Source organism: Ursus maritimus, unplaced genomic scaffold (genome assembly GCF_017311325.1).
Source record: "Ursus maritimus isolate PB19 unplaced genomic scaffold, ASM1731132v1 scaffold_8, whole genome shotgun sequence".
Taxonomy (NCBI): Eukaryota; Metazoa; Chordata; class Mammalia; order Carnivora; family Ursidae; genus Ursus; species Ursus maritimus.
Window position 1 is genome coordinate 43,384,369 of NW_024426996.1, and position 144,179 is coordinate 43,528,547.

Here is a 144,179-nt window from a genome sequence, read left to right on the forward strand (position 1 = left end):
ACAGGGCTGTGAGTCTGAGCCCCATGTTGGGTGTAGAGATTACTTAAAAAAATAAAAACTAAAAAAAATGAATGACAAGAGGTGAGAGAGATAAACAGGCATTAGCAGATGGGTCTTAATTCTGTAGGCCTTGGAGGGATGAGCTGATAAGTAAAGAGGGTGATATTTTTAAGGAAATTCTCTCTGGCGGCAACATGGAGGCCAACCCAAATCCATGACTCTTGGCCTTTTTCCACCATGACATCCGTGTTTGTGTGCTCCCATTTCCCATGTGTAACTAATACAGGGGTTTCCATCCTCAAGAACGCAGAATGAAATGCCAGTGAGAGCATGACTTGAATCCACTCCAAGTTATTGTAAACTAAATTTATCACAAACTTTGGTACTTCAGTTATTACTTAATTATGTGCAGTGCCCCTCATAACTGATCATGGAAGAGTCATGATGCCATGCTTGAGAACTACTGGAGCGAAGATAGTCATCTGTGCTCCACAGATACCCGGGGGTTCACAGGAGGTATCTGGGGGACTGGGGAGAAGCTAAGAGGACAGAACTCTGACACCTCCCCAAACCCACATTTCAACCAGAAAAAATGTATTTTTATCTTATTATTATAGGCCTTTCATCAAAATTTTGTTTCAATAAGATATCCCGCTACTGGGATGCCTGGGTGGCTGAGTCGGTTAAGCGTCTGCCTTCGGCTCAGGTCATGATCCCAGGGTCCTGGGATGGAGCCCTGCATCGGGCTCCCTGCTCAGTGGAGAGCCTGCTTCTCCCTCTGCCTGCTGCTCCCCCTGCTTGTGCTCTCTTTCTCTCTCTTTCTCTGACAAATAAATAAAATCTTAAAAAAATATATATTCCGCTACTTGAAAAGGATGGCTTGCAAAAACGCCTATCTGGAGCCCGCATCAAAATCTGTTCAAGCAGAAACTCCAAGGGAGGATGGGCATTCTTACCCGACCCCTTTGTACACTAGAGCTGAAGGACCACTGCTGGAAGCTACGTGCACGTGTGGTAGCATGGTCAAACCACCTCTGAAGAACGTTTATTTAGCATGCAGAGCCAAACCTTGGCTCACACCATGACCTGGCTTCCTGCAGCAGGTGGAAAGAGAAGGCAGTGTGGTCATTGGGCAATAGAGATGATAACATTTTTAGAATTGAAGACGACATCTATGTTCTGCTTCACTATATTCTTTATCTGGTAAGAAGCTCATGTCCCGGGACAAAAAAATGCCATCTTGAGCCTCTCTCCTTCCCAAAATGTCATGCAGGTTTCTTGCCAAGATAAGAGGAACTGCATCTTTTCAGACCAATTCTGGGCACAGCTGACCCCGGACTGAATATCAAAGTTGGTCCAAGTTATTTATTTCTGAGACTTTTCTACTTTGTTTCCTACCACCCCCACCCCCCCACATCCTACTTTTTAGGCTTACCCTCTCTTCTAAGCCCCTGGTGCCCTGTGCCACCTAGCTCTTCCAAATCCCTACTGCAGGGTCTTCTCCCTCATCTATAATCTCCTGCTTCCTTCCTACCAAGCAAACTACTTTGGCAGAAGTATAGGGATAAGTAGGGGGGGAAGATGGGCATCCTTTAGAAGAAAATGTTGGGCTGAACTGAAGTCCCATCTGGAAGGAAGACCAGGGCCAGCACTACCTACAGACAAAGCCAGGACTTTATTTAGGAAGCAAGGTTAAATCTGCTCTCACCCATGATTACATCACCATTGTGGTCCCCAGAATTACAGAGTATAACTTAGATAACTTTAGCCCTAGAAAAAGATAGATATGACTAGTGGTCTGCCATAGGCAAATCTCAAAAGTGGTCCTCAGGAATATCCATTTTTGATCAAATGAACTTTTCAATGAACCTGTGAGGACCAATTATTCATTTTCTAAAATCTCTTGCACCTGTACATCTTAGGCAGTTGGTCAACACATTACTTACTGGCTATCTCTCACGTGGCAGGCTTAGTTTAGTTTCTGGGGATGCCACCACATAGACTGCATTTATATGTTTATTTTTTAAACACACAAATTAATTTTAGGTGATTATAGAATCATATGCTGTAAAACATGCTATGAAGAAGAGAAAACAGAACAATGTGGCACGTGGGCAGGGTGGTCAGGGAGCCCTCTCCCTGAAAGTACCATTCAAGTCGAGAGGTACATAAGGGGAAGACGGTAGTCATGTTAACATCCAGAGGGCAGCATTCCAAGTAGGACAGTAATGCAAAGATCCAGGGATAAGAAAACCTTGGCGTGTTTTCAGAGACCGAATGAAGGCACCAATACATGTTTACATTAAATATGTGGACCTCGAAGGGGCACCTGGGTGGCGCCGTTGGTTGAGCGTCTGACTCTGGGTTTAGACTCAGGTCATGATCTCAGGGTTGTGAGATCAAGCCCCAGGTCAGGCTCTGCACTCAGCTTGGTGTCTGCTTGTCCCTCTTGTTCCTCCCTGCCTCTCCCCCTCCCCCATTCCCCCCTGACTGCACTCATGTGTGCTCTCTCTCTCTCCCCCCTAAATTAAACAAAACCTTCTTTTTTTAAGTAAAGGCTTTTTTTTAAGTAAGTTTCTTTCTTTCTTTATTTTTTTAAGGGTTTTATTTATTTATTTGAGACAGAGAGATACAGAGAGAGAGCATGAGCAGGGGGAGAGGAAGAGGGAGAAGCAGACGCCCCACTGAGCCAAGAGCCCAATGTGGGGCTCAATCCCAGGATGCTAGGAACATGACCTGAGCTGAAGGCAGACACTTAACCATCTGAGCCACTCAGGTGCCCCAAAGTCTTCTTTAAATAGATAGATAGATAGAAAGATATATAAGTATATACACATCAAACGTCTAACAGACATGATTGGGAGCCTCAGAATTTGAACTGTGACATCAGCACATTATCAATTACTTTTCTTTTTTTCCCAAAGATTTATTTTTTTATTTGAGAGAGAGAGAGAACGTGCGAGCGAGCATGTGAGCAGGGGGAGGGGCAGAAGAAGAGGGAGAGAAGCAGATTCCCTGCTGAGCAGGGAGCCTGATGTGGGGCTGGATCCCATAAACCTGAGACCATGACCTGAGCTGAAACTAAGTCAGATGCTCAACTGACTGAGCCACCCAGGCGCCCTTCAATTACTTTTCTTTTTTCTTTTCTTTTTTCTTTTTTCTTTCTCTTCTCTTTCTTTCTTTTTTTTTTAAGATTTATTTATTTGAGAGAGAGAGTGTGGGGCGGTGGGGGGTGGGCAGAGGGAGAGACAGAATCTCAAGCAGACTCCCAGCCGAGCATGGAGCCCAACACGGGGCTCCCTCTCACAACCCTGAGATCCTGACCCAAGCTGAAATCAAGAGCTGGATGCTTAACCAACTGAGCCACCCAGGTGTCCCTCAATGACTTTTCTTTTAATCCAATAAGTATTAAATACCTCCCCCGTCTTCCAGCTGGCAGGCTTTCTGCTAGATGCAGAAGATAAGAGGTGCATCTGAAAGTGCCTGAGTAGTTCCGAAGGGTGGTGGAGACAGATGCGTAAGTACACAGTTAAAGCCAGCTTCCCAGTGAGTTACAGCAGTGGAGCAGGTGTGCCAAGAGGGGCTGTGGAGGCTTAGAGGAAGAAGGTCTCACTCCTCCAGAAGTATGAAAAGCTTTTACATGAGAGGTGACCTTTAAGTTGAGCCCTTCGAGATGAATAGGATTTAATAAGATGAATTGTTCCAAGCAATACCGTGGACTAGATATTCTGAAAAATCCTCCAGTTACAAAACACTGAACTGCTGAATTAAATACAGTAAATATCCTTTGAAAGCCAGGAATGTCTAATGGTGAACTAGTGCCAAAGCTCCGTGTTGTCCTGAGGGCATCTGTCAGTACCAGGAACCCACAGTCCTGGGGAGGTTGGGGTGGGGGCATTGGGGGACAGGACATAAGAGACAGAGACTCAGGCACCGACAGATAGTTGGGACACTGGAAAGGAGATCCCCCACAAGAAGTCAGGAATCTTGAAGAGCCACACCCTCTTCAGAAAGGCAGGAGAGAAAGCTATCTGGCCCTTAGCAAGGGCAAAGCATGTCAAGTGTAGGTGCTGGGGACAGAAAAGATATGTCTCCTGAGGGAACTAATTACCACAGCTGACTCTTCTCTCATTCAAATTGGGGTCTGATTACACTGCTGACTCCATTTCCACCACAGAACCCCCAAGGCTCAAGAATGGGTGGCATCATGTTCTTCAGGAAGATGGTGTAAAGGACGGGCTAAAATGAAGATTGTTTAAGGAGCAGTTAGGTCCACCCTGAAAGGCTATACATTTCTCAGTATGTAAGTTATATTTTAATAAAGACTTATTTTTTTTTTCCAAAGGAGAAAAGGAAGAGCAGGATGAAGAGAAGGAGGAGGAGGAGTTAAACGTCCAGATCTACTCCCTAGTTTATGTCTCTTGATAATCTCCCCAGACTACAGTCTGGAGAGGGTAAAAGATTCTCTGTACTAGGGAACCCAGACATTGTTGAGGGTACAAATACAATAAGCAAAAATAATAGGTGAATGTGTGCCCATGGGATACTGTGACTGGTTACCCTAGCCTTCTTCCCCCTACTTGGTTCCTACTTGGCAGCTAGCGTAAAAAAAGAACACTGGGGTCTCCCTAATAAAATGGCTGGTCCCAGATCACCCTAAAGGGTGTTCAGAGCTTCCAGTCAGCAGTTTAGTGTCCCTCTCTCACATAACCAGGGGGGCCTGGGTGGCTCAGTGAGTTGAGTGTCTGACTCTTGATCTCAGCTCAGGTATTGATCTCAGGGTGGTGGGTTCGAGCCCCTCATTGGGCTCCATACTGGGTGTAGAGCCTACTTAAAAAAAAAAAAAAAAAGAATGAACACACAACCAAAGATTACTAGACATCTATGGAAAACTTCCACTGTGGAAGATAAAGACCCATACAAACAAAAAAGGAAACAAACAAGCAACCTACAAAAATAGAGACCAAGCATGGGAAACAAATTTTAAGTTAAAAAAGACCCTTTCAGGGGCGCCTGGGTGGCTCAGTCGTTGAGCGTCCGCCTTGGGCTCAGGGTGTGATCCTGGAGTCCTGAGATTGAGCCCCACATCAGGCTCCTCCGCTGGGAGCCTGCTTCTTCCTCTCCCACTCTCCATGCCTGTGTTCCCTCTCTCACTGGCTGTGTCTCTCTCTGTCAAATAAATAAATAAAATCTTTAAAAAAAAAAAAAAGACCATTTCAGACATGGGTGTTGCAATTGCAAAATAAGAACAGGATGCCACAAAAAGGAACATTTAAAAAACAACAAAAAGAAGACGTCTTAAAATTTTAAATATGAAAGCAGAAATGAAATACTCAATCCCAGAGTTGGAACATAAAGTTAACATTTTCTATAAAATAAAGCAAAATGACAGAGGCAGAACATAGGAAAGATTACAGAAATTAAAGGGCATCTTAATTAGTTCAGGAACAACAACAACAAAAAAGGTACCATAGACGGATGGCTTTTAAACAACAGAAATGTGTCTCTCACAGTTCCAGAAGCTGGAAGTCTGAGCTGATGGTACCAGCACGGTCAGCTTCGAAGAGCTCTCTTCAGGGTTGCAGACTTGTAGCTATATCCTCACAGGGAGTGAAGAGAGCAAGCTAGCTCTCTGGCCTCTTCTTATAAGGGCACTAATCCCATTCATGAAGGCCCCACCCTCATGTTAGAATTACCTTCCAAAGGCCCCAATCTCCTAACATTGCATTAGATTAGATTGGGTTTTAGCCTATGACTTTTGGGGGGACACAAACATTCAGTCCCTAACAGAAGGCTAGTCCTCAAGATACAATATTTAATATGTGCTCCTGGAAGGACAGAGAAAACTGAGCAAAGTAAATCTTCAGTGCAGGTTTTCAAGTACATTTCTCAGAATCTAAGGGTGGGATTTGTAGATTGGAAGGACATACTGATAAAGCCCAGCACAATGGATAAAACAGATCCACACTGAAGCACACCATTATGAAATTTCACCAAGCTAGCATCAAAGTTTATTAGCTTTCAGAGAAAGAGAAAGTAAAAAAACAACAACCCTGATCATATATAAAGGATCAGGCATCCAGATGGTTTCAGACTTAACAGTAATACTAGAAGCAAGATATCAACAAAACACTTAGTTTCCAGTAAAGAAAGTGAGGAAAGTTAGCAATCCCCTTGCTGAAAACAGTGAAAAACACTAGATAAAATATATTTTTGAAGATAAAAATACCTCAAAAGCATTAAAGACACAGACAGCTGGGAACTCTCAGGACTAGAGCCTATAACCAGAGAGGCAAGCAGAACATCAGAGCAATAATGGCAAACCCGAGCTAGACCTGCCCTCCTTCCCCTGCACCACAGGGAACTGTGGGGAGGACCACTTCGGTGCTGCCTTGGGGAGCAGGAAGGGAAAAAAAGGGAAAGAAGCTGATCTGGGGAGGTCATGCCCACAGATGGTCCTCACATGACATTGTACTCAGAGTGTACATAACCTGGGTGGGCCAGGAACTCTCAAACCTTGATGTGGTTCTTCCTGACAGTGCCCTTAGGCACCTGGAAGAAACAATTGGGACCTCAGAGAACCACCACAATAATTTTTCTAGGGTAATATCTAGTAGTCAGCAGAAGTTACCAGAAAATAAAACCTGAATCTGAATGAAAACAGAAATTGGAATAATCAGTAATGAACTTTAAACAACTAGGTCCACCAAGTTTAAAGAACTAAAGAAAAATTAAAAATATCTTTAGGAAACAAGGAATTCTGAGAATGACAAGGCAGTTTTGAAAAAGAACTAAAGATCATTTCCGAAATAAAAAAATACATGAAATTAAAAAAAAAAAAAAGACAGTACAGTAATGCCTTCACAGTTCAGAAGGAAAATGATCACTGATCTGAAATTCTATACCCTGCTAAACTATTAATACATTACCAGGTTAGGGTAAAGAGACTGTTGATAGGCAATCTTTCAAAAACCTTACCTCCCATGTACCCTTTCTGATGAAGTTACTGTAGGATGTGGTCCATTAAAATCAAACAGCAAACCAAGAAGACGTGGAAAACAGAAGATGCAACATAGACAAAGGGAATTTCAAGGAAGAAAGTGCAAAGAGGTAGCACACTGTTGCTGTGGCACAAACAGTGGGGAAAGCGGTCTACAGGGAGCAAGAGGACTCAAGGACACACTGAGACCTGTCATCGCCAAAATACCTGCCATCATTCTAGTCTCCCCCACCTTTTTTTTTTTTACCTGAAGACAAAATGCCTGCTCATATTCTAATATGTAACTGACTTTTCTTAAGTGTTGCTACAAAAATTTCTGTTTTCCCTTCCATGTCCTGTTGCTTGGATCATCTAAGAAGCTCATTTATTCCAAGATATTTTGACATACTACTAAAAGCTGAAGTTAGGTCATATGATTTTAAAGATTTTATTTAGTTATCTGAGAGACAGAGAGAGCAAGCATGTGCGTGCACAGGTGGGGGGAGGGGCAGAGAGAGAGGGAGAAGCAGGCTCCCCACTGAGCAGTGAGCCCAATGCGGGGCTTGATCCCAGGGCCCTGAGATCATGACTTGAGCTGAAGGCAGACGCTTAACCAGCTGAGCCACCCCGGTCCCCTAGGTCATATGATTTTAGAAGCAAGAAATACAGGACTTTCAACTCCCTTTGACACTCTTGTTGATGACAATCTGTATGCTCCACCCAGCAGCCCTGCCAGATGCTCTGGCTGCGGTCAATCAGCCGTCTGTTTTCCAGAACTCATTCTTTTCCTAAAAGTTCCCAGAACTCCATCAATTTCCCAACGTCAAACTTAGTGAAACACCTACACACTTACACATAAGTAACAACTCCCACATTAGGATGCACAGCGATTAAAGTACCACTTCCGGGTACCTTATAATGAATCAGGCTGTTACAAACGGTTGACTTATGACTCCAGCAACCCCGAAGCCTGCGCACTTGCTGACCCTCTCAAACTATCCTCTTGTCATGCTGACGTCTCCTAATCGGTTTTGGAAGTAATCTGAGACTTGACCTATGTATCACTTTGTTTACAATGTTGGATTTGGGGATATAAATAAAAAATTGTTCTCTATAAACTTCAGTTGGAAAATGTATAAGAGGCTGCACTGTGGGAAGTTGGGGGATTAAAGCCAAGGGGTCTTATAACAAGAGGATATTAGAAACATTCTGCTAGTTGCCCCGTAGCCTGGAAATCTTTCTTTGAGTGATGTCACCCCTGAGCTGCACGCCAAGTAAGCCACAGAAGCACTACTGTCAACTTTCGTCCCGAGAATTTCCACCATCCAAACTGAGGGAGAGAATTTTTTTAACAAAAAATTCAGGAATTCATCAGTTGTTGAAAAACATACCTTGAAGGGATGGTTTCCCCCTCTTGTCTGATTGGTCACTTAGAATTTGATGATTCAAATAGTTCCAGGAAGTAAGACTCATGACGTCAGTCTGTGCTAACATTTGTCTCACCAATTCCATTCTCTCCTGGTAACTGCACTTAGCAGTGTGACAAAGCCAGGTGGAGTCAATTACAGCATCAATTTCACTAGATATTTCTTTAGAGCCCATACCATTAGAAGACATTCTGCCAAGAAATTTTACTGCGGTCTTAAATGAATTAATATGACCCTGACACATGCAATTTACTCACCATTATTATGCTTCAGGTTGGGAGTTTGCCAAGAAAACAGTCAGCAGTTTATCTGTTTGTTATCTATACTTTCAAGGGTTAAAGTGATTATGCAACTGAATTGAATCATTACTGCTAATTGATACCAAGTTATTTTAAAGGACTGAAATGGTTGGTCTATTATTTCAGGCTTTTTAATTTGAAACAAAGTAAAATGTCTCTTATTGATGTTTTCCTGAAAGTCATTTATTAAAATTATGAAACATTCACTTTGCTATTTAACAAAACCCGCGATAATCTTTTCCTAAAGCACGATCAACAATTCTAAGGTCACGATGCTGATCACCTGACAGGTTTCCAGTGTTGGGGGGGGGGAGGAGTCCCCCGCACCACCAAGCAATTCTCCAACACCAGCTGGGTGTTCCCCAATTCCACTCAATTCTGACGCTATCCACCTGCAAATAGCCTCAAAGTCCTCAGATTAAGGGCTCAGTCCTATGAGACTGCACCCCCGCTTTTCCCCCACCTCAGGGCCAATCTTAAGTCCCAGTTGTCACCTGGGCTTCCGACAACTTTCTATAGATTGGAGGTTCCAATGGCCCCCTCTTCAGGTTTCATTACTTTGCTAGAGCAGCTCACAGAACTCAAAAAAACATTTTACTTACTAACTAGATGACCGGCTTATTAGAAATGGATATAACTCAGAAGCAGCCAGACGAAGAGGGGCGTAAGGTGAGGTGTGGGGAATGGGCGCAGAGTTTCCAAGCCCCCTACACACGCGCCACTCGCCCAGGATCTCCGCGTGTTTACCAACCAGGAAGCTCCCCTAACCCCTCCCCTTGTGTTCCTGCGCAGGCTTCATTACCGAGGCACGTTTGATTAAATCATTGGCCTCCGGTGGTGAAGTTCACCTCCGCCCCCTCTTCCCTCCTCAGAGGTTAGGGGGTGGGACTGAAAGTCCCAAACCTCTAATCATGTCTTTGGTTCTCCTGGCAACCAGCCCTCAACCTTAGGGGACCAGAGCGGTCCAAAAGTCATCTCATTAACATAACAAAAGACACCCATCCCTGTCACTATCAGTTCCAACAGTTTTAAGAGCTCTTTGCCAGAAACAGGAGAGACCCAATATATATTTCTTATAATAATATCACATAAGATATATAACTTAAATGATTATGTCCTTGGTTAGAGTTTAGGTTGAAGTTCTTGGTAGAGAAGAGATGTTTTGGAGTGTGGTTTGCAGTTTCTCTAAAGGCAATATGTAAGTTAGCAGAGGCTAATTGCTTTAACAAACCGTCCCCAGATCTCAGCGTTTTGATTAGTGGAAGTTTACTGCTCAGCCGTGTCAAGTCCCAGGGCAGAGGTTCCTAAACACTGAAGGAATTGCTCCTCGAAGAAGGAACTCAAGAAGGGATCCTCCTTCCATCCTATAGTTTCACCATCTTCCTCAGAAAGGCCACCAAGCTGTGGGAGAGGGAGATAGTTCAAGTGGAAACAGCCCTGGGCACACAATTCCTTGCCTGTTAAGTGACACGTCACTTCTCTCATTCCATGGGCAAGAGCTCACCGCCGTCCCAGTGGTATGCTGGAACCATCTGGTCTCAGCTTCTGAGCGTTCTTCTGTGCGTGTTTTCCCAATGCCACATTCAATGGTATCCTGTTGGTGGCTTGAAATAGGCCTTCGTGGAAATATGGACACCATGGAAATAGGCAAATACTACTGATGAAGCCTTTTTCCATCTGAAGGGCCAAGTGTTAAACATGGACCAGCACACCACAGAGTCACAGGGTTCGACCAAATAGATGCAAAAAGGCTGGGAAAGGGGCTGGCTTTGTGTCCAAGAGGAATGAACAGGTTTGGGGAGTATCTAGCCGCTTTCTGTCACATGAAACAAATTGAAAAAAGATAGTGTTTTGACTTTGGAAATGATCTTCTTATGACTGTTCTTTAAAAAGAAACATTACGAGGGGCACCTGGGTGGCTTAGTTGGTTAAGCCTCTGACTCTTGATTTTGGCTCAGGTCATGATCTCAGGGTCGTGAGATCAATCCCCACATTGGGCTCTGCTCTGGGCATGGAGCCTGCTTAAGATTCTCTCTCTCTCCCTCTGCCCCTCCCCCTGCTCTCTAAATAAATAAATAAATAAATAAATAAATAAATAAAATCCAAAAAAAAGAAGAAACATTATTCTGGTTTTGGTTTTCTGTTATATCTGTATGTTATTTACATATTCTAATCTCAAAAAAATTGTTTATGAACAGCCTAACTCAAAATATATTACTGTTAGGTGAGTAGATGCCATCTTGTCTGTAGGATTTTCTCCACGGGAAGCTCCCTTCCCTTTCAAGTGAGGTTTCTGTTCTTCTCCTTCTTACTCAAAATACTGCATATGTAATACCATCCTTTAAAAATATTTATGGGCATTTCTTTCTGATTTTGTAGTGAGTTGAAGTGTATGTGACTAGTCTTTTGCAGTCATAAATGGTCAAATAGCAGCAGTTTTATGTGGCCCGACCTATAGTAAGCATAGTTGTGTTGTTTTTTTTCAAGTCCCATTGGGGAGTTACCCTCATCTTTTGTTTTATTTGAGGAAGTTAACTGGATCACCTATAGGACCACTTACTAGCAATATAAATGATCAGAAATGAAAGATTAATGAACTTTCCTCCACCGTTCAAACTCCTATAGCTCTTTGACCCTTCCAAGGGGATTGGCTTCATAGTCTCTTTGACAATTCCTGCAATGATGCTCTTCTTGGAGAGAGAGCCTTTTTTTTTTCTTTTGCCACGAAGGCTTCTGGCCATGCATAACACTATTTTCTCCTTCAGTTCAGGAACCTGCTTTTTTCTGTGGCCCCCTCTACTTCTACTGCTATGACAAAGAGAACTTGTAGAATTCTTGAGAAGTGTGCTGGGACTTCTTGCAAAGCAGTAAGGGATATATAAAAATTAGGACTCACTGTCACAGTTGCAACAGCAATGTTGTCTGCTTTCTCAGGGTAATGGCACTGGGGCCAGGACAGAAGCTGGATGGGATACCCGTGGCAGGTTTCCTACTGAGACCTGGGCTGGGCTGGGAGTGACCCAAGAATTGACACAAACTCCCCATGACTCCTGCTTACCTTGGGGCTGCCTTTCTCTCTCTGGTCACCCTTCCATACTCTCGGCGCCTCTCATTTCTTTTGCACAATGTATAGGACTTCTTTTTCACCTTCTTCCAACTCTTCGGTCTGCCCTTCTGGAGTCTGTAAACTCTCAGGGACAAGATAGGACTACGGGTAAGGAGAAAGACATGGACATACAAATGCCAACTTGACCCAGGGCCCTATTTTGTCTGTTTCCAAGGACCTCTCAAATCGACATTAGAGATCTATATTGTTGTTTTTTTCAAAATTCTATTGGGAATAACCTCTGATGTTTTATACTCTGCACCTGTTTCTTATTTGGACTTGAGACATGTTTGTGGTCCATTGTGTTATTTACACAGAGTCATTGTCATGTCAACGACTTCATGTGATAGCACAATCATTTTGCGAGGTAAATAGAACAAGTAGTATCCTTTGAAAGTGTGTGAAACGGGCAGTAAGAAAATTTAGGCCTTTCCCATGGTCCACAGCTAAATAACGCCGGTAAGTGGTGGTTGGAGGTAAGAAGGGGAAGACTCGAACCCAAGTCCGAGGGCTCCTAACTTCAAGTCTAGGGTGCATTCCCTTACGGGATTTTTTTGTCTTGTGCGGCACGAAGACATTTAGCCAGAGCAGTACCATTAGTTTCTATTTGCCACTGTTTGATACCACATGTTCGTCCTTATCTTTATCCAGAACACATCTCGGCAAAGCACATCTGAGAGACCTATAATGTCACAGTATTTCTGTCTTCCTGGTGCTTTGTTCTCTTTTGTGACTGTTTTTTTTTCTAATAATGTGGTGTAAATTCTCCGTGTGAGAAGTCCTGAGGTTTTCTTTTTTTTTTTTATCGTGATTTGTTTTGGTCATAATAACTTATTTCTCTCATGAAATAGAATCGTTATTCCCTCCCCACTTAAACATCGTTACTAAAATGTCTTCATCATTTTTCAATCACATAAACATGAGTGCTCATTGGCCTATTGGAAACTTCCGACAGAATTTGAAAGTGATCAAAAATCTGCCGCCAAGATAGACCCTTTGTCCATTTCTCCTTGTAATGTCCCCACGTTTGTTTTATGTATTTTGAGGTTATATTCTCAGGTGTGTAAAAAATTAAAATTTTCATATTTTTATGATGACCTGAGTTTCTTTGTCGTTATGAAGTGACCAGGATTGCTTATGTCCGATACTAGTATAGCCACCCCAGCATTCTTCTGATTAATACCGGCTTTTTATCCTTTTCCTTCCATCTTTTAATATCTTTATATTTTAGATGTGTCTCTTGCAAAAGCTACACATTTTTTTTCTCAGTCAAAAATTTTACTTTTGCCTTTTTATTAGAGTATTTTGTGTCTCCCTCTACGTAATACAGTTATTAACATTGTTGGGTTTAAATCTGTCGTCTTATCTTGTGCCTGATCTGCTCTGGTTCCGTACCCATCCGTTCTGTTTTTTTTTTTTTTCTTTTCCATTTTCCTGCCTTCCTTTGAATGAATTTTCTGTCATTCACTTCCCATAGTTTGGAAGTAGATATTCCATTTCTTTTCTTACTGTGTTTAGTTATTCTGCTTGTTTCAGATTTGTTAGTGCAGAACTCACACTTCCATCTGGGATCATTTTCCTTTTGCCCAAAACACATCCTTTAGAAATTCTGTTAGTGATGCAATGCTACTGATGAATTGTTTCTGTTTATCTAAAAGTATCTTTGTTTGGCTCTCACTCATTTTTTTTAATCTATTTTTTTAAGTAAACTCTACCCCCACTGTGAGGCTGGAACGATCGACCTCGAGACCAAGAGTCGCATGCTCCACAGACCGAGGCAGCCAGGCCCTTCTGCTTGGTTCTCGTCCTTGAAAGATATTTCTACTGGGTACAAAATCCCAGGTTTGCAGTTGTGGTATTCTTTGGATGTGCCCATCTGTCTAGTTCACAGTTATTGAATCAAACTCTAATCTAGGGGTTGCTGTGAAGGTGTTTTGTAGATGGGCTTAACCTCCATAGTCAGTTGATGTTAAGTAAGGAACAGCCTCCTACGACCTGAGTGGGCCCGATCCAACAATTTGAAAAGCCCTAAAAAATAGAGCTGAGGCTTCACAGAAGGAAACAGAAATCCTGCCTGTGGACTGTGACTCCAGCCTGTGCCTGAATTCCGGTCTGTCCTCTGGACTTCGGACTTGCTTTGCCAGCCCCCAAATGTCTTAGCTGATTTTCTGCAACAAGTCTCTTGCTACGCATCTCTTTCTGGTGCTGCTTCTCTGCTTCAACTCTGACTGATGCACACACTTCTTTTCTTTCCGCTCGTTTAAGACATCCCCACATCGTCTTCCAGCTTCCACTGCTGAGAACTCAGCTGTGTGTCTAGCTGCTCTCGCTTTGAAGATGCTCTCTTCCCCTCTCCCTCTGACTGCATTTTAGGACTCTGCCTTTGTCTGTTTTTCTGAAGTTTCACTATGATGTATTTAGGTGTGAAAAGTCTAAGCAACATGAATACAGAGATATTCCTCTGGAATCTGTGGATTGGTGTCTTTCATATTTTTCCGAAAAAATGCTCTGCTCTTCTCTCTGCAGACATTGTGTCTGCTCCATCCTCTCTCTCCTCTCCTGTTGGGATTCCAGTTCCAGGACTTTCTCAGCCTGTCTTTCAAGTCTCCTACCTGCCCTATATTTCCTATCCTCTCCTATGTCACACATTCAGAGTCATTTCTTTCCATCCATCTTTCAGCTCACTGATTCTTCTGTTACCAGATGTATCTTTCAAGTTTCCACTTTGGTTGTTGTAGTATTCATTTCTAGAATTTCTATTTTGTTCTTTCCCAAATCTGCTATGTTATTTTTCATGGTTTTCTACAGATATTTTTAAGCCTGTCATTTATATATTTTGTGCCTGATATTTCTAATATCTGAAATTTAGATGTGTCTGTTTCAGCTTTTTCTTTTTTTTTTCTACTGGTTTTCATACTTGCTGCCTTGCTTTCTTGTGTATTTTTGCTTACTGATTATTGCCCTTAGGGAAAGTCTGGTGGGTTCCCTGGTGCCTAGGATAAATGAGCCCTATTTCATAGAGGTTTTACATTTGGGTCTGCCAAGTGCAAGGAGATACCAGTTGTCAACCAGCTCACCCTGAGGTTCTCTGGTTCACCCAGGCTATGCTTCTCTAAGGGTACAAATACTTTCAAGGACAAATCTATGGCCATAACTTCTTAGAGACTTTCCTCCCCTTACCTTCCCATTTTTGTTTGCTTGTTTTCTCCTGTTCTGTTACTACAAGTAGGGGTAGTTTAGTCCTGGTTTACCATTTCTAGGTTCAAGCCTTTCCCCCAAATTTAGCATGGCAGGTCCCACTATCTTTCTCATTCTTTATTGTTTTTAATGTGACTTTAAATATGTTTTATCCAGCATTTTTCATTTTCGAGGAAAGGTTGGTCCTTATTATCTAGCCCGTCATTAATGGAAACTGGATTTCTGTTTATATAGAATGTTACAGGACACACACCATCTTTCTACTTCTAACACTCTAGCCAGCCAATGTGCCGGTGGAGATTCTCAGACCTGCATGCTAGATGTAGACTTCATCACCATCTCATCCAACAGGCAACGCATCTTCTAAAATTAGTTCCCAGGTGCCCAAACCTGGAGCATTAAAATAAACAAATTCAATTGTGAGCTCATCTGCAAGCATGTTCTGGCAGGAAGACACCACACAGGATGGGAGTTCCCTGAGAGCTGCACTCTGAGATGCTGTGCAGCCTGCAGACAAATTCAAAGGGGGAGAAGCAGAGATAGGGCCTTGGGCTGAGGGTCAAAGCAGGTGGTCTGGCTGGTGAAACAGGCAGTCAAAGGGGGCTTAGGTATCAAGGGGTTGGAGAAGTTAGCTAACTTCAGCCAGAATTAAGGATATTGGTTCAAGCTAGGCTTACCACTCAGGGGACTTGAGCCTTCTTAGACAAGAAACAAGACCTGGTGGAAAGTGGGGGCAGAGGAAGGGGTGTGGGCAAGCGTAAGGTTGAGCCTGTAAGAAATACTTGTTAATGGCAGGGGTGGAATATTGGGGGCTATTTGGGGAAGTGTGTAGCAGTGTCCAATGTTTTCAGGAGCAGAGGGCCTGGGAACAAGGGTCTCAGTAGCTGAAGGAGACTGAAGGTTTGATGGGTCAGAACTGTCCACCTACATTTCTCTTCTAGGAACTTTTCTTACCTGTCCACAGATTTCCTCTCTCCCATTTATGTTTCCTGCCCATGTACATCTCCTTATCTCTGTTTCTTTGATCCAGAAAGAGGTGAGTTTTGATGGCCGACCCTGTAATTAGCGTGCTCTAGTACCATGCTTCTCAAAGAATATGCAGAATTCCGATGGAGGTACAGAAAGCCATAGGTAAGGGAATATCTTCCTCAAGTTTTACTTGTGTGTGGAAGATTTAGGACCCACAGTTTTTTTCTTTTTCAACGGAATCATTTCCTTTACAGGTTCTGCTGCCCTTTCTTTTCTTGTCTTTCTCCATTTCACAGAGAAAGGAGCTCCATTTCATGACTATGGAGGACGTCACTTACCAAATATAGACCCTTACACCCTGGTCTATACTTATAGCCCTGATGTCTTTCTTGGATCCCAGGCTCCTACACCCAACTTATACCTCAAGATGTGCGTGTCTAAAACTCAGCTCAGTATCTTTCCCCCAAGCATACATGACCTTCTGCATGCGTTCACTCATTCATTCGCTCCTTCAAGTAGTTCTGGGGTTCCAGACACTCTACTACACTAAGCCCCATAAATGAACCAGAAACAAGATATTTATGGGCCTGCCTTCACAAAGCTTCTAGTCCAACAAAGTATACTCATCAGTGAAGAAGAAAATTTCCCAGAATTGAAGAGCATGAATCTCCGTGCTGGGCCCAGAACAACACATTTTTAAGGCCTTAACCAATTAAAAAAAAGAATAAAATATTAAAATACTTGGGACAAAGAAAGTACCTTTTTTAAGAGAGAAGTGGAAAAAGTCCACATTCAAAGGAACAAAAGTAGAATGAAATTAAGACTCTCAGTACCAACCCTAGTTATTTGAAGACCATAGAATACCTCAAACATTTTGAGGAACGATTGTCTTCAGAATACTGTACCTTTCAAGCTATCAATTATATATGAATGTTTTAGCCAGCTTCTCCAGGGAAACAGAACCAATAGGATGTGTATCTATAGAAAAATATTTATTTTAAGGAATTGGTTCATCCGATTATGAATTCTGGCAAGTTCAAAATCTGCAGGGTGGGCTGGCAACCAGAGACCCTGTGAAGAGTCAGTGTTGCAGTTCTAATCCAAGAGCCATCTGCTAGCAGAATTCTCTCTTGCTTGGGGGAAGTGAATCTTTGGTTCTGTTTTGGCCTTCAACTGATTGCATGAGGCTCACCACATTATGGAGAGATGGAACGTCATCTGCTTTATTCAAAGCCAACTGTAGTGTAAATGCCTGGCATTAAGCTTTTGATTACTGAGACATCCATGTCAAAAACATCTATCTCGAATAAATGTATTGCCAGCTCTACGACATAGCTACTAGTAAAACAACTAGATGAGAAACCAGGCCACCCCACCCATGAAGCCCTCCTTTTAGAAAGCCTTGGGTAACCTAGATAACTGACCAGTTGAGTGATCCTGCTTTTCTCTTCCTGTACCCTTCCTGCTCTCGCATTTTAAGTTCACCAGTAAGGAGTGCTGCATCGTATGGCAGGTGACTAGCTCTTGGGGTTCTAGGGTTGAGCCCCAGGTTGAGTGTAGATATTACTTAAAAATAAAATATTTAAAATAAATAAAGTCACCAGTTAGAAGTGAGCTTAACCACCTCACTCTCAGACCCCATAAAAGCTGAGCCCCAAGTCCGTGCTTCGTTGCCGTCTGTCTACCCTCCACTTTGCTGTGTGGCCTCTAGAATTTGTAAGTAATAAATCCTGTTCTTCAAAGTTCTCCAACGGTTTTCCACTTAGCTGCATCTTCTGATCATAATAATGTTGACAGCCTGTCCAGCCACAGCAGGCACTCCAGCCATCGGAATGTCTGTGGGGTTTGTCAGCAGTACAGGCCCAGGAGAGTGCCTTCGGCATTCCCAGCCAAGAGCATCACCATCAATAGGCTGAGACCAACAGAACATCCACCTCTCTGAATGTTAATCTCACGGCAAGACTCTCATAGAAACATCCAGAATGATGTTTGACACATACCTGGACATGGTGGCTCAACCAGGTAGACACATAAAATTAACCATCACAACGAGGGAAAAGAATAAGATATTTTCAAAAATTCAAGGCCTCCAGAAGTTAACCTCCTACAGACCCTTTCTTGGGAGTGTCTTAGAAAGAGAGTGGACTAAGAAAGAAAAGCCTCAGATCCAGGAGAAGGCTCCTACACAGGCCAATCGAGGGACAACAGCTATGCAGCAGGTGGAGGAAAGCACCTGGGCCTGTGGGAGCAGCAGGATGGCACTGTTCAGGGGAAAGGAAAGGAAAATGTTTTCTGGACTGTTTCTCTGGGCATCTCTAAGGGTGGTTATTAAGGGCACCGACACTGGAGCCATACTTTCTGGGTTTAAATCCTGGCTTCCTCCTTAGTACCAGGTGATATTAATCTCCCAGTGCTTCAGTTTCTTCACACTAAATGGGGAAGATTATAGTACCTTTTGCTTGGAGGGACGGTGAATGGTCAGGGCCAGCAACGCCACGTTGCTCAAAAACCCCAACGTCTCAGTGGCTTACAACCACAAAGATATTTTCCTTTCTTATGTTGTATGTCCCCAACCATTGGCTGGGGCCTCCACATTGTCTTCACTTAAGTGTGCAAGCTGAGGGAGCCCCCATCTCCAGGAATGACAGTGTTTTCTGTGGAGGGAAGAAGAAAACGTGGGGAGTTACATAGCAGCTCTTACAGGCTGGTATGTTCCATTGGCTGAAGCAAGGGAATGGCAATTCTACCTTATGCCCAAGTGGACAACCTCACACCTACCACAGAGCCCCAAGCCTCCCATTAGGAGTGGAGGAGTGGAGCCCCCTGAGCAGTAGAGCCACCTGAAGGGAGGAACAAATGGGTCCTCAAGGAAGGAATAAAACATCCAGAGAAGGGAAGGGGAGTCCAAGGACTGTGGGTTTGAATTTTGAGAGAGAGAAGAGAAATGAGAGAGCTCTTGTAAGGAGTAGAATCTTAGCATGAGAGAGGTCTCAGGAGCTCTTGGGAAGTGGTGTGCCAATAAAAACACATATCAGAGAAGAGCTCTCTGATAGCTCCTCCAGAAAGTTTAGCAGACTTTTGTTACGTTTCTTGGAGATGGAACACTGGGCTAAGATGGGCTCAAGGGAGCCCATGCATGGGAGTTGGCAAGAGAACCCAAGAATTTCCCAGACGCTTGGTACTTGAAGCAGGCTTCGCTGCACTTGTCCTAGGAGCCTCTCCTCTTTCACCTCTGCTGGGGTAGGGCTACTTTGGCAGGAGTTTGCAAAGCTCAGATAACAATTTTTTTTTTTATATTTCAGTATTTTAAATGTATCCAATCCTATTTAATTATATCTTCGTATACTTAAAACTCATTAGCAAAGTTCTTCTTTCTAATATTCAAGTTATCCTGCAAATATATTGTTTTAAAATTATTTTCCATGGTTCCATAAAGAAAAAGAATGGAAATTATGCTCTGGACTCACTTTTTAAATGAATTTTTTAAATAAAAAATAATTTTATTTTTATTTTGGCAGTTTAGACTTCTAGAAAACTTGCAAAGATGGTAAGTACAGAGCTCCCTCATACCCTCTGCCCAGTTCCCCCTCTTGTTAACATCTTACATAAGTATGCTATATTTGTCACAATTGACAAAGCAATATTGATACATTATTATTAACTAATATCCATGCTTTATTCAGATTTCCTTAATTTTTGCCTGATGTCCTTTTTCTGTCCCAGGATTCTGCCCCAGATACCACATTACATTTAGTCATCATGTCTCCTCATTATATTTTGATAAATATGAAAATCTCACACTGATTCACTCCCGCTGAAACTAAAGTAAATGAACCCAGAGCTTGTCGAGGGAGAATTGGGATTTTAAGAGAAAACAAGATTTCCCCCTAGTGCTCAGAATAGAAAATAGCATCTTGACTTTCCAAGGTAGTGCTAAGGCGGAAGGACGCACCTTCCTGAGAAAGTTCTTTGTGGAAAGGCTAATAAATACCGAAGTTTAAATATCAAAAGAAAAGGAAGATACTATCAATAACTAACAAGTATGGCAAACAACCTCAACAATAAAATGTCCTTGAAGACAGACAGAGCCTCCGCCGTGGCAGGAGGTAACGTCAAAAGCCTGGGACGTTGGCGAGCAGAGGAATCTAAAAGGCAAGGCATTCAATGCGTGTGCATAATATTACTGCCCCTCTGCTTCACTAGCCTCGATGCGCACTGTATTTTGCAGCACTTTTCCCCACTCCCTCCTGCCCCCTCCTTAATTACGGGATAGTCAACCATTTGAACATAGTGAAAAATCAGGAAGCATTACTTGCCCAAAGAGGCTGTGAAATAGCTATCCCACAGACAGATAAACAGAAAGTAGGTATCCATATAGAAATAGACACAGTTTGGGGCGCCTGGGTGACTCAGTCGTTAAGCGTCTGCCTTCTGCTCAGGGCGTGATCCCGGCATTCTGGGATCGAGCCCCACATCAGGCTCCTCTGCTGGGAGCCTGCTTCTTCCTCTCTCACTCCCCCTGCTTGTGTTCCCTCTCTCGCTGGTTGTCTCTCTCTGTCAAATAAATAAATAAAATCTTTAAAAAATCTTAAAAAAAAAAAAAAGAAATAGATACAGTTAAGAACTTAAAACTGGCTATTTTAATATGTAATTCTAATAATTTGGATTATTTTATTTGTGTTAGCAGAAAAAAAGACACCCCATTTTGTCAGGATGGCTTCAAAGTTGGCTTTCTGGCAGTAAGATTGACAGCTGGTAGCCAGAGAAAAGCAAATCTACCGAACACAGAATATATAGCATTGACTTTACCACTGAGCTTTAATCATTAAACAACATTCACTTCATAATCAACATCTTCTGTTTATGAAAACATCAGAAAAAGATTTTCTTTAAAAATGACTAAAATTTAAAAAGATTTTTGGAACTTAGCAAAGTTTCTAATATTTATAAAATTCATGTATTTGTGGCAAACCCTGTTAGTTACTAAGCCAGCATTCACTCCCCCTCTTTTTCCAGTAATGGAATTCATTTATTTGGGAAGCAATGTACTCAGCTAAATACTCACTTTCCAAGCTTCCTTAGCTAGGAGTTGCTTTGTGACACAGTTTTGGCTGACAAGAAACAAGCAGAAATTGTTGGGCCTTTGAGAAAGCTGTTGCTTTCTTGATGAAAGGGAAAGGACAACCCTGGCACTGTCCCTTCCCCCCATATTCCCGCCATGAGTAAAAATGTGATGGCTGGATCTGCAGCAGTCATGTAGAACCATGAGGCAGTAAGAATGAAGACAAAATTCAATTCTAAGGATGGTGGGGCATGAAGTTAGAAAGAACCCAGATCTCTGAAACTGTTGTTGCATACAGAACCAACGTCACAAATAACCTAATTTGGATTTCTTGCATACTTATATATGTTCCTGAAAAGCAAATTTTCTGTTACTTGAAGCCAAATTTATTATATACTGACCAATTAATATTCTTCTAAATACTGTTTTTCAGTATTAATAATTAAAATAATCAATGTTTACTGACGCCCGTTAATATGTGAAGCTCTTTACATGCTTTGTCTCTTTTAATCTGCACAGCAAGTTCATGGTATAGATCTTAGGATCAAGTGCCTTTTGTAAGGGCTGGAGGGACATTCTGAAATTTAATGAAGTTAAGTGGCCCCCTAAGGGTCACACAGCTACTAAGTGGTAGAGCAAGGACTCCAAGATACACATATCTCAGCCATAAAAAAACAAGGAAATCCTACCTTTTGTGACAACATGGATGGACCTTGAAGGCATTATGCTAATTGAAGTAAGTCAGACAGAGAAAGATAAACACTGTGTGATCCCACGTATATGTGGAGTCTAACAAACAAACAAAAACCAAACTTACAGAAAAAGAGGTTAGGCTTGTGGTTACCAGAGGTGGAGGGCTGAGAGAGGGGGAATTAGAGGAAGCTGGCCAGAAGGTCTGAGCTTCCAGTTATAAGTAAGCACTAGGGATGTAACCGACAACATGAAGACCACAGCCAACACTGCTGTATGACGTATAGGAAAGTTGTTAAGAGAGTAAATCCCGAGGGCTCACCACGAGGAGAGAATGTTTTCTCTTTATTTCTTTTTTCCTTTCTTTTTATTTTATCTGTATGAGAAGATGGATGTTGTTGAACCTATTATGGTAATCATTTCATAATCTATGTAAATCAAGCCATCATGCTGTACACCTTAAACTTATACGGTGATGTATGTCAGTTATTTCTTAATAAAACTGGAAAAAGCCTAATATTTATAACTTGATCATAAAATTATATTTTCAGAACTGATTTTTTTTTCTCAGCCCGCAAGTTAGGGTTGTGCACAGTAAGTTAAATCTACAGCAGCTTTTCTTGCTTGCTGAAGAATGAAAATAAGTAGAAAATTTTAATGTTGGGATTAAAAATGCAAATGTGGATTCTTCACTTATGTTCACTTTAAGAGAATATTTATTTCATAAAATAATACAATCTGGGCTCTGGAAAGGAAGAGGAAGCAAATACAAGGTTTCTTGGATTCTCTTGAGCTTCACAATGTTTTCCTATCTAATGAAAAACTTCTTGTATTTGTGTAAAGCACCTTAAATTTTATTTACTAATTTTTAAAGATTTTATTTATTTATTTATTTATTTGAGAGAGAGAGAGAGAATGTGCATGAGTGGGGGGAGGGGCAGGACGAGGGGAAGGATCCTAAGCAGACTCAGTGCTGAGTATGGAGCCCCTGTGATCATGACCTGAGCCAAAACCAAGAGTCATACATTCACCCAACTGAGCTACCCAGGTGCCCCTAAATTTTTTTTTATATCAAGGCAGGTTATAAAGAAATAAATTCAGTTACTACAATTGAGGAGCATATATAGATTTAAACTTTCTGGCAGCAGGGACAATAATGCAAACATGATAAAGCACATAGGACTTGTACCCAAGACAGGAAGCCCCAGTTCCTCAAGAGAGATAATGATTTTCCAGGTACTGCATTCTAGAATAAAGCTCTCATATGGACCCATATTTAGGGAATGTTGAACAGCATAATGAACAGTGCTCTTGATAATTTTACATCAGCGACAAAAGCAGTGTTTTTAAAAAAACATAACAAAGTATAACATTAAAGTAAAATTTATGAAAATGCTTTTTGTGGCCCAAATATATAAATTTAAGATGACATAAATGAGAAGACTAAAGCAATAAAGGGTATGTCCCACAGACCAGATTCTACTTATTTAACTAAGTCAGATAGGTTTGGGGGGAGGGTAGTTAGGAGAAGAATTAATTTGCTCTAAAAGAAAAACCAGTGGGTATACATATGCACATCGTAAAGAATTCAAACAGTACCAAAAAAATTAGTGGGTAAAAGAAGTCTTCTTGGGGCGCCTGGGTGGCTCAGTCATTAAGCATCTGCCTTCGGCTCAGGGCGTGATCCCAGCATTCTGGGATCGAGCCCCACACCAGGCTCCTCCGCTGGGAGCCCGCTTCTTCCTCTCCCACTCCCCCTGCCTGTGTTCTCTCTCTCGCTGGCTGTCTCTCTCTCTCTGTCAAACAAATAAATAAAATCTTAAAAAAAAAAAAAAAGATGGTGGTTTAAAAAAAAAAAAAGAAGTCTTCTTATCATTGTTAACCTCGTCCCCAATTCCTCTTTCCACAGGTAATCAGTCACCAGTTTCTTTTATATTCCTCTAGAGGTAGTCATTGCTAATCAAATACCACACACAAACCTTTTTATTCCACACATGGTGTTGTTTGGCACCTTGTTTTTGCTTTTAACAAGGTACCAAGTGTCATTCTACATCATTACTTATAAAACTACTGTATCTGTTTGTTTTTTTTTAAGTAGGCTCCATGTTGAGCATGGGGCTTGAACTCACAACCCTGAAATGAAGACCCAAACAACTGAGCCACCCAGGTGCCCCAAAACTATTGTGTCTTGATCTTCCCTATGGCTACATATTTTAGTGAATAATGTATCATAATTTAACCAGTTTCCTATTGATTGTCACGTAAGTTCAGACTTTGCCACAAATAATACTGTAATATATATCCTTGGAGGGCAAGGCTGGGAAGATGGTGGAGTAGGAAGACCCTAAGCTTGCCTCATCCCACGGATGCACCTAGATAACAGACATTTCAGTCCAACCAACCCAGGAAACAAAAGGAAGACTGGCAGAACAGACTTTTCACAGTTAATTGTAGAGAGGAGGCCACAATGAAAACAGTAGGAGGGGCAAAGATATGGTCGGAAACCCAGCTCCCTGGTAGACCACAAGCATGGAGAAGGGAGAGAAGCCAATCCCACACCAGCCACCCCAGATACAAGGAAACTGCGCGGGGGAAGATAGGTCCTGTAACATTTGGCTTTGAAAACCAGTGGGACTTAAGTATGTGAATTTTTCTTATAACCAGTGGGGCTTAATTCCAGGTATGTTAAAAATCATCAGACTTGGCTCTGGAAAGGCCAGAAGGCAATAGGAAACTGAATCCTGGCCCTTAAAGAGACAGCATAACAAACAACCCTCAGGAACTAGAGCATAGAAGCATCAGTTTGAAATGCACTTGGGGTATACATGAAAAGGATTTATTTACTAATCTTAGACTGCATGCTGGAGAAGCAGGGATCTTTAGGAGACTTCTTTAAGAACAAAAGAGCTTGCATGCACATCTCTCCCTCTATCCCTTCCCTTCCCCTCAACAGCTGGACACCTGCAGGAACCAGCACCCTCTGCCTACCTTGCTAACACCATGCATCCCACCCTTGCATTTGCACATGAATCCAGCCCATCCCACTGAGCAGGAATACCTTCAAAGTGGCTCCTGCCTTATTTAAGTTTGTAAGCAGCCTTGGCAGGGACCAGGGGAATCCAAAGTGACTCTACCTGGGGAGAAGGGAGGATAACCACACACACCAGTTCAACTGCAGTCCAGCAGCTGAAATTTATAACTAATAGTGCAGGGAGAGTGCCCCGCCGATCAGTGCATCTGCAAGTGGGGGCAGATATCTGGTCTGACTCCTGGCCCCACCCACCAACAAAAACTTCTCAGGGGCAGCACAGGAAGAGAGCCCTGCAGTTCAGGGTCACTGCATCCCTGGCAGATGGACTGGGGGAAGGCACCTGGTCTGATTGCCAGCTCCACCTATCAACAAAAGCCTCTAAAGGGACAATGCAGGGAGAGCACCCTGTATTTCAGTAAGTGAACCTAGGGCAGGCATCTGGTCAGACTGCTGACACTACCCAAGTACAAGCCCATGGCAGCCCAGACTGGCCCCTTAACAGCATAGGATCCAAACCCTGCCCACAATAGCCAAGTAGGCCATTGAAGCCAACTGGACTGAAGGAAAATGAAGCTTAGCCACAACAGTAGGGCAAATATAACCTACGGAGGAGACAACCCTGAAGCACCTGGCTCTGGTGAATGGGGAATGATGCACTATAGGGCACCACAGGAACTCTTCTTCATAAGACTACTACTTTCAAGATCAGGAGATGAAACTCACTTTCCTAATACATAAAATCACACATAGAGAGTTAGATAAGACAGAGGAATATGTCCCAAAGGAAAGACCAGGACAAAACCACAGGGAAAAAAACTAAATGAAATGACGATAAGCAGAATTCCTGATAGAGAATTAAAAGTTATGATCATAAAGATACTTACTGTACTTGAGAAAAGAGTGAAGGATGTCAGTGAGACCTTCAACAAAGAGATAGAAAATATGAAAAAGAACCAATCAGAGATGATGAACTTGATAGCTGAAATTAAAAATACACCAGAGAAAATCAATAGTAGTTTAGAGGAGGCAGAAGAATGGGTCAGCAATCTGGAAGACAGAGTAATGGAAAACAACCAAGCAGAAGAACAACAACAACAAAGGATAGTAAAAAATCAGAACAGATTAAGAGAATTTAGCAACATCATCAAGTGTAATAACATTCACATCAAAAGGATCACAGAAGAAGAGAAAGAAAGGGGAGCGGAAAATTTTTGAAGAAATAATTGCTGAAAGCTTCCCTAACCTGGGGAAGGAAACAGACATCCAGATCCAGGAGGCAGAGAGAGGCCCCAACATAATCAACCCAAGGAGGTCCATATCTAGACATATAATTATTAAAATGGCAAAAAGTAGTGACAAAGAGAGAATTTTAAAAGCAGCAATAGAAAAGAAAACAGTTACATACAAGGAAAACCTCATAAGGCTATCCGCTGATTTTTCAGCAGGAACTTTGCAGGGCAGAAGAAGGTGGCATGATATATTCAAAGTGCTGAAAGAAAAAAAACTTGCAACCAAGAATATTCTACCCAGCAAGTCTATCATTTAAAATAGAAGGAGAGAAAATTAAAATAAAATAGAGATAAAGAGTTTCCCAAGCAAACAAAAGTTTAAAAAGATCATCACCACTAACTTACAAGAAACATTAAAGGGAATTCTTTGAGTGGAAAGAAAAGGTCATAATCAGGAGTAAGAAAAATGCTGAAAGAAAAAAAAATTCACAGATAAATACAAGCATAATAAAATTGGTAGATTAATCACTTATAAAACTGATATGGAGGTTAAATCACAAAAGTAGTAAAATCAATTATATCTATAAAAATCAGTCCAGGATTCACAAAATAAAAGACTGTTAATTATGGCCCCATATTCCTATAATGTGGGGGAAGGGGAGTAAAAATATAGTGCTTTTAGAATGGTTCAAACTTGTGACCACCAATTTAATATTGATTGCTATATGCATAAGATGTTACATACGAGCCTAATGGTAACCAGAAATCAAAACCTTGTAACAGATATGCAAAAAACAAAGAGAAGAGAATCCAAAACATATCACTAAAGAAAGCCATAAAACCACAAGGGAAGAGAGCAAGAAAAGAAAGGAACAGAAAAGAACTACAAGACAACTGGAAAACAAGTAACAAATTGTTACAAGTAACAAACTTAATGTTGCCATTAAGTACATACCTATTACTTTAAAAAAAAAAGATTTTATTCATTTATTTGAGACAGAGAGCACAAGTGGTGGAGGGGAGGGAAAGGGAGAATCAGAAGCAGACTCCCAGCTGAGCAAGGGGCCTGATGTGGGGCTCAATCCCAGGACCCTAGGACTATGACTTGAGTTGAAGGCAGACACTCAACTGAGCCACCCAGATGCCCCTCAATAATTACTTCAAATGTAAATGGACTAATCGATCTAGTCAAAAGATATGGGGTGACTGAATGGATATAAAAGCAAGACCCATCTATATGCTGCCTATAAGAGAGTCACATTAGCCCTAAAAACACATGCAGATTGAAAGTGAAAAGATGGAAAAACATTTACCATGACAATGGAAGTGAAAAGAAAGCAGGAAAAGAAAACCATATCCTGCATCTTTTTCAACCACAATGGTATAAAACCAGAAATCAATCACAAGAAAAAATATGGAAGGAACACAAATACATGGACACTAAATAACATGCTACTAAACAGTGAATGGGTCAACTACAAAATCAAAGAGGAAATAAAAAAATACATGGAGACAAATGAAAATGAAAACACAATTGTCCAAAATCTTTGGGCTACAGCTGTAGATGTTCTAAGCTGTGCTAAGAATATTATAGCAATACAAGTCTACCTTATGAAGCAAGAAAAATCTCAAATAAACAACTTAACCTCACTCCTAGAGGAGTTATAAAAAGAGGAACGAAGACAAAAGCCATTAGAAAGAAGGAAATAATATTAAGATTAGAGCAGAAATAAATGAAATAGAGACTAAAAAAAAAAAATCAATAGAACAGATCAATGAAACCAGGAACTGGTTCTTTGAAAAGATCAACAAAATTGATAAACTTTTAGCCAGACTCATAAAAAAAAAAAAAAAAAAAAAAAAGAGGGGGGGAGACTCAAATAAATAAAATCAGAAATGAAGGAAGAGAAAGAACAACTGATGCCACAGAAATACAAAGGATTATAAGAGAATATTATTAAAAATTATATGCCAACAAATTGGACAACCTACAAGAAATGGATACGTTCCTGGAAGCATATAACCTTCCAAAAATGAATCAGGAAGAAATAAAAAAAAAATTTGAATGCACTGATAACTAGCAATGAAATTGCTAGTTAACTAGCAATGAAATTGAATCAGTAATAAAAATTCCCAACAAACAAAACTTCCAGGACCAGATGGCTTCACAGATGAATTCTACCAAAAATGTAAAGAAGAGTTAATACCCATTCTCCTCAAACTATTCCCAAAAATACAAGAGGAAGGAAAACCTCCAAATTCATTCTATGAGGCCAGCATTACCCTGCTACCAAAACCAGATAAAGACACTACTAAAAAAGAAAACTACAGGACAATATTTCTAATGAATATAGATGCAAAAATCCTTAACAAAATATTACCAGAGTCCAATACATTAAAGAATATTCAAGGCGATCAAGTGGAATTTATTCCAGGGATACAAGTGTGGTTCAATATTTACAAATCAATGTTGTACATCACAAAATAAAAGATAAAAATGGTATGATCATCTCCAAAGATACAGGAAAAGCATCTGACAAAGTATAATGTCCATTCATGATAAAAACTCCCAACAAAATATGTTTACAGGAAGCATAGCTCAACATAATAAAGGCTATATATGAAAAATCTACAGCTAACATCATACTCAATGGTGAAAAAAACTGAGAGCTTTTTCTCTAATATCAGAAACAAGACAAGAATATCCAATCTCATCACTTTTATCCAACATAGTACTGGAAGTTCTAGCCAGTACAAGACGAGAACAAGAAATAAAAAACATCCACAGGGGTGCCTGGGTGGCTCAGTCCAATAAGCATCCAATTCTTGATTTTGGCTCAAGTAATGATCTCAGTGTCCTGGGATTGAGCCCAGTTCTGCACTCAGTGGGGTGTCTGTTTGGGGATTCTCTCCCTGTCCCTCTATCCCTCACCCATTTCACATGCTCTCCCTTTCTAAAATTAAAAAAAAAATTTTTTTTAAATGCATCCACATTGGTAAGGAAGAGGTAAAATTTTCACTATTTGTAGAAGACATGATACTAAATATGGAAAATCCTGAAGATTCCACCAAAAAGCTACTGGAACTGATAGATGAATTCAATAAAGTCACAGGAAACAAAATTAATATACAGAAATCCATTGTATTTTTATACACTAATAATGAAGTAGCACCAATAGGAGAAATTAAGAAAACAATCCCATTTATAAATGCACTGAAAATAATAAAATACATAGGAATAAACTTAACCAAGGAGAAGAAAGATTTGTACTCCAAAAACTACAAAACATTGATGAAAGAGATTGAGGATGACCAAGGAAATGGAAAGATATTCTGTGTTCATGGATTGGAAGAATTAGTATTGTTAAAAAGTCCATACTACCCAAAGCAATCTAAACATTTAATGGAATCCCCATCAAAATACCATCAACATTTTTCACAGAGCTGGAACAAATAATCCTAATATCCATCAACCAATGAATGGATAAAGAACATGAGCTATACATAAACTATGGAATATTACTTGGACATAAACAAGAATGTGCAACATGCAACAATGTGGATGGACCTAAAGGGGATAATGTTAAGTGAAATAAGACAGAGAAAGACAAATACCATATGATTTCACTCAAGTGGAATATAAGAAACAGAAGAAACAAAGAAAGAAAGAAAAAAAAGAGACAAAAAGACAGTCTTAAATACAGAGAACGAACTGGTAGTTGCCAGAAGGGAGGTGGGCAGGGGGATGGGTGAAATAGATAAAGAAGATTAAGGTTACACTTACCATGATGGACACTGAAAAATGTAGAGAATTGTTAAATCATATAGTGCCCATGAAACTAATATAACACTGTATGTTAATTATACTTGAATAAAAAAATAAAGATTTGAGGAACTGGAAAAAAACCACTAAATAATAGTGTAATAAATATCCTTATATTCACATCTACACTAGCAAATGTGCAGGTGTATCTGTAAGATAAATTCTTAGAAGTGGAATAACTGAATCTAAAGGTACATTTTAAATTTTGTTGTTAGAAATGCTTTTATTCAATATGTGAGTGCCTATGATGTGTCAGGTGCTGTTCTAGGCACTTAAGACATAATGATAAGTAAACCAAAAATCTCTGCTCCTGTGAAGCTTATAGTGTGTGTGTGTGTGAGAGAGAGAGAGAGAGAGAGACAGACAGACAGAGAGACAGAGAGACAGAGATAGAGATGGGGGTGTGGGGAGGAAAGGGAGAGTCATCAAGAATGACTTTGTTTTCAAGTTTGTTTTCAGCCTGTTGCCATCAGCCAAGAAAGATGAAACAGTTTTGCAAGTTCAAAAGTTTGGTTTTGCACATGTATGCCCTGAGATGTCCATGGATATCCAAGTAAAGATGCTAAATCAGCAGTTGCATATGTAAATCTGGAGTTCAGGAGATGGGTCTGCATTCTACATATATAGTAGATGAATTCTAAGTCATGAACCATGAGTGAGTATAGACAAAGAAGTAGGCCAAGGACTGGACCCTGGGACACATCAAACTAATAGCTGCAAGGATTAAGAAATTCCTAGTGAAACTGATTAAAACTCATTAAAAAGATAAGGATCATGAAAAACTACTAAAAACTGTGTATACTTACTTATTCAGGATACACACAGAACTACAAATCAGTAAGAGGAGGAGACAACTCGATTAGAAAATCAGGCAAGCTATTCGAACAGACTTCAACAAGAGAATATCCATTTGTCAGTAAGATATAAAAATGTAGTCAACCATCACAAGTTATCAAGGAAATGAAAATTAAATCCACAAAGATACCACAACATACTCAGAATGACTAAAATAGAAAGGACTGCCAATACAAAACATTGGCAAGGACATGGAGCAATCGGAATATTCATGCACTGAAGTAGAAATGTGAACTGGCACAACCACTTTGGAAAACAGTTTAGGAAACATTTGCAGATGTTGAACATACACACATCATGTTACCTGGCAATTCCACTTTTACGTGATACCCAGCGGAGATGCATACACATGTACCAGAAAGTTCAGAGTAGCATTACTTTGACCTCACTGATTTCATGCTGTTTCTGTTTTCAGTTGCACTGATTTCTACTCTTTATTCTTTCCTTCTACTTCTTTCCTTTTTCTAGTTTCTTACGGCAGAAGCTCAGATCATTGATTTGAACATTTTTGTTTAGTAGTTTCCTACTGCTGTTGCCACAGACTGCCACAAACTTAGTGGCTTAAAACATGAATGTATCATCTCACAGTTCTGTAGGCCAGAAGTCTGAAATTTTCTCAGCCAGCTAAAACCAAGGCATCAGGCAGGGCTTTATTCCTTCTGGAACATTTGCAGAGAATCCATTTCCTTGCCTTTCCCGGCTGGAGACGGCCTACAGCCCATGGTTCACGGCCATTTTCCTCCAGCAATGTTAGGCTAAGTCCTTCTCATGCTGCCATCTCTCTGCTTCTCCCTCTTTTGCCTCCCTCCCCCTGGAATAAGGACCCTTGTGTTTTCATTGGATACCTCTGGATGACCTACCTCAAAGTCAGCTGATTAGCAAACTGACTTCCTTCTGCAACTTTAAATCTCTTTTGCCATGTAACTAAACATATACACAGGTTCCAGGGATTAGGATGTGGACATCTTTGGTGGGCTTTTATTCTGCCAACCACATTTTTTTCTAATACAAGCACTTAATACTATAAATCTCCTTCTAGTAACTTGAGCTGTTTCCCCCAGATTTCAATGTTTTTACCTTCATTTTCATTCAACTAAAAATACTTTCTAATTTCTAATGAAGATTTAAAAATCTCCAAATTGTTGTGTTTTCCAGATACCTATCTTGCTGTAATTGATTTCTGCTTTAACTTTCATTCAGTGAATAAAATTTGTTAAAAGAAAATTTGTTCTTTTTATAACCCAGCATATAATGCTTTGGTGAATATTCCATGTGTACTTAAAAAGAATGTGTTTTATACTGTTATTGGATTGAGTTTTCTTTAAATGTCAATTTAGTCAAGTTGGTTTATAGTGCTGTTCAAGTTTTCCATATCTTAATTTTGTCTACTTGTTCTACCAATTGCAATTGTGGATTTGTCTTTCTCCTCCTTTCAGCTCTACCAGTTTTTGCCTCATGAATTTGAAGAACTGTTATTAGGAGCATACATTTTTTAGGACTGTTACATCTTCTTGGTGAATTGACCTTTTATCATTATGTAATTTCCCTTTTTATTCTTAGGGGGTGCCTGGGTGGCTCAGTTGTTAAGCGTCTGCCTTCGGCTCAGGGTGTGATCCCAGCATTCTGGGATCGAGCCCCACATCAGGCTCCTCCACTGGGAGCCTGCTTCTTCCTCTCCCACTCCCGCTGCTTGTGTTCCCTCTCTCGCTGCCTGTCTCTCTCTCTGTCAAATAAATAAAATCTTAAATAAAAAAAGTTTTTTTCCCTTTTTATTCTTAGTACTTTCCTTGTTCATAAATCTATGATAATATTGTAACTAGTTTTTTTTTTAAGATTTGAGGTGGGGGGAGAGGGAAAACCAGACTCCCTGCTGAGTGTGGAGCCTTACACAGGGCTTGATCTTATGACCTTGACATCACGACCTGAGCCAAAACCAAAAATCTGATGCTTAACTGACTCAGCCACACAGGTGCCCTAATCACTAGTTTTCTTTTGATTGATGTTTGCATTGTATGTGTTTTTTCATCCTTTTACTTTTAACCTATATCTTCATATTTATATATAGCATATAGTTATAATAGCATACAGTTGGATATCTTTTTTTTTTAATGCAACCTATCTCTTTTAATTTGGTGTGTTTAGGTCATTTTTTACATTTCATGAAATTATTGGTATGGCTGGATTTAGATCTTCCATTTTAATATTTGCTTTCTGTCTGTCCTCTGTTTTTGTTCTATTATTCCACCTTTCCTGCCTTCTTTTGGATTATTTGAACAGATTTATAACTTATCTATTCTTTCTTTCAATTGCAGTTTCAATATACACATACTAGGAATTACAATATATATACTTAACATCTTAGTCTCTTTAGAGTTAGTATTTTACCACTGCAAGTAAAATATAGAAGCCTCACAACTATATATACATCTCTTTATTCTACTTGTAGTCATATGTATTGTTCCTAAAGGCACTGAAAACTCTTGACAATGTTTTAGTTTTTGCTTTCAACAGTTGTAATATTTTATTATTTTTTAAAAAGATACTATTTATTTATTCAGAGAGAGACAGAATATGAGCAGGGGGAGGGGCAGAGGGAGAGGAGAGAGAATCTTAAGCAGACTTCCTACGGAGCACAGAGTCCAACGCAGGGCTCAATCTCACAACTTGACCCAAAACCAAGAGTCCAATGCTCAACCGAGTCACCCAGGTGCCCCACAGTCATAACAGTTTAAAGAACTTAGAAAAATTGTCTTTTCTATTTACCCAACAGTTAACATTTATGTTGTTTTCCCTTCATTCTTACAGTTCTAAATTTCACTCTAGCATTATTTCCTTTAAACAAGTCTGCGGACACCAAATTCTTAGTTTTCCTCCACCTGAAATGTCTTTATTTTGCCTTGATACTAGAAGAAAATTTTCAGTAGATAGAAAATTGAGTTGATAATTCTTATTTTCTGGCACTTTAAAAAGACTGTTCATCATCTTCTTGACTCCAGAGTTTCTGATCAGAAATCTGATCAACTGAATGGTTTATTTTTTTTTTAAAGATTTTTTATTTATTTATGTGACAGAGAGACAGCCAGCGAGAGAGGGAACACAAGCAGGGGGAGTGGGAGAGGAAGAAGCAGGCTCCTAGCCGAGGAGCCTGATGTGGGACTCAATCCCGGAACGCCGGGATCACGCCCTGACCGGAAGGCAGACGCTTAACGACTGCGCTACCCAGGCGCCCCTTAATATTTATTTTAATTGCTGGTTTTAGCAGTTTGATTAACTTCTGACTGGGTATGTGTTTGAGTTTATCCTGTTTTCTCGAGTTAAGCAGTTTGCTGCTGTTGTTGTTTTTTTGAAGATTTTATTTATTTGAGAGTGAGAGAGAGTGTGAAAGAGAGCGAGATCATGAGCGGGGGAGAGGGGTAGAGGGAGAAGCAGATTCCCCACTGAGCAGGGAGCCTGATGCAGGACTCAATCTCAGGACTCTGAGATCGTGACCTGTGCCAAAGGCAGACGCTTAACTGACTGAGCCATCCAGGTGCCGTTGAATTAAGCAGTTTCTTTCTTTCTTTCTTTTTTTTAAAGATTTTATCTTTAAGTAATCTCTACACCCAACATGGGGCTCAAATTTACAACCCCAAGATCAAGAGTCACATTCTCCACCGAATGAGCCATCCAGGAACCCCTGAGTTAAATAGTTTAATTATGTTGGGTCTGGGTGTGGTTTTCTTTGAGTTTATCTGGTTATCAATACAGATAGGTTTGGGGCACCGAGATTCTTGAATCTGTAAATTTATGCCTATCAAATTTGGGAATTTTAACCATTATTTTTTCAAATAATTTTTCTGTGCTCTTTTTTTCTCCTCTTTTTCTGGGACCAACATTGGTGCGCTGAAACCAGCTTGCTGTTTCTGCAGATCTCTTTCCAACTCCACATTCAGTGACGTCATGTTGATAGCTTGAAAACGGCCATGGTGGGAATATGTACACCTGGACATAGGAAAACATTACAAATAAGGCCTTTTTTTTTTTTGAGAGCCAGTTTACTACTGGACTCAATGACACAAATATTAGATCTTTTGATATCAGTTTTCAGGTTCCTAAGGCTCTGATCATTTTTTTTGGTCTTTTGTTACTCTGTCTTCAATTGGACAAATTCTGATTCCTCTTCAACATCATTGACTTCCATCATCTTCAGCCAGCTATTGAACCCACCTAGCAAATTATTAAAATTTCAGATATCTTTTCAGTTCTAAACTTTGTTTGGTTCTTAAAAAAAAACAAAAACCTCTCTTGAGAACTTTAAGATTTATTTTTTAGAGAGAGAGAGCGAGAGCATGCAAGCACACATGCATAGCCAGGAAGGGGTATAGGGAGAGGGAGAAAATCTCAAGCAGACACCCCACTGAGCCCAGAGTCCCATGCAGGGCTAAATCTCATGACTCTGATGTCATGGCCTGAGCTGAAATCAAGAGTTGAACGCTTTAACGACTGAGCCACCCAGGTGCTCCCCTCTTGAGAACTTCTATAGTTCCATTCATCTCACGTTTTCCTTTATCTTACAACAGCTGCCTTAAAATCTGTGAAGTTCTAACATCTGGATCATCTTGGTATTTGTTGTCCTCCTTGAGAATTGATCACAATTTCCTGGTTCTTTATATGTCGAATAACTTTAGATTATAAGCTGAACATTTTTAATATTATAGACTCCATATCCTGTTAAATTATTCTGGGCAATGTTGATTTTTGTTTAACCACCAACGCAGATAGCATCAGACCACAAGTTCTGCTTCATCTTCTACAGGCTGTGGTTCTAACGTCAGTTCAGTTTACAAAGGCTTTGTTATGCTACATTGGACTGATCTCACACACGCACTACTCAGTAGTTAGTCTGTGTCATATTCAGTGCTCTAAACTGTAGTTCAGTTCTCAAAGACCTTGCTGTGCTGCTTTGGGCCTGAGTATGTGCAGCTCAGAATTAAGTTTAGTGGTTGTGCTAATTACAACAAAATAAGGGGAGTCCCTTCTCTAGCTCTCTTCTCTTCTGGTATCCCCCCGCTTGCCACACAGGGCCCCTTTGCCCTGTCCTTTGACCAGATAAATGGGGGTCCTCTTGGAACGTTAGCTTCACCATTATTACTGTGCAGTTCCCAAAGCACAAACCATCTTCAGGACAAAGAGAAAAAATGAGGATTATCCTCACATTCTTCAGACTGTAAGTGTTCTCTTCCCATTTCTTCTGTCCATAAAGACAGAGTTTCCATCAATTTTACCTGTTGGCACAGCTTGTTGTCGGGGCTTACCTGGGGGCTTACCAGTGACATGCCATAAGAGAAAAGAGAAAAGAAAAAACCCTCAACATGCTCTAGCTTCCAGGAGCTCATTTTTCTGGTGTTCTGAAATTTTTCTTTCATAGGTTTATTCCTCAGAGTTTCCTCTGATTTAACCTATCGGAGGAACCACTATGACAGCTCCACTAGGGGCACCCTCTTAACTTGGGGACAAGAGAGAAAAAGGGGGGGGGGGATGAAAACTCACCCTTGTATGGATCTCTTCTCCGGGTTTGACTCTACTGCCATTCCATCTGCTTTTGTGTACTTTTCAGTGTCCTCAGGTAGTTGCCTTTTGCGTTTTTAGTTTTAAGTGGGAGAGAGGCTTTTGAGGGTTTACTCCATCTTGACTATGCCTGAAATCCAAAACTGCATTATTTTTAAGAGACCCAAACTGGAAACAACCCCACTGTCCTTCAACACTAGAATGGACAAATTGTGATATATTTATACAATGGCATATAATATGGCAACGAGAATGAACTACAGTGACATCAGCAACATGGATGAATCCCACATTATTTTTGTTAAGTGCCTGAGTCTGAGAGAAACCCCATTTTTTGCCTTTAATCAAAATAAGATAGGGAGAAAAAAATTACATAATGTATGGTTCCATTTATATAAAGCTCAAAAATAGGCAAAACTAAATTATAATGTTAGAAGTCAGGATAGTTGTTATCCTGAAGAGAAGGAAATAGTGATTGGCAGGTGGCATCAGAAGAGCTTTTGGGAGGTATTTCTTGCCCACATGGTTACACATGTAATCACTTAGTAATTCACTAAGCTGAACATTTTGTACTTTTCTGTACATATTGTGCATATCAACTTCAAAAAACATTTGAAAAATTAATTCTTCCTTCTCTGGGGAATGGAAGAATCTTAGCTTAAATTGACCTATGTACCAAAGGGAATTTACAATGACTGAGGTACTTCACGGAATTCAAGTACAGGAATGATCCTGGGCCTCAAGGACAACTGAGCCAAAGGCTCAAATACTGTTAGAGCCTTCCCTCACTACAGATGTTCCCTCTAGGAAAATATGACCACTGGCATGAAACATTTTATATGATACACACTGAGACATTTGTGGTACAGACTAGGCCCACTTACTGGGGATAGCACCACATTCAGGGAAAATAGTCTTCCCTCATTCCATCCATGTTTTCATAGGAGCTGCATGGCTTTTAATTAACCCTGACTACCTGACCACAGTCAACTAGTCCAGAAATGAGCACTTGACTGTGTTGAGGAATCCTATTCCTAGAAGTTTTGTTCTCAGGATCGGAATTTTATTTTTGAATAGGCATGCTGGTATGGGGCACAGAAATGTGTTTTAACAGCCAATCAGCTGACCCTAAAGATTGAGAACTCTAATCTAGACTATCTCAATTCCTTATTTGGTTGTGCCTATTATTTCTTAAAAAGTATTTTGTTTTAAAACTGGAATTGTATTCAACCAATACTGTCAATTCAATCTGGTAGACTGTTGGGGGGGGGGTGGCAGTTCAAGTGTCAATAACAGATACTATATGAAGAACTATGATAATACTGGTCTGGTGAAGTTTTGGAATTAGTATTTGTATACTCTTTCTGGAACTCCTCCCCCAGCAGAATGCATCTAAATGATAGCAGTGACATCGGAGTTAAGAAAAAGTTACGGCGTCAACCATGAATATGACCCCGATTTCATAAGAAAAAAACAAAAAACAACATCCTCAAATTTAAGTGGTTGATTACCTATGGAATTCAGTGCCTTGTCTTTTACCATTTAACTACTTCTCTAGTTTTAGATAGTAAACATTTTTCATAAGAAAAACCAACTAATGTCATAAAGATACAAACAATATATATGACAGATTTTTTAAAAATAACATCAAGGAATATCTGCACTCAGGAATGCAGAAATGTGGGTCAAGCTTTCAGTATCAGTTAATGTACACCTCTATTCAAAAGCAAATTCATGTTAAAATATTTTCTCATCCTAAACAGAAAGACTTTCTACCCTTCCATTTAGCATTTTATAAGAATGTTAGGTCAGCACTTAAATATTTACTTCTGGATGGTGGGATTGCAGGACCCCTAAATGTAGGATCATTTATATTAATATTTTCAGTTTTTGAAGTAATGAGTCTCTATTACTTTCAAAATCAAATAAAGATTTTGTTTTTGTAAAAGAGAAAACATTAAGTTTAGCCAGTTTAGATAAAGAATTGGTTTGAAATTGGCATGTAGTTAATATAGTTTTAAACTGAGTTGTATTAAGTAAGGTCCATGAGTGAAATCTGTTCCATTTTCAGACTAGTAACCAGAGGACCACTTAGTCCACTCAGACTTATATTTAGGATCATTAAAAATATATTAGGGGTTGCTAAGTTTGGCTTCATGCTCATGTGAACATCCTGCCTCAAAGTAAGTTTCTCTATTATTTATTCTGCTTTTGTAACTTAAAGCTAAACTTTGATACAGCAAATATCTCATAAGAACCTCCATATGGGTTTTCCATTGTACTGGATATATAAGAAATTTAAGAAAACTTCTCATTGATTTACAAGTACATTGATATTTAACTTTAAATGGTTCTTAGAAGTTTTTGGGTTGGCTTGAGGGAAAATTCAAACGTATCATTTCCCTATGCTGTATTAATGAGACTAATTGTAACATAAAGGACAGTAAAAACTTCCTAAGGAATGTGGGGAACTAATTAACAGTGTATAATTCTGGATTTTTTCCATTTATCCATAAGAGAAAAATGCACAATTAACTAAATAAATATACTTGGTTTAAAAATGTATTAATTTTCCCTTTTGGAAACTCATATATAATGGTTTTTTGCTTGTTTTATATCTGCTGGCTTTTTAGAAGTAGGTATATCAATTCACAGCAGGTGACAAAGTTCCAAGAACATACCAGTTTTGAGTAAACTATAAATATACTCCAAATAATTCAAATATGAAATAACTAGGACAAGGAGAATATAACATGATATATTTCAACTCATGAAGATCAAGTCTGAAAGGGCAATATGACTTGGGTCTGTGTGCTTAAAAAAAAAAAATCAACTGAGAAATTTATTAAAACCAACTGTAGGCAACTTGGGTTGGGGAATCTTATATCCAGAAATTCATAAAACACTTGAAAAAACAAATATTAATTTAATAATAAACATTATGGTCAGGCTGTTTTATTAAGGAGGCAACCACACATACAAGTTCAGCTATAGAAATGTTTGCAAATCAAACTTCATGTGATCTAAAAGGACCATGCGTAATGTCAAAAATGGATGTCTGTACATTCAATAAAAATTCAAACATACATAGTCTAGATCATACTAGAGTTATACAAATGTCTGGGGACACATGTATCTAATTTCCTTTCAAAAAAACTCTTTTATAAAAGTGATGTATTGAGATAATTTTAAAAAGTCTGACAATTATGAATGGTCCCCAGTTGTACAAAATGTGATTTCCAGGGCATGAAAACTGAAAAAAGTCAACTCTTCAGAGTGTTTTATATTATACAAACAGGTTCTGTAGAAAAATGATCCAGCAAATGCTTGAGTTAAGAATATTTATATTTTTTCCAATTTTTACACTTTTATTAACACACTTACAAAAAAATAACATTCAAACACTGAGAAAATTAAATAACTTTGGAAGCAGAGCTCATAGCTTTCTGCTTACATATAAGTGACAATTCTGGGCTGTTGGCACAGAAAAATAATCAACATTCATTAAAACCCTTACTACTATATATCAAACATAAGTTAAAATCATAGGCACTAGTTTATCAAATCCACATTTCTTCTGTAAGACTAACCACAGTGAATCCTTAGATTTTCCCAAACAGAAAAATTGGCAATACACAAAGGCCTTCTAGTAAAAAGGCAATTTTTCTCTTTAGGAACCTAAAAGCCAATAGTCTGTGGTAGTATAACAGCAGGTAAAATAATGCTTTACCCAACTCAGATCCAAATACGTTTTTAACAAGTGATGAAGTATTTTAATTAAAAAAAAAATAGACATTTTTTTTCTGATGCAGCCATTTAAAAACAAAGTTAAATAACCTGAATACTCCTTTTGAAACAGATAATCTAACTTAATGTAATGGGTGTTTCAAATAGAGTTAAAATTCCTTGTAATTATTAGATTGCAGCATATTTTTCTTTTGCAACGTTGCACTGAAACTGAGACCTATTTTGTTTTGTGTACATATGGTTTTAAAAAGAGACAGTGGCTAGTTCTTTTATTTAGATTTTTACATGAGATACCCCCCACCCAAAGCAGATGCTTTATCTTCCTCTGAAAAGCAACAGTTTTTAGTTCATCATCATGTCGAATTCTGACGCCACCCTTCCCTGACCCACACTCATCATCCTCAAATTCAAGGATGAAATTTCTTCCTTGCATTATACATCAAAATACATTAGCACTGGCAGTTTAAATCTCCAGCTGGATGTGCTAACTGAATGACTCCCTACTGGTCAAGCTAATAAAAGATACCATGGTTGTCACGGCAGAATGGGGGTCTTGGTTTTAAAATTTTTATCGTTCTCTCAACCTATCAACTTCGATGCTATCCTGAATATCAAAGTCTTTCATTTGTCTCTCAATTTCTTTTGCCAACTTACAGAATGTCTTTGACTAACAGGAAATGAACTTACGTTCAAATCTCTTAAAATCCTTTAGGTAACCTGATTGCCAATATTTCAAAGCCATTCAAATTAAGTATTTTAAAACAGACCTCACCATGAAAAATGAGAAGCCCACTGAAGAAAGTTTTAGTCTGGTAATTGTCTAATAAAACCGAAAAAAAGTGATTTCCAGGATATACACAAGGGCCACTAGAGAGCAAGTATTTAACAGGTTAGAGTCATATGTAGTGGGTTTCATTTTTTTACCAAAAATGTAAAAATTAACGTAAGGCAGAATCCAAGTCAAAAGGGACAGTATTTTCAAAGGAGGTTTTACACAGTTACCTAGTTTAAAGTGGATCAACTTAAGTAGGATTCAGCAGGCTATATCTTCCTACCACATAATAGACTGTTGTGTCAATTAATAATAACAATACAACTGTCATTACCAGAGATTTTGTAAGTTAAGTGCATAGATTTTTCCCCCCCTCTCTCTCATGGCATGGTTTTGTTCCAGGTTGTAAGCACTGAGGCGGTGTTAGTTATACCAAGAATAAAGACACATACTACTTGCTCTTTCCGATCATGGAAACCTGCTAATAAAAACACGATCTCTTAGTTCTGTAACAGATATAATAGCATGTGAAGAAGGTGGCTTCAATAGCAAAGGCTATCTTTCCTGAGCCAGGAGCTATAAAGTTTAGAAAGATTGTACAACTGATAGTAAGCCCTTTTGGCAATCAAAACAAACATGCAGAAGTCCGATGTGTCAACGCAACACGGTGGACGCACGGTGTAACGTTATCTGGTGGTGGTAACAGGTGAGCTACATCCAAAACTTAAGATTAAACAAAATGACAATTTTTCTGATGAATCTGCAAAAAATAATTTACAGAATTCTCACGAATTTAGGTATCATGTTTGAAATCTCTAGGCTAGATTTCTTTCCATCCCCATCTTCCCTTCCATCTCAATTTAGTTTCTTGGAGTACTAGTGAAACACTAGTGAAACATTTTAGATAATTAGTCAGAATATTAGTTCTCATTAACACAAATATTTATTGATGCTATTTATACAGTAAATTAGGTTGAATGTAAAGTTTTGGATAGCTTGAATTCACCATTTTCTTGTGCACAAAGGTATTCTCTCATTTACAAATGGGCATTTCTCTTTGGCATCTGTTAGTTTTTTGCCCAGATATTGGCCTCTGTCAAATATTAAAAAATCAACTTAGTTTCTATTAAAAAAAACTAAATGTGATTCCACGGAGAGTGATTGTATGATTACCAAACACATCTGATGTTAAATGTCATTAAAGTGCTGCTTGATCATCTCTGTCAGTTTGTGCTAATTAAGACAGAGAGGGCTGGGATCTATAAATCCCAAGAGTCTTATCTGAACAGTCTGCATATAAAAGTTGTCTTTTAGCCTGGTGAAGGGGTATCCATGAAGCTGTGGAACTCTGCATTCTCATCTTTGCTGGTCAATAACAGCCATCTTTCCAACTGTCATCTTTCATGCTACCATAGGTTTTAGGAGCTGGCAAGGATCTGAAATAAAGCAATTTTATAAAGTGATTTGTAAGGCTTATGAAACATTACCATACTATCTCCCACATATATTAATTACTTTGCAGGTGGCATTCTGATCCAATGAAGGCTGTTCCAGGGGACTACTGAGATCAAAGCTCAAAACAGCCTATTAGCACAATTGTTCCACACTTGGCATTTCCAACTTTCCAGGTGACTTCACTAACATCTTTTTGTTAACACAGCTACTATAGTAAAAGAAAGGAAAAGACTGTCTCATCTCTTCCAACAGCATGGATCACCAACATTTTAATTAATTAATCTGAGGGCGGCAGAGTGATGAATGTGACAGCAGAGACTTAATGTCACCATCACTTAGAGAGCAAAATGACGTAGTGCTTAAATGGACTTTTAAATCAGACATAGAACTGAAAGCCTTGAGTTGTGTAGTCTTAGGCAAATTACTTAACCTCATCAAATTTCAATATTCTCCTCTGAAAAATAGGGATAATAACAGTTTAATGTTTGTTATTATAATGTTTAATGTTACCGTAAAAATGCAATAAGGTACATGTAATAAGTTATTTAGCACAGTGTACAGCAAAAAGCTGTTGTACTCTACTACTGAATTCAGAAATGTAATACATTTATCTTAGAATGAATGATATGGGTAATTCATTTTAAATGCTTATAAGATGAAAGCCATTTTTTCCCATGCAAATAAATATTTAAAGTTTAATTATGTTTGGACTCCTAAGATTTCTGATGGTGATGTAATCACATTCCTGAAAGGCAGATACTACAATTACACAGATGCATGGTTCCCAGCCTGGCTGGCCTCAGAATCACCTGAAGATTCAACAGATAAACAAAATAATTACCGACAGATTTTGGCCTTCATACTAGATCTACTCTCTGGGGGTAAAACTTAGACCTCTACATTTACATAAATTCTACAGAAGATTCTGAATTGTATCAAAGTTTGAAAACCACCCTCCTAGATTATACTCAGATGTGGTAGCTATAAGTTTTATCTTAAATATCACTCTAGGTTCTATCTAATATGCTTCCTTACCTTTACCGAATAACATATTCAAAATGAACAAATATCACAACCAAATGGAGTGGTTCTAACAATTTTTTCTAGGAGTTCTCACAGATGCCTAATCAGGTTAGGCATTAGGAATTTTAGCTGACCAAAGTGGAATGAAACCTAGTGTCTTAAGTGACGATTTCTTTAAAACAACAAAGTAACGTTTTATTCTAATTCTGCTAAGACTCTAATGGGAACCCATTAGGACTCTCTAGGTTTGCTACCACATGCAGTGATGAATGTAATTCCAAAGTACCCACTTTCCGATGCTCAAGATTGTTGAAACAGAACATCTGTCACTTACCTGCGAACAGGCTGTGCAAGTTTGCTGCGAGGCACTGGTATACCCCCAGCAGAAGGGGCACTGGGTCTGGGCAAGCCACTTCTCATTGCGGTTGTCCCTGCAGGTCTGGTTAGAGTAGTGCTGTTGATATTGTTGGGAGGATTTGCTGGGACTGTGTTCTGAACCATGGGAAGCCCAGGTGAGGAGGTGGTCTGTGTGAGCTGTGTTGTTTCTTGGCTACCAGGAGAACCAGAGCCATGGTTACTAAATGCTTTTACTGGTTGCCGGAGAGCCAAAGGAGATGGTGCTGCAGGGGAGCGGAATTTGCCTGGAGAAGGTACTGCAGAATGGCAAAGAAAAATCAATGTTTTTAGTAGTAACTAAGTGTAAGCGAAACAAGTGTTTTATATTACACTAATGACTAGGCCACCAGTACATCTGTATTCACGAAAACTCGCTCTACAGAAATGCAAGGAATAAAGAATATTTTTGGGCTAACGAAACAAAACAAGATAACTGGTAAGTCCTAAATAACCAAGTCCTTATTCAGAGGACTGCAACTATCCTTCATGACAGTGTTTTAACTATGCCAGCTAGGAATCCACAATACCAGAAGAGAAAAGAAGAGAAAAGCATTGCAGGATTCTATTTCACTACAGCCAACTAGCCTGGGCCATATTCTAGAAATGAAAATGGCTGACTACCACATTGTTGACCAGAATTTGAAACATACTCTCCCTTCAAAAAACCATTCACGTAAACACGTATCAAGTATCTGCTGGCTGTACCTCAAAGTCCTATATCACCTACAAGTGTAACTTAAGACTTGGAAAGAAAACATTAAAAACAAAACAGCTTCTCCTGTTGTGCTTCACCAAGTAGAGAAGTTATAAATCTAAGGGCATATCAAGATATGTATGAAAACACAGGTTAAAGATGGTACATTCTTCTGGAATGTCAATTCTGTAAGTTAAAACAGTTATAAAACAAATACTGATACATGAAAGAATAAAACGGAAAATTTACATTAATTTTTAAGCCAAAATAGGACTACAAATGAATTTTATTATTGTGGTTGTTCCTTAACATTTTATTTTTATTTATTTTTAAAAAATATTTTATTTGAGAGAGAGAGACAGCGAGAAAGGGAACACAAGCAAGGCAAGTGTGAGACAAAGAAGCAGGCTTCCCGTGGAGCAGGGAGCCCGATGCAGGGCTCAATACCAGGACCCTGCGATCATGACCTGAGCCATAGGCAGACGCTTAATGGCTGAGCCACCCAGGCACCCCTGTTCCTTAATGTTTTAAGTTCAGATCTCCTAGAGGACACATTCATCATTCCCTGTTTATTTGGTTTGGCTAAGTCACCTCTAAAAGGGCAACAATTTTAGTTTCTTCAAATGTCCATGAATGGCTACACACAATGTAAATAAAAAATATTACGTTGACCTGATTATCTAACAAATAATTCGGGAGGTGAAGAGAATAGAGATGGGGAAGGAAAGAGGGAGAGCTGGATCAGAGGCAGAATCAGGTCACCCTATTCTCTCTCAACCTCCATTAGTTCAGGGAGGACATGACTGAAGGAAAAACCTTGGTCTTAAGACTGCAGAAATGGATTATTCCACATAACTCCATCTTCCTCACGTCTACTAATCTAAATGGTATAGGTAACAATAAGGCCTGCCACAGTAGTGGGTGGGAAAGGAAAAAAATGGATGAGTCTGGCCACTATTTTCTTCTGCTCTATGAGAGAAAGAAGATAGGATACACTTTAGCTTCAAAACTCCCAAACAGGGGAGATTCCTCTCTTACCTTCCTTTCAGTAAGGTTTTTTATACATAGCCTTCTTCCTTCCCAACTCATCTTCCTTGCCTTCTATTTGATCAAAGTCCCAAATGTCAGCATCTCTGTACTTTATATTAGGCCCCAGTACTTGCTGGGCTCAGATGATCTCTGCTTGGCTCCAAAAACTCTATAGAGCCATGGTTCTCAAACTTGTACAACAAAATCCCAAGGAGCTTTTAAAGAAGAATATAGAAACCCAGTACCACCTCCAGAAAATCTAGCCTAGAATGGAACTCAGATATTTATATTAAAACCACCACAGGAGCTTTAAGCCATGATGGCAAAACTGGGAAGGGAGCTACCTTCCTACTTGTAAACACTTATACAACTGGAAAAAATATATACAAAACAGTTTTCAAATATTGGACAACAGGCAGTACAGAATTATAATTCCTGAGAAAAGGAAAATAAATATGATGAGCCCTGTGAGCACACTGGCTTTTTTGCGGGGGGAATGAGATACTTTTCGGAATGTAGAGCAAGGAGGAGGATCCTGAGCAGATCAAAGTTATCCTGCTGAGCTGAGAAGACAAAAGTTGGAATTTGAGAAGCAGAGTACCTTAGAAGAGGGAGCTGCTCCAGAAGACCTCTGTAACTCAGCTGAGCAGTCTGCCTGAATCTTTAGTTAAATATCGTGCTATGCATATACCAAGTGAAGTTCCATGAGACTGAGCAAAGGAAGACTGAAACACTGTAAACTAAGCAAAGCCTATGACTTGAAAATATAATAAGTTAAATTTGCAAAAAAATAAGTGACATATGAAAAATAAGCCAACAATAAAAATAAAATGTAATGTTAAAAGGTACTCAGCTATTCCAGAACAATAAAAGACGAGGGAGAAAACAACAAGGATCTGAAGGGACAGTGAGAAAAACTGAGAGACGGCAGATTTTAAACCAACCATATTGATAACTGCATTAACTATGAATAGTAATCACTCCAATGTAAAGGTAATGATTGCTCATACCCACAAAAAAGAAAGAGCTACATGGTATCTAAAAGAAACATATTTTAAGAGTCTCATGCTCTACCGACTGAGCTTGCTGGATGCTAAAAGAAACACATTTTAGAGAGGACTTTCCAAGATGGCAGAGGAATAGGAGACCTTAGTTTTGTCTGGTCCCAGGAATTCAGATAGGTAGCTACCAAATCATTCTAAACACCTGTGAACTCAACCAGAGATGTAAGAAAAGAATTGCTGCAATTCTACAAACAGAAAAGCGACCACTTCCTGCAAGAATGACAAGACAGAAAAACTCACCTCAAAAATGAGAACAAGAGGCAGCACTGACTGCCAGGGACCTAATCAGTATGGATATAAGTAAGATGTCGGAACTAGAGTTCAGAATAACGATTATAAGGATACTAGCTGGACTTGAAAAAAGCACAGAAGACACTAGAGAATCCCTTTCTGGAGAAATAAAAGAATTAAAATCTAATCAAGTCAAAATCAAAAAGGCTATTAATGAGATACAATTAAAAATGGAGGCCCTAACTGCTAGGATAAAAGAAGTAGAAGAGAGAATTACTGATAGAGAAGACAAAATGATGGAAATAAAGAAGCTGAGAAAAAGAGAAACAACTACTGGATCATGAGGAGAGAATTCAAGAGATAAGTGATACCATAAAGCAAAACAATATTAGGATAATTGGGATCCCAGAAAAAGAGGAAAGAGAGAGAAGGACAGAAGGTATACTAGAGCAAATTATAGCATTGAACTTTCCTAATCTGGGGAAGGAAACAGGCATCCAAGTCCAGGAGGCACAGAGAACCCCTCAAATCAATAAAAATAGCCCAACACCCCAACATGTAATAGTGAAACTTGCAAATCTCAGAGACAAAGAGAAAATCCTGAATGCAGCCTGGGACAAGAGGTCTGTAACCTACAAGGGTAGAAACATAAGATTAGCAGCAGACACCTGGCAGGCCAGAAAGGACCAGCATGATATATTCAGGGTGCTAAATGAGAAAAATATGCAGCCAAAAATACTTTATCCAGCTAGGATGTCATTCAAAATAGGAGTGATAAAAAGCTTCTGGGACAAACAGAAACTGAAAGAATTTGTGATCACCAAACCAGCCCCTACAAGAAATATTAAAAGGGATCCTTTAGGCAAAGAGAGAGCCCAAAAGTAACACAGACCAGAAAGGAACAGAGACAATATACATAAACAGTCACTTTACAGGTAATACAATGACACTAAATTCAGATCTTTCAATAGTTACTCTGAATGTAAATGGGCTAAATGCCCCAATCAAAAGATATAGGTTATCAGGTTGGATAAAAAAGCAAGACCTATCGATATCCTTTCTGCAAGAGACTCATTTAGACCCAAAGACACCTCCAGATTGAAAGTAAGGGGGTTGAAAACCATTTATCATGCTAATGGACACCAAAGAAAGGTAGGGTAGCAATCCTTATATCAGACAAATTCGATTTTAAACCAAAGACTGTAATAAGAGATGAGGAAGGACACTACATCATAATTAAAGGGTCTATACAACAAGATCTTACAACTGAAAATATTTATGCCCCTAACATAGGAGCAGCCAATTATATAAACCAATTAATAACAAAATTTAAGAAACACATCGATAATAATATAATAATAGTAGGGGACTTTAATACCCCATTCACTGCAGTGGACAGATCATCTAAGCAGAATATCAACAAGGAAACAAGGGCTTTGAATGACACAATGACCAGATGGACTTCATAAATATATTCAGAGCATTCCATCCTAAAGCAACAGAATACACATTCTTCTTGAGCACACATGGAACATTCTCCAAAACTGATCACGCACTGGGTCACAAATCAGGTCTCAACTGGTACCAAAAGACTGGGATCATTCCCTGCATATTTTCAGACAACAATGCTTTGAAACTGGAACTCAATCACAAGAGGAAATTTGGAAAGAACTCAAATACATGGAGGCTAAAGAGCATCCTACTAAAGAATGAATGGGTCAACCAGGAAATTAAAGACAAATTAAAAAAAAGTCATGGAAACAAATGAAAATACAACTGTTCAAAACTTTTGGGCTGCAGCAAAGGCAGTCCTAACAGGGAAGTATACAGCAACACAAGCCTTTCTCAAGAAACAAGAAAGGACTCAAATACACAACCTAATCTTACACCTAAAGAAGCTGAAGAAAGAACATCAAATAAAGGCTAAACCCAGCAAGAGAAGAGAATTAGTAAAGATTAGAGCAGAAATCAATGAAACAGAAACCAAAAGAACAGTATAACAGATGAACAAAACTAGGAACTGGTTCTTTGAAAGAATTAATAAGATCGATAAACCTCTGGCCAGAGTTATCAAAAAGAAAAGAGAAAGGGCCCATACAAATAAAACCATGAATGAAAGAGGAGAGATCACAGCCAACACCAAAGAAATACAATTATAAGAACATATTATGAGCAACTATGTGTCAACAAATTAGGCAGTCTGGAAGAAATGGATGCATTTGTAGAGATTCGTAAACTACCAAAACTGAAACAGGAAGAAACAGAAAACCTGAACAGACCCATAACCAGCAAGGAAATTGCAGCAGTAATCAAAAATCTAACAAACAGTCCAGGGACAGATGGCTTCCCAGGGGAATTCTACCAAACATTTCAAGAAGAATTAATCCCTATTTTTCTGAAGCTGCTTCAAAAAACAGAAATGGAAGGAAAACTTCCAAACTCTTTCCATGAGGCCAGCATTACCTTGGTCCCCAAACCAGACAATGACCCCACCAAAAAGGAGAATTACAGACCAATATCCCTGAAGAACATGGATGTAAAAATTCTCACCAAAATATTAGCCAATATGGGGACGCCTGGGCGGCTCAGTCTGTTAAGTGGCTGCCTTCAGCTCAGGTCATGATCTCATAGACCTGGGATTGAGTCCTAGGTCGGGTTCCCTGCTGAACAGGGAGTCTGCTTCTCCCTCTCCCTCTGCCTCTCCCCTGCTCATGCTCACTCTCTTGCTCTGTCTCAACTAAATAAATAAAAAATAAATCTTTAAAAAAAAATTAAAAAGTAAAAGAAAGGGCAAGAACGATATGATCCTCTCAATAGATGCAGAAAACACATTTGACAAAGCACAACATCCTTTCTTGATTAAAACCCTTCACAGTGGAGGGATAGAGGGAACATAACTTGGCATCATAAAAGCCATATACAAAAAGCAATGAATATCATTCTCAATGTGGAAAAACTGAGAGCTTTTCCCCTAAGGTCAGGAACATGGCAGGGATGTCCACTATCACCACTGCTGTTCAACATAATACTAGAAGTCCTAGCCTCAGCAATGAGACAACAAAAAGAAATAAAAGACATCCGAATCAGCACTCTTTGCAGACGACATGATAATCTATGTGGAAAACCCAGAAGACTTCACCCCAAAATTGCTAGAATTCATACAGCAATTCAGCAAAGTGGCAGGATATAAAATAACTGCACAGATATCAGTTGCATTTCTATACAATAAGACAGAAGAAAGAGAAATTAAGGAGTCGATCCCATTTACAATTGCAGCCAAAACCATAATAAGATACCTAGGAATAAACCTAACCAAAAAGGCAAAGGATCTGTACTCAGAAAGCTACAGAACACTCATGGAAGAAATTGAGGGAGACACAAAGAAATGGAAAAACGTTCCATGCTCATGGATTGGAAGAACAAATATTGTTGTTGTTGTTGTTGTTGTTTTTTAAAGATTTTATTTATTTTTTTGACAGAGATAGAGACAGCCAGTGAGAGAGGGAACACAAGCAGGGGGAGTGGGAGAGGAAGAAGCAGGCTCATAGCAGAAGAGCCTGATGTGGGGCTCGTTCCCATAATGTCGGGATCACGCCCTGAGCTGAAGGCAGACGCTTAACCGCTGTGCCACCCAGGTGCCCCGGAAGAACAAATATTGTTAAAATGTCTATGCTACCTACAGCAATCTATACATTCAATACAATTCCTATTAAAATACCATCAACTTTTTTCACAGAGCTGGACATGGATGGAACTAGAAGGTATTATGCTAAGCAAAATATGTCAATCAGAGAAAGACAATTATCATATGACCTCACTCATATGTGGAATTTAAGAAACAAAATAGAATATCATAAGGGAAGGGAGGAAAAAATTAAACAAGATGAAACTAGAGAGGGAGACAAACCATAAGAGACTCTTAACTATAGGAAACAACCTGAAGGTTACTGGAGGGGAGATAGGTGGGGGGATGGGGTAACTGGGTGACAGACATTAAGGAGGGCACATGATGTAATGAGCACTGGGTATAAGACTGATGAATCACTGAACTCTACCTCTGAAACTGATAATATGCTATATGTTAATGAACTGAATTTAAATATAAATACATACATACACACACACATTTTAGACATAAAAACATAGGTTAAGGGGCACCTGGGTGGCTCAGTTGTTAAAGCATCTGCCTTTGGCTCAGGTCATGATCCCAGGATCCTGGGATCCTTCTCCCTCTCCCACTACCTCTGCTTGTGTTTCCTCTCTCACTGTCTCTTTCTGTCAAATAAATAAATAAAATCTTAAAAAAAAACCAAAACCACATAGGTTAAAAGTAAAAGGACAGAAAAAGATACAACACATAAAACCGATCATGAAAGCGCTGGAATGTCTATAACAACATCAGAAAAAAAGATTACCATGAAAGATAGAGTTCAATTTAAGGGGGTTTATTCAGAAGAGAACATAAGAATTCCAACTGTGTATATCCAAAAAGAGATATACAAAACAGATGAAACAAACTGACATAACTGAAAGCTGGGGGAAGAAGTCTACAATTAAATATTTCAACACTACTCCACTCTCAGTAACTGATAAAACAAATAGGTAGAGAATCAGAAAGGACACAGAAGACAAACACCACCATCAATCGAATCGGCTTGACATTTATAGAACACTCTACTCAACCGATCACGGTTCCAACTTTCATCAGCAGGTGAATGAGTAAACAAACTGTGATATATCCGTATAATAAAATACCACTCAACAATAAAAAGGAGTAAACTGCTGATACAATTAGGATGGACTCTAAAAATTATGCTGAGTGAACTAAGTGCCAGATACAAAACAGCACATATCGAAGACTCCGTTTATATTAAGTTCCAGAAAATGCAAATCCAATTTGCAGATCAGATATTTGCTTGAAGTTGGAAAAATTGACTGGGAAGAAATACAAGGAAACTTTTGGGGGTTATGGAAATGTTCTGTGACTTTACTATATTGATGGTTACATAAACACGTGTGTGTGTTTAAAGATTTATTTATTTGAGGGGCGCCTGGGTGGCACAGCGGTTAAGCATCTGCCTTCGGCTCAGGGCGTGATCCTGGCGTTATGGGATCGAGCCCCACATCAGGCTCCTCTGCTGTGAGCCTGCTTCTTCCTCTCCCACTCCCCCTGCTTGTGTTCCCTCTCTCGCTGGCTGTCTCTATCTCTGTCAAATAAATAAATAAAATCTTAAAAAAAAAAAAAAGATTTATTTATTTGAGGGACAGAGAGCAAGCACGCACAGTGGGGAGGGGCAGAAGGAGAGGAAGAAACTCCAAGCCAACTCTGGAGCACAGAGCCTGATGGGACGCTGGATCTCAAGACTCTGAGATCATAACCTGAGCCAAAACCAAGAGTTGGTCATCCAACTGATGGTGCCACCCAGGTGCCCCATGAATGTGAATTTTTGCTGAAATTCAAATTGTGTTTAAAATTCCACCTGAATACAGCTGACTTTAAGAAAACTCCATAAGGGACTCTATAGTAAAGCCAAGGCTGAGAATAATGGCTTTTGAATCAATCATGTCCCGGTCCCCAACAACTGTTACAGTCTCCTCTGGTAGAAAACTAAAGATGTCCACAGGGCCTGAGTACCCCTGACTTGCAAATTCCACAATCTTCACAGATTTTTTTTTTTAACCTTACATAATCCCTATTACCCTTTCTATAGGTGACTATAAATATATTTTCTCAACTCCATTGTCTATACCCAGCCTCGTGTCCCTTGCCAGACCAGTCTCTACCCAAGTTGTTTCAGTGGTTTCCTGAAGGCTTACTGGATAACTAAGGCTCCAAGGCTCTAATTCATCTAGCCACTACCTGAGGGTGCGGCCTGGACATCTTCCTTCTAGTACCAACTCCAAAAAGGCCATCTTCAGTCCTAGCTTTTCCCACAGTTGGTAGTCTTTCAGCCAGGGTTTTGTTTTTGTAGGAACACAGGTTTCTGAAAGGAGCAAGAACAGTACAGTTCAGAGGATCCTAAGCTTCAAAGAGTATTCTGGGAAAGTCTAGCGAGTTGAGGAAAGATGGCATGAGGTCAGATTAAGAGATGCACTGAGACACTGTGAATGACAACCTGTTAGATGAGAAGAGTCCTAGGCTTCCTTCTTATGGTGACTGATTTAAAGCCCATGGTGAAATTAGGCACTTATATTAATGAGGCTAAGACTGTTTCTTTTTTTTTTTTTAAAGATTTTATTTATTTATTTGACAGAGATAGAGACAGCCAGAGAGAGAGGGAACACAAGCAGGGGGAGTGGGAGAGGAAGAAGCAGGCTCATAGCGAAGGAGCCTGATGTGGAGCTCGATCCCATAACACCGGGATCACGCCCTAAGCCGAAGGCAGACGCTTAACCGCTGTGCCACCCAGGCGCGCCAAGACTGTTTCATTTCTACATGACAATCTTATACGTACTGGAATGTATCTATAATGCTTTGAATGTCTTACCCAAACCTTATCTTGAAAATGGGCTTTGCAAAAAGCATCTTTTCCTCTGGAAAAACTTCTGACCACTTTTTGAGCGATAATAGTAATACCAGGGAACTGACTGTCTCCTGAAATTTTTTAAAAATGTGAATCTCAGACTTCCACTTGGGAAAATGGGATAGATGTATTTTTTCCCTATTTCTCCCACTTAAATATAATTTAAAACCCTGGGCATGATATATACATCAGACATAAGAAAATTCTGATGTGGAGGGGGAAAAGGAAGACTGCCTAGGGAACTTGTGACCTAAGGGATGACATGATAATGAGTTGCTAGGGTTTTCTTCTTGCTACATATATCTCAAATTGGAGCTGAAGAAGCTGGCAACCTGGAAAAGCCATAAGGTGTGACAGAGAAAAAAAAGCCTGCTTTCTCTAGCCAAAGAACTAGGAAAAAAAACTTTTAGATGATAACTATTCTATTCCAGCCAAACACCACAGAAAAATTGTAACCCTACTCTCACCCACACCAGCAAGGGCTTGTGGGGTATCTGGACTTCTGTTCTTGTGAAGTTTAACAAGGCGCCCCAATATCTTCTCCAGGAAGGTGTCAGAGAAGACAGTAATCAGATGTTCTTTCCTCTGCTCATGGGTTGGTGTCAGAGAAGGTCCAGTAAAGAGTCAGGCCTTTGATGACTGCTCAGTGGTAATAAGATCACCTCCATCACAGCAGGAGTGGAGACCAAGTGGGGAGCCAGAACTCCTACGTCCACCCACCTGGCCCCCTCCCTTGGGTGCCAACAAAGACTGGAGTAGAAAACCTGGGCTTCCAGCCATTGCACTACTGGGTGTTTACCCCAAAGATACAGACGTAGTGAAGAGAAGGGCCATATGCACCCCAATGTTCATAGCAGCATTGTCCACAATAGCTAAATCGTGGAAGGAGCCGAGATGCCCTTCAACAGATGACTGGATTAAGAAGTTGTGGTCCATATATACAATGGAATATTACTCAGCTATCAGAAAGAACGAATTCTCAACATTTGCTGCAACATGGACGGCACTGGAGGAGATAATGCTAAGTGAAATAAGTCAAGCAGAGAAAGACAATTATCATATGATTTCTCTCATCTATAGAACATAAGAACTAGGATGATCGGTAGGGGAAGAAAGGGATAAAGAAAGGGGAGGTAATCAGAAGGGGGAATGAAACATGAGAGACTATGGACTATGAGAAACAAACTGAGGGCCTCAGAGGGGAGGGAGGTGGGGAAATGGGATAGACCGGTGATGGGTAGTAAGGAGGGCACGTATTGCATGGTGCACTGGGTGTTATACACAACTAATGAATCATCGAACTTTACATCAGAAACCAGGGATGTACTGTCTGGTGACTAACATAATATAATAAAAAATCGTTAAAAAAAAAAAAAAGAAAAAGAAAACGAAGACCTGGGCTTCTATTTCCACCTAGCAGTAATGAAATGCCCCCAAGCCTCATCCACCAAATGCCTGAGTGATGTCAGAGAAAGACACATAAAGCCAGAAAAAACAAAACCAGAAACATAGTATCAAAAGAAAACCACACACCATATCTCTCATGAATGCTGATGTAAAACTCCTTAACAAATTACTAGCAAATAGAACTCAGTGATATATGTATCTCTCATATACCATGGTCAAGTGAGGTTTATTCCAGGATGCAAAGTTGGTTCAAAATCTGAAAATCAATCAATGTCATCCACCACAATAACAGGCTAAAGCAAAGTCACATGATCACAACTACTGACGCAAAAAAGCATCTAACAAAATTCAACACATACTCATGATAAAAATTCTGGGAAAAATAGGAATGGGGAAACCTGAACTTGTTAAAGAACATTTATAAAAAATATACATATAATATACTTAATGGTGAAAGACTGCTTCCCCTCTAAGATAGGAACAAAAGCCAAGATACATGCTCTTACCACTCTTATTCATAGTGCTGCAAGTTCTAGCTAGTGCAGTAAGCAAGAAAATAAAAGGCATATAGATGAGAAAGAAACTGTCTTCATGATTGTTAATCAAAAATCCCAAGGAATCCACACACACAAAAAATAGTAACTTCTTAGAAATACTGAGTTCAGTAAAGTCACAGGATAGAAGATTAACATATGACAATTGACTATATTTCTTTATGGCAGTAATGAATGTACAGAAATCAAAATAAAAAATGCAACACTACTTGCATTGCTCCCCAAAAAGAGAAAAGAAATATTTAGATGTAAATCTAATAAAACAAAACTCAGCAAGCAAATTTCAGCAAATATCACAGGGCAGTTGTGAAAATCAAATGAGTAATATTTGTATAAATAGTTGGCAAATGTATAACATTACACAAACTGTAAGGCATACTACGTCTGTGCCTTCCTTATGTAAGGAATACTGGAGCCTTTCAGCCTGTTGCAGATGAGTTCTCTGGGAGGATATTCAACAATGCCCCTCAAGACAATTGTCTCCTAGGCCATCCTTATAAATTAAAATACAGGGACTAATTAAGCTTTACTGTCCAAGTTAATTATGACGGTACGTTATAATTTCTCTGTACTCATTTTGGATACTGAGAATTGCACTTGAATCAAGGCATAAAAGGAAGCTGTTATCTACTCTGAGAAAGAATTAGAACTCTATTTATAAAACTGACATATGACTAAGAATGCTAACCTTGGTATTTAAGTTAAGTCACCTCTGAAATGAAGTGATGGGTAATATGAGGATCCCTATTTTTAAAACATTCATTTTTTGTCTTTTAATAAGCATTTAATAAAAATGGTAAGCTTTCTAGTTGAGGTTTAGAAAATACAACAGGCACTTTAGAATGGGAGAAACTGAGTAAACTGTATACTGTTTTTAGCTTGATAAATATTCAGAGAATGTTTTATAAACAATATATCTCAAATGTAAATGGCAACATGAAAAAACAAAGATACTCCAAATAGTTGTCTTCACAGTTATGTGTCCAAACTATAAATTCCACTAATTGTATAACTGCTAAAAATATGTAAATATCAAATATATAGTTTACAATAAAAATATACACATTGTCAAATACTGTCCACTATGACTAATGGGGGGAAAAACATTTATTAAAATAGATATGCCATCCAATTATTTAACAAAGATTAAGAACAAAAACACTTGTTAACTCTCCCTTACTATAGTAAGTTACATTATCCCAGTTACTCAGTGGTCTATGCACCATCAAGGATAGTAAGAGGTTACTGACATAATAAAGACTTAAAAATAAGTTCTGGTTATTAAAGACTACAGAGATGATGTAAATATGATTCTCTCATTATGGAGTCAAAGAATCCTTGCTACAAGAGTTGCTAGTGACTATCTGTACCCAACTTTTCACTGTGTAGAGAAGAAAAACTGCCACAACCACAGAGATCAACTGAGCAAATAAACAAGAAAATCAGAAGTTGAACCCACATCTCCTGATTCCCAGATTGGTATTCTTTACTGGGATCTAAAAAAGAAACACCTCTGGGAGTAGAAGTTAAAATGTTATTTTCACCATTTTTATTTTCAACTAGACTCAGAATGTACGTTTGTGGGGCTACTAACCTGGGCAGGTTTCATAAGACATGATACCAAGGCCTATTAAATTGGTAAAGGCTTACAAGTAATCACACACACAAAATTAACAAGGCATAGAAGGCTTTGATTTCTTCTTCCATTACTATACATGACTCACCATTATTTTTGTAGGCACACACTTATTATGAGATTTATTAAACATAAGAGGCAGAAGATACCCCTGGGAATGGGTTTCACTATTGTTTTTCTTCCCTACATACAAAAAGATTGAGAGATATGAATAAATAAGCTACTGGCAAATACTTGCAGCATTAGCATTTTCAAAACGGGCAAAAAGTGGAAACAACTCAAATGTTCACAACTGAGAAATGGATAAATGAAATGTAGTATATCCATACACTGAATATGTATCACAATAAAATGGAACAAAGTACTAAGATATGCTGTAATATGATAAACTTCAGAAACCTTATGCTAAACCAGTCACAAAGATCACATATTATAGGATTCCATTTACATGAAATGGCAGAGGCATAGGTAAAACCAGAGACAGAAAGATTAGTGGTTGCCAGGGGCTGGAAGGAGTGGAAAATGGGTATGATATTTCTTATAGGGGTGATGAAAATCTGTAAAGTCAAAATAATTGAGCAGCTCTGTAAATATACTAAGAAACACTGACTTGTACACTTTAAAAGGATGAATTTTATTTATTTATTTTAAAGATTTTATTTATTCATTTGAGAGAGACCGTGAGCAAGTGAGAGAGCACAAGCAGTAGAGGGAGAGGGAGAAGCGGGCTCCCCTGCAAGCAGAGAGCCTGACTTGGGGCTCGATCCCAGGACTCTGAGATCATGACTTAAGCAGAAGGCAGCTGCTTAACTGACTGAGCCATCCAGGTGCCCCAAAAGGTTGAATTTCATACATAGACAAGAGGAACAAAGGTAAAAAATCAGAAAATAAGCAGCCATATTTTTTTAACAGTTTCCCAAAACAAGAGAAGAGGGATCTCTACAGACATAAAATCAGAAAATCTTAACTGACGCTTCTTTCTAAATGTTTAGAAAAACTAATTCCAAAGAAAAATGGGCAACAGAAAAGGACTGAGACCAAATCTCATGTGAAGTTACTATTAAAAAAAGAAAGGAGCGGAGTAACATTTCTACTAATGGTACAACCTTGCCAGAAATTGTGTCCATCATGCACACATACACAAAAGATGAAAATTATAACCTAATATTTTAAATTCTAAGAATATTTAAGAAAATGATAAATGATACAAAAGAACATCATAAATCAGAATGGGAAACATTCAAAAATGAGGTGATGGAACACAGAAAAGAACTGGACATAAATCATACTAAAATGAAGTCCAACATAGAAAGAACTCAAGAGTCACCACACGATAGATAATGCTTTAAGAGAAATAGGTAATGAAAAGAAACTTTTATAGAACAAGAAGAAATGAAGAAAGATGGAAAAGGATTCAAGGGAAGGCAACAGATACAGAAGACAAGCAAAGAACATCCAACATATGTACAACAGGAGTCCCCACAAAAACAAAAGCCAAAGCAAGAGAATACTAAAAACTGTAATTCAAAAGAATTTGTCTGAAATTTTAAAATATGTGCAATTCCATACTGAAAGAACACACCACCTATCTGGGGAAATCAACTCAAAATGACCAACATTAAGATATATTCTCATAAATTATTGAACTTTAGGGGTGCCTCAGTAGCTCAGCTGGTTAAGTGGCTGACTCTTGATTTTGGCTCTGGCCATGACCTTGGGTTCTTGGGATCGTACCCCATGTCAGGCTCCACACTTAGTGGGAAGTCTGCTTCAGGATTCTCTCTCCCTTTGCCTTTCCTTCACTTGCTCGCTCTCTAAAATAAATAAATCTTTTAAAAAAATAAATGATTAAACTTCAAAGGAAAACAAAACATCCTTTGGACATCCAGATAAAAAACCAAATGAATGTAAGAGAAATTAACTTTTTATTTCTGACAAAAATGGAGTAATATATTTAAGACACTCAAGGAAAGAAAATATTAGCCAAAGATTGCATATTTAGCTAATGAATTTCAAATATAAAAAGGGTGGACAAACTGCCATCAAGACACAAAAATGGAGGGAATGGATATTGCTCCTATCACTCCTTTTTAAGGAATCTACTAGAGAATGAGCTTCAAACAAGAAAAATGATTGGTGAGATAATAATGTACAGACTGATGGTAAGCATTAAATATATATTTAAATGTAGAACTAAGACTAAATAAAAGAGTACAAATAACTTCAATCTGATAATGCATATGCAGTGTAATGCTAAACAAAAAAAGGAGCATATGCAAAAGGTTTTATAGACTATTTTCAGTAATCATATTGTATGGTATGCTATGTTTTCCCCAGATTTTGTGTGTAATATGGGATAAAACAAATTGTTAAATATTTCAATTCTTTCAGTTAGTGAGAGACAGAATTCTCAGAGCAAGACAAAGGAGATATAAATTAAGAGATTAAGTAATTACCCTTAAGCCCTGAATTTGAATAGAAAGTATCAGCATGAATTCATTAAGGCATTCAATCTTAAAAAATACACAGACACCAATCTATACATATATTTACTAGCTCTAGTAACTAAAAAAAACCCTAGGAACAATGACCAACCCAGTAGCAATTAATATGGCTAAAAACTCAGATTTTGGTTTTGAAATACCATTTCCCATCAAAGGAAATCAGGACTTTTGGAGAAATGACTAAATCCAGGTCTGAGGCAGGAAATGTAGAAGATGTGCCTATCCTGTCATACCAGTTAGCAAGAATTTATTAGACTACTACAGTTGTGTCAAAAAGACTTGAGGGCCAACTTGAAGCTTCCACCAAAGCTGGGAAAATATCCAGAATGAATCAAAACACATAAAAAATGTTTGAATCTGTTAAGTTCATAATGATATATATTTAAGAAAAATATGGGTCACCTTTGGAGGATGGTAGACCGTCAATTTATTTTGTAACTGGTAAATAGTGAGAAAGAATAAGCATTTATTCAGAATTTCCTAATGAAAGTATACTGCTGCATGAGCAAAGAATAAGGGAAAGTTTCTCTTTATTTTGACCAAAAAAAAAAAAAAAAAAGGAGTATTAGAATTGAAATAAACCGATTCTGCAATACCCAATAAAGTAAGGATATAGGCATTAAGCATCAATGACTGATAATATCACACACAAGAAAGAGGAAATCTTGCATGAAGCAGTCTCGCCCCAAACAGCAAAACCGAATCCAGTTAAGCACCTAGATCCAATTACCAATTTATGGAAAATACAGAGAAATCTACTAAATGACACCATGGAAAAGATATCAGCAAGATCCACCCTGTGGATCTACATCCTCATGTATACGGCAAATGATCTGGTGGTTTCTTCAAACAAACTTAACAAGGGGGAGTACAGAGCTGGAAGAAAACTATAAATCAAGAGAAACGTAAAAAGACATATGTTAAAGAGGCAGAACTACAGTTTCATTTCTAGGATGGTAAAAATTATACAAAGAAGTAAGGAAGTGATTGCTATAAAAATTCAGAAGAATGGCTACTCTGGGGGAGTAGGTCAAGACAGGATTGTGTTTGGAAGCAGAGAGGTAGTTTCTGAAGTAGCAAGTTATAGTCTTCTGATATGAATGGTGATCACTAAGGGGCTGCCTTATAAAGAATTCGTTAAGCTCTCTATGCATTATATGGTTTTCTGAATTTGTGTTGTATTTTAAAATAACAAAGTTTAACTAAACATTTATAAATTAGAACTCCTTTTAAATTTGTTAATCCTAAATTCTTAGAAAAATGCACTAGAGTTAATATGAAAGGACAAGTCAGAAAGTTCTACAATCTCAGAATATGGAGAGGAATATTTTAACAAGGTTAATGTATAACTTGAGGGGAAAACTAGAAAGTAAAGAAGTGCACTAAGCTACAGATTTACTATTATAAAAAGTGTTTCCTCTAATGGTAGCAGCATTTTTGCCTTATCTATAAACTTGGGGGCTAGGAAAGAAAAAGAATAAAATGAGGTTAATTGAAATTGGGTGATCTTGGAAGGCATTTTAGCTCTAACTGCAATTTTCTAAAACGCAGTCAGTTTTTAATCAGAAAAGTAAAGGCACAAATTTCAGAGAGGAGAAAATTTTGATCTAGGACTTTTTCTGCAAAAGAAATTGATAGATGTAGCCAAGATGTAACTAAAGAAGAAAAATAGATCTTGGAAAATCACAAAGGACTTAACTCTAAATGTAAGTAGAATCTACTCAATTATCATTCCAAAAATAGCATGAAATGGTTAACAGGAATTTGTATGTTTGGAGAGAGCCCTGTGCCCTCTCCTTCCCATTCTCTCAATTTTATATAATAAAATCATGGGAACGGGAGCAACTCCTATCATTTTAACTGTATCTAAAAACCCCATACAGCAGAGACTGGCTTTGACCACAACTATAATAGAAGAAAAAGTAAAGAGGGACTAGACATAGAGGAGGGAAGGGGGAAGGATGTAATGAGTGTATCTTGTTTATGATAAAGATTCAATAAACAGTTGTTAATGAAAAGCAAATATAAGAAATTTTAAATTTTGGATCCAAGGTAATGGCAAAATACCTAGGTTCGCCATTTTCAGATAGTCTGATATCAAACAGCATTTTAAACTCCTACCAATATGGCCTCTTATAAATGTTGTTTATCTCACCTTATATGAATATCCAAAATTCAGTGAATTAAAGCAGTATTGGACAACTACCATCGCTAACTCATCCTAAGTTGCTGCCTCTTTCCTTCCAAAGTATGTTTCTATATTTCAATTTGTCCTGACCTATGCATTTATTTTTTCTAAGTAGTTATTTTTTCCCTTTGACTTGGTGAGGTCTCTACTTTGTTTACCTCCACTTCACTGAGCTCCCAACTAAATAGGAATGAATATCTCTTTGTCAGAGCAGTTTAAGCAGTCACGCCTACGAAGCCTTAACAATACACAATGCATTTTTTTTTCCTTCAAAGAGAGGGATGGGCTGAAGAAACAAAAAAAAACCTTGCAAGAAGAAAATGCAAAGAGGAATGTGTCCAGCCTTGCTTGAGTTAGTGGCATGACTGTGTTCATTCAACAGATGTTTATGGTGTGTCCCTTTGTGCCAGGCAACACAGTTCTTACTTCCCTTCCCATCTTCAAACTCCAGCTACTACTAAATGTAATTAAAATCAAAGTGACTGGGGTGCCCAAGTGGTTAAGCACCTGACTCTTAATTTTGGCTCAGGTCACAATCTCAGGGTCATGAGATCAAGCCCTACTTAGGGCTTCGTGCTGAGCATGGAGCCTGCATTAAGATTTTCTCTCTCGGGGCGCCTGGGTGGCACAGCGGTTAAGCGTCTGCCTTCGGCTCAGGGCGTGATCCCGGCGTTATGGGATCGAGCCCCACATCAGGCTCCTCTGCTGGGAGCCTGCTTCTTCCTCTCCCACTCCCCTTGATTGTGTTCCCTCTCTCGCTGGCTGTCTCTGTCAAATAAATAAATAAAATATTAAAAAAAAACTTTTTTTTTCTCTCTCCCTTACCCCCTCCCACTTACGCATGCACACACTCTAAAAGAATAAAATCATAGTGACTATATTTCAAGTTGTTAAGGGAATGACCTTCTCCCTCTTCCCATGATCCTTTGAGTCCTTAAAATAAGTACGCCAACTTTCTAGAAGATGTTACAGGTTCATCCCCAGGATGGGACAATTGGTTTATGACACAATTTACTACCCAGTCCCATGTTTCTCTAGTCCAGGTTTAAAGTGCCAAAGGTACCTATGAACACATAGTGTTGAATCTCAACTGCCTCACATCCCTAACAAGAATAGAGAATCCCACAGTCCAGTGCAGACCTCTCTTTTTCAAAGTCTAGATATGAGGAGAAATTAGAAAATCCATTTGGCCTTGGATCCAAGACATACTCTCTGATTCATCTTTACCAGTAATTAACCTAATATTTTATTTTTATTTTTTAAAAGTAGGCTCAATGCCAAACATGGGGCTAGGACTCAAGACCCCAAGACTGAGAATCACGTGCTCTACTGACAGAGCCAGTCAGGCACCCCTAACCTAATTATTTAAAATCCTATTGTGTATCTGTGTCCATTTTTCAATTGCTTCAGGTTTTTTTTGGGGGGGGGTTCAGAACTTCTAGTGGTGTAAAATGATCATCTCCAAACCACAACACTGATCAAAAAATATGTCTGGATTAATTTAAATAAGAGATTAAACAAAAAGAAACAAAACAACAACAAAACGCAACACACAAACATACAGAATTCTTTCCCTTTACTACGTCAACTAGACAACTAGAGGTAAGAATTATAAGATTGGGTTTTCCTGTCATCTTATCATGGAGGGGGAGTTTGGTGGCTCAGTCACAAAAATATGTAACTCCCATAGGCAAAAACCCAAGAAGAACCCAAAAACAAAAAACATCAACCAGCCAGAAATTATGATTTTCTTAACCTAATAAACAGCAAAAAAATCCTTAAATAAAAATTTAAAATTATTTAAACCTACCTGATCTCCCCCAAATTATGAAGCAGCTTACATAGGCATATAACAAATAAAATTTATATAAACTTAAAGTCCTATGTTTTATTATGATACAGTAATCTCTTGCCCTGTTTTAGACACCACAATCTTTTCCTGTTCCTGTTTTCATTACCTCTCACCAAGTACTCAAAAATATCCACAAGTCTCAAAAAAGAAGCCTATGATCCTCAAATAGTTTCTATAAGGATCCTTTTCTATAATAATACCTAATAAGTCACCTTCTTCTCTATCAAAAGAACATATACTATCCAGTCTTTTTTTTTTTTTTTAGGATTTTATGCATTTGAGGTGGGGGAGGGGCAGAGGGAAGGGAAGAAGCAGACTTCCCACTGAGTGGGGAGCCCAAAACAGGGCTCGATCCCAGGACCCCACGTACATGACCAGAGCCAACAGCAGACACTTAACCGACTGAGCAACCAGGCGCCCCTATCCATTCTTATTTCTGACAGTAGCACCAGAAGACATTTGTATTGGAGGGCTACGATCAACTTCTGGTATTCAAAACACAAACATTTACACATCCAGCATTTCCATACTATTCTCTTTCCTTCAGATTCTATGTCTAAAACTATTGCCTTAAATCATATTTAATCCACCAAATCATTACTAAAATATTTACACATTAACAAACTTGCTAAAATATGTATTTCAGTGCTTTTGTACCCATATTAACTAAATCTTTTTCTTCGACAATCAAATCTCAAACCTCCTCTTTCCACATAATGTCCTTTAATTCTTTATCCTCCTCATATATCTTTGTTATTTACTGAGTTCTGAAACTGTCAGGAAATCTACATGTCCTGGATAGGGGAAATATTTTTCCTCATTGCTTATATTTGTTATGTCCCATTTCCTCTGAGGCTTCTATTCATTCTTTTTACTGCTTGTCCTACCCAATTCCATGGTATGTTCCCCAATTCTACTTCTTTCTAGCTGTGCATACATCCAACCTCTTCAAACCAGTATGATAGCTTTGGTGTCCAACCTTCATATACTTCAACTCTCAGTTCTTAAAAAAGCTACCACTCCCTTAAATAGTCCAAACATTACCAGTTAACCACAACAACTTGTGATTTAATATTCATCAACTTCTAATATGTAAGCATTCCCATTTCATCCTACAGATAAGTAAATCCAAAACTCAGAAGAAGAAAAGTCAGAAGAAAAAAATTTACATACAAAATGTCTGGCATTTAGTTCATTTTAAAGCACTTATTAGTTCATCTACATTAAGTTAAAACAATGACCTTCAGTTTAAGGTTGGTAAGAAAAATGATAAATTCTCTAATAGAAAATGCTACATATCATTTATTCCTTTCAGAAGAGCAATCCAATACATACCTCTGCAGAAAATAAGTTTCTTCTGGATTTATCCAAGTAAGAGAGATGAATCCACATTACTTAATAAAAAAAAAAAAAAAAAGACTAAAATGTGCCCTACAGACATCAATGACTCAGTATACCAAAAGGTATGAGATTTAACTATTAGATCATTTGCTGAAATTTAAAACTTAGTAAGAGGCTGTAGTTACCTCTTTTTGTAGATGAAGTTTGAAGCAACTGTTTGGCTTTGAGGGAAGTACGAGGCAAATTTTTCAGCCTTTGCGAAGCTGTTGAAAAATAAGGAACTGTAATATTTGCCTGGAAGGACAAGATAAAGGCTATAGCTTCTGTAAACTTGAATATTTTAATACATACTTGAAAATTTATCAAGGAACAGAAACCATAAAGTGAAAATATGTTAGAAACCTAGAAGCAGAGGAATCTGAAAGTGATGCTTAGTGCATTAAGTCGGAAAGGAAAAAGGGATGGAAATCTTAGTGCAAAGTGCATACTTTCAGAAACAGTTTCTTACAGATGAGAAAATCTACAATATGTAAACCAATCAAAATATCAAAGAGAAAACAAACCACCAGCAAACATGCTACAGGATGCAAAGAATATAAAGCTAATTAAGTAAAAGTGATGAACACAAGCACACAGTATAGAATAAAATAAAAGTAGGACTTGTTCAATGCAAAAAAGCAGACTTTGGCAAAGCAGTTATTGTTAGATGAACTGCCCTAACATAAAACAGTAATCCCCATACTCAAAAAGGAGAAGAAAACTCAGAACTAGGCAGGTCCTCAAGGGAGTAAAAATCTAATCGACATCATCTTGCTGTAGAATAAAACTAATTTGTACTTTAGACTTTGGGCAGCAACATATCTGGCCTGTGCACATGTTAAATGGGGTGGATGGGGGTGTGTGTGTGTTGGGGGGTGCATAGTGTGTGCTGGGATTGACGGGTTTGGAGCAGTCAGCACCTGCTTCTTAAAATGATCAATGAGGAATTCTAAGCTTTCTTCAAAACTCCTAATCTATCAACTGCAACGAAACTTTCAAAACTGGCATGTATGTAGCAGCTCAGAGCTATCCAGAGTTAAAGCTCACTATAGTTTCATTGAACTGAAAAGACCCACAGCTGCCAGTACAGCCACCTATTTAAGTAGTTCTAAAATGTCACTCTACTGATTTAGAAGTTGGACTTTTAGGATATATGCGAGAGAGAGAGAGAGAGAGAGAGAGAGAGAGAGAAAGAAAGACAGAGAGATCCCACAGCCATAAATCTGGCCAGCATTTAAACAATCATCGGGTTGACAAAGGAATACTTGATAATATCATCAAAGAGAATTAAGGAGAATTTCTCTTTTGCTCTATTGCTGAACTCAATGCTTTAAAAAAACTATTGTTTCCTCACTGTCTGATAGTAAATATTTTTGAAGAGTAATAAGTGTATTTGACTTCAAATTTTACAGTAATCCACACATTACTTAGCTAAATAATATACCAATTCAGCTTAAATATTGCCAGGAAGACTACTAAAAACTTCTCCAAACTTAAAATCAATTTTATAATTACCTCATATCTATCCCACAGAAATACAGGATCCTATCATCACTGCATATTCTCCATTTGTATATTTATTCATACATGCTTTCAACCATTCATAGTGTCATTCATTTACTCATTCACTGCTGCTTTTTTTCATTCTTTCCAACAGTTAATTATCTACTTTATTTCAGGTACTGTTTTAGGTACAATGGATTTGTTCAGTAGAAAACTAGATGGGTAAAATTCCTGCTTTCATGGAACTAACATTCTGAAAGGAAAGGGGAAATAAAGAGTCAAACAGTCAGACAGTGATAGCTGCTAAGGAGGAAACTAAGTAAAAAGGGAGACAGAAAATGGGAGATTTAAATTGCAATTATAAATAGGGTGATCAGAAAAGATTTCCCTGAGATGACATTTGCGCAAAGATCTGAAGGAAGAAAGCCATATAGATATCTGGGGAAAGCACTGCAGACAGACAGAAAATAAATGGTAAAGGACCTGAGGTAAGAGTGTGCCTAGTATATCTGAACAACAGGCAGTAGGCCACTATGATTGGAATAGAGTAAATGAGGACAAAATGTACTGTATGTATGCTGGCAATCCACAATACCTATTAACCATTACAATTTTTTTAGTGAGGACTTAACATCAAAAATCATCTATAATCTGTTTTGGAAAGGTCCTACTTAAATTAATAGCTATAACTCCAATGGACTTTGTCTCTCAAGTTTCATGGGTCACAACGACAGCATCCATAACAAATAAACACAATACAATGGTAATCTGAAGAATCTGACTGCAAATAGAAATAAGAAAACTAAATTTTTATCTGAATTATCACTCTTAATTTGATCAGTCTTCTAAAGACAAAAATCATTTTTCAAATGGTGAAGTGTAGTAAACGGAAAGTCTCCAAATCTTTCTACAATAATAGAATTCAGTGTTAGCTGTTTAAAAATACTCATTGTTTCCCTGGTTTCTCTCTTAATATTTATAGAATTCCAAATTAGCAAAACCCTTCCAGGAAAAGCAAAGATGGTACAATAAAAATATTATTCTCTCATGCTACCATTATTTAGGTTAGTATCTTCCTCCACAAACCAATTTCAAAAGCCTCTGTATTTTTGTTAAACATATACCACCATTTTCCAAATCATTCTGGCTCAAAGTTTTCTTTAAATCCATTTAGTCATCTCTGCAGTTCTGTTGACCTCTTCCTTTACATTCCTATTGTCTCCTAAATACCTAATTCAGAATTTCATCACCCTATTTTTGGATTACAACAGTGTCCTTTTGGGTTTCCCTACATCCAATCCTTCCACTTTAGTCATGTGCATCATGGAAAGGATAGTGGAAGTGCTGTCCCACCCCCCAACTCCAGTGCAGGTAGGCAGTGAGTGAATGGTCTGTAAGGAATTCAGAACAAAAATAAAACCAGCTTGGTCTATTTTTATAATTATCATCATGTTCCAGATTAATAATCAAGGTTGGTGATAAAATGCTCCTCCCTGAAGAAAACAGTTTGGCAGGTACTGTTGCCTTTTAATAGCATATATGAAAGATTTAAATGAACATATTTTAATACTTATCTTTTAATGTACATTGCATTTCACATGAAAAATAAATAGGAGAACTCCCAGTTATATGGTCTCCCCTAACACAGGTGGATTCAGCTACACATTTCTTTCCAGAGTAGGTTCATAGAGATGTGAAATCAAGCTCACTTAGCACATTATGTGCCTCCAACCCCTGTGGTACAATAATATATTCCTATATTTACACAGCTTAGAAATAAACAATGATGGTACAGTGATTATAAAGTCAATGAAACAGAATGTGAGTTACTTTGACTGTCATTATATGTGATTATTATTTAAATTTTTTCAGCTGTGAAGATATTTAAAAATCATTAAATTTGATCCCCAAAGGAACTAAGATATGGACAAGATGGCAATTTCTGAAATTTACTGTAAAATAGAATTTTATGAATTTCTGCCAAACTTATTATGTTGAATATTTCCTTACTCGTGTAACAGTTGCTTTGTGATTTTAGATTTAAAAATTGAAGACTATTCTTCAGTCAATACGACTGAAGAGAAATTGATAAATCTGGCTATACTGTGTCTTTTTTTTTTTTTTTTAAGATTTTATTTATTTATTTGACAGAGATAGAGACAGCCAGTGAGAGAGGAAACACAAGCAGGGGGAGTGGGAGAGGAAGAAGCAGGCTCACAGCAGAGGAGCCTGATGTGGGGCTCGATCCCATAACGCCGGGATCACGCCCTGAGCCGAAGGCAGACGCTCAACCGCTGTGCCACCCAGGCGCCCCTGGCTATACTGTGTCTTGAGCTTCAATATGTAAAGATAAATTCTGAAGAAGTTATTGACAAATTTCCAGAAACTAAAGCTATAATATTCACTACTGTGACAGACCAATATGTAAAAACATTTTTTATTAAAAAGTGACTTAAAAATGCCTATCTTTTTTGTACTGTAAAATGTTATTTTTTACTGATAGTTATAAAATAATGCTCAATAAAAGAATTATTTCTCATTGTCTGTATTTTCTCCAGCCATTGTTATTATAATTCATTCTATTTCATTATTACTGAACATAATTTTGTCATATGGCAAGATGTTAAAAATAATCTCCAGCTCCCAAATACTAAGTAAGCATACACCACTATAAAAGAATGTTAATTACTGCTAAGTAAAATGGCCCGTTCCCCCCAACTCTGCAATGACATTGTTTTAAAACTTTCATTGATTACAAATTCTCAGAGTCACCTTTCAATCCTCTCTTCCTCTCCACCTCCCATCTTCTCAGTGTTACCAAGTCACATATCTTCTACATTTTTAAAAATTCATCCAGATCTCATCACTTCCTGCACTATTGCCTTTGTTCAGATATTCATTTTTTGCCATGATTATACAATAGCTTTCTAAATGGTTTCTAGTCTATCCTGAACTTTAATCCATTCTTCATATTGCTACCAGAATGGATTTTCTAAGAAGTAACACTGATTAAAAGTGTACCATGGCTCTTCACACTTACAGAATGAAATCCAAATTCCTTAATATATTAAAAAATTCCCAATCTGTGCCCAATATATCTCTCTCATCCTTCATTACTGTACCCACTAGCCATCCTGCTGCACCCTACACTCTAGTCATACAAAACCACTACAATCAGGGTGTTACTTTTAAGACTTCATTACTAATCCCACTGTTAGGTAAACCTGTCTTTCCTTTCTTCATGTGGTCTCTTAAGCTCCTCCTGAGTTAGTGGGAAGATTATCTTCTATCTTTCCTGAAAACCTCTTCATACTGCTGAGTTTAATGCCTCTCTTCTGTTCCCGCAGAAGTTCCTGCCAATCACTCCCTGCTATTGAAGGGCACATGCTGTCTCATTTGTATTTATAATCCCAGTGCCTAGAACATAACATATACCCAATAAATATCTGTCAAATAATTAAGGACACATGAGTGACTGATCACTGGATAAAATCCAGAGATCTGAACTAAGCACTCAAGATCCTCCAGAGTAGAGGTCTAATCTAGTGGTTTGCAAACTTGAATTTACCCCAGAATCAGCTGAGACACTTCTAAAAAATATAGATGTTGGGTACTCCTCCCAAATGTATTCAATCAAAATTTACAGAAATGTCAGAAAAACATTTATAAAATCTCTTTGTATTTAGATAATTGACCCATCATTGCACTGCTTATTCTTAAAAAGAAATTCTACACAGATTTATTATGACTTGAGTTTATGTTTCATAATTATGTGAAATTCAAGTGTAATCTTTTAATGTTTGGTTCCAAGCGAAATCTGGATGAGAATTTCTTCCCCATGGACCTCAGGGCAGTTTGATTATGCATAAGCTGACAACTGCCTTGGACACTCCCCCTTCAGTGAGAGGTCCGGAGTATTGACCATATACCTTTTCCCTGGGGGAATACTCTGTAGCCTATGCAAAGATATTCTTCCATTTGACTAAATGTAAGTAAGTGGATAAATATTACACTGGATTATTTTACTCTTTTGTGGTAATTCACAAAGTATTTATAGTTGATGCTCCAATAGAGTCATCCAGGAATATTTCCCAAGACGCCTACTCATCTGCACTTAGGCTAGCATGATGTAATCTAAACAATTTTTGGGAGGAAATCAGGGGACTCAAAGAGGGGTTGGGAGGAGGGAGCAATTTCGTTTGGTTTTGCACTTTTCTAGTTATTATTGCACGTATAATACATATGATCTCTGCTTCCTCTCTATAAAAATAAGAAATGGGTTGTTGTGAGGTTCAAATGAGATAATTCATGTGAAAGTAAACATTTAAAAATACTAACCAGAGTTTGAGCATTTTTTTTTAAAGATTTTATTTATTTATTTGACAGAGATAGAGACAGCCAGCGAGAGAGGGAACACAAGCAGTGCGAGTGGGAGAGGAAGAAGCAGGCTCCCAGTGGAGAAGCCTGATGTGGGGCTCGATCCCATAACACCGGGATCACGCCCTGAGCCGAAGGCAGACGCTTAACGACTATGCCACCCAAGCGCCCCGAGCATTTAATTTTTTTAAACCAGCGGATTGTCTTGGGTTTTTCTCCCTTTTCTTATTTCTGAACCCGTATTTCCTGTATCTTTCTGAAACCTAAATTTCCTACTGAACCTCTACTCTAGTAGTCTTAGGAAGGCACTAGTCTTTTGAAAAACTCTGTCCCTGACAAACATTGCTTCCTTTAAATGGAGAAACTGAGAAAATGCTATATATCCATGACCTCTGCAATGCTCTGGTTTTCTTAAACTTTTTAAGTTACTCACATTTCAAATATAAAAGTTGGAAATTGGTAACAGCTATAAAAATGAAAATATATTAGAACTCTCATAATTTTCATATATGAATGCCAGCATCCACAATAATGCAGCCATAGCAAATAAGCATATAAAAACAGTCATTGGCATAGTACAAGGCAAAAGAAGTGGTCCCGTAAGTGGAAATAACAGCAACCTTGCAAGTTAGGTTCATGCAGACCAGCAAGTAAGAACCAAAGCTTTACCACTTAAGGGCTGGAAAAATAAAAACTTAAAGGAAAACAAAATGCAACATCTATTAAACTAACCGATTTATACAAAAAATAAAAAATATTAATTCATGTTTAAAAATGTATGAGACTTGGTATTATAATATTTATAAATAATTCTATATCAAAATAAAAAGGCTATTATGAAAACTATATATATACACACACTTATAATTAAAAGAACAAATACATACATTACTATCGATCAAGATACATGCAAAATTTTAAGAAAAATAGGTAATACATTACAAAATATATTGTTATTTTTAAACAAAAGGCTTTAAAATATTTTTATAAAATAAAGTTTTAAACTTGATAAAATTCTGGATTTACTGTTTTCCAAAAATATTCTTGTGACTAATGCGATTTTACACTAAAATAAGTGTTTATGGCATTTTAATTGTAAATAAGCTTCACTATAGCTTCAAATATAAAAATAAACAAGTATATGCAATTGAAAAAAAATAAAAGATGGTACCTTGCTTTCCCTTTTGCTTATATACTGTTCAAATATTGAAATATACCACTATGAAACTGCATACATATTTTCTACTTAAAAGTAAATTAGTGATCAGAATCTCATTATTTTTCCCTATATATTTTCCTTAATTATCCATTTCTGGGGAAAACAAAAGAATAATTCACCTACAGTAAAAATTCTAGGGAATCAGCAGGTAATTACAATGGTAATTCTACCAGTAGAGAGGCAAGTAATTATCACAAAGTTTAAGATATGGTCAATATATTTTTCTATTAACATTTTTATCCTAGGTTTTCTTCTATTTTTGTGAAGAATTTTTTTTTTTTTTAATTTCCATACAGCTTTGAGGTGCTAGAACAGTTCAAATAAAGAACATATATGAGGGCATGGGACAACAACCCTGAGTAAAGTGCTGGTACTGAGAATTAACTGAATAAAGCAGAGAGAATATAGATATAGCTGGTTTTAACAAAGAGCAGGGAAGCTGTCTCTGGAGATATAATCATGTAAAGTTTTGAGAAATTCAGAACTTAACAATTCAAACTAAGCATAAAAGCCCAAATACAAATCATGTTTTGGATTATCTGAGCATAAGCTATAAAAGTGTAGCTTATAATATGCAGGATTTTTATTACTTAATCTTCTTAATGATATAAAATTTTCTTTCCTGTTGCATTAACATTGTGCATTGCTTTTTGTTTCAGGCAAATATACCAAGGAAGGAAAAAACCAGAAACACAATGTCCTCAAGAGTCAAATTACTTTAATTTGCAGATTTAAAGGCACAAAAGTTATCATTCACCATTTTGATAGAACTTAAGAGTTCAAATTATAACTCTTTTTATTTTTAAAGTTTTGTGATTCCCTATTTTACGTACCATTTATGAGTACACCAGATGAGTATCATAATGGCACTCTTACTTACATAGCCTGCAAGACCTGGAATACTAAGTTTAAAATTCAATTTGGTTGAAAAACATGTTATTGCACACATCCAACTGAATAAATGAAGTACACAAATCTCTACATAACAATGTTCCACAGTGCCTTAAATCTGAGGGTCATCTTAGAAAAAACAAATAATATTGCTGGATTATTCTTAAATCTTAGTTCCAAACCATAAATGTGACAAAACTCTCTAGGTGGACTTGGATTCTTGAGCACAATCAACATGGGTGTGAATCCTAACTTGCCACCTATCAGCTATATGATCAAAGATAAGTTATTCAACCTTTCAAAGCTCCTATCTCCAAACTTGCAAAATGTATTAATAATTGTACCTACTTCATAGAACTGTTCTGAGGATTAAACAGGATTATGTATGTATGGTACAGCACAATGTGAGTTTCTGTAATATAAGTAATATCATATACAACTAGAAAATAAGGAAAATTGATCAATGTTAACACAAAAGTCATTTGGGTTCAAATGTATTTTTTCCTGGCCTGTTTATTTTTGAGTCACCAAGTAACAGCAGCTTAACACAAATTACACAAAGTCAGCTAAACACAACAGAGCCAAGGAAGAGTGTAAGGGAATTAAAAAAATAACTGAATGCTTTCAAAGTTGTATTATTCAATAAACAAGTTATATAAGTGAACAATCAATAGTCACATGTTTGTGCTACTTCTTTATAGCTTGAGGAAATGAAGGAACACATCACAGCCACCACTTCAACAGGTGACATAATATGCTACAAAGGAACTGAGTCAATCAGACCACAAGACTGATGTGAGCTATGGGATACAATGGGGTGCATATTGAGCATTTCTTAAATATAGAAATAACTGTGATAGTCTGTTTAAACATGGTTTGATTACATGCTCTTATCTATTGTAGTTAACAAGCAACATTCTTTGGAAAGTGTTCAACTCTTTTTTAATCACCTTGTACATTAAAGTATACAGTATCCATCTATTCCCATATCACTTCTTAGCTCAGTTTGGCTACTTTGTCTTAGAAGTTCTTTCTGCATGATTCTTTCTGATCTTTGTTTATGTTGCATATGTCTCCTTCATTCAACAGACTCAGATCTTCCTTTCCATCAAGTCACTTTCAACTTTTTTCTTTTAAATGAAGTTCTATATTTGCTGGAGTATTTATTTTAGTCATTGAAAATTTAACATGCTTTTGATTATGCTAGTATTTTTTGCAGGATCATTATTGCTTTTTATTAATGTTCTAGTAAGAAAGCTGCTTGGGTTTTAAGTTGTCTGTTCCAGGACTATTTCACACAAAAATCTTGTCATTTTCAATGTGTAGGTTTTTAAGGAATATATCTCTATCTATGTATACAGAGATATAGAAATAAAGATATATAGATATATAAGGTATAGGTTTTTAAGGAATATATATACACACACACACACACACATATATATATATATAAAAGTTTTTTTAAGGACATATATATATTTAACCAGTAGACTTTGCTTATTTTAAAAGGAGAGACCAAAGTTCCATATAGATACAAGTACTGATACAAGTGGGTATCTTATAGGAACAAATTTTAAATTTTAATATAGCTATTATCTTAGAGGAACGAATAATCACTACATTTTACAACTGATATGGTTTAATACAGCTATTCAGCACAAAATTACTATCTATAATTTTCATTTTCCTTTAAATAACTGATACATAAAAGGTACTTACTGGCTGAAGCCTGAGGTTGCATGCGAGGTATTCCTCCATTTGGCACTTGAAAATTTGAGTCACTTCTGCTGCTTTTCACTGAGTCAACTTGTGTACTAGATGTTCGGGACAGGTTTGGAAGACTGCGTCTTAGTTTTTCTGTAACAAAAGAATTTAATGAAAAAAAAAATCAAACCATTCTTTTAGATGAAGAAAGAGTTAAAATATTAATTGGCATTTACAAATCAAATTCTTTATTTAAGCATTCAGCATATTTTAGAAGAGTTAACAGGAAGTACAGGTCTTATAAAAATAACTCAACACAGGTTCCACAACTGGGTAGAAGAGAACCTTTAAAAAGAACCATAAATTAATTAAATCAAAATCTACATACAGATTACTTCATGAGTAGGACAAAGCAACACTAACATAATCAAGTAAAATTCACTTTCTTCTTTATTTGTGTATTGATTCACTAGTAATAAAACAGTAAACTGACTAAATTCTTCATCTACTTATCTGAAATACAAAACCTTGGTAAAAATTGTGTTACTTTCATACTGAAATATGAAGGACAATGGTTTTTCCAGAAACATTCTAATTACCTTCATTTTTAACATTGCTTGTCTGTAAATCTGTGGGATGACCTTGAAGTGAAAGGCGAGGTTGTTGTAAGCGGCTAATCATAGGCTGTGGGGACACTCTACTATATTCTATTCCCCGAGCAGGAGATCGTGAACGAGGTGAATTTCTGGGTGACTGCTTAGGTGATGGTCGAGGTGAATTGCGTGGTGATGGTGAAAACCTGTTAACAGCAGGGTATACTGCATGATGCATATTGTCATCTTCATCATCTAAACTTTGCGCATCAAGTTCCTGATCACTAAAAGTACCCCGTCTTGTAGAATTGCAAGATGAACCAGAACTGCGCCGAGATGTGGTGGCTGCATACTCTTGACGGAGACCTGACAATAATGAATGCATTATTTCATTTCTTTAGGTATCTTTTTAAACATTTAAATATTTTTGAAGCTTAAAAACAAAAGAGTATCATTGAGAAATTCAAACAGGGTATAAAGTGTAAAGGAAAACTCCCTTTCCACTTGAATCATCTTAGACATTCTCCCATATAATGATGCTTAAACATTTAAAAGATTATTTTTAAATAAATAAAATTCTATAAACTTTTGCCCGATCCAACATTTTCTTCTTGAATCTGAAATCTATATTAGAGGTAGAACCATAAACTTAAAAATATTTCTACCCCTAAACGCAATAATTGAAACTTGAGATCACCATTTAAGAAATATTGAGGGAAAACAATTACTGTGCAACTAATGAAAAGAATACACCAGTGGATAAATAACCTCCCCGGATACTTAATTATTCAAATTGATGTTATCAATGAAGGACACTTCTATCCCACCCTCAGGAATTCAATATTTGGACATAAATGAATTTCAACTGCTTCACGTTCCAAGAGACTTCAGTAAAACAAACTTAAATTCTAAGCCATCAAGTACAAATTTTTCAAAGGAGTCCCCTATGTATCCTGATACCTCCAGAAACCCCAAGGAACCTAAGGCCTTCAAACAGTATAAAAACTTCTGGAACAAAAACAAATGTTGATATATATTCAATGAAGAAAAAGATTACTATTCAAGAAAAGCACAGAATTTAGCTAATATTTTGAGCACGTCCTGCCAACTACGGACAATCTAGTTTAAAAGATCTCTACTGTTATAGAGTGGTATTCAAACTTTTAAGATGGGTACTCATACACAGTGCTATCGATATGGTACCCAAAGTAGTGGGTGAGAATCACGCCAGGGTATCTATAAAAACTACAGATTCCTTGGGCCTATCTGGTCCTTCAGTCAAGTTACAAGTTTCAATAGTAACCGACAAGTTACTTAGTGTCTCATTACAGCAAACACCACATTAAAGTCACCCAACAAAAAGACAGCAGACCAGTGAAGAGCACTGTTTTACAAAGAAAAACAAAGATCCCAAAGTAGGCCCTCTAATACTAGGGGGATCTTAAGGAAGCAATGATCTCTATGATTGTGTGTTTCTCATATTAAAAATAAGGGGCTTAATCAGGCAACAGCCAAAATCTGTAATTCTACCTTTCTGTTAAAAAAAAAAAAAGAACACAAAAAACCTGAAGAAACTATACTTTAAAACAAAAATCATTCACTTAAAAAACAAAACAGGCATTTTGAAGGAGGTATCAGATATATTTTTAGCATCTTTTTTTTTTTATTCACTAGAAAAAAGTATTTGTGCATGTGGATGGCTTATAAAGAATGATTAAAGTAAGGCTAAAATTTCTTTTCCTTGTTACCAAAACACAGTATGAAAGTGACAGCAAAAAGCTGGTTAAATTTCTAACAAAATCCTGGGATATAAAAAGTCAGAGTTCAAAGAAGAAACGAGAGAATTAACTCTAAGTTATAGTGAGGAAGGATTCTTTATTCTTTCACATCCCTGACAAAAACTAGCCCCTCGCTAGCTGACAATACCACAGTCTCAATGAGGAGTTATACATAATTACAGAAGAAAAGGGTACCATATTATTAGTTTCTACGGCTTAAGATAAATAAAGCAAGCACCAAATCTTTCTATTTTTCTGTAGAAGTTGTGTAAAAATGGGAAATGAATCAGCAGAATAACATTCTGTATTCTGCAGTTTAATAAATTTATAGCTTAATAAAACTAAACATTTACATAAAAGGGCCTAAAGCAGAAAGTATTTCAACTAAATTATAGCAATACTCTATTACCCTCGCCAACTGTCAACACTCTGAAACGTGTGGTTCAAGAATCTTTTCATTGTAAAGATTAAAGGGGTCACTTTAGAGAGACTGCTTACTTCACAGTTAAGCTTGTGGTATCTTATGATAAAATGTATAGACAAACCATAATACTTTACTAAATATATAAAACAACCCCATCCTCTCTAAAAGCCTTTTAAAAATTTGTACCATTATCAGTATAATTAAGTGAAGGAACTTCACGTGTTCAAATTTTCCTGTTTCTTCAGGTTAAGAATCCTTTAATGATCTCCTGAGAATAACACTGTGATTTTTTTTAGCCTGATTATTTTCACTTACTCTCTTCATTCCTCATTTTTATGTACTCACATTTTGTGTGCTGAAATATTTTTCAAATATTTTATACAAAAATGTGAAAAGTGCAACAATATAAATAAGAATGAATTGTCATTTGTGTTAAAAAGAAATGTATAGGCAATAATAATGCTCTCACCCCCATCTTACAAAGAGAGCCAGGGCATCCATAGACCCTTAAAATAGTATGAAAAATTTTGTGCACATATGCATTTTGGGGATGGCAAGGGATATAATTTTTATTGGATTCTCAAAGATACCTGTACCTAAAAAGTTGCAAGGACCACTTTGCAGCAAAGCAATATCATATGCTTCACCTCATTTAATATCATAATTCCAATTTTCTAATAAAGGTCTTTTTTTTGTACTCTATATCATATATTCTGAGAGTGGTGATATATGTCCCCAAGGGGGGGATAATTGGGTCTTGGGGTATGAAAAAAATCTTAGGGGCGCCTGGGTGGCTCAGTCATTAAGCGTCTGCCTTCGGCTCAGGGCATGATCCCGGCATTCTGGGATCGAGCCCCACATCAGGCTCCTCTGCTGGGAGCCTGGTTCTTCCTCTCTCACTCCCCCTGCTTGTGTTCCCTCTCTCGCTGTCTCTCTCTGTCAAATAAATAAAATCTTAAAAAAAAAAAATCTTAGATATCATAATAATTTGTGGTCCTCACAGTACATAAAGAGATGCAGGGTGTATCTGCGGTATTAAAATGTCATGGTGGGAGGTGGAAAAAAAAATGTCTGAAAATGCTCTTTGCGGGGGCTAATAATGGAAAAGGGTTGAGAAACACTGGTCTAGAATAAGAAAACACAAAGTAATAGAATAATAACTACTCTAGAGCGTTCCTGTGCAAAGTAACATGCAGGGTATGGTTACCAGTCATTGAAGCAGATCTTTGCTCCTCACACAAAAAGCTGTTCTATGTAAAATGAACTCTGAAAATAAGTTAATGAACAAGTCTATATGTTCAATAAGCCTCTGAAATTTCAACATTTCTATTACTATTCCACAACATCTTAAGACCTATTTAATAACCCCAATAAAATTATACCTCAAGTAGATCTCAACATTAACAATTAAAATACTTACTTTCCTCCTGCATCCGAGCTAGAATCTGCACATCGGTTACATCATTTAGCTTATAATTGGATCCAATTGAATCTTCATCTAATTCTGAAGCACTTAACTCACTGTCTATAGAGGATTGAGGGCTGAGTGGAGGATTTCTGTCTGATGAACTTTTCAAATTACCTTAAAAAAAAATTTGAACTTTGGTGAAACAAAAACTGAATAAACATCTGCTCTAATTAACCTGATAATAAATCTTTGATTCATTTCACCATTATTCTGCCTTTTCTGTTTAAAAAATTCCCAAATATTGAAATTAAAAATTAACCTTATTAAGAATAAAGAGGGATGGGGTGCCTGGCTGGCTCAGTGGTGGAGTGTGTGACTCTTGATCTCAGTGTAAATTCGAGCCCCATGTTGTGTGAAGAGATTACTTAAAAAAATAAAAAATAAAATCTTTAAAAAAAAAAAGAATAAAGAGAACTATAGGGACTCCTTCATATGGTACGGCATAAAAACAAAATATTTTCATTTTAACTATAAATTATCCATCCTCTTATACAACAATTAAGCTTTTACCACAGCGCCTGGCAAGTAGGTGGTGTCCAAAACATGTGAGAGCATTCCAACTTTTATAAGATAGCCAGTGAAACTTCTCATAAACAGATGAATTTATGATGTGTTTTCTCCTCTCAAATTGTCATTAACAAACACCATCATCTTTTTCCCTGAATAAAAGCATCTACTTTTCCTATGCAAGAAAACTATAATTTGAGGAAAATCAAGATTCCTCAGAGATTTAGGAACAAACCAAAAAAAGAACACTAGGCTCATTCTTCCTGGATTATGCCATGTTTACAAAATGCCTTTGTCAAACTAGTAATGGGGATCCAAAGAGTCCTCTGAAGTTTAGTAGTGAAGCACAAAGATGGAGTAAAGAAAATAACTAGATTTTAAAAAGCATTTAATCACCCCAAACAAAAAGGGGGATAGAAGACAAGTCAGAGGAATAAAGGATATACATACCCAAGAGTCTAACTTATTTCTAAGGAAATACTTTCATCAGATCATCAACTTCTGGTGAAGCATAAAATCCCAACACTGTCACTAATATTTCTAATAGGGATTTATTTGAAATGCTTGTTTCCCAGAATTCTTTACCGTAAAAGTCAGCTTTCACTGAGTGTTATATGTAATTGATAAATTTCTACACCTGAAATCAACTTTACCACATATGTTAACTAACTAGAATTTAAATAAAAACTTGAAAAGAAAAAAGCTCCAACATGAAAGGAATGTAAGAAAAGTGAAATAGTTAATGTTTATATTATCAAGAAGAACACAGTACATATGATAGGAAAAGTACTACAAGGTCATATTTAAATAGTGCCCAAATAAAATTCTTTATATTAAACAAATATTTTTAGTTTGTTATGGGTGAAATAAATAGCGAGTAACAACTTACATACGAAGCAAACAGCAGGGTCAAAAAAGTCATTAGACGAGGGAATACACAGGTCAAAAATTTGAGGTGGTTAACAATAACCCTAATGTTTAAGGAAGCTATAATAATAAGCCGTAACAATAGCAGCAGTAAGAGTTAACCAGTGAGTCAATTCTGAAGAACAGCAAGCTACAGAGTAACATCTCAGCCACAGAACCACAGCAAACATTCCCTGAGCTACAGCAATCTATCCCTACCCCATCATTTAGGGCTCCGCTCTGTTGGCACATTCACATATGGCCATATACTATTAGTTAACTGCAATATCAAAGCTTATTACATAAAACTTAAACTGTTTAACAAAATAAGTGAAAATAAGAGCTGTTATTTTTAGGGATGCCTGGGTAGCTCAGTTGGTTAAGCGTCTGCCTTCGGCTCAGGTCATGATCAGGTCATGATCCCAGGATCTTGGGATTGAGTCCTGCATCGGGCTCCTTACTCAGTGGGGAGCCTGCTTCTCCCTCTGCCTGCCACTCCCCCTGCTTGTGCTCTTTCTCTCTGACAAATAAAATCTTTAAAAAATAATAATAAAAGGAAAATGCTATTTAAAAAAAAAAAAGAGCTCTTATTTTAGCTTTTACAACCCAATCAAGCTATTCAGCAAGCATCTATTGGTTAGAAGAATCAAAAGCTTGTTAATCAAATCAAACAAGATGTACAAACTTTTAAGTACATACTAAAGAAAACTTTATGGACATAACCTGGTTTATCTGCATCCCTGGTGCCTAGAATAGTACCTGATGCTACAGATATTTTTTCTAACCACTAAAAAGTTTCATAAATAAAAGAACTTGAACAATTGATGATTATGTTATTTTTTGAGGTAGGGCAGTAAATTCCGTAGTTACTCCATTTTCTCCTTACCTGAATTTCCAGGAAGTATTAGCTGTTTGACTATAGGAGGTCGCACTGGGGTTGAGGATGGAGAATTGAAACCACTGCTGTATGGGCTACTTGCATTTGGACTGTAAGGACTTGTGTAACTCATGGAGTTGAAAGGATTATTATATAAATTCTGCCTCTTGAGAGCTGTGTTAATGAGAAGGGGAGAAATCAAATTTAATAACTGAAAAAGTTAACATTTTACTTAAAAATTTTTCTTACTGGGAAATTCATTAAATCATCATCTCAATTTAAATACAGAAACATTCTTATAGTAGTGGGAGAAAATACATCACATTAAGAATTCCAACAATATATTTCCATTATCTTCAATTGTGCTATGCAAATAAAACAGTGGCCACACCAAACAACAAAAATAATATCACAGGAAGAATATCTTCTCAAACAATTACTAGCTATTAAATTAAATTACTTTTATCTTGTTGGAAAGTTTGTTCCAACTGTACCAACCCTGAATAGCCTTAAAAAATAAAATGAATGAAAAAGTGTATTTGTGTTTTCTCATTTTTCTATAACAAACATGTATTGCAAAGAAAAAGAGGAAAAAAAAACCCCCTATGAAACAAGATTGAAAAACAATCTTTCCAAGGGTGACTGGGTGGCTCAGTCAGTTAAATGTCTGCCTTGAGCTCAGGTCATGATCCCAGGGTCCTGGGATAGAGCCCACATTGGGCTCTCTGCTCAGCGGGGAGCCTGCTTCTCCCTCTCCCTGCTGCACCCCCTGCTTGTGCTCCCCACCTCTCTCTCTCTGACAAATAAATAAAAATCTTTAAAACTAACTAAATAAATAAAAATAAAAAATAAAAACAGTCTTTCCAAAGTTTGGATTTTTGAAAAAAATAAAGCAATACTGACTACTTAGGCCAGGTTAAGGTCAAACGTGAGAATTCTCGTTATAAAGAAAAAAGCCTCCCCCCGACCCCAGTTTTCTGACCCGAGGAGAATACTTCTGCCAAAAGAGGGGGAAAAAAATTATGCTATGCATATAAAATTACAGAAACGATACAAAAGTAGAACTAAAATCTTGAATGTAATTATACACAAGAAAAATTAATACTTAAAATAGTATTTATTTCCTCTATTCTAAAATCCATAACTTATTCAGTATTTCTGACCATTGGCATAATGATATGTAGAACATACAGACGAATGTGACATGGCACTATTTTCTGAGAGTTTTACAACCAAGTAGTGCAGGCAGGAAAAAAAAAACAACGATTTTGGGGCAAAATGAAACGAGTACTATCATAAAGTGCAAAGGGCTGTGGAACTTCTGAGATAAGAGTAATTCATTACAATTGAGAGGAACTAGGTAAGGCTCTTTGGAATGAGGCACTGGAGTAGCCTTGAGAGGACAAGCAGCCATTCGACAGACCCCTGAAAATGAGGAAAGCCTGTGCTTCCATCTGTGCTTATAATAGGAACGAAAGCAGTGCCTTGAAAATATATAGTATGTTCAGGGAGAAAAAGTGAGTAATACAGAAAGATAAAGCACATAGCTGAGGAACAAAACAGGGAAACATGGCTGGGCTAGGCCATGAAAGTCCTGGAAACTATGCTCAGGAGAATGACCTTTATTCACATCAGTGAATTCTGAGCCAGAGTAATATGATCCAATCAGTTTAGGAAGAAAACTGACGGACATTTTTATGTTGAATAGATTAGACTGAACTAGGCAGTAGAGGTGGAAAAAAAAGGGGGGGGGCGCCTAGGTGGCGCAGTCGTTAAGCGTCTGCCTTCAGCTCAGGGCGTGATCCCGGCGTTCTGGGATCGAGTCCCACATCAGGCTCCTCCGCTATGAGCCTGCTTCTTCCTCTCCCACCCTCCCTGCTTGTGTTCCCTCTCTCGCTGGCTGTCTCTGTCTAATAAATAAATAAAGAAATCTTAAAAAAAAAAAAAAAGAAGAGGTATTAAAAACTAGAAGGATTACTAAAGGAAACAAAATAAGATGAGTCTAAAGTTTCTGGTTTACCTACTGGGCAGAGTAGTGCTTTGGAAAGAAGGAACATGTGTTTTCTGTTTCGTTTTTCTGTTTAGTTGGATGGTGTAGTATAAGTTGGACAATGTGGTTTTGTCCATATTCACCATGACACAAGACGCCACACTTTAAACATATTTAGTATGCAGTATGTGGCATGATCTCAGAAATGCCAAACTGAGCAGAAACTGGGGTGCTAATTTCTTCCCCTCTACTCTTTCATCTCCTTTTAAGCTTACTCTCTTCTACTTGATTTTATTTAATCACTAGCATTTCAAGTCCTCAGCCCTTTATCTTCTCACTCTCTACCATATTCCTTCTCCCAAGAAATCTCATTTATACCTGACATCAGTTATTATCTGTATTCCCAAAACTCCCCATTATTTATATCTCCAGTCCTAAGTTTTCTTGGACTTCAGTCCCATGTGTGCTGCCCCCTTAATGTCTCCCCTATGGGTATGGCAAACGTACCGCAAAGCCAACATTTCCAATTTCAAACTCATGATTTTCCCACTAACACTGAATTCTCTTCCTGGGTTTATTATCTCAGAAAGACTAATAACCTTCATCCTCTCACACAACCTGGAAACCTAGATCATTGTTGATACTTCTCCCTCATTTCCTCAAATCTGGTTCATTTTTCCTTCCACATCTTTTCATCTCCACTACCATCAACACACACTGCCCAGCTGTCATTATCCACCCCCATCAAAAGCACCCTACATTCATTCAATTTTGGCCCTTTCCAATCTACTCTCCATACTACAGCTAAGCAAGACCTTAACCAAAATGTAAACCTGATCACGTCTTCCTGCCCATACACACCATACCCTTGAACAAAACCCTCCAATATCTTTCTATTGCTTCTAGAATAAAGACCAAAACCTTTAACATAATCTGTAAGGCCTTGCAAAGTCTGGCTCCTACATATTTTTCCGGCCAAACCTCACATCTCTCCCTTCCTTAGTCTTCTCCAGCCACCACCCTGACTTGTTCCAGGTCCTCAAGTATGGGTCATACTCCTCCCACATGCTCCCATAGGCCTCCCACAGAGCCTTTGCACATGCTGTCTTCTCTACTTGAAATACATTACTCTTTCACCTTCCCCCTTAAATCACTCACATTTTTCTGAATCTTGAGGACTCAGGTCAAACATTGCTCCCTAAGGTAAAATTCCTATTTCTCAAAGCTCAAAGCACTAGGTACCATTCTTTCATTACATATCACCAGTTATCAAAATTTGTATTAGTACGTTTCCCCTAGTAGATGACAAACTCATGAGTTCACGTACAGTGTTAATGTTTCCTCATCACATAGCCTCTACCCTTTCCTCAAAGTCTAATACATACCAGGATCTCAGCAAATATTAACTGAATATATAATGAATAAGACTAAGTTGAACAGAGGATCTGGACCATATGAATGGATGAAATAATCAAAACAGAGGGAATCCAGGCAAAGAGACCTGGGTCACCTAAACTTAAAAGGTGGGCAGATGGGGGACGGGAAATGGGAAATTTAATGGATACAAAATTTTAGTATGGGATGATGAAAAAGTTCTGGAGATGGACAGTGCTGATGGATGCCCAGCAAGGTGAATATACTTACTGCCACTGAACTGTATACTTAAAAAAGGATTAAAGTGGGAAATTTATGTTATATAAAATTTACCATAATGAAGATGGACAAAGAAAGAAGAATCTTCAAAGGAGACCCCAAGGAAAACAGCAGGGAGGATAAGACAGGACAAAAAAAAAAATGCACTATCATAAAAAAATAAGAGAAGAACATCTTAGGGACAAGAAGTAGCACAGTGCAGAGAAGCTGAGTGTGACAGAGCAGAAACCATTCTCATAGAATATAGTAGCTATATTTCCAGGGAGCTCTGCCTTATCAAAGGCATACATCTAAAAAATAATCTCCCACCAACCTGGAAAAGGGGGGGGGGGAATTTAGGACTAAGGTTCAAACTTGCAATAACCAAGTTATTCTTCCTTTAAATATAAATTACATTTATAGCTGTAGCTATTCTGTGTTTGCAGCTATAAAATCTAACCAGTGTTAAACAAATCCAGTACTTGATTAAGAGTAACAGTTTCTCTTACATACTCCTACTATCTTTAATACCTTGTTATATAATAAACCAAAAAGCCATTCCCCAAAATTGCTATTTTTGAGGTGTTATTTTGGTTTTCTCCTTCTAAGTGCAACTTACTAATTACCAATTGTTAATAGTTCCTATCGCTTAGGATGTTTTAAACCAGGGTTTAGTAAACTATAGCCTGTGAGCCAAATCCAGACCATCACCTCTTCTTGTAAATAAAGCTTTACTGGAATACAGCCATGCCCATTCATAGTCCACAAAGCCTAAGATGTTTACTATCCGGCTATTTACAGAAAAAGCTTGCCAACCCTTGTTTTTTATGTTTCTTTATCTATTGTCTGCCACACCTATCAGAATATAAGCTCTGTTCTATTTTATTCATTGCAATATCCTCAGAGCTGAGAACAATACGTAGCACATTATCGGTTATGAACGTATAGTACTGAATGATGAAAATTCCTAACTGTAAAATATACTTACATTATTTCTAAGATGAGACAGAGTACTAGAAAATTGTTCCTAAAGATGTTTTCAATAAACCTCTAAATAATATCTAGGGGCACCCGGGTAGCTCAGTCAGTTAAATGTCTGACTCTTGATTTTGGCTCATGTCATGATCTCAGGGTCATGAGGTCAAGCCCCACATTGGGCTCCGTGCTCAGTGGAGATCTGCTTGAGATTCTCTCTCCCTCTGCTCACACATGTGTGCATACACGCACACATGTGCACTGTGTCTCTCTCAATAAATAAATCTTTAAACAATATCACCTAACTGGAATGAGTTAGAAGTATTCTAGTTATTTCAAACTGTCTACTACCTTGTCTACATATTTCTAATAATCTCTTATGAATATATTTTAAATCAAGCTCCAAGATATAATTTTAAAAACACTTAATATTCAGAAAAAACATTTTTAGTCTATGGCTATAACACCCTGAACACACTAATCTTGTCTTGGAAGCTAAGCAGGGTCAGGCCTGGTTAGTACTTAGATGGGAGAAAAAACATTTTTTAAAATTACATAAAAGCGACTGCTTTTTCAAAAAGGATCCTCTACACAAGGAAGAAATAACAATTTGGTGTCAAAACAGATTCAGAAGCTCTGTAATCATATCTTATATGTTATTTTCATATAATAACCACTACTTCTTCTAGCCAACCAGACTATGCTTTATCACATGCCAGTTTAAATGTTTAGTCTCCCCTTTGTCTCCTCTGAACATTTTTAGCTTACACTCTAATAAAAGTACTATTTTAATAATTAAGCAAAATAAGCGATTTTAAGTACATGGCTGTCAAATAAACACAAGGCAAAAAAGAAAACCTATTGAGGATAATTAATCACACATCAATTCGTCACTACATAAGTATTCCAAAAAACAGTAACTTTCTTAAGAGATTGAGAGAAATTCCAAGAAAGAGTCAATATTTTTCCTACATTTCTACCCACACTGGCATGCTCTATTAAATGCCATAAATAGTGACAGACACATTTTGTCAGCTTTGTGAGTGCTATTAAACAAAAGAGCATAAAAGCAATGTGAACTAAAATGCCAAGTTAGAAACAAAAAACAAGGGAAGGAAAGTGAATACATTTATTAAGTACCTACTGGGAGCCAGAGAAACATGCTAGGCTTTTGCATAAACATTATCATCTGGTCCTTAAAATAACCATACTAGGTTCATCATTCTTATAAGAAAACTGAGCTCACAGAAGTTAAATAATGCTCACAGTCACTCAGTAACTAAGTGCTAGAATGACAATGAGGTCTCTTAGGTTCTCACCCTGTACCTTTCACCACATTAGAATTTCCCAAGTAGTGAGATGATTTTAGATGATACCAAACCTATTTTTAAACAGTTGTTTTAATTTGTATGGAGGAAAAAAAACCCGTGCTATATAAAACCCATTATTTCATGGATATGATTTTTTTGGTTTTATTTATTCATTTGAGAGAGAGTGAGCGAGCAAGCGCATAAGCAGCAGGGAGTGTCAGAGGGAGGAGGAAACTCCTAGATGAGCAAGGAGCCTGATACGGGGCTCCATCCCAGGACTCCAGGATGATGACCTGAGCCAAAGGCAAAAGCTTGACCAACTGAGCCACCCAGGTGCCCCCATGGATATTATTCTTTAGGATGAAGTGAAATAAAAATGAGAAGATTGGAGGGGGAAAAGCTATTACGTAATTGCACAGGGTTATGTGCATATGGCAAAAACTCATGATGGCATGCACACTGAAATTCAAAGCAAAGAACTGCCTTCCTAAAAACATACCCACTCAATACTTATCTGATTTTTTGATTAAAGAAGGAGATGAATTTACAAGTAAAATTATAGACATACCTGACATAGTTTGATCAAGTTTGTGGATAAGAGACTTTTTAGCACATTCAACATCAGGACTTGGGTAATCCAAAACTTGCCTGCACCAAACTAATGGACTAACTGACTTCTGCATTGGTGTAAGTTTTTTCTTTGGTGATGAATACAGCCTAGAAGAAAACAAAAACAAAAACAAAAGGGTAACATTCATTATTAAGCACAAGGTCATAAGACAGAGATCCTTTTGGACAGATTTAAATTGGGATTGGGGCGTTGTAGGTGTTATAGATTATCTTTAAAATCATCCACATTTTACTTTGTGCATAAAAAGAAAATGACCAAAAACGAGCAAAAATAGCCCAACTTCAAATTTTAAATAAACCCAAATGAAGCCAACTGTCCAATCCTAAAATAAGTCTTATTTTTCTCTTTTGTCTCATTACAAAAACTATGAGCAAACATGTCTTTACAAGAGTTTATTCTGTTTTCACTAGTACTTGACCAACTCCCTAATATAACCATATCATTAAGTATTGTCTAGGAGACAGAAGGAAGAGATAAGTACCTTGTTTTCCGCCTCCCAGTTGCCTTCCTACCACAGACTACACAAAAATCCACCTTAGTAACTCATTCCTTTTAGTTAAGCAGTACACACTCTGTAGCCCTCTTTTCAAGCTATGATACATCAGAGAAAAGCAATACTTTAAATCCTTAATAACTTAGTATGAATCCATTTATGAAATTTACTTCAGTCTCAGCAAAGAAGAATAGGACAGTTATTTTATAAGTTCCTGTGGAAAGGATACAAAAAGAAAAGGTGAACAGAAGACAAAGGAGGGAAACACTTAAATTTTCTACTTCATAGTTTTCCCTCAGATTGGTCTACATTATGTCAATTGATACGGATTTATTTCAAAGAGATGCCATACAAAAAATGTGAAGTTACTTGAATTCTAACCAGAGTAAATTATGACACTGTAAGTGGAATTAACGAAGTAAACAAAAGTATACTTTGATTTATCCACATAAATGTCTAAATAAGGCCAAGAGTTAGTAATTCCACATTTTACTTTAATCGAGTTAGGGCAATAAAATGAAGTGTGTTTTGGCAGAAATATTTAAATATATCTCTATCATACCAGAATTGATGAACTACTTTCTAGTGACACTATATACATCTCCCATCTTTTTCTCATCTCCCCTACTTGTAACTTAGGTGTGTCACTCACATCAACTATTTAGCTCTGATCAAGATAATCAAGACTAATAGGATAAATAATAATTTCTCTAGTCAACAATCCATGTTCATTTGGACAAAAATGAAATAAAATTTCAATTTTTAAAATAACTTATTAAGAATTCAAAATGCAAAGAAACCAAGGGGGTTCACTCTCTTTCCAATTCAAATATTACAAATGTTTCATAATACATCTCTAACTCAGCATTCCCATTTTGTGATAACTATCATATACAGATATTCTAGGTTAGCAAAAACCTAGCAAACAAAGCCTCTATAGATGAATAAACATTAATAAAATACTTTGATAGTATCATCACTCTTTCAACATATAACTTTTCCCTACACTGACTGGTTTCACACAATTTACCCTATGACTCATGTGTACTTAGTCTCACAGCTAATAGTAAAGGAATATACTACTGTAAAAAGTGCAAGGAGCATGAGTGAGCCTCAAAAACATACTCAAAGAAGCCAGACACCAAAACCACACATATTATATGATTCCATTTATATGAAATGTCTAGAAAAGGACACAGAGCAGAAAGTAGATTAGTCACTGCCTAGGACTGGAAGTAGGAATGGGGAGGAGATTTCTTTTAGAGGGATATAAATGTTCTAAAATTACATGGTGATGATGGCTGTGGTAACAATGTCATGATAGTAAACACACTAAATTCTTGAATTATATGATAAGTTTTCTTGTACATAAATTACACAGGTATGGGTAAATTTTATAGTAAATTATATCCTGATAAAGCTTTTATAAAAAATTGCAAGGTGCTTTTAGAATCTTTAAAAAGACAGAATCTACTATAATCTAACTGAATAAAACAGTAATTCAAAATCAATTACACTAAAGCATCATCATCTTTCCTACACTACATGCATGGTAGCTTTCCATTTTTGTCAATGGCACCATAATTCTTTTAGTTATAAAAGCTAAAAATGTAAGAGTAATTTTGGATTCCTCTGTTTTATTTCCTACCTTCATCAATAATCTGTTACCAAGTTTTGCTGATCCTACATGTACAAACTACCTTTCCCCCCCCAATTCCTATATTTACTTCCCTAGCTGGCAACAGAGACTGCCCCTTCCTTCTATAACAGATAAAAGTTAATGTAGCAACTTGTACATTCGTAGAGTGATGAAAAGAGGGAGACGAGTATGCCAACTATCTTCTCTCACTCTATCCTCTTATTTCAGTGCCATATCACTACCCCCAAGCCTAAAAATGGAGTGCTGTAGCCCAAATGGTATTGGCACGAAATTATTCATTGGTCAAGGAACCTTTGGTTGAGGTTTCTAAAGCTGCCAGAGGACTCATAAACTGAGTTGTAGCTTGTACCTGGATCCTCTTTTAGCAAGACCCAAGGTGTTTCAGTCCCTGAATTTTAAAGAAAAATCCCAAATAAAAATATTTGAATAACTATACATATTTTCTCCTTTGTTTCTTACAAACACATAGACTTCTTCAAAATAACTTTTGTTTTTCTCACTCTGGTGCTTTTGAAGTTTTTAAATAATAATATTTGGCTTAATTAAGAGGGACTTAGTTCTGATGGACACCACAAGTATATAGGTGGCTGATGCAACTCACAACAGGTTGAGATTTGTCAAGTTTTTACTTGCCAAGAAAACATGAAACATATAACTTCATTACCCTAATTCTGCTAAAATTAAGTCATAGAGCCTCCACCTCTACCCAGCATCAACGATGTAGGAGGCAAGGGGAAGTGAGCACCTCATCTCCCTTTCCCAGTCCTCTACATGTCAGTAGAGCTGAGCACAGAGCTAATTTTACCCCCATCTATCTGGAAGGAGAAAAAAAGCCGGGGCTCCACTTTTGCTGACATGATACCAGCATGGCTTGGCAGAGCGCTGAACATCTACCCCATTCACTACATCTAAACAAGACTGCCTACTAAAAAAGAAGAAATACGATTATGAGTGTCACAATACCCAGAATGTCCAGGATACAACTGGAAATCACTCATCATACCAAAAAAAAAAATAATAATAAAAAAAAAAAATAAAATAAAATAAAAAAAAAAAAACAAAAAAAAAACCAAAAAAAAAACCAAAACCAGTTAAATGAGGGACAGAGAACAAAAACACTTGAGTCAAATTGAAAACAAAAAGCAAAATGGCAGACATGAATCCAACCACAGCAATAATTACATTAAATGTGAAAAAGACCATAAACAATCTACTCAAAAGAGATGGTCAGACTGGATTTAAAAAAAAAAAAAAAAGACCCAACTATATTTTACCTATAGAAGAAACACCTGAGATTCAAAGTCACAAGTAGGGGCGCCTGGGTGGCTCAGTTGGTTAAGCGCCTGCCTTCAGCTCAGGTCATGATCCCAGGGTCCTGGGATCAAGCCCCATGATGGGCTCTCTGCTTAGCGGGGAGCCTGCTTCTCCCTCTCCCTGCTGCTCCCTCTGCTTGTGCTCTCTGTCAAATAAATAAAATCTTTAAAACAAACAAAAAAACAAAGTCACAAGTAGGTTGAACTAAAAGATGAGAAGATATATCATGCTAATAGTAACCATAAGAGAGCTGGCGTTTAAGGTAAATATTACTAGAGACAAAGAAAAACATATAAATATATCAGGAAGGTATAACAATCAAATGTAGATACCTAATAACAGTAAAATAAAAGAAAAAAGAGACAATTGAGAAATTTTATTTATAGTTATCAATAGCTCCCTCTTACCTGAAAAAAGAGCTACCTAGAGAAATCAGTAAGGATATGGCAATCTTGAACATTATCAATCCATTTTACTTTACTGACAATTAAGGGGCACTCAAGCCACCAATAACAGAATACACATTCTTTTTAAGTGCACATGGAACATTCTTCAGGTCAGGCCAATTCAACCATGAAAAAGTCTTTCTGAGTTTAAAATACATAATATTCTTCAAACCACAATGGAATTAAATTAGTAATCAACATAAAGAAATTGAGTAAATCCCAAATACTTGGAAATTAACAACACACTTGTAAATAACCACAGATCAAAGGATATATCACAAGGGAAATTAGAAAATAATCTGGAACTAAATAAAAACAAAAATATATCAATAATTAGGTGATGAAGACAGTGAAGTACTTAGAGGAAAATTTATAATTTTAAACACATTAGGAAAGAAAAGAGGTCTCAGATCAACAATCTAAGCATAAAAAAATAAGAAGAGCAAATTAAATACAAGGAGGGAAAATAGAAATATTAGCAAAAATCAGTGAAACAGAAAAATAGACGGGGGGAAAAACCAAAGTTGGTTCTTTGAAAAGATCTAAAAATGATACATCTTTAGATTTACCAAAAAAAAGTTAGAAAACACTAATTACTAAAAGTAGAAATAAAGAGTGAACACTGCTACAAACAAGATGATAAAGGAATATTATGAACAATTTTATGCAAACAGGTAACTTAAGACAGAATATACAAATTCCTAGAAAGATATGTTACCAAATGGGACTCAAAAAGAAATAGAAAATCTAAAGAGATTTATAAAAAGAAACTGAATAATTACTAATTCCTGCAAAAACTCATGCCCAGATGTCTTCACTTACCAATGTTATCAACAGTAAGGAAAAAATACCAATCCTACACAAACTCTTTCAGAAAAATAGATCTAATTGTAAAAGACTGAATTCTTCTAGGACTGGGAGTAAAGTTAAGTATGCAAACTCTCATCGTATCTATACAGTGCTATCCTGCAGTGTCTAGCCAGTAGAAGTCAAGAAAAAGAAATTAAAGATATCATATTGAAAAGAAAAAAGCAGGGGCACCTGGGTGGCTCAGTTGTTAAGCATCTGCCTTTGGCTCAGGGTCCTGGAACTGAGCCCCATGTCGGGCTCCCTGCTGAGCAGGGAGCCTGCTTCTCCCTCTCCCTCTGCCTGCTGCTTCCCCTACTTGTGCTCTCTCTGTCAAATAAATAAGTAAAATCAAGAAAGAAAAGAAAAGAAAAGAAGAAAAGAAAAGAAAAAGGGAGGGAGAGGGAGAGAAAGAAAAACAAACAAACAAACAAACAAACAAACACAGTCTTTATTTGCAGACAACATGATCCTATATACAGAAATGACTTTTAGGAATCCACCAAAATCAAAAACACCCAACTAGAATAAATGTGTTTAGTAAGGTCATGGGATGTAAGTTCAATAGGCAAAAAATCAATTGTATTTCTATACATTATCAATAACAATTCAAATAGGATATAACAAATGAAGTGTAAGAGTTCTACACTGAAAACAAACATTGTTGAGATAAAGAAGACTTAAATAAATGGAGAGATGTACTATGTTCATAGACCTGAAGACTCGATATTGTTAAGATGTCAATTTTTCTAAACTGATCTACACAACTGACACAATACATAAAAACTCTCAGCAGGCATTTATATATATACTGACAAGCTAATTCTAAAAGCTATAGGAAAATGTAAAGGGTAAGGAATGACCAAAACAACTTAGAAAAAGAAAAATCCTTAAAAACAAAAAAAACAACCCCTGAAAATCTCTTGTTTTACTTTCTTCTGATCCCTTCTATACAATGAGGCCTAACTGTATTCTAAAATATGAATCAGAGTATGTTAATATTCCTGAGCTAAAAATTCTGTGCCATTTTCTTTTTTGCCGTTACGATAGAGCCCTTTCCAAAAAATGACCCCCACAGCCCTTGAGGCATGAGCAGTGTGATCTATTGCAGTACTCCTTTTTTTTTTTTTTTAAAGCTATATTTCTCACCCTCCTCCACCACCCAAATCTTAATAACAGCCATATGGTACTAATTTCTATTCCTGGAAAGTCCAACACTTTTGCTTCTGGGTCACACATACACACTGTTCCCTTTGCCTGAAACAAGCTCAATTCTACTTTTTGCTTATCTCACCCTCCCCTGCCCACCCTCAGCCAGCCCATTCCTACTTTTTACTGCATCTTGGCTTAAATGTCACTTTATCAGGGAAACCTTTCTTCAACACCTCCTGTAAGACTAGTACTATATAGTGAAGCAAGGTGTTTTAACAAAGCATCTTTGCAGCCACTTAAACATGTCCCATCAAAAAGGAAATTCCTCTAACATTCATTCTAATTACAAAAGACCTACTTTATACTTTTTTCATTTTTGTCCTTTTGAAGCTTTTAAGTTAGTATTTGTAAGCTAAAAAGAGGCATTTAAAAAATGTACTAGAGACAATAAAAATGCTAAAATATGGGTGAACCCCAAAAACATTATACTAAATTAAAGAAGCCAGCCACAAAAGACGACATCCCACATGATACCGTTTATACAGAATATCTAGGATAGGCCAATCTGTGAGACAAAGAAGTAAATTAGTGGTTGCCTAGGGGAGGAAGAGGGGGTAGGAAGAAGAGAATGGAAAGTGACTGTTAATGGTTACAGGGTTTCTTTGGGGGATGCTGAAAATATTCTGAAACAAAACTATGGTGACGGTTGTACTATTGTGTAAATATACTAGAAATAACTGAATACTAAAAACCATAGTACACTTTCAACAGGCCAACTTTGCAGTATGTAAATTACCTCAATAAAGCTGTTTTAAAAATCTGTTAGAAATAAATTGGCCCTCACAGACACATGAAAAAATGCTCAACATTGCTCGGCATTAGGGAAATACAAATCAAAACCACAATGAGATACCACCTCACACCAGTCAGAATGGCTAAAATTAACAAGTCAGGAAATGACAGATGTTGGCAAGGATACAGAGAAAGGGGAACCCTCCTACACTGTTGGTGGGAATGCAAGCTGGTACAGCCACTGCAGAAAACAGTATGGAAGCTCCTCAAAAAGTTGAAAATAGGGGCACCTGGGTGGTTCAGCCGGTAAGGGTCTGCCTTCGGCTCAGGTCATGATCCCAGAGTCCTGGGATCGAGCCCTACATTGGGCTCCCTGCTCAGTGGGAAGCCTGCTTCTCCCTCTCCCTCTGCCTGCAGCTTTGTGCTCGCTTGCTCTCTTAAATAAACAAAATCTTAAAAAAAAAAAAAAAAAAAAAGTTGAAAATAGAGCTACCCTACAGCCCAGCAATTGCACTACTGGTTATTTACCCCAAAGAGACAAATGTAGCGATCCAAAGGGGCACCTGCACCCCAATGTTTATAGCAGCAATGTCCACAATATCCAAGCTATGGAAAGAGCCCAGATATCCACTGACAGATGAATGGATAAAGATGATGTGGGGTGTGTGTGTGTCTGTGTGTAAATAATGGAATATTACGCAGCCATCAAAAAATGAAATACTGCCTTTGCAACAACATGGATGGAACTAGAGGATATTATGCCAAGTGAAATAAGTCAATCAGAGAAAGATGATTATCATATGATCTCACTCATATGTGGAATTTAAAAAACAAAACAGAGGATCATAGGGAAGAGAAGAAAAAATAAAACAAGATGAAACCAGAGAGGGAAACAAATCATAAGAGACTCTTAATCATAGGAAACAAACTGAGGGGTGCTGGAAGGGAGGGAGGTGGAGGGATGAGATAACTGCGTGACGGACATTAAGGAGGGTATGTGATATAATGAGCACTGGGTATTATATAAGACTGATGAATCACAGACCTCTACCTCTGAAACCAATAATAATTATATGTTGATTAAAAATTTTTAAAATTTTTAAATTAAAAAGAAATTGGCCCTAAAGATACTTTTTCCCTCAGAATGATCATTACAGAAGAATTAAACATCATTAAATATAATTTATGTACATTGTTGAAGACTGAGAGAACTAGTAGAAATGTAGTATTAATATTATGAAACTGACAGTAATAAATCATATTTTGTCCCATATGTCACACATACCTATATAATACGATTGGTGACAAAAACAGCTAAGAACATACCTATTATTTTTTAAAAAGTATAATGACCTTCAGTAATATAAGAATGTATAAATGTAAGGAGTGGTAATAACCTCCCTCTGCCTACCAGTTTTATCCCCCCAAGTTATTTACAGTTTGGAATAGGTCTCTCCACACTTTCTGATGAACACATAGTAGCCATATAATTGAATGATGGAAAAATAAATAAATAATGGATAGTAAATGAGACTGGAGTTACTTTACTGAATTTATGGTAACCATAGTAATCACTTTTCATATTGTAGTCAGCTGAGAGTAAGCTAGTGAAGCTAACAACAACAAAGATTGAACTTCAAAATAAAAATAAAAGTTATATTAAAAATGTTACTGGGGGGCGCCTGGGTGGCTCCATCAGTTAAGAGTCTGCCTTCGGCTCAGGTCATGATCCCGGGGTCCTGGGATAGAGCCCCGCGTTGGGCCCCTGCTTGCCAGGAGCCTGGCTTCTCCCTCTCCTCCCTGCTTGTGCTCTCTCTGGCTGTCTCTCTCTCTCTCTCTTAAATAAATAAAATCTGAAGAAGAAAAAAAAAAAACAGATGGCTATTCACTTAGACCTAGCTTAAATGTTAAAAATAATAAAATTGTTACTGGAATGAATTTTAGATTAGTGCGTAAATTTTTACAGGCCCAGGAAAATAATCAGATTTTAACACCTCAAAATCATCCTTCTCTATTTATTAAGGCATATGCAAGGCTAAAAAAGAGCCTCTTTCTTCACAAAGTTCAATGCAGAATCCCTGGCACAATGATTGACATTTTGAGATAATTAAATATTTGCATCTGAATGAAGACTGAATAAAGCAACCATGATTACAATATTTAAAACTGCACATGAAAAAAGGTAAAGGAAACATACTAAGTAAATAAGATCAAAGTGACTATTAAGATTACTTTTGTTTCAATTTTTGTAATTTTATGATTTTTTTAAAACTTTCATTAATAGAAGTATCTTTGGTTTTACCCACAACTAATTATAACTTAATAATTCTAAATTCTAAGGACATATTGCTTTATAATGATTTACCAAGCTTTCTTAGTCAATGTGGCAATAGAAAGTGGTATTATTCATATTTTATCAAATGTTTATTACACGCCAGGCATGGTTTCAATATTTTAAATATACTCTTTCAATCTTTTTTTTTTTTTTTTAAGATTTTTTAGTTTTGCAAGAGTGAGGGAGAGAGTGAGCCGCGTGTGCGAGTGAGAGAGAGTGGGAGCACGAGGCGGGGCATGGGGGGGGGCAGAGGGAGAAACTGACTCCCTGCTGAGCAGGGAGCGATGCGGGTGGCGGGGCTCAATCCTAGGATCCTGGAATCATGACCTGAGCCCACCACAGACACTTAACTGACTGAGCCACCCAGGCACCCTAACTCCTTCAATCTTCACAACAAACCCATGAATAGTTGCTATTATAATCCCCATTTTACAGATAAGGTTACTGAGGCACAATGCGATAAATGACTTGTCCAAAGTGACACAGTTACTAAATGACAAAACCAGTATTAGTCCAGAACCTGTGCTCTTAACTATTATATTTTACTGCCTAATGAGGCTCTTGGCTGGCTCAGTCAGTAGAGCATGGGACTCTTGATCTCAGGATCATGAATTCGAGCCCCGCGATGGGGGTCGACTTTACTTAAAAACAAAAGATTCCAGTGTACTCATCATTGTAATGGCTCTTGACGTTCCTTGTTCTCTTTTCCTAAGCCCTACCAACCATAAAGTATAAAGTTGTAATCGATCCCACTATTACAGTAAAAAAATCAGAACTCAATTCTCAATTGGAAAAAATATCTTCAGTTCATATATATACCAAGAGTCTTTTTGAAATTTTAGATTGATCATGCCATTATTAACTATTATATTTGGCCCATTATCAGACTTAAAGGCATATATACTACATTTATATGAAGAAATATAAAATACTCTCCTGGTTTTTAGAGAACTATCATTGGTATTACCAATAATAATGGTAATTATTAGCAAAGCAAATTCATTAAGAAATTCTTATGCAGTTTACAAGCACTGGGACACCTGGGTGGCTCAGTCTGTTAAGCGTCTGCCTTCGGCTCAGGTCATGACCCCAGGGTCCTAGGATTGAGTCCCGCATCGCATCGGGCTCCCAAGTAGCCCCCTTCTCTGTGTGCCGCTCCCCCTGCTTGTGCTCTGACAAATAAATAAATAAAATCTTAAAAAAAAAAAAAAGTTTACAAGCACTGAAGTGACATTAGCTACAGGACAGAATACATATATATAAACAGAAAGTATGACAGCAAAATATAACACAGTGAACCAAAAACAGGGCAGAGCAAGCAAGCAAGCTGAAAAGACTAAAGAAAAGTTTTAAAACAGTGAATTCCAAGATTTCAGACAGTGACACTCTATGCATCCATTTTCATTTCATGACTCTCAAGAGAGAGTCTCATTCCAGTATGGCAAGAGTTTTTTAATTTAAGAAAATCAAAACAGTTTTGATGTTTTCTGGGAATCCACAAAAGTGAGGTTGGAATTTACTTCTTCAAAAACACAATCTTCTAGTGTTTGAGGCACAGCCACATACTGCTGAGAACAGTAGTTACAGTAAGACCAACCTAGAGTGCAGCAATCGAAAACTGAGGTGTTGGGGTTTTTGGTGTTTTGTTTTGTTTGAGAAAAGACATCAGGAAGGCTGGGAGTCTCAAACTATACCAGACTGCAAAATTTTGACAATAGCTGCAAAGCATGACAGTCCTTAAACATATAATTTCAGCCACAACCACATACATAGATAACAATTACTGCTGATAGAATTTTTTAGTCCACAAAGAACATAAATTACATCTGTGTACACACACACACACATACAGATATATAGGTTACATGTATATGAAGTGTGTGTATTTGTGTAAAACCCACGCTGATTCTTTTAGAGTACTTTGTTTGTTAATAACTAAATTTTTATTGGTGAAATGCCTTAAACAGGATTTTATCTGTAGAAGCCATGGTACTGATAGCCAATAAGTCATAACTTTTAGCAAATAACATGTCCTTCGAATTCCAGATAATAACGCATACATACTATAATGACTTTTGACAGTTTGTCAACTAAGGTTACGTTTTTAAAATTAATATATTTTTCTTATTGTTAAGAAAGTTTCTGCACATATATCTGAGAAAAGACAGGAGAGGATAAAGTTAGAATCCACAAAACACTGATAACAAAGGTTTGTTAATACAATACAGATTAAACAACTCTTATCAGAGAATTTTCTATTTGCAGTATTCCTACAGCTTCTAAAATCAGGTTTTTTTTTTTTTTAAGATTTTATTTATTTGAGAGAGAGAGAGAGAATGAGAGGGAGAGAGAGAGCATGCGCATGAGGCGGGGGGGAGGGTCAGAGGAAGAAGCAGACTCCATGCTGAGAAGGGAGCCCTATGCAGGACTGGATCCCTATGCCGGACTCCAGGATCATGACTGAGCCGAAGGCAGCTGCTTAACCAACTGAGCCACCCAGGCGTCCCCTAAAATTAGTTTCTTGAATTATAAAATATTTTATCCACTTTGCGAAAATATGAACAAAATAATGGGAGGAATCTAAATACATATATATGTTTAAATATTTATATTTAAATATATGTGTTTAAATATTTGTATTTAAATATATGTGTTTATCCCCAACAACAGGTTGGCCTAAAATATCAGGTAACTGAAGTGCTAAAGAAAATCTGCAATATTTTTATGTTACATGCCAGAGTAGAAGTGAGAATGGTACACTGCACTCTGTTAATAGAATTAAAGTTAATATTAAGACCAGCTCAAACATTTTCTTCTCTTTTTCTTTTGAGTTATAAAAAGAAAGATAAGAGTGAGTATGTGAGGATTCCTGACATATACGGTATACTGAAATGGTCAAAATGCATAAAATACTTTTGAGAGGCGACAGGGACAGTATTTTTAGAGCTGGCATTGTCCTAGAAAGAAAACCCAATCTAGTCCTCCATTGTTAGAATTTGTAGTTGTGTGTGTATATATACAATTTATATATAATTATCTAATTGTCTTTCATATGAGACTCCAAGCATCTCAAAGGCAGGAATATTTCCCCATCATCTCTATGCTCTAACCTCAACCCCAAAGAAACCTGCCCCTCACATAGAAAAGGAATTCAATATTGCAGAATGAATGAAAGAAATAACTATAAAGAATCCATAATAGGGCACTGCACTTCTTCTTGAAAAATTATTTAAAAATACTACAGTTATTCTCGATTGTACCACTTAGTAACTCTATTGCAAGATGAGAACTAAATTTTTTCTATTTTAATTTGTATCCATTCCACTTCATTTGTTCCTCTCAAGATACTCATAACAACTAACCAGGATCTCTCCCAAGTGACAGTAATCAAATTATGCCAGGGTCTTTAAGATTCTACATTTAACCTATTCTCCAGTCTCTTAACTTTCTTCCTTTCCCATCAGTTTTTGTCCATATCACTTATTAAAGTTTAATTACCAAAACTAGAAGTGATGACATAAGGGTCTGAAAATACACATTACAAGTGTAAAAACTGAGTTTATTTCTTCACATATTTTCTATATCACAGGATTTTTGTTATTCTATCAACTGCTGCCTCACAAGATACAACTATAAATTTGTTCCTACTATTTTATTCTATATTTATTAGAAACTTTTAATTTGCAGGAGTCTTTTTTTGTTTCATCATAACCAACTATCATTCTTTGGACATATATGAGTTTCAAATAATTCTAGTCCTAATTTTTCTCCTGGATGTCACAGAGCTCCAGTGGTTCACTACAGGCATCCCCCACAAATCAGATACCTCGAAACACATATAGGTACTACTATTTTTCCAGTCAATGAATGAAAAGTTTTATGCTAACCTTGACTGTTTCTTCTATCTACATATTCAATGTGCTCAATCATCCTATCAATTCATTAATGCCCCTAAAATCCATCCCTTCCTTTTCATTTCCACTGACTTCACTCAAGCCTAGACCCTCATTTCACCCAACATAAGCAATTATAATAATCTTAAGTGGTTCTCACATACCTACCAGACTTTTACTCTTGCAATCTATCCTCTATCCACTACCATTTAGCTAAAAAAAAAACCAGATCAGTATAACATTGTTTCACAGCTCAAAAACTTTCCCATTGAATATAGCCCCCCAGCTTAATATTTTAAGACCTTGCTATCTCATCCAAAACTACATCCTTTGATCTTCTCTCCCATTTACTCCAGTAAAAATCCCTCTTGTCTAGCTAAACCAAATAAATGTACATCTCACGCATCCTGGAGAGTTAAACCATAGATGTCTTTGTTCATAATTCTTTTTGCTATGGGAGTAGGGATTTCCTTTCCATTTTCCTGATCTAATCCAAGCCTCACTTCAAGACCAATTCAAGACTTTTTTCACGAGGCTTTCCAAACACCGTAGTTCTCATGCCTACTTCTTACCACCTTAACATACTACTTTACTCATAGTAAGTACTGAATGTATGTGTGATGATTAATTCCTAGGATGACTGTTCATTCAGTTTGCCCAAATAAGTCTTAATTTAAGCCTGTTGTTTTGGCATCCCAGCACCCCCTTGACTCTCAAATAGTGCCTAGGTTTGTACAGTAAATTACTTTAGTTCTTATTTTCAGAACATTACTATTTTATGACTTAGAAATGTAAAGGGAACACAGTTACTAGAATGCAATCCTTATGCCTGCAATACAGCACTAAATATTTCTGGTTAGGTTGAGGCTGTATCATAAATATGCTGTAAGGCAATACTTGAGCGGATTTTGCCCCCAGGGGACATCTGGCAATGTCTGGAGGGATTTTTGCCTGCTAGACATCCTACAACGCACAGGACAGCCTTCACTACAAAGAATTACCTGGCCCAAAATGTCCATATCCTTATATAAGAGAACTAGTAAGACCAAAATGCTATTTTTGAACAACATAAATGTCATATAAGAGGAACTACTCTGATCTTTAATCATTTAGTTTGATATGATGATTTTTATGTAATCAATTATGAATAGTTGGAATGAAATGCAAAGAACATCTCTCAATACTTTGGCTTGAATTCTAGTTTTGCCACATGCTTCTAGGCACAAGAAGTTGATAAAATTCAGGGGCGCCTGGGTGGCACAGCGGTTAAGCGTCTGCCTTCGGCTCAGGGCGTGATCCCGGCGTTCCAGGATCGAGCCCCACATCAGGCTCCTCCGCTATGAGCCTGCTTCTTCCTCTCCCACTCCCCCTGCTTGTGTTCCCTCTCTCGCTGGCTGTCTCTATCTTTGTCAAATAAATAAATAAAATCTTTAAAAAAAAAAAAAGTTGATAAAATTCAGAGGCTCAGTTTTCTAGTCCTTAAAGCATAGCTCTGCCTTCTCTTCCCATCTACGTACAATTGCCATACTAATCTTTCCAAAATACCATTTTGCTACGAATATTCCAACACTCAAAATCTCTTCCTAGATTTCACAGGACATCCACAATATGGTCCCAACCCAATGATTCAACTTTATTTCCTACTTGTTCTCCAACATCCTTCACTGAAGTATCTTCACAGGCTTTCTCTTTACCCTACTCAAATACAGCACTCATCCTTCTTGATTCTGACAGACAGCAAGAAATACTGTTCCACCTGTACCTAAATGCTTTATCACATTCAAGTCCATATAAGCCTTTCTTCAATGAACTCTCATTGTTGGTTTCAGAGAGAACCTAATTCCATGTTCATTCTGTCTGCAAATTAAACTGTAAGTACCCTGAAGCCTTAGTATCAAGTTCTACTCAGTCATTTAAGGAAATAGTAACGTAGCAGGTACCATTGGCTAGGCATGGTGCTAGACAAGAATTTAAAGATGAATTAGGACAAAATTAGATTTAATACATAGTGCTATTTGTTAGCCTCTCTCATTCACTTGCTGTACTCCAGTTGAGACCTATAATGCCTGCTTGTCAAGTTCCAAGTCTGTAGACTCAGGTTTCTAGGATTCATCAGTTCTTTCAAATTTCATTTTCTAATCCTCTTCAGAACAGCCCTAGCTAAGAATAACCAATGGCAAACAAGAACTTTACTATGACAAGTCAACAAAGTCAATTATCTCCCTCCTAGAAAGGAAATTAGCAAGCCCACTCAAAAAATACTCACATCTTAAAATTACTAAATTATTCTTTCTGCATCTAATATTAATAAAGACACACAACCTAATCACATTATACTTATAAAATACAATACTAATTAGGCACTAAATACATACTTCTAAAACTTCCTAACTTGATAGCATCTATTAAGTTCCATTCCTCAACGTTATCAGACTCACAGGCCACTTACAAACTTAGCCTGGCCCACCTTTGGTTCTTTATTCACACCTTCCAAACAAAACCCTTTAATAGCCACACATATTTGGTACTTTCTTACTCTCTCACAGAAAAATGAGCAAAAGCTCTTAAATGGAGGGCTGTGTGTGGGAGGAGTTTCCTTCTAGTAAACTGTAGAAGTGTGAGACGGTTTGATTCATCCTCATGGATTCTAAACCTCTAATTTTTAACTAAACACTATTTTCCTCTTCACCTTACCTTTCCAAATACTTTCACAAATTTCATATCAGATATGGTACTGTATTATCTTGTTTTTGTTATTTTTCATATTTCAAGGAGATACAATCACTTTTTTTTCCCTCCCTATAGACCTTTAACACCTTTAAGAAATTTCACTTTTATTCCAGCATTTGAGCCTTTTCAAAGTCAAAGCAGGGGCGCCGGGGTGGCTCAGTCATTAAGTGTCTGCCTTTGGCTCGTCTGGGGTCATGATCCCAGGGTTCTGGGATGGAGTCCCACGTTGGGCTCCCTGCTCAGCCAGCAGGAAGCCTGCTTCTCCCTCTCCTGCTCCCCCTGCTTGTGTTCCCTCTCTCGCTGTCTCTGTCAAATAAATAAATGCTTTAAAAAAAAAAAAAAGTCAAAGCAAACTGTAGGTTTTGCATTTTTTGGAGCCGCACCTAGTTTAAAGACCTAGTTTTAAAAAGCCTTCCTCTTAAATAAGCTAGTTTGTTCCTAAAGGTGTCCATTTCCTCCATAATTTGGATTCCCAAGTGAAAGACACCAGAGGATGTGATTTTGAATAAATGGAACAGGCAAAATAAAAACTTATATTACCTAAAGTCTTGAAATTTACATACTTTTACATGTTCATTTTTGCTACTAAACTAGCACAAGAGACAATCTGCAGTGTGCTTTGGGGGGTATGAGTCCTTACCATAAGGAACCGTACATTACTGTAACTCAACCCATTTACATTAAGACACTTAATTTTGCTACTTACCAAATTGTTTCCTTTTTTTAAAAAATGTCAAAATTAGGGGCGACTGGGTGGCTCAGTCGGTTAAGCATCTGCCTTCAGCTCAGGTCATGATCTCAGGGTCCTGGGATTGAGCCTGGTGACTAACAGGCTCCCTGCACACCGGGGAGTCGGCTTCTCCCCCCCCCCCAATCTTCCCTCCTCCCTGCGTGTGCTCTCTGCCTCAAATAAATAAAATCTTAAAAAATAATAATAATAATAATAATAATAAATGTAGGGCAGCTGGGTGGCTCAGTCAGTTAAGCGTCTGCCTTCTGCTCAGGTCATGATCCTAGGGTCCTGGGATTGAGCCCCACAGTGGGCTCTCTGCTCAGCAGGGAGCCTGCTTCTCCCTCTGCCTGCTGCTTCCCCTGCTTGAGTGTGTGCTCTCTCTCTGACAAAATCTTTAAAAAATTAAAAATTAAAAATTTTTAAAAATTAAAAAAATGAAATTACCCAAGTGTAAATTTTATTTTTCATTTTTTAAAGATTTATTTGAAGAAGAGCAGAGCAAGAGAGAGAACACAAGCAGGGAGGGGCGGGCAGAGGGGCAGAGGGAGAAGGAAAAGCAGGCTTCCCAATGAGCAGAAAGCCTGACACAGGGCTCCATCCCAGGTCTCTGGGATCATGACCTGAGCTGTAGGTAGACACTTAACCAACTGAGCCACCCAGGTACCCCCCAAGTGTAAATATTACTACTAGATTTGCCTAAATAAAGTATGTAGTCTGTTTTTGTGGGGGTGGAAAACCCTGAAACTTTTTTATTTTCCAGGAATATAAGATAAGGAACCCCAAAGCTGTGTGTAGCTCACATCTTGTGAGCCTTCTGGGCAAAGAAATCGGTATACCAAACTTCCAGGGAAACTGGTGCTAATGCCTTCGTAAACCAGAAGGGATTTTTCCCTTCTTCCCCCACTTACCAAGCCACCTGCCTCCTTGCCTGTCTGCTAGGAACGTATCTAAAACTGTATTTGTCGAAGGCAGACACAACCAACTGAGCCACCCAGGAGTTCCTGGGTAATTTTATTTTTAAAATGCAAAGTTAAAAACAAGAATAATAGATAAAATCATATACATCAGCTGACTTAGGCTCCAGTTCTATCAAAAACACATGTCTAAACTTATTGGAATCAAATTTTTTTCATCTGTGATATACAATCTTACTACCACTAAGTAATAAGAAAAACATCAATGGCTTTTTAATGTATCATGTTATATTATGATCCCTATCTATGTGACCACAAAGTAATGAAACTGACTTAAATCTTATAAATAGGATTTTTTTAAAAAAGATTTGAGAGAGAGAGAGCACATGCGTGTGCATGAGTGGGAGGGGCAGAGGGAGAGAGAATCTCAAGGAGACTCCTCGCTGAGTGCAAAGCCCAGTGCAGGGCTCAATCTCACAACCAAAGCTGAAACCAAAAATCAGATGCTTAATCAATTGTGCCACCCAGAAGTCCCATAAATAGGATTTTTTAAATTACAAAAGAAATTTGTGTTCATAACAGGAAATTTAGAAATCACAAAAAGTACAAACAAGTTTAAAACAGGGTGCATCTGTTATCCTACCAAAGAGATATTACTATTTTAATTTTAAAACGGATGTTTTTAACATCAGACACTATCTAGACAGTATTTTCTTCTTTAATTCATCATGGGAGAGTACAGATTCCAATCTGCTAGTATTCAGAATGTGTGGGAAATTCCTCATCTCAACTAGCATGAGGGTAATCAAGTCAGGCAAGAATTTGGTCTCATTTTCCAGCTTCACCTCATTTCAACCTAACATCACTAACAATCAGATTGATTCAATGTAATTTAATGTAACTAAACTCTTACTGCACACAAGATACTGAGAGCCTGTTCAGACACATGAAGATGAATATGATATTGTCCCTCTGCTTAAACTGCTCACAATCTAGACTACAGAGACCAAAGTACAAGGTTGTCTTGTTACATATACTCTAAAAATGACGTGCAAACAGTGATAGGTAACACTGAAAAGGAAGTAAACCAAGCAGGATATTTAGAATTTCACAAAGAAAAAAGATGCTCTGTTGCAGAATGAACATCAGAACATGTCACCAGGCAGGAATGTCCATGAAGTTTGCTGGCAACAGTAAGTAAATACAGGAAAAAGGAGAACTGGAATTGGACTGGTCAGGACTTCAAACACCTTGCTAACCCATTTTTATTCACTAGAATAATGACTTTCAATAGTTATCAAAACTCATACCTATTCTCACAAGGAAAAGAATCTTCCACTACTGAGGATATTCAGAAAAATGTGCTACAGATTTAGGGAAAAAAAAAAAAAATCTAGGAGCCCCTGGGTGGCGCAGTTGGTTGGTCACCTAACTCCTGGTTTCAGCTTATGTAGTGATCTCAGGGTGGTGAGGTCGAGCCCACCACTGGGCTCTGAGTTTAGTGAGGAGTCTGATCAAGGCTCTCTCCCGCTCCCTCTGCCCTTCCCCTCACTTGCTTGCTCTCTCTAAAATGAATAAATCTTTAAAAAGAAAAAAAAAATCCATGATGCTCCTGTTGCTAAAGATCTCTCCCACATCTAAGCTTAGCACTTTGTCTTGAAGATACCTTATACTCCCAAATAGACTGCAATATTTTAATCACAGAAACAGAGTTAAAAGAACACTTAGAAGTAACCTAATTTAACTAATTTTTACCTCTTTGTAAGATCCTTTGCCACAGGACTATTCAACAGTCCTCACTGCTGAATGTTACTTACACTTTTTTTTAAAAGATTTTATTTTTTTAATGTAACCTACCCCCAAAGTGGAGCTCAAACTCACAACCCTGAGGTCAAGAGTCACATGCTCTACTAACTGAGCCAGCCAAATGCCCCTGAAATTTACTTAAACTTTTTAAAGACAGTCCATACCAGGAGCACCTGGTGGCTCAGTCGGTTAAGCATCTGCCTTCAGCTCAGGTCATGATCCCAGGGTCCTGGGATCGAGCCCCACATTAGGCTCTCTGCTCAGTGGAGAGCCTGCATCTCCTTCTCCCTCAGCCCCTCCCCACTCAACTGTGCTTGCTCGCTCTCAAATAAATAAAATCTTAAAAAAAAAAAAAAAAGTCCATATCATCTAGAAACAGCTCTAGATACATCTAGAAACAGCTTTTCTAAAACTAGAAAATTTTATCTTAATTAAAATTTGCCTGCCTCTAATTTATACCTATTGTTCTAGTAATGATCTCCAGAGTTTTACAGAATCAATCTAATAATCCTCATTATACTCCTTCAAATATTTAAAAAACGTTCTCTTCCGAAAGCTAAATATCCATAGGTTAAATAAACCAAAATCAAATGTTTTTCGTTAGACAGGATTTTCATGCTTAGCATGAATCTCAACTCACTACATTAGCTATGTGACTTTGATTTTAACTTCATTACCTGCAAAATGGGGATAACATGACACATGTTACAACACAGATGAACTCTGAAGATACAAAAATAAGCCAGACAGAAAAGGGCAACTATTCTGTGATTTCACTTACATGAAGTATCTATAGTAGTCAAATTCATAAACACAGAAAGTAGAATGGTAGTTGCCAAGGTCTGGGGGCAAGAGAATAGGGGAATTGGGGAGTTACTGTTTATACAGAAATTCAATGGGGAAGGATAAAAACTTCTACAGATGGATGGATGGTGATGACTACATAACAATCAGTGTATATGCCACTGAACTGTACACTTAAAATGGTTAAAATGGTAATTTTTTGTTTCGCATGTTACCACAATAGAAAATGGAGATAATAACTTAAAATTGTGCAGATTAAATGATTTGCCATGCATAAAATGTCTTATACAGAACTCTGTATATAGAACATAATTAAAAAATAGTGATTGTAATATATTTTACAAATCATGTGGCCCTTTTTGGACAAATCCCATTTTTTAAGAAAGCAAGAACCTGCATTATCATGTCTCACAGCATCCCCAACATTGTGCTGTTCGCACATAGGAGTTCTAAGTATTTGTTCTATTAATAAAAAAAAAAAATTAAGTCACACTAGCATCACTGGAAAACCACTAGGAAGGGAATAAAATGCTCATCAAGATGTGTAATTTCTTAATTCACTGAAAACACACACCCACGTGAGCGATATTACTTTAACATTTCCTTAGTACAGAAGAGCCTAGAAAACAAACTTCAAGATGTTAATCAGCAAATAACTGCCAAACTATTCAGATAAGTAGTGATAATTTACAAATCAAACTGCTTTATTAATCTAGACTTAGCAAATAAAATTACAGGCAAATTCTACCAATGGTCTGCCATGAAAAGAATACCTAAAACAAAGAGGCCATGTAATAGGTTCATTCTTAGATATGAAGGACCATGAATGAAAAAACACAGCAAGTAAAAACCACATACTATCTATCTCTAAGGGAAGTAATGTAAATGTGGTTGACAATAATGAACTACATGATTGGAAATTGTTTGAAGACTGACTTTTACGGTTTTTTTTTTTTTTTTTTTTTTTTGCCATGAAAAACAGCATATACATATAAATCCCATATTTAAATATGAAAATCATATGCATCACACAGCTCACGTTTGGGATAGAAAGATCTAAGTGTTGCTTTCTCTTGCCCATTGAGGATTATAAGATTAAATCAAGCTCCAGAGATAATCCCCCCCCCCAAAAAAGGAAGGAAATTCTGAGACATTCTACAACATGAAACTTGAAGACATAGGGCTAAGTGAACTCAAACAGTCACAAAAGCACAAATATTATATAATTCCACATACATCAGTTATTTAGAGTAGTCAAATTCATTGAGACAGAAAGAATGGCTGTCAGGGGCTAGGGAGGAAAGAGGAGTTATAGTTTAATAGGTATGGAACTCCACTTTGGGAAAATGAAAAAGTTCTGAAGATGGATGGTGGTCATGGTTGCACAATATAAAATGTACTTTAATGCCATTGAACTATACATTTAAAAATGGCTTAATGTGGCAAAATTTGATATTATGTATATTTCACCACAATTAAAAAATGGATAAAAGGGGCACATGGGTGGCTCAGTTGGTTAAGCCTCTGACTTTGGCTCAGGTCATGATCCCAGGGTCCTGGGATTGAGCCCTCTGCAGAAAGCCTGCTTCTCCACCTCCCTCTGCCTGTTATTCCCTCTGCTTGTGCATGCTCTCTCTCTCCCTCTCTGTCAAATAAATAAAATAAAAATGGATCAAAGACCTAAATGTAAGAGCTAAAATTATAAACCTTTTAGAAGATAGGAACAAATCTTGTGTTCTTGGATTAGGCATAGGTTTCTTAGACATGACATCAAAAGCACAAGCAACAAGAATAAATAAGACTTCATAATATTAAAAACCTTGTGCTTCGAAGGACTCTATCAAGAAAGTGAAAAAACAGTAACACTTGGGTGGCTCAGGTCATGATCCCAGGGGCCTGGGATCAAGTTCTGCACCGGGCTCCTTCCTCAGCAGGGAGCCTGCTTCTCCCTCTGCCTACTGCTCCCCCTGCTTGTGCTCTCTCTGACAAATAAATAAGATCTTTAAAAAAAAAAAAAAATGAAAAAAAAAAACCAAACAAACAGAATGAGAGAAAATATTCACAAATCATGTATTTCATAAGGGATTAGTATCCAGCATATATAAAGAACTTACAACTTTTTATAAAGACAAGTAACACAATTAGAAAATGGGTAAATGGCTTGAATAAACATTTCTCCAAAGATAGACAAATGGCCAATAAATAGGTGAAAAGATGCTCAACACCATTAGTCATTAGGGAAATGCAAATCAGAACCACAATGAGATACAAATAGAATGGCTGTATAACAAAAAAGACAATAAGAAGTGTTGGAGAGAATGTGGCAAAATTGGAACCCTTGTGTATTGCTGATGGGAATGGAAATAGTCTGGCAGTTTCTCAAAAAGTTAAACATAGAGTTACCATTTGACCTAATAATTCCACTCCTAGGTATATACCCAAAAAAATGAAAAAATGTCCATATAAAAACTTGTAAATAAACGGTCACAGCAGCATTTTTCATAAAAACCAAAAGGTGGAAAGAATCCAAATTCTCATCAACTGATGAATGGATAAGTAAAATGTGGTAAAATATTATTCAGACATAAAAAGGAATGAAAAGGGGCACCTGGTGGCTCGGTCAGTTAAGCGTCTGCCTTTGGCTCAGGTCATGCATGACCTTTGGGTCCTGGGACTGAGTCCTGCATTGGGCTCCCTGCTCAGCGGGAGTTTGCTTCTCCCTCTCCCTCTGCCCCTCCCCCACGTCGTGTGCTCTCTACTTCAAATAATCTTTAAAAAACAAAAAAAGGAATGAAAAAAAGGAAATGTTCTGAAACATGATACAACATGAATCCTGAAAATATTATGCTAAATGAAAGAAGCCAGACACAAAATGCCACAATTTCATTTATATGAAATGACCAGAAGAGGCAGTTCCATATACACAGGAAGTATATAAGTAGAGCTGGGGTGAGGGGGAAATGGGAAATGACTGACAATGGGTTTGGCGGGTTTTTTCTTTTCTTTCTTTATTTTTTTTTGTTTTTTTAAGCAGTGGGGCAGGGAGGGTACTAATGAAAATGTTCTGGAATCAGATAGTGGTGACAACTGTACAAGTTTGTGAATATACTAAAAAAGCCACTAAATTACACACTTAAGGGCAAGTTCTATTGCATGTGAATTACAATCAACAAATATTTATGGATAAAAAAAGTATACTGAGAACATTAGTATCAAAAGAGGAATAGCTCATAACATGGGAGCAAAATATGCAATAATACTAAATGACAAAAAGTGGGCAGAAATATTCTTTAGCTTCTGTACTTCTGTCAATACTTTGTTCAAATGGACAGCCCGAATAAACATTCTTCAAAGGAAACTGAATTTCAAATAAGGCAAGGTGACAGACAATAAGAATGTAAGCCAGAATATAGCTTGAAACAGATTTAGGCCTACCCCTCCAAATAATGTAAAATAATGGAAATTTTGTCACTGAATTATTATTGATTCAAAATATGTCAATCGAAAATACCATGTCAGGTTGAATACAAACTTTTCCAAAGACATCCAGAAGGCTAACAGATACGTGAAAAAAAGCTCAACAGCACTCACCATCAGGGAAATACAAATCAAAACCACAATGAGAAACCACCTCATACCTGTCAGAATGGCTAAAATTAACAACACAGGAAACAAAAGATGTTGGTGAGGATGTGGAGAAAGGGGAACCCTCTTACACTGCTGGTGGGAATGCAAACTGGTGCAGCCACTCTGGAGAACAGTATGGAGGTTCCTCAAAAAGTTAAAAATAGAACTACCTATGACCCAGCAACTGCATTACTAAGTATTTACCCAAAGGATACAAAAATACAGATCTGAGGTAAATGCAGGGGTAAATGCACCCTGATGTTTATAGCAGCAACGTCCACAATAGCCAATATTGTATATGTATATATACATATACACACAATGAAATATTACTCAGCCATCAAAAAGAATGAAATCTTGCCATTTGCAATGATGTGGCTGGAGCCAGAGTGTATTATGCTAAGTGAAATAAGTCAGAGAAAGACAAATACCATATGATTTCACTCATGTGGAATTTAAGAAACAAGACAGATAGACATACGGGAGGGGGGAAAAGAGAGGGAAACAAACCATAGGAGACTCTTAACAATAGAAAACAGAGTTGATGGAGGGAGGGAGGTGGGGGATGGACTAGATGGGTATTAAGGAGGCCACTTGCTATGATAAGCAGTGGGTGTTTTATGTAAGTGATGAATCACTGAATTCTACTCCTGAAACCAGTATTGCACTGCATATTAACTAGAATTTATATAAAAATTTTAAAAATATTAATAAAGTAACATGTGAGGGTCAAAAGTGTAGGTAAGAGGAAATGTGATAATTTCTAAAGAGAAAAATAAGTAGGTCTAGAATTTCCAGACCAAACTTATCCTTGCAAAATTCAAAATTAAATTAAACAAAATGTCCATTAAGTTAAAAAAAGGAAAAAGCCAGAGGATTCACCATGAACAAGTCAAACCAAATAAAATGCAATTTCTATTTTGATAGGTTTACTTCACTGCAGGTAAGACACTGTAGGCACAGTATAACTTAATTACAGCAAGTAGTTTGGCAAAAATCTTTCATAATACCCATATAAAATGGCATATGGGGACACCTGGGTGGCTCAGTCGGTTAAGTGCCTGCCTTTGGCTCAGGTCATGATCCCAGCGTTCTGGGATGGAGTCCCGCTTCAGGTGCCTTGCTCAGTGGGGAGCCTGCTTCTCCTTCTGCCTGTCCCTCCCCCTGCTTGCGTGCACTCACACTCTCTGACAAATAAATAAATCTTTTAAAAAACGGCATATGGGCTTGATAATAACAAGTGGAAGTTACTAACAATCACAATGTGTGTTAATAGACTGATGTTAATCTGGAGGGATTCTAGTTGAGCTGCACATTTCAGAGCCCTTTACTCTGTCATTTTAACATTTTTATCGACAACTTAAATGAAGACCCAGTATGCCTACCAAATATGAAAATGACAAAAAATAATATTAAATACCTAAATCAACACTAAGAAATGAAATATAAAAACCTAATTTAAATGTAAGCCTAATATATAAATATAAATACAAAAGCCTAAAGAATTACTATCTTTCTAATAAATAAATAAAATCTTAAAAAAAAGGGGGGGCACCTGGGTGGCTCAGTCAGTTTAGCATCTGCCTTAGGCTCAGGTCATGATCCCAGGGTCCTGAAATAGAGCCCCCATCGGGCTCCCTGCTCAGCAGGGAGCCTGCTTCTCCCTCTCCTCCCTGCTTGTGCTCTCTGTCGCTATCTCTTTCATTCTGTCTCTAATAAATAAATAAAATCTTAAAAAAAAAAAAAAAGCCTAAAGAATTCATTACACAAAAACAGGGTTAGGGAGACTTAGTTTAACAATTTATGTATAAAAGATACTAAGTGTAATTGACACTACTGGATCATATTAAACATAAGCAACAGAAACCAAAACTGTTAATGAAATATTTGGTTTCAAAATAACAGCATTTAGCTCAGGCAAGGTGTATTCACCATACACTGTCTGGTCAAGTATCATCTAAAGTGCTAAGTACAGGGGCACCTGGGTGGCTCAGTCGATTAAGCGTCTGTCTTCAGCTCAGGTCATGATCCCAGAGTCCTGAGATCAAGCCCCACATTGGGGGGGGGGGGGCCCTGCTCAGCGGGGAGTCTGCTTCTCCCTCTGCCTCTGTGCGCGCTCTCTCTCTCTTAAATAAATAAATAAAATCTTTAAAAATAAAATAAAATGCTAAGTACAGGGGCATCTGGCTGGCTCAGTCTGTACAGCATACAGCTCTTAATCTGGGGGGTTGTGAGTTCAAGCCCCATGACAGGCATAGAGATTTAAAAAAATAAAATCTTTAAAAATAATAAAATGCTGAGTACAGTTCTGAGTACCATGTTTAATGACAATGAGCAGCTAGAATTCATTGAGAAAAGTGATCGTGGTTGAAGGATCAGAAAATTATATTACCTAGAAATGATGAAATAAACTGAGACTGCTTTACTCTGCAGAAGAGATGAGAATGCTGTGTGTGTGTGGTGGGTAGAAGAGGTCAAGAGGACCATGACAGTAGTCTTCAAATATTTTAAGGGGCCATTCACATGGAAAAGGGATTATACCTGGAAAAAGCAAAATACTGGGTGAACAGCATAGGCTTTCAGGTCATAAAGTCCTGGATTCAAATCCTGACTCCATCATTTACTGTGTTATTTGCTGCTTAGAAAGATTGTTTCCTTACCTAGAAAATAATACTTAATTCACAAGTGGATGAAAATTAAACACAAAAATGTTTATAAGCTACCCGTTATAGCCTAATACACTGTGATGTACAGTGATGTCAACTGCTTTCTCTGACTCTTACAAGTTGTTCTAGAACAGTGCTTTCCACACTGAGATACAACCCATTAATGGGTCACAAAATCAGCTTAATGGGTTAACTAGCACTTCTTTCCTAAAGAAACATAAAATATTAGAGTTTACCACATGTACTAAAAGTAACTATAGTCTTGTGATACATGTTTCAATTATTCATATACATGTGTAATAGACTATGATGTAAAATATATTTATCATGAAGGTGGGTCCAAAAAAAAAGGTATAAAAAGGCTGTGAAAGCCACTGCTCTGAGGCACTGTTTTCTAAATGTGTTCTATAGGTACGAGTTCCTTGGGAGCTCAAAAATAGTTTACCACTTAGAAATTTACTATATTCAATATACAATTAGCATATCAACCAAGTCCAAGATTAAGGAAACCTGTTTATTTTTGTTAAACCTTGTTTTTCCCACATATATTTAACCTCAGACCCACCATTATTTTTTTCACATAGTATCTATTTACATCTTCAGAACTAGTATTTTGTAGTATACCCTTGGGGAAAAACATTACTCTAGATGAAAAAGAAGGTGCAATGGGTGTAAGTTACAGAAAGTAGATTTTTAGTGTGTTAAGAAAAAATTCTTGATTCTTTGAAATCTGCCCCCGCCACTAACACCCACCCCTTCCCACTTGTACTCCAGAAACATACTCTAAATGACTTTAAATGATTTATAAAACTTTCAATTCACACAAATCTTTTCAGAAAAAGGATAGGATCAAGATCAAAGCAATAAGCAGGAGCCACCTGGTCAAAAGAAAACTCCGGCATAGTATTTAAGACTTGCTTTACCTGAACAAACTCTGCTCGGAAACCGAAGCAGCAAAATACGTATTCAGCTTCCCCAAGTGCAGTCAATGTGTTCTAATAATACATAATCTAAAATGGGCTCATGAGTGCAGCTAATCCTCATTATTAAGAGCATCATTATCATCATCACTTGGAAGAGGCATGTGATGATATTTAAATAATTCTGGATTCTTTTAAAGTGTACACACACCCAGGATTCCTTTGGGAGGACGTGATCTCACACTAATATGAAAAACTGTCACTACCAAGACAGTTCTAATAATATTTCGTATTACTTGGAAAAAAAATAACAGCTTGATATGATATATTCGAGTATCTCTAATTCAAACCTTCCTAATTGGGAGTACAAATATCTGACTCTGCTCTAGCAGTTGTCAAAGCATAAAAGGTCCTTCCTGGGGCACCTGGGTAGCGCATTCGTTAGGCGTCTGCCTTTGGCTCAGGCGTGATCCCAGCGTTCCGGGATCGAGTCCCATATCGGGCACCTCCGCTGGGAGCCTGCTTCTTCCTCTCCCACTCCCCTTCTTGTGTTCCCTCTCTTGCTGGCTATCTCTGTCAAATAAATAAATCTTAAAAAAAAAAAAAAAAAAAAAAGCCCTTCCTACTCTCTCCCCACCTCCAGGCTCCAAAGCCACCTCTCCCCAAAGTTTGCCTCAGCTACTTTGAACCATTATTTTCTTCCCAATTTCTGAGCATTCTCAGCACTTTTGCTCACTTTTTTTTTTTTTTGCAATTCATTGTGTATCTCCTAGCTTATTTAATTGCATAAAACTTGGCTCCCAAGACTGTAACTGCCATAATGAGCAGGGATCAACATGTTATGAATCTTTAGACTTTCCCTCAAGATCCTATAAGAGCTTACTGAATATTTCATAATTTAAATAACTAGGCTTAAGAGTAATCGCAGTTAGTTTTGAAGAGTTTACTATGTGCCAGACCCAGTGCCAAAAGCATATGTGGATTATCTCATGTAATCTTCATAACTCCATAGAGATAAGAACTATTATTTTCTCCATCAAATAGAGGAAGAAAGTGAAGTGCAGAGTAACTTGCCCAAGGTCATACAGCTAGTGTGGCAGAGCCAGGGCCTGAATCCAGGCAAAGCTCGTAACTACCCCAGTAACTGTAAAGTTGCACCTCTGCAATATTAGAGCCCAGGAAGAATTTCAACTTTACTGGCTTAAAAGTTTCAATTTCAACAAAGAGCTGACACATTTTAACTACAAATCAAAACCCAAAAAAGGGATAAATTAAGAGTTTCTCACAGACATCTTTATGGGGTTGCACTAAAATGAGGGAGAATGCCTCTCATGACCTTTCTATTTATGTAAGTGATATTACGGTATAGGTCACAATTCTATCATGAAGTAGCTTATGACAATGCAGCTTTGGTTTATATTTTTTAAATAGGGCTCCTTTTCTCTTCCCCTAGGATGACACAGAAATTAAGGATGGATGTGCTGTCACTTCACAACTCCGAAAAATGACAGACCCAATTCTTGTTTTAAAAAAGAGCCAGGCTCTTCTTCCACCCTTGACTTTTCACACAAAGCGGTACCGTCCTCTGTCCTCTTCACACAAAGCCAGCTTTACCCCACTACCCAAAGAGGAGTGCTGATTCACACGGTGTCCCCATCGCAGCCAGAAATGTACCCATCTCCCACCAGTCCAAACCACTGACCACTGCACTAGACCACTGTGGTCTGCTCCCCGGATCCGGTGATACCTCATCATGCAGACCCCTCCCCGACATCCAAAATGCTCAGGCCACCCTCCGAAAGCCAGTATTTCACACAAAGCAAGATCCTTTCCTTACAAAGCAGTTTCCCACTGCCGACTCCTCCCCCGGCGAGCAGCCCTTCCTTCCCAGGCTGGGCCAAACCACAGACCTCCCAACGGGGTCTAAAACCCAGAGGGTCCACAACAACCCAGGAGAAAATAAAACTAGCTACAAACCCCGTTCGTTCCTCTAGCACGCCTCGAATCCCCAACTCCAATTGACCTTTCTGCAGCCAAAGCAAAAAACCCACCAGTCCCCGTCAGCAGAGCGGATCTGGCTACACAAAGCGAGGTGTCTTACCAGGGGTACCCTCGGAAGACGCTCTCTGCCCCTGGGCCCGTCCCCGCCCAGCCCCGGCCCGGCGGCCCGCGCTCACCAGCTCTCCTCCTCCTCCTCCCAGCCTGACAGGCGCTCCAGCTCCTCGGGCCGCAGCGGCTCCACCTCGTCCAGCAAGCCGCCCTCGCCCGCTGCCAGCAAGGAGGTGGCGTCCCGCAGCTCCTCGCTACTCGTCCGCCTCGGGCCCGACCCGATCCCGCTGCCGGACTTGGCGCTGAGGCCCAGGGGGAAGCCCCGAGGGGACGCCGCGCCGGAGGAGGGAGTGGACGAGCCAGCCCGAACCGGACTGCCGGGCCCGAGGGAGCCGACGCCCTGCACGGCCCCAGAGCGGCTCCTCAGCTGTTCGTTCTGCTTCTCCAGCTTCTTCACCAGCTCCTGCAGCTTTCGCACCTCCTGGTCCGCGTTCACGTTGGAGTTAACGTCCTCCATCCCGGCCCCGCCGCCTGTGCCGCCTGCCACCCGCTCGGACTCACAGCGACAGGGAGAGGGCCAGGGGAAAGAGGCGTCGCCGCCGCCGCCGCCGCCGCCGCCGCTCACTCTAGCCGAGGCGCCGGCATACAGCAGGGCCAGGCCCCACCGCCAGGGTCCCCCCAGCTCCGGTTCCGAAGCACCGCTGGCCCCAACCGAGCCGCCTCATCTGCGCCGGCTCCAGGATTGGGGGAGGCGGCGCCAATATCCGGCCTCGGCCGCCATCTTTCCTCCGTCCCTCCGCCCCCCGCAGTCCGTCCCTCCGCCCCCCGCAGGCCGGCCCCGTCGGTGACCTCAGAGCGTCGGGGGTGGACGCGGCCGGCGGCGGGCGCTGAGAGGACCAAGCGCCGAGCTCGCGGAGGGGCGGGACCGTGGGCGAAGCCGGTGGGTGGGGCCTCGGCCGGAAGGGGCGTGCCCGGAGCGCCGTGGATGTGGGAAGCTGCCCCGCTGGCTGGGAAGAGCGATTCCGGCCGCAGGCGGGGCGTCCGCAGGGAGATAGGCTCGCTAAGGCCGGAAAGGAGTAAGGACTTGGCTGCGGGTAGGGCTAAGATCGCAAACAAAACTCTCACTCAGCTCCGCCTATTGGTCTTGGATAGGGGGAGTGTGATGTGTTCTCCACCCCCAAACACTGGCGTGTGGGACCAAGCGCCTGATCCTGTCCTCTCGGCTGGTTCTCTGGTGGGCGCTTAGCCGGACCGCTTGGACAGTTTATTTTGTCTGTTTGTTCAGCAAATATTCATTCCATGAGTACTTGAAATAGGAGATTGTCAGGGCTGGCAGGAGCCTCAGGGACTATCGGTGGCCCATTTCTTCCTCGAAAAATGAGAAAACAGAATTCCAAGTGCTTGAGAGTCTAAGGTCAAAATAATAACCAGAAGTTGCTGAGTGCTTACTATGGGCCAGACACTATGCTAAGCTTTTCTTTTTCTTTCTTTTTTTTTTTTAAGTAGGCTCCACACCCGGCGTGGAGCCCAAAGCCCGCTGGAACTCACCGGAGATCAAGACCTGATCCCAGTTGAAGAGTTGGCCGGTCAACCCACTAAGCCACCCAGGCACCCCTGTGCTAAACATTTTAAAGGCATCTCATGGATTAAAGCAGTTTTTCCGACTTAAAGTTTACTGCACACTGGCTTGGAAGCAGGGGATAGAAAACCGCTCCTCTTACCTTTGTTAATTGATTGGTAATCTGCTCTTTGCATCGTTTTCTTGGGAAAAACTTTTTCATGGTGTGTCTTGACTTTAAAAAGTGTATTTTAAGAGAACTTAATAAACTTAATAAGTAAACATTAAAAGAACTAAAATTTAATAAACAAAAATAGACATACTGATGAATGCTGAGCGTTGAATGTAAGAAATCTGCCTTCAGTGGCACCTGTTTATAATGTGTACTGCTAACAGCAAAACAAACCAAAAACCACTTAAATGTTTTTTTATCACAGTCATTACTTTTCAGATGTCAGCTGTGAATGATTTGGCTTATGTTTGCAGCTTTCCTCTAATTGCCTCCTCCACCTTTAGCTAATAATGATCCAGTCCTATTACACCTGGGTGTGGACTAATATGCCATGGCTTACTTCTACCATTTAGCCTCTCCGTGCTGTATCTTCCTTGCCTAGAATATTCTACCTGCCAAATCTGATTCCTTTTCTTAAAACCCATGCTTGCATATCTAGGAAAACTTTTCCTGACAATTGTGCAGGATTTAGCTGTTCTGTTTACTCTAGCATTACTTGAGCAATAGTTTTCAACAGGTGTTTGTATTTTTAAATTTTTTTGCTTCTTTTTTATTTTTGTCTGTTTACTTGATGAAAAGGGACCTTTTTTTTCACATCTAGTGTCTGACACAGAGTACATTCAACATCTGGTTTGTTGAAAGTTGAGAAGAATGTATATTCTGACAGGTGAAGGTCTAGATGTTTATTCATAGCAAAAAAAGCATTGAGTATTTTCAAAGTTTGCTGACTACTTATAAATAAGTATTTTCTTAGATATGTATACCTAATCAAAAGATGTCTTTGGTAACACAATAATTGTGAAATAATATGTATTATCTATATAATGCAAGTCTGAATATCATTGCTGTCTCTGACACATCTGAACTCGTTGCCAGAGGGTTCAATATCATGACTGCTGCACATATACCACTTTTCACTTGTGTTTAACAGTTTGTGAAATAGATTCCAACTAGCTAGGTTCTGTAATGAGAACACTTCAAATATATTCCTTGATTAAGAATAGTTCATATGACATTGTGAAGTTAAATGCTAATATTTCATGGTAGCAAGAAGAGGTTGGTGTGACAAGGAGCAATGAATGGAGAATCAGAAGGCCCAGTGGCAGATTCTAGCTATACCATAGATGTGGTGTTTGACCGTAATCTCTGATCCTTAGGCAAGTCATACTGGCTGTATATTCAGAATGCATCTGCATACTTCCTGGTACCTCCACTGGTACAGCTGTCATTCCAACTCGCATCTTTTCTTGTCTAGTTTACTGTGGTCCTCTCTTACTGGGCTGTTCCACTTTGCTGCTTCCAATCTGTGATGCACACAGCAACCAGACAATCCTTTGCTTAGTCTTATCAGGTCACTCCCCTGCTAGGAACCTCGACTTGCTTCTCAACATACTTAAACTACCAAGTCCTTTTCTTAGCTCTAAGACTGGATATTTGGCAGCTTGTGCAAGTACCTCATTGACTACCAATCACTCTTCCCCGCCATCACCCTACTCCAGCCACACTGGCTTTTTTGATGTTTTTTAAACATGCCAAACATGTTTCTACTGTAGGAACTCTGTACTTGCTATAACTTCTATCTAGTATCCATTCTTCCTCCACATTGTCATATTACTAACTCGCTCCATTCAGGTCTCAGCTCATCTCACCAACTAAGTTCACTAGTCCCATCTTTATGACCCTCATAAAATAGCATCCCTATCATTCCCCAAGCTCTTATCTTGTTCCGTTTTTTTCCTCTGACACATCGTCTATTTCTTCCTTTGTTTGTTGCCAATCTCTCCCCAGTAGAATATGAACTATGTGAAGACAGGGTTCACTGCAGTATCCCTGGTGCCCCTACTATATTGTAGATGTGCAATAAATGTTGAATAGATGATGGGTGTACGTCAAGGGAAGCCTCCTAACAGAGAATTTCAGATAAATGTGTTTGTTATGTCTCAAATCATTAAAGTAGAAATTCCTAATGTTGAGTGGTTGGTTTTTTTTAATTATATATTTCTCTTCCAAAGAGCAACATGTCACACTACATATGTCATCCTCAAAACTAGGTCATTCTCCACTTCCTGAGTGCCAACAGCCCTTAAGAATTGCTGAGGAGAGAAAGTCTCGGGTTCTCACTTAAAAGTATGAGGACAAGAATATTTCCAAACTGTCCTAAATGTTGCCTGGATCCTTCTCTTTCAGGTTACCTACAATACTGTCTTCTCTGATGACTCAGAAGTGTTAGAGCACGTTTTTAAAAAGTTACTCGAAAAGCAGCTCTTTCACAGAGATATGAGAAGTTAAGCTGGTAGGTGTCTACGGTGTGCATCACAGGTATCTCAACTAGATTTTTCAGGTGTTGTCTTTTATGATAAGCTTGCTTTGTTCCTGGATGAAGGAGTTGCTTCTCTTCTCAGCAGGTGTGGCCCTTTCCATAACTTGCTCCTACTTGCATGTTAGCTCCTGCCAAAACTCCTGACAAAGTGGAAAATATTACAAAGCACTGTAAGTATTTAGAGGGAAAAACTATTACTCAATGGCTTAAGGGTATTCAGCAGTCCTAAAATCCTAAATCAAGACATATGTGCACATGTGTGTGTATGTGTAACAGCACATGCCCAAAAGTAATTTAGAAACCGCAAGGTGCTTACAGAAATATTTGCATTTGTTGAAAACATGCTCAAATTTGTTGAAGAAACCTTAACTATCCAACACATCCACTATAGCCTCACACACATCCACTTGGCTAGTCATTTCCTATGTGTCCTCTCTCACCTATTCTTCACCAGCATCCTTCTCCCAGGTGTACCTCCTTGGGTCTGTCAAGGGGTCTCTTCACTGTCTTGGCCCATGCAATTTTAAGCAGGAATCTTGGGAACTTCAAAGGCTAGGTGTATTTGAGAATGTGAATTGAAATCCTGCTGGCAAAAAGAAGAGGGACCCAAGATTTGGACCTCAGAATGTTTCTAGTCAGCATTGATCAGATCCCATTATGGGATGCTTCAAGGGTGGCCATAATGGCAGGCATCACTTCCTTCTGGAAGGTCCTCTGGCCAGAGGGTGGCCCCCTACCACACTGTTGAGGGCATGCATTATATTGACGTAGGGGTGAGGAGGTTCATGACCAGGGCAGATGTGAACATGCTCTTAAACTCTGAAGATGCTCTCTCAGCCCTGAAGGAAACAATACCTTATCTCTCACCCTTTTTGTGGTAGCAAGTGAGGAGATAAGATTGCTAAATAACATTTATTATTTCCTTTGTAAGTAGTATATCAGCAGCACAGTGTAGTTGGAAAAGTGGGTTTTGAACTACTTCTGAGTATCGATGATCTAGAAAACCTACCATTTAAGGAAAGGAAAAAACTTATTAAGTATCATCCAAATCTCCAAGTTGATTATCCAAGTCTCAGTAATCTAATCTGGGGTCTAATATATATTATTCTGAGTATTGACTTAGAGGTGGTATAGAGATAGTAGACCATGAATAGAGGTTTGTATTAGGCTAAAGTAAATTAAGCTGTCACTGAGATATCTATATACTCTTCTATCTCAGAAGTTGTAGACAGTTCCATTCCTGAGTCTTTGAGGTACTCCTGGAATATTACAGACTGAAAGACATCATCAACTATTCAATTTGTCCAAGCATGTCTAGAACGGTTACTTTTTTATTTGTCATCATTCTTATGTAAACAAAGTTATATGTACCCTAGAATATTCTGTAAATATCCAGGTCCTTCTGAATTGGCCCAATAATAATAGTAGATAACAATTATTGACCACTTTTAAGATACGTAATAATTCAGGGGTGCCTGGGTGGCTCAGTTGGTTAAGCGTCTACCTTCAGCTCAGGTCGTGATCTCAGGGTCCTGGGATCGAGCCCCACATCCAGCTCCCTGCTTCACTCTCTTCCTCTGCCTGCCCCCCCCGCCCACCGACTTTTGAGCTCTCTCTCCCTCTCTGAAATAAATAAATAAAATCCTTTAAAAAAAAAAGATGTAATAATTAATTTAAAACTCACAATACGGTGCCTGGATGGCTCGGTTGGTTAAGCGTTTGCCTTCGCCTGGGGTCATGATCCCAGGATCCTAGGATCGAGTCCTGCATCAGGCTCCCCGCTCAGCAGGGAGTCTGCTTCTCCCTCTTCCTCTGGCCCTCCGCCCTGCTCATGTTCTCTCAAATAAATAAAATCTTTAAGAATAAATAAATAAACCATAAAAATAAATAAACTCACAATAGTCCTTTGAGGTTGCTGCTATTAGCACCATCATCTCCATTTTATGAATGAGGGAACTGAGACAGAGGTAAGATAATTTCCTAAGGTCCATGGTCAGGAAGTAGTAGAGCTGGATTTGAACTCTGGTGGTCTGACTTCAGAATCTGCACTCACAAGCGCCAACAGTGCATAACCAAATGAGTTCTCCATGTTTTCCTTACAGGCGTATTGATATGTCAGTCAGCTACCATCCAGGGTGGAGAAGTCCTCTTGCTCTAAGAGCAAGTTTTCCAGCTTTGAAGTCTCAGCCCAACACACTGAAACTGTTCCTTAGAGAGGGAGACAATTCCTCTACCTCTTGCTCGAAGGACTTCCTAGTAGGCCATTTACTTGCTCCACTTACAGTACTCCAGGCACTTGAGAGGTGGCTGTAGGAATCCTCATGACCCCCACTCAGCAGTTCGCTAAGATGAAGCTTCAGCATCTGAGCTTCTCACTGGAAAAGCTAGTAGATTAGTCCATCATATGGGTGTTTTACGGGGAAGAAGTTAGTAGGGAGAGTCTCTAACCCAGGGCAGTAGCACACCTAAATCAACAAAGCAAGAAGATTTAAGGGAATTTACTGGCAAGAGTCCTAGGCCTATAAATGAGAGTAGGAAAATTTGAACCAGTCCTGAAATAAGAAAAACTTAGAAGCAGATATCAAAAGAGCAAGTACAGAACCAGGGAAACAGCAGACTAAGGAGCAGTGGTCTCAACAATAGATGAGAAGGTGCCTCTTGACAAATGCTAAAACTGAGTGGTTCCAGGCAGTTGCCTCTCTATGACCTTGGTAGTGAGATATGTGGGAGAAACAGTTGCATTTAAAGGGCCAGTGCTGCTGATGCCTGGCAGGATTTTGAGCTTCTAGCCTTGGGACGAATTGGTAACTGGATACGCTGGACTAGGGCCCGATCTGCAAAGCTCCCTGATGCACAAGAGTCCACCATTGTGTTGATCTGTAAACAGATTCCATCTCCCCAAAGTTCTTGGAAACCAGATAGCCCTGATCTCACATCTGCGCTCTAGTCTAGAGAAATGAGGGTAGGCTCTTGGGCCGGGCAGGGAAGAGATGAGTAGTAGGGCATGGCGCAGGTGGTTCCTCTGTTATCAGTGGGTATGGTTTACTTCAGGTGGGGCTCCTGAATGTGATGTGGTGGCTCGTGGTTCAAACAGAGCTGCTCTGTCTGTTGGCACGTTTGTCTACGAGCATTATTGCAAGACCTGGTTCTTCTTTTCTACCAACACCATTCTCTCAAATTGTTTGAGCTTTCACTTTTGCCCATTTTTCCAGGCCAGGTCAGTTGCTCATGTGGTGTGGCCAGGTATTTAGGCAATTTCCCTTCGCATGCAGCTATCAGCAGTTCTGCTTAAGCATCCTCTGAGTCTTGGACCCAAATTAGGATGTGGTATCATTTATAGACAGTTCTTGAGAAAACCACCAACATTTTGCTGTGCACTGGCAGCAGGACAGATCATGGTGTTTACCAAGACCATTCTCGCAGGGAGAGGGTATGTAGATAATGGGAGAGCCTGGAGATGGGTATTGTTTTCAAAGATGGGATTGCAGGCTGCACAGAAGGCAATGAATTTCTCCAACCTCTCCAAAAGCCAGAACAAAGAGATGCCTTTGTACTTCTCCACCTCAGATGCATTCAGAGCTCCATCATAATGTTGCACAAGGTCCCCTCCCAGAGTGGGCACGGCCTGTTAGAGTATAAGCAGAAAAAACAACTCCTCCTACACTTAGTCAACAGACTAACAAAGGCCGCCACCTTCACACTGAAGCCCATGTGCTCGCTGAACACAATCATGTAGTTGTCAGATCTGCGTGACTGTAGCAATGGGCTTGAGCCTTAGATTTGGGCAAGAGCATCCAATCATCCCTCAAAGAGCCAGTCCTGCAGTGGCACCAGCCAGGATTAGTACCAGGAACAGAGAATATGGGCAGGAGAAAAAAGGATCCAAAATGACATGTGAGGGACGCCTGGGTGGTTCAGTCGTTAAGCGTCTGCCTTTGGCTCAGGTCATGATCCCAGGGTCTTGGGATTGAGTCCCCTATCGGGCTCCCTGCTCAGTGGGGAGCCTGCTTCTCCCTCTGCCTGCCGCTCCCTCTGCTTGTACTCTCTGACAAATAAATAAAATATAATCTTTTTAAAGAAATGACATACGAGAGGGCTTCAGGCTCATTTTTATTGAGTCAGTCTAGTTGAAATGCGCAAGTTCAGACAGTCCTTTTTCTGACCTCTAAGCAAATGGCAAATATCACTTCTTTCTTATAGTTTCTTATAGTTCTCATATTTAACTCTAGTTGATTTGAGATTTATTCTGGTGTGTTCTATGAGGCACAAGTCTGAATGGACATGTTCATACAAGGCACTATTATGTGCTGTGTTAACGTTTGTTTGGTCACTGTTCCTAGTTCAAGGTACACTGGGGCCAGAGATGATAAAGATCATAAGGAATGTGCTCCTTGCTCTGCAGCAGCTTATTATCCATTTGAGGAGATGAGATGTACATAGGGTAAATGTACATACAAAGCAGCATGTGAAATACAAGGGGTTTTTTTGTGTGTTTTTTTCCCTCTGATTTTTTTTTCTTATGACTTTTTTTTTTTAAAGAGTATTAGGGGAATAGAAATTTATTCCTTTTGCTTGGGATAATAAGAGTTTTCCCAGAAGGAATGTGATTTGAGATGGGCCTTCAGGGATAGGTAGTTATCTTAATCTTGATTTGTTGGTTGCAATGAACAGAAAACCACTTGAATCATCTCAATAAAAATGTTGAAGGATGGTTGGAAGAAAGGCAGGCAGTAACAAGCTCCTCCCCTCCCCAAGAGGAAAACACCCTTAAAAGGATTAAGGATTTTACACCACCCTGGAAGGAGCCGGCTACCCTTTCCCACGTGATGGATAGATGACAAAAACCTGATTGGGTGACAGGTGCAGGGAGGGTCAATCAGATTAAAACAGCCGCCAATAAGGCTACAAAAACCCCTAGACTTAGAAACTCCACTGGCAACACTCTCAGGTCCCCTCCCTCTTTGGGAGCTTTGTACTCTATCACTCAATATACTTTACTACCACTCAATAAACTTTGCTTTGCTGCCCACCACTCTGTCAGGTCTACCTCTTCATTCTTCAAAGCAGCATAACCAAGAACCACAGGCAACAAAGGAGAAAAAATCCTGTAACAAAAAGAGGGAGTTATCTACTCTCTCACTTCAAAGAATGTATATGAAAAGTAAACTGGCAAAAATATGAACAGATCTATGCACAAGGCTATTTACTATGCCGTTATTTGTAATAGCAAGAGTTTGAGAGCAACCCAGATGTTAGAATGGGACTAGCTGAGAAAACTATAGTACATCCACACAATGGAGGATTATGCTTCAATAAAAAGGAAAGAAGAACTCTATATGTGTCTAGGTTAACTATTTCAGAATGGAGCTTAGTGTAAGAAGCAGAGAGGGATGTAAAAAAAAAAAAAAGAGATGCCTGGATGGCTCAGTTGGTTATGTGTCTGCCCTTGGCTCAGGTCATGGTTCCGGGGTCCTGGGATCGAGTCCTGCATATTGGGCTCCTTGCTTAGCAGGGAGCCTGCTTCTCCCTCTACCTGCACCTCCCCCCCCCCACTTGTGCTCTCTCTCTCTGACAACTAAATAAATCTTTAAAGGAAAAAAAACTATGCTTTTATCTGTAGAAAGAAACATTACAATAAACCAAAAATTAATAAAATGGTAACCAAATGGGCAAGGAGGAAACAGAGCAGAGGGCATAGAATTTACCTTGAGTTCATCTTATAACATGATTTTTGACCTTAGAACCATGTAAATATTGCCATGATTGGAAAACAAAAATCAAAATGAAAAGAGCTATTAAAAGGTAGTATTCTAACACCTGCTGATAGGTAATAGAGTGTGACCAGGCCACTTGAGGACCAGAACTACAAAGCAAGAAGCCAATGCAATGTCTTCCATTTCCATTAGTGATTTATTCATTTATTTTATTCCACATATTTATTGAGCACTTACCATGTACCAGGAACTAGGCACAGGAATCGGGCATAGAGCAAAGAACCAAACAGGGAGAAAAAGACCCGACCTCATGGAGCTTACATTTTAGTGATGGGTGACAGAAAATAAACACATAAGTACAATGTATAGTATGCCATATGATGATAGCGCTATGGAGAAAAATGAATTAGGGAAAGAGGATTAGGGGTGTGGGTGGGGACAGGATTGCAATTTTAAACAGAGTGGTCAGGGAAAGTATCACTGAGAAGACGACATCTGAGCAAAGGTATGAAGGAGGTGTGTGGGCAAGACATGCAGGTAAAGAGGGAAGAACATGAAATAGAACAGAATGGCAAGTGCAAAGGCCCTGAGGCAATAATGTGCTGGCTTCAAGAAAAACAAGGTCTGCGTGGCTAAACTGGAATGAATGGGGGGTGGAGAATCATAGAAGATGAAGTCAGGGGGATGGAGGAACGATTCCATAGGGCGTAGTAGGCCACTGTAAAGACTTTGACTTTAAAATGAGAAGAAAAGGGAAGATTTTGAGCCCAAAAGTGACATAATCTGATTTATATTTTAATAAGAGCCCTCTCTTCTCTGTTTCTGGCACGTTTGCCAGTTTCTCATTCCCCTTATTCTCTCACAAAATTTCTGCTTACTCATGGCTTCTGTGTTCCCTTCATAACATCAGCTTACATGTGGTTTGGTGTTGTAACAACTGTTGACATTTCAGCTCATACGCCCAAGTGTGACCTAATCACTCAGTCTCTCAGTGTCCCAGTTCCAGATTCTTGGGTGACATAATGTTAGAATCACATATTATTTAGGCTAACTAATATTAGTCCACTGTGATAGAACAAGCTGAGGCCAGCTCTCAGAGGTGAACAGGATCCTACAACATTTCCAAGAAGGGATTATAGACTGAGAGGTAATGGCTAGCACATCAACTTCATCAGGTACCCCAAATATTTTGGGTTCTCAGTACATACCTAAAAGTCAATACATCTAGCTTATTTAGTAAGCAAACCTATAATCACATCATAGGACGTAGGGCTCAGTGACCGCTTACAGGTAGCAATAATAATAGATGACTTTATAATGCTCTATACTGAAACCGCTTTAAAACGATTTGTGGTAAGGACCAGTTTTCTTATTTTTACTTCCAAATTGTAAGAGAATGATACTTTTGTAAAATATAAGGAAAATACATTCTTAGAACAAATAAATTTGAGAAGATATACAAAATTGAAACCTAATTTTTTTTTATTAGATTCAACACACAGAAAACTGCTCTGTCAAATTGCTAAAAAAAGTCTCTACATGCTTAGTCTCCATTTCTGTACTTACCATGCACTAGTCACAAGCAGTTCCACACTTTAAATAGCACACTCATTTATCCAAATAGTAGCTACATTTTGCAATCACGACAGCAGGTGAATGGCATTTCACATTCTGAGTGAGTACGTGAAAAAAAGAAAGTTATGTTGTTTGCACTTTCCTCACTCTGCTCAGTGAATAAGTTTAGTGTCCTGCATATCGTTTCTAACAAACCCTCGTTGACTGAAATATTTCCCTAGTTTAAGGACATATTTCGTCACATGAACAACAATGTGTAATCTGCTCTATTTAGATTTATTATTACAGATTAGCTCTACTGCTAAGTATGCCTGAAATAGGTTTGATTTTCTCTTGGGTTAGAAATAGGAGAAACCAGGGGACAAAGGAATTATCTTTCTTAAATTTCAGAGACAAAGAAAAAGAGTTCACACTGAATTAGAGGGAAGGCTGTTTCTAAATGTTCGCCTTTCATAAAGATTTAAAATCCTGCTTCTGTAGACAAGGACCATTTTCTGTCTTCCTTCTTTTCTTTATTTTAAGGACTGTTTTCTTAATTTAGCAAGTATTTAGGTTTAATTGCTATGCTAAGTTCTCTATAGAGAGAATTAAACTGATTTAAGCCCAATATTTTATGGTTTCATCATCTAAGACAAAAGCAGCAACCAGTATAAGTGAAGAAATAATAAATAAATCATATTTACAAACAACCACTGTACAATCATTGATCTGAGAGAAATCATAGAATAAGATTACTCTTGTAGTAGCGAACTTTGACTATTGGTTTATTTCCCAAGACTATATGATTTTCTTTGTCCACAGAATTCTGGGTAACCAGAATTTTAAATTACACACAAATGTAATTTAAAAATTTCTGAAATGGTTATGGGGAATTAGACAGGAGCATTTAACTCCCTTAGTACTGCCTTGGATTTCTTTCAAAGATAGTTACAAATGTTCCAAGTTTTGTTTTTATTCACACAGTATCAAAACAGTTCACATTCCCTTAAGCAGGAAAAACAAAACAATACCCACCTTGACCCTTTGCCACAATCTGCTCTTTAAATAACAGAAACAGAAAAAAAAAAAAAAAAAAAGAGAGAGAGAGAGAGAGAGAGAGAAGCTATTTTTAAAGAATTATTTCAAATGCATCATTGCCAGGAATTTAAATTGTTCTCCATACCAATTGTTATGAAAATACAATATTGTTTTCAAAATATTCTATACCTTTTAGAAAGAGATATCAATGTTTTTCTTGTGTTGTTTTTTTTTTGTTTGGTATCAATATTTTTCTTAAGAAAAACAGGTCTAATGGTGGAGGTTTTATAAGATACAAATTAGTAAATATTCCCTAAAATCACTTGTAAAAAGTTCTGCACTTATTCCCTATCCATCCCGAAAGCCCCCATTTTCCAGAGGTGGATATATGGAGGATGTCCGTTATTTTTTCTGCTTAGCTCATCCTCTTCTCAGTCCCCCACCCACCTGATTGGTGGGAGACATTTCTCCCTGGATCTCTTGCATATCTGCATATCTTGTGAGTGAGGCACTGGCTGCCCTTGTTCTGGATTATCTTTTCAAGAATGTTTACACAGCCAACAGCCTTGCGTCTCTCTGGAACAAAGAGCAGGTTTGTTTACTATCCAGCATGATAAAGATACTGTGTCTTCCCACAGCCAAGGTCAGGCATGTATACTACCCATTATAAAAAAATCTGGCTCCCCTAACTCCGGGTTCCTTGTCTGTAACACAACCCACTGGGTATGTAAGCATCACTTGGCTCCCTTCATGTCCCACCCTGTGGGAATCAGAGCTTGGGACCAGCACAAATGCTGGTACTCTGGCTACTACTATTGGTATGAATGACATATTGTTCTTTCGCTCTCACGCAGGAATCTTGTGTCTTCTGCCAGAATCTATCAAACCGTGGCAGGCTAACTTGTTAACTTGCTAGTAAAGCAAAATTCATAGGTTTCTAACATCACCCCAGTTTCTGCTTCGAGTTCTTTCCTAAGACACATCTGTACCTTTGCCCTTCAGCTTCCTGAGAAGAACCCTGTGTCTGCATAATAAATCTCGCTTTTATTTAGGCTTCGATGGGCTCCCATTCCTTGTAATCAAAATAGTCTGATCCAGCCAAGAAAATCTGTTTCTTTCTGAAATCTGAACAACAGAAGGAAATGTTCAAGTGGTTTTCTAAGTGGTTCCATTCAACAAATCTTTGTTGAGCCACCACAACATTCCATGTATTATGCTGGATGTCGGGGCTACAACAGTAAATAGCATTTGGTTCGTAGTGTTTCAATTTTCATAAGAGAAGCAGCCCAGAAGATAAGTAAACCAACACACAGTAATTGCAAATAGTGAGAAGTGCTATGAAGAAAACAAAACCAGGACAAAGAGTAGAAAGGGAGGTTACTTTGCAGAGAGTGATTGGAGAAGGTGACTTTGAGAGAGGCAGATTTAAGCTGAAATGTGGCAGATAAGAAGGCAGAAGATCAGAACAAATTGAAGCAACAGTAAGTGCCTTGAGATGGGAAAAGCTTAGGAAATGTGAAAATTGAGAAAAGAACAAAATGCGTAGTGAGTAAGAGGAAGAAGCCCAGGTAGCACAGAGGCAACTTAGGCAAGAGCCAGATTATTGAGGGCCTTACAACAAAAGGAGTTTGAATTCACTCTGTGTACGATGAGAAGCTATTGAAGAGCTTTAAGCCCTTGAGTGACAGGACCCAAGTTAACAAAAAAATGATTTTTGTGGGGTGCCTGGCTGGCTCAGTCGGAAGGGCCTATAAACTCTTGATCTTGGGGTTGTGGGTTCAAGACCCACGGCAGGTGTAGAGATTACTAAAAAAATAAATACACTTAAAAAAAAAAGATTTTTGGTGTTGTGTGGAGGATAGTTGGAGGAAAGCAAAGTGGAAATGGAGAGGAGTTTGCTTTGTTTAGGAGAGAAATGACAGTGGCCGAGAACAGGTGGTAGCAGCAGAGATTGAGAAAGTGGATTCCTTGTCCTGTTTAGTTTGATACTTCTGTACAGTATCGAAGGGTAGCTATCAAGTTGGCCACTAAAGATGGGAGCCTCAAGTTAGATGCAAGATCCAAGTTAGACATATATATTTGGGGATCCTCAATATATACATGGTATTTGCTCCCAGGATCCTAATCTTTAAGTCTTCTTTCAGTTTATTCTTTCTCAGGCCTTGGTGGTCACCTTCTCCAATTCAGGATATGTAGGAACTTCTGAATCTCCGGCAAGCCACCCACAGAACATGGAGAACCAGGAACATCATCTCTAAATTTCTCTCTACCTAATGGTGCCACCATTACTATGTTTTCTACCATGGCTCTTCCATGTCGGTAAGGGCCTTCCTAAAAGGTGGCCTCTTTCCAGAGTCCCTGACTGAAAGGAAGCTTTGCTTTCAGCCCCCACCTCAACCTACCCGGAAGGTTTCAACTGATGTAGTTTAATGGGCTAGGATCCTGGGTCCTTTTTCAGATTTATATTTTATCACATTCATGTCCATAAACTGAAATAACATTCCTCCTCCCTCAAGCCTGTTTTTTCTATAATGACTGCTTTTGTTTTTAAGAGAGAGAGAGAGATAGGAGGGGCAGAGGGAGGAGACAGAGAGATCGATGCAGGGCTTGATCTCACAACTCTGAGATCATGACCTGAGCTGAAATCAAGAGTCAGATGCTTAACTGATTGAGCCACCCTAGTGCCCCTAAATGACTGTTTTTTAAACAGCTTTTATTTATTTATTTATTTTTAATGATTTTTATTTATTTATTTGACAGAGAGAAGGGGGAGAGAGAGAGCACAAGCAGGGAGAGTGGAAGGCAGAGGGAGAGGGAGAAACAGGCTCCCCCCTGAGCAGAGAGCCAGATGATGTGGCACTCAGTCCCAGCACCCTGGGATCACGACCTGAGCCAAAGGCAGGTGCTTAACTGACTGAGCCACCCAGGTGCCCCTAAAACAACTTTTTTGACATATAAGTTGCATACCGTAACATTCATCCATTGGGGTGTACAATTCAATAAGTTTTAGCAAATATGCAAAATTGTGCAACCATCACCCCAACTGAATTGTAGAACATTTCCATCATCCCCTAAACAACCTTTGTGCTCATTTGCAGTCATTCCTTGTTCCCTCCCCTGAGGGCCTAGGTAACCACTAATCTATTTTTGGCACTTTTTTGGCCTTTTCTAGACATTTCATACCAATGAAATCATACAACATGTGGTTTTTTGTGTCTGTCTCCTTTTATTGAGCATGTTTTTGAATTTCATCCAAGTTGTATCATATATTAGCATTTCATTCCTTTTTTATTGCTGAATTTCCTTCTATCGTATGGTTATACCACATTTCGTTTATCCATTCACTCACTGATGGTCGTTTGGGTTGATTTTGGCTATTATGAATAGCTGCGGAAATAGCACTTGTATTCACCAACCTGACTCAGCTGTTGAAGGAATTACTTAATTTTTTAAATTAAGGGTTAAGATGGTGTAATTTGGGATGATTTTCCCTCAATTTTCCAAATTTTCAGGAATTTGGTTATACTGTGTGCATAGTTTTAAAGGCAGATTTCATTCACTTGACTTAAGATGTATCATGAAATAGTTCAACCATATACAAAGGCATAAGAAGTATAATAAAAAACACTCATGTACCTATCACAGCTCAAGAAATATCTCTCTGTCCAAGAGATAACCGCTATCATGAATTTGCATTCACATTTTCATTCATGTATATTTACTTTACTAACATATATACATTCTTACAGAATATACAGTATTTTTGCATGATCTTAGACTTGATATACACTTTATGAAAAATAGTGGTACCATATATTTTTTTTAGTACTAAAAGATTTTATTTATTTATTTATTTGACAGAGAGAGACAGCCAGCGAGAGAGGGAACACAAGGTGGGGGAGTGGGAGAGGAAGAAGCAGGCTCCCAGCAGAGGAGCCCAATGTGGGGCTCGATCCCAGAACCCTGGGGTCACGCCCTGAGCCGAAGGCAGACGCTTAATGACTGAGCCACCCAGGCGCCCCCAATAACCATATATTCTTGTACAGTTCTCCCTGTACACAGATGCAAGAGTTTCTCTAGGGGTATATACCCACAGGAGGAATTTCTGGGTCACATCATATGTGTATCTTCAAATGAACTAAATATTCCCAACCATTCTCTAAAACGGTTGTATCATTTTACTTTTAGGAAATCAGTTTGTAAAAAATTCTGCTGTCCGTGTTTACAATATACACAATAACCAAATACTACAAGAGAATAAAGTGACACGAAATGGAGGCTAAAACAGAGTAGTAAAGTAACCCAAATCTGTCATTTATAACTTCTCTCAAGTGTATGCAACTTAGCTCTCCTTCTCCTTTCCTTCTAGCTGTACTCAACTCTCAGCTCTCCCATGAAAAGCATGAGTGTGCTATATTATTTATAAATACTAAAATCCCTGAATTCTTTCTACAAGGGTGAGTCATGTTAAGGTGGAGTTCCTTTTTTTTTTTTTTAAATATTTTATTTATTTATTTGAGAGAGAGAGCGAGAGAGAGTGAGCATGCACTCGAGGTGGGGCAGGGCAGAGGGCAAGGGAGGGGCAGAGGGAGAGGGAGATGTAGACTCTCCACTGAGCCTGGAGCCCTTCGTAAGGGTGGGCGGTGCTCCACCCCAGGAGTCCGGAACACAACCTGAGCTGAAGGCAGATGCCTCACTAACTGAGTCACCCAGGAGCCCCTAAGGTGGAGTTCCTTAATAATCTAGTATTTTATTGACCTTCTCTTCCTTAAATATTGCCATGGGTTTCTTCTCTACCAGCCTGAACTTTACGATTTTTTTTTCACTCACAACCGTGGAGTATTAAAGAGCTGAAACTCTGTTTCATATACAAATACAGATACAATATAGAGATATAGATATCAAGTAAGTTCTCTCAGTGAAGAGCTATGATATAGTTGTAAGAAAACAATAAATTTGGTATAAGAAACTGTAGTACCAGTTGTTTGTTAATTTAGATGCATCTAACTTTAAACAAATTTAACACTGCATATGTAAGGATTAAAAGAAATAGGAGCAAATTTTGGAATATAAGTATTCCTCCTGAAATATTTTATCTTATGATTCCTTTCAAACACTTTCTCCTGTATATGCTTAACATGGACTCAAATGTAGTTTGCTACTAAACTGTAGGTACTATCGGTCTCCTCTGCAGCTTGGAGGAACATCAAGGATGATGAAGGGGGTGAGGTTGGTAGGGGTGGAGAGTGGGAGGAGAGAGAGAGAGGCTTCAAAATATAAGCTTGTGAAAGGAAAAAAGGAGAGAGAGTAAGAAGAAGAGACAAACCAAGAAACAGACTCTTATATAGAGAACAAACTGATGGTCACCAAAGGGGTGGTGGGTGGAGGGATGGGGGAAATAGGTGATGAGGACTGTAGAGGACACTTACCACGATGAGCACTGAGTATTATATGGAAGTGTTGAATCACTATATTGTACACCTAAAACTAATATAACACTGTATGTTAACTGTACTGGAACTAAAATTAAAAACTTAACAAAAAAAATGAAAACAAACAAAACAAAATACAAGCTCATGGAAGTTTGTCAACATTGTCTTTTTTTTGTTGTTCTCACCAGCAAGCCACCTTAATCCATTTGTCTTGCCTCCTGGCCCCCTGGTTCTCTCTGAAGCTGCCTTACTTTCTCCTGTGCATTTCTTTCCCACCAGTCCTATTGTAAGACGACTGGATTTACAATATGCGAAGTACTCCCTTCTTCTGTCTTTCCTTTCACTCTATGATCCCATCCCTAAAGAAAATGCACTCTTTCATCTCACAGATGCTTTTCTGCCCTTCCTGGTGGACAATTACAGAGCAGGGATTGCAAATCCGAATGCCTGTAGGAGCCAGAAGGATATTTTGAGTGGGGATGATGGGGCAGAGATCATGGAGAACTGGAGTGATGCCCTGTCGAAGGGGGCAACTGCTACTGAACTTAGGTTGACTCTTACTATGGAAAAATGGGATCCCAACATTGCCAGGTCTTTTGATTTTTCAGAAGACCTGGAAATCCAGATTTTGTGTTGGAATTTTCCCACCGTTAAATGTTGTCAACTAACTCAATAAAGACAACAGCAACAGACCTTTTGCAGAATTGACAATGCAGAATTGAGAAAATGAGTAGAGAGGTACAAGGTCTGGGTGGTCAAATAAAATATATAAGGACCTAAGCAGGTGAGGTAAGATGATCTAGCCGACAAAGAGCTGGGAAAGAAAGAGGGTAAGAAGAAAAAAGGTGCCGGAGTTGAGCAATCCAGATGTGGAGAGGTAGGTGGGTTGTGAGTTTGGGGCTGCGGAGACACTCTACGAGGAAGGACCCTTTCTCAAGGTAGAGGTGGGTGAGGAAAGAGCATGAATAAGTGCGGGTGAATATGGATCAGAAATGGGATTCCTTTTAATGTTCTTCAGAGAAATTAGATAAATATTGGAATTTTTTAAAAGTTTTTTTGGGATGCAGGATTGGCCTTTTAAAATTTGACTCCACGTGGAGACCAGATCACTTTGAGTCCTGGGGATGAATAGGAATAAGATTCTTGCAGACAATAGAAAACAAGTCTGAATAATTTAAGAAAACAGATTGATTGGAAGGACATTGGGTACATCAAAGAATTGGTAGGAAAACTGGCAAAGTTGGGCTCAGAAAGTGAGCAGGAACTGAGGGGGCGAAGCAGTCGAGAATACAGCTGGATCATACTACCGGAACAGTCTGCTTATCTTGTCGCTACTAGACATTCACTGTTTCACCCCTTAACGCTGCTCTCACTGCTGTCACTCCAACGGATGCTGCCACCAGCACCAGACTTAACGCTGTAATATGCCATTCTTGCTTCTTTGTATCAAGACTCCAAGTCCTGAGTGGGGAGTTTCCAGACGGTTGACATTAGATCACATGCCTATTCCCTAGCAGTGAGGAATCTGGGAGAACAGGTATTGGGTGTTTTTGGCCTCCTTGATGGGAGGCAGAAACTGCCTCCTGCCTGAACTCATTCGATGATCATTCCCAAATAGGAAGTCTATTGGCATCACCAAGTACGGAAGCCATACATGTACTATAGAACCTCAGTAGAGGCAGTACCTTGTGTGAAGGATGATTAGGAGATGGCCACTGTATCAGTCAGAGTAAGATTCATTTTGCTGCAGTGCTGAATGACTACAAAATCTCAGCAGCTTACAGCAACAAAAGTTTATCCCTCACTCATGCCCATTGCAGAGTGTCCATATTGTCTTCACTTTCGGACTCAGGCTAATGAAGCGTCTCTACCTGGAACACTGCTGATCTCACAGCAGCAGGGGTGGGGCATGAGGAGAGCATAGCAAGCCACACTCTGACTCTTAAAGCTTACACTTGGAAGTGACAAACATAACTTCTGTTCACATGTTATGGGCCAAAACAAATCATATGTCCAAACCTGATATGTGATATGATCCCAAGGAGGGGCAATTACTATTTTTGTAAAGAACAAGGTGTAACCCTGCCATTATCAGGGAGGAGAGAAGGGTGTGTTAGGTAGTGGGAATGAGCAAATTAGAGGCAAGAAATAGAACGATGTTTGGGCAGTAAATAGTGTGCTATTAATGAAGTATAAGGCTCAAGGCAGGAGAAAATAAGTGGTAGTGACAGAGGGGAATAGACAATACCCTTGTCTTCAGGATAAAGAGCTTGATCCTTATTCTGTAGGCAATGAGGCATCCTTGTGGGTATTTAAACAGGAAGACGGCATCACTGGATTTATGCTTTAGACAGATTGCTCTATGGGAAGGTGATTTGAGAGAGATCTGTTAGGAAGCTACTGCGTTTGTTCAGGTGAAGAGCGATGACAACCTGAACCAGAGAAGCTAATGGGGCGAGGACTTGGAGACAGAGAGGAGGCAGAATGGCTGGCTATGTTGATTGATCAGATATGAGGGGTAAGAGAAAGGAGGGAGAGAGGATGCTCTCAAGTGTCCAGCCTGGGCAATTTAATGTCTTTTACCTTCCTACCAAATAATAAAGCTGAGTGTCCAGTACCACCAAAGCATCTTACAGTTTAGAATCTTCTCTTTCCCTCAATGTATACATAGGATAAGTCCAAAAGCTCCCAAGAAAATCAGAACGGTTACATATCACCATCAAATCCTAGCGTAAAAAGAGAGAAGTCAGATATGAATGTTCTTCCACAAGTGACTACCTGATCTCTTTTTTCCATTTATCTTCCTTTTTATCTTCCTATCTTGCTTCTTATCCTATCCTTTATGGTGCAGTGTTGCTGGAGTGAGAAGGATATTCACTTTCACACATGACTGATGAAAGTATAAATTCCAGCAAGCTTTTTTTTTCCCCAGCAAGATTTTTGGAAAACAATTTGGCAATACGTTCCAAGAACCGAACTGTGTTCAGACTTTGGCCGGAAAATTCTACATTTAGTAATCAAACATAAGAAAATAATTATCAGTGGACAAAGATTTATGTACAGAAATATTTATTCCAGGGGCACCTGGGTGGCTCAGTTAGTTGGGCAGCTGCCTTCGGCTCGGGGCATGATCCTGGAGTCCCAGGATGGAGTCCTGCATCGGGCTCCCTGCTCAGCAGGCAGTCTGCCTCTCCCCCTAACCCTCCCTCCTTTCATGCTGTGTGTCTCTCTCTCAAATAAATAAATAAAATCTAAAAAAAATGTTTATTCCAGCAATATTTATGATTGTAAAATAACTGTAAACAACCTCAATGTAAAAATTGGGGTACTGTTAGGACACACCTATGTTTTCATTATAATATTTTCAAAGGATTTTAAATGAAATAGAAGAATGCTGATATTATATGTTAAGAAAAAAACAAGATATAAAAGGAAATACTTATTATAATATCAAGTTGTTTAATAGGAGCAGAGAAAAAACTGGAAGAAATTACATCAGAGAGTTGTGATATTGTGGATGACTTTCGTTTTCCTTATTTTCTTTTCACTGTCCCCAGACTTTTGGAAAGTAATGATTTCTTTTATAATCAGAAGAAAAGGCAGTTTCCCAACCCCACCCCACCTGCACTTCTTAGATCAGCTCTTAGCCGATAAGGCAAGGTTAGTGACAGCGTGAAATAGTTAAGACAGGTAAGTTAACTCAACTCCTGGAGCAAATTACTAGAAAAGAGGGTGCAGCTTCAAGCTGAGCTGCACTTACCTACCCGTAGAAGCTTAGCGATTAGTTAGTAGCTGATTAATGCTGCATAAGATACCTGCCAGAATTACGGAGAAGAGCTGAGCTTTTGAATTTGCCCCTTAGAGGTTAGGATTGGAGGGCAGAAGATACAAAGCCACCAGTGGGGCTGAACTAAAAGAGATGGTCTCTCACCTTCTGCCACTTCCTCCATCCTTCAACCAGAACAGCTCTGCCATCGGAGTGTCTCCTCACCTTGCAGGCCAGGACCAAGGCTTAACTCCTCCCATCCAATTCCTGGCTCTGAATAATCATCGGGAAGAGAGCAAGCATGGCCTGGGAAACATGTCGCTGTCTACCCTATGGTTAATTAGGCCCTTAAAAATTGGTCACCAGCCAAAAAACATTAGAGGGAGAGGGAGAAAGAACCTACCAGCTCCTTCAATTACATCAGTGATTTACTAGGCAGGTGGTACAGTTTTCCCTGTTATACCATCCAAGGAAAGAGTAGAGAGAAGGAGACAGATTCAGAAAATATTTAGGAGGCAGGATAATCAGGGCTTTGTGGTTGATCATATGGGCACAGGGAAGGGGAGGGAGGAATCACGGATGACTGGGGACTGTCTGAGGTCAGAGGGACTAAATAGTGTCACTGGCAGGTATGGCAGGACCAGGGCTGAGAAGGTGGCCTGTGGATTTGGTTTGGTGGTGTCAACCAAGGAGATGGAGGAGATGGCTCCCTTGATCTGGATCTTGGTTGCTCACAGGGAAAATAAATGTATTAATGATGATGGCAGACAATTTTCTTATTATCAGAGAAGTAGTACAAATATGGAAAGGAAACACTAGAATAAACTGTGTGGAATTGGATTGGATGTATAGGTAATGCTGTGAACTCACAAATGTTTTACTGTGTAGATAGATACAGATGTAGATGTTGGATAGGCATAGAACTTTTCCTGGCTCTTTTTGGCAAGACGCCTGAAACCAATGGTGCTCTTGTGAAAAAAAAACAACTTAGCACCCAGATCTTTGTTTCTTTTTTTTTTTTTAAAGATTTTATTTATTTATTTGACAGAGATAGAGACAGCCAGCGAGAGAGGGAACACAACCAGGGGGAGTGGGAGAGGAAGAAGCCTGATGTGGGGCTTGATCTCAGAACTCCGGGATCACGCCCTGAGCCGAAGGCAGACGCTTAATGACTGAGCCACCCAGGCGCCCCACAGATCTTGGTTTCTAAACACCTTACTTAAAGGAACCAGGGTTCATTGAATAAGTTACCAATTCCAGGGCTGTTCTGCGGGAAACACATGATGAGTCTGAAGCATCTGCTTGCTGCAGAAAATAAGGAAGCTCTCAAAAATTATTGGGAACATGTTGGGGTGCCTGGGTGGCTCAGTTAAGTGACTGCCTTCATCCGAGGTCATGATCCCAGGGTCCTAGGATCGAGTCCCACATCAGGCTCCCTGCTCAGCAGGGAGCCTGCTTCTCCCTCTGCCTCTGCTAGCTGCTCCCCCTGCTTGCATGCTCACACTCTTTCTTTCTCTGACAAATAAATAAATAAAATCTTTTAAAAAAAATATGGGGAACATGTTAAACGATACAGGATTCAACCGGAAGAGGCTCCCACTGGCCAAATATGAAACAAATTGAGCACTAAAATAAATAATATTAGTAATGGATTATAAACTACTGAATATAATAGGAATCCATAAATCTACACTGATACAAAGAAATGAATAAATAAACAGAAAGCTCTACTTTATGGTAGAATGCCAACTAATTAATGTAGAAGAAATAATGTAATTAGAAAATCACCATGTGGTAACAACCCTAGTAATTATTGATTCAGGCAAAATAGTGGGTGAAATCTTGACAAGAAAAAGGATATTTACATAGTCCCAAAGTATCTCCTTATAAAATACTTAGAAATTATTTTTAGATTAATAACTAATTAATTAGATTTATAGTGGAAAAACAAAATGAGAAGAGCTAACATTACCTGTAACAGAACAAATTGACATTGTAGATTTCCTAATAAGATGCACTGAGAGCACAGCATCACATTTGTGATATTCCTGTCCCCCAAATCATAACCTGAATCTAATCATGAGGAAACAATAGACAAAGCCAAATTGAAAGCCTTCAAAATGTCTGACCTTCAAAAATGTCAAGATCTTAAAGACAAAAAAAGCTTGAGCAATTGTCCAGATTGAAGAAAATACATGACAACTAAGTGCTGTGCATGCTTCTGGGTTGGGTCCTAGAACAGAAAGGAAAGGGGAAAATAGGAAGGCTTTAAAAAAATTATTTGTTGGAGCACCTGGGTGGCTGAGTTGATTAAGCGTCTGCCTTCAGCTCAGGTCGTGATCTCAGGGGCCTGGGATTGATTGTGCTCTCTGGCTCTCTCTATCTCTCTGTCAAATATATAAATAAGGTAAAAAATTATATGTTTTGGTTTTTGTTTATTTTGTTTTATGTTTGCTATCATGGACAGTATTGGGATAATTGGTGAGATATGAATGAACTCTGTGGATTAGACAGTACTGTATCAACGTTAATTTCCTGATTTTGATAGGAATGCTGTAGTTGTGTAGAATAGTGCCCTTGTTTATAAAGCCAATGGAGCATCATGTCTGCAACTTATTTTTAGATGGTTTAGAAAATTATACATGATTATATCTTGTATATTTGCAAGATAATGGGAAGGTGGGGGTGGGAAGAAAAAAAGAGAAAGGGAGAGAGAGAATGGTAAAATATTAATAAGTAAGAGAATCTGGGTCCTGGGTGAAGAGTATACAGGATTTCTTTGTACCCTTTTCTGTAACTTTGAAATGATCTCAAACTAAAAACACAAAAACAAAAACAAAAACAAACCATAGAGAATGTAGCTATCCTTATTATGGTCTAATTAAAAATAATAAGAACATATTGAAAAACAAATTCTTCAGAAAAAAACTCTTGACACAGTATTAAAGATAGCTATTGCTAAGGAACTGAATAAAGTTAAGTGCTTTAGGAAGACAGCAAGTGTCAGTGATGTGTGGCCAGAGCCAACACTGTGCAAAGCCAGAAAGCAGATATGGCTCATATGGCTGATGTGGCTGCCTGGATCTAGATTACAGCTTCTTGGTGAGACTCTAGTCCTTTCCTCCAGAGATCGACTAGAAGTAATAAGAGAAATGAAGTAATGTAATGGAAGACAGTGCATTAAACCAATAAGCCAATAAGCACCATCTAGTGGCAAGAAGGTGATTTTCCCCTTGGGTTAAAGATTATCAAAACCAAAGGGCGTGGGCCAAATTGCTCTCTTTCTACCAGTAGGATGTGACAGTTTCCAAAGTCGCACATCTTCATCAAGCTTGCTGAGGTCAGACTTACCAAGTTTTATCATTTTAATGAGTATAGAATGATAAACAAAGGATATTTCCATATTTGATTTTTATCATTGCAATGATTATTTCTTTAAAAATACATTATCTTCAAGTATAATTTATATGCAGTAAAATGCACCCATGTAAAGAGTACAATTGAACAAGTTTTGAAAAATGTATATACCTATGTAACTACCACCACAATCAGGATATAAAACATTTCCGTCATCAAAAAAGTTCCTTTGCGCCCCTTTGTAGTCAGTCAGTCCTACCCCATCCCTGGCCCTAAGCAACTGCTGATCTGCTTTCTGTCACTATAGATTTGATTTAATTTTTTTTAGAAATTCCTAAAAATGAAATCATTTCTCTGAATCCTTTTACTCGATTAGATCATACAATAAGTGCCTTATTATTCTTTTTGATGCTCATATTGTTGCCAATTTCAGCCAGCAGAGCCTCTTCAGTTTGGCTCTTGGTCATTTTGACATAACCCCTGTAGTGTTTGATAGCTCCCTGGTTTTCATGCCCCAGATTCACCAGGTATATTTCCTATTTTAGATCTGAAATGAGCTATTTCAACATAGAATTTGTTTCCTTGGTATTTTGAGACTACACTCTGGGCATTAGGGTTGCTTGTTGCATCCCTATTAAGTTGCTATTAACTTATTAATAAGTAATAACTTATTATTACCTCCACACCTTTCCAGTTGGCTGAACAAGGAAATAACCATTTTTTTGAAAGAGAAAAGTCAATAATGAGCTCATACTGATATATTCTATTTAAATTGAAGATTAGAAATTTCACCTAATTTTTTATTTTATATTTTATCTCTGTTCTTTGACGCTAAAAATTGTGTTTTTATAACATTAATGTAATTGTTTGCTTTCATGAAGGATCAAAATATATGATTAAAATATATGGTAGAAAAAGCAAATATATAATTGTTAATGATTAATATTTATATTAGAATATATGTGCATAAGTATTTTTAAAATAACAATTTCAAAAGAGCAATCACAGTATTTTAATTAACAGTTAAACAACTAAGTGCAGGTTAAGATTTCTTTGTCATTCCTATTGTCTTTAGAATATATCCCACGGGGGCGCCTGGGTGGCACAGCGGTTAAGCGTCTGCCTTCAGCTCAGGGCGTGATCCCGGCGTTGTGGGATCGAGCCCCACATCAGGCTCCTCCGCTGGGAGCCTGCTTCTTCCTCTCCCACTCCCCCTGCTTGTGTTCCCTCTCTCACTGGCTGTCTCTATCTCTGTCGAATAAATAAATAAAATCTTTAAAAATATATATGTATATATATCCCACAAAAATGTAGTCGAACTACAGCTTTCATGATCACCTGAAATAGCCTTCTCTGGTCGTGCCATCAACTTGATGTAGACTTAATCTCACTTGTTTCAATTTGGCTTAGATTTTTAGGGATTGTTTTGTTCTTTTATATTTTTAAATTAATCTTATGTTTTTAAGTCATTTACTAACCACATTTACAAGGTTCCAGATCAAAACCACCTGACAAATTTCATTCAGAAAGGTTTATTTCCATCTCTTATTTAATAGATTTTATCTTTTGAAAGCAATTTTAGGTTTACAGAAAAATGGACAGAAGGAACAGAGTTCCAATATACTCCTTTACCCTCCCCCATCCTCCACTCTTTCCCCTTTATTAACATCTTACATTAGTGTGGTACATTTGCTACAACTGATGAGCCAATATTGATACATTATTATTAACAGAAGACCATGTTTTATACTAAGGTTCATTCTTTGTGTTGTACATTCTATGGGTCTGACACATATATGATAACATGTATCCACAATTACAATATGATACAGAATAGTTTCAAGGCCCTAAAATCCCCTATGCTCCACTTATTCATCCCTTCTTTCTTTCCTCCCTCCCCAACCACCACTGGCAAACATTGATTTTTATTGTTTCCATAGTTCTGCCCTTTCCAGAATGCCATGTAATTGGAATTAAACAGTATATAGCCTTTTCATATTTGCTTCTTTCACTTAGCAATATGCGTTTTTAAAAAGATTTATTTACTTATTTTAGAGAGAGAGAGACAGCACACGTGAGTGTGGTGGGGAGGGGCAGAGGGAGAGGAAGAGAAAGTCTCAAGCAGACTCCGCGTTCAGGGAGAAGCCGGAGGCAGGATGGATCTCACGACCCTCAGATCAGGGCCTGAGCCCAACCTAAGCCTAAACCAAGAGTCAGAGGCTTAACCAACTGAGCCACCCAGGTGCCCCAGCAATATGCATTTAAGCTTCCTCCATGTCTTGGGTGGCCGCTGCTTTCCGAGTTTCGCTATGCCACCCAATGACAAGAAGAAGAAGAAAGAAGCCTGAAAGTCGGCCAAAAGAGACAAAGACCCAGTGAACAAATCTGCGGGTAAGGCCAAAAAAGAAGAAGTGGTCCAAAGGCAAAGTTTGGGACAAGTTCAATAATCTGGTCTTGTTTGACAAAGTGCCACATGACAAACTCTGTAAGGAAGTTTCCAACTACAAGCTTATAACTCCAGCTGTTGTCTCTGAGAGACTGAAGATTTGAGGTTCCCTGGCCAGGGCAGCCC

General features: G+C 38.3%; 1 protein-coding gene and 1 long non-coding RNA gene across 3 annotated transcripts; one reads left to right on the forward strand and one right to left on the reverse strand.

Annotated features, from left to right (window-relative positions):
- Positions 1–39,154: 39,154 nt before the first annotated feature.
- SLAIN2 (SLAIN motif family member 2) lies at positions 39,155–117,300 on the reverse strand. Of its 2 annotated transcripts, XM_008701515.2 has the most exons (9): positions 116,765–117,300; positions 87,394–87,542; positions 80,928–81,092; positions 78,581–78,742; positions 74,965–75,324; positions 74,381–74,518; positions 64,818–64,895; positions 43,547–43,865; positions 39,155–42,170 (listed from the first exon to the last, which is right to left on the reverse strand). In XM_008701515.2, the coding sequence occupies exons 1-9, from the start codon at positions 117,151–117,153 to the stop codon at positions 42,104–42,106; spliced, it is 1,827 nt and encodes a 608-aa protein (XP_008699737.2). In that variant the 5' UTR covers positions 117,154–117,300; the 3' UTR covers positions 39,155–42,103. The 2 variants fall into 2 exon arrangements, with proteins under 2 accessions (XP_008699737.2, XP_040480921.1); XM_040624987.1 differs by lacking the exon at positions 64,818–64,895.
- A 436-nt stretch (positions 117,301–117,736) lies between these two features.
- Positions 117,737–120,393, forward strand: LOC103672716. The gene is made up of 2 exons (XR_571225.2): positions 117,737–118,050; positions 118,143–120,393. It is a non-coding gene; the product is annotated as an uncharacterized LOC103672716 (long non-coding RNA).
- The last annotated feature ends 23,786 nt before the right edge of the window (positions 120,394–144,179 follow it).

Bases quoted from the DNA above. Each gene is read 5' to 3' on its own strand.
- SLAIN2 (XM_008701515.2), bottom strand. From the start codon at position 117,153: ATGGAGGACGTTAACTCCAACGTGAACGCGGACCAGGAGGTGCGAAAG. The intron at 81,093-87,393 runs GTATGTCTATAA...TCATTAACACAG, and splicing joins ACTTGATCAAACTATGTCAG to CTCTCAAGAGGCAGAATTTA. The intron at 75,325-78,580 runs GTAAGTATTTTA...CATTATTGTCAG, and splicing joins AGCTCGGATGCAGGAGGAAA to GTCTCCGTCAAGAGTATGCA.